The sequence below is a fragment of the Lepisma saccharinum genome, chromosome 2, assembly GCF_977018435.1.
Source record: "Lepisma saccharinum chromosome 2, izLepSacc3.1, whole genome shotgun sequence".
Classification (NCBI taxonomy): domain Eukaryota; kingdom Metazoa; phylum Arthropoda; class Insecta; order Zygentoma; family Lepismatidae; genus Lepisma; species Lepisma saccharinum.
In genome coordinates, this window is record NC_139230.1 from 120,319,808 (window position 1) to 120,463,986 (window position 144,179).

The following is a 144,179-nucleotide window of genomic DNA, read 5'->3' on the forward strand; positions in this document are numbered from 1 at the left end:
CTAGCCAATTTTGATATGTCGCACGACCTCCTTCCCATTTAAATTTCTGAAGTTCAATTCAAGATGGCGGACATCAGGATCGCTGCCGACCATGAGGGTGACGTCAATGTGGTTCCTCCTTGGCCAGTCAACGATTGGTCATTGCCATTTTCACGTTCCATGCCGCAGTGGCCTTGTACTGGGGGTGTTAAGTGACTTATTGAGCCATAACTTTGTGGTATTGTTAACTCTGCAACAATTAAAGTTAGGTGAAAACAAATGTCACAGTTGTTTTCCTGGTGAAATTCTAGCCTATTTTGATATGTCGCATGACCCTCTTCCAATTTTAATTTCTGGAGTTGAATTCAAGATGGCGGACATAAATATGGCTGCCGACCATGCGTGAGACGTCAATGTGGTTCCCCCTTGGCCAGGCAACGTTTGGTCATCGCCATTTTCACGTTCCATGTCGCAGTGGCCTTATACCGGGGGTGTTAAGTGACTTATTGAGCCACCCTGTATGTGTATTTATACATATAAATTTAAATATAAAAATCCACGGTCGGTTTTATTTATTTTTTTGCTTTTGACGTCAGTCCACAATAAAACTTCAACTTAGATTCTATTTTGTATAACCTTACTTGGTGCCTCTGGTTATTTGTTGAGATAATACATTCAACTTAAGAAATCGTATTAATAATAAGTTGAGATAGGATTATTTGTGTGTAAAATATTTGTGCCCTACGTAAGAAAGTGACAAAGAACTGTACTGTTTGATCGGGTGAGCAGACTTTTTCGTTGCAGCTGTACGGGATTAAGGGATTAGCGAGCTAGCGACAAGTAGGTCAGTGGTACAAACATGGTTCGAACGTCGATCTCGCCGTCTCAGGACGAAGCAGCCGAAATAGGCTGGAATAAAACACTTGAATGCTGGGGCAATAGAATGTAGTTTTGTAAAAAGTGGTACCATAAATCTTGAGCGAGAATGAGCGAAGAAGAATTTGCGAAATTTGAGTTGCATTTAGAAGATATTTTCTTGCACGATATGCTGCGCAGTGTCAGAAAGGAAAATATCAAGGATGGAAAAGTGAAAGTGCACAGGGTGTTCAAAAATTAACTGACGAAAATGAAAAGAGCATTAGCCTCACGACACTTTCCTTATTTACGAAACAGAGTATAGAAGAGGATAGGGAAGAGCAGCTTAAATATAGGGAAGAGGATATATTTGGCTGCAAGTCGTTTCACTCTTCATCCTTTAGAAAGGTCCGACCATTAAAATTCAAATTTCAAGACAGTAGGGGATACATTATTTTCATTATTGTAATGGTTGATTTTACATTCTTAATTTTTTGAGGACGCATTTGGAGGTGTTCATGCACCACTGGCAACCCCCGTGCGCACTACTATGCCCTCACATATCAATTTTAATTTGCTTCATATGTACAAGCTGTTTTTTGAAGGTGTGTTAATATCGGTTGTTTTATAGACCAAAAGAAAGTAAATTGTACACTGTTACTCTTCTGTTTACTTATATAGGCTATATACACTCTCTCTCCATTATTAGAGTTTATCCGCCCTTGTGGCACTCTTTCTCATCCTATTACTGTGTTTATATATATATATATATATATATATATATATATATTGGTTACTGGGACTCCTTGTTGGCGTAGTGGTAACGTCGCCGCCTTGTAATCAAAGGCTCCTGGGTTCGAATAACCAGTTGAGGCATAACATGGTTAGGTTTCCAGTTTAAACTGTAGATCTAGTCCGGTCCATACTGTATGTAAAGTGGACTTAAAACACGAACTCGATCAATCTATAATTTCTTTTTACTGAAAGGTGCTATTCGGAAACGAGCAAAGCGTTTTCGTTACCTACGAAAAATTATCCAACTTTAACCAACAGAATTATAATCGAAACGTTGTTTTATATATCTCGGCTATGACTGCCTTGAAAAGTTAAAGGAAGCAACGATTGTTAAATGTCGGTTGACTCATTATCTTAGCACAATAAATTCTGGGTTCGAATTGCTATGTCAATTTCATCTGTATTACGTGGCAATAAATAATTCATTAGAGCCAGAGATATATAAAGAGACAGTAACATATCATTTTGGGGGAAGGAGTACTGACTGCATTTACGTACAGTATCGGACAGTATTAAAAAAAAAGTCGGTAATTGCTTTGGTAATATATCAAAAGGTTGATTTCTGGTTAAATATTTTTATTATTATTTCGTTGTTGTTAATTTTATCGGAAGAAAAAATTCTTACGCTCTGCAGAAGATAAATCATGTATTAATTTCGGAATAATAATTAATCACCATTATATATCATATGCATATCATTAACATTCTTCTGTTAAGCCTTGCATGTATCCTGCAGCGAACGACGGAAACCTGTCAAAATACTTCATCGCAACCAAAGCAGTGGGACAAAGGCCACGACTGTAGAAATGCAGGATCCAACGAACGTCTGTTTCAGGCGCCAAAGCGTCTGGATTTGTGTCGCTGAGAGCTCGAGTTTCGGTTTCGCTTGTAAGTGAGTGAACACTTATATACACAAGCAACAGTGGCGTGTGCATAGGGGCAATTGTTTGAGAATACAGTACTCCCCATATGGTTCAAGCTCGCTGTACATTAGATGATATTCAGCCAACAACATCCCCCACAATTGTTAGCGCGAAATCACACCCATTGAAATGATTCCGGCAAACGTTTCGGAGCATGTTGTAAACACACTTTATACGCATTGCTCCTACAGTGCCTGTGGCAGTGATTAAAGGTGCAAATATAACGATTATATTCTAAATGTAGTCCTGCATTTTGTTTAGTCTCTTAACAATGACCAGACTATCTATCAGAATATATAAAACGATGTGTAGGGCCTCACTCAACCTTCAATCGCCGCTAATTTGGAGGTGATTTGATGTGAACAAGAAAAAGCATAGATTCAATATTAACATATTACTTTGAGGTTTAGAAAATGATAAAATATGTGTGTAACACTGGTGCAATAATTGGTTCCCTTTTAATTAATGATTATAATTTTGCAATTATTATAATTATTATATAACTGCACTAATATAAACAACAAAGGAAGAAATGATTCATTAGAAAATAGTTTCTTGAATTTTAAGGTTAAAAAATATCAATATCTATTCATGTCACTGCCTGGGAATGACCTACTAAAAGCGCGGATTTTCATGAAAGACTAGCATGCGAGTCAATATGTGAAGAAAATCGTCTCCTCGAATTAATAGCGCGGAGTTAGAGTAGAACCCAGAGAATCCTGGTAGCAGCAGATTTTCCATTTATCCTTTAGGAAAGTTCAATTTGCTGCTTCTCATGTAGTATATGCATGTGAAATGAGTGCTGAAAACCTTTCTCCCCTACTTCTCTGTCGTTACTAGCGTTTTACATGAGCGTATTTACGTTTTGAACGTAGTTTCCCTCTTTCGCTGTAAGTAGGGTTGCGAGATTTCTAAAATAAAAAAAACGGGACATATAGACATGGATATAGTTAAATTTATTTTTATAACATTTTGAACATTACAAAATCAATTGCAATTTAGAGCGGGCGTGTTTCGGCCGTCTCTATCGCAAAGATAACAATGAGTCGAAGTGGTTGGTAGATGAGAGAAAATAATTACTACGCGGAAAAATATTATCGTAGGTCCTAACGTTAGTGCCTCTACTACTCAACCTTACAAGATATAGGTAAATGAATGTCACCATTAAAGAGAGTGCTTTATGTTGGTTACCGAAGATACCGAAAATGTCGGTTCTCAGTATATCGAAATTTAGAGGTCATATTTTCGAGTACAGATAACGGATCCCGTCTATCGATGGTTTCAGCAACCGGCCTCCGTGGCGGAGTGGCTAGCACAGCGCGCTTCGACGCCAAGGGTCCCTGGTTCGAGTCCTGGCCAGGGCATGGGTGTTTGTGCAAGTCTCTTCATCAATTTCATTAGGCTATATCATCACTCATCCTCAACTTCGCAATTAACCGTAGGAGGCAGAAAAGCGAATAAAAATAAACCAAATCAATCATTAGTTTCAGAAGCACTAAATATACCCCGATTATGCAACCATTACAGGATATCTTTTTTAATTTTGCCTGCTTTACGGTGCACTAAATACACCAGCAAGTTAACCACAAGGAAATGAAGTAATTAGCTCACAAAGCGGATTATATAAAAAACAACACCATCGTAGATTCTAGCCGAGGCTACTCCCTTAATATCGTGCGACAGTAGCCATCAGTCGTAGAATCACTTCTTGGTGAACAAGGGAAATTACATTAACATATTATTATTAATAATATTAAACAGAATAGGATTATACACAGTGGCGGTGATTATGGGGGCATGGGGGTAGTTTCCTCCCTCAAGTTTTGGCACTTCTTGTCTCCGCAATTGAGTTCTCTAACGAAATTTCCTGACACTCCACTCATCTCCACTTCAAAATCAATGGAATAATGAAATAAGTAAGTTAAGAATGGATGACCACAATTAGAGGCAAACCAAAAGAGTGATCATGTGAGAAGTCGACCCCATCCTTGAAATAATTTGATTTCGATCAGTCAAGTATGAGTTTTTAAACATTTAACAGCGTTTTAGATGAAAATCTTTTTATTACATGAATGCGTGCGTTTTGTTGGTTCTCTTGCTACCGCGTTTGCCATTCGTTTCTCTGCAACGTAAAGTTTGGGGGACGGTCAAGATTCTAACCCGAGGCCACGTGATCAACAGCTTGACATGCTTTGCCCAGATGTTGGCTCGTTTTCCCCGTCGCACGGTAAAACTAAAAAAGGAGCTCCCTCTCCTATCAGGAGAAAGAAAACCTCGCGAAGTGACACCCCGGAGACTTCGTGACGTGAGGTGAGGTGATACTCATTTAGGGCTAAAAGGGGCTAAAATATCACCCTAGTTGTTGCAATGAATGGCAGAATTGCGATCCAGTCCCATGTCTTCATCTTTGCTTATGGGAGCGAGAAATCCCCCCCCCCCTTTTCCCTTCTCATTTCAAGTGCTGGAGAGTAAACTTATACCTTGCAAGTGTCAGTCTCAGAATATTAGGAGTATAGAGTGAGTTTTAGATACCGGGATTCAATATCTCGAAATACCGGTTACATCGAAGATGCAGAAAGTACCGGAAAATAGCGAAGGTACCGTTTCGATATATCGATATTTCGGTGTTGCCAATACCTGAGATTCTGGTATTTTCAAGTAACGGTAAATCAATAACTCCACCATCTTTAAAAAGTATCACGTTTCTTATCATTCATATTTATTTTCTAATCACACATTTATACATATGCACACATGTGGAGGCTGTGTGCCTGTGCAGTGCTTCTTTCGGAAGAAAGTATTCAGGTACCGTTTCTAAATTCGTAAGCAACATAAAAGGAATATCCAAAGTTAATAAACAACTATTTATACTCTGTTATTTACAGCTCGTTCAATTTAAAATTCTACCGCAGTCCGCCCATTTACGAATACCTAACGCAATGCATGTTTTTTGTTTGTAATGGTAACACGACGGCTGAATAGTCAAGTAGCTTGGTGTGGAACGAAGAGGCAAGGAAATTAATACTTACTCTCATGATGCTTTTCCGGTGGGTTCAATTTTAAATTGAACGCACTGTATATTTTACGTGGCTTTTCTTCCTGTTTTCTTAATCGCGACGATTTTACATTTTGATACTCCTAAGCAATAATTTTGTATATTCACACGTCAACCTGCCATTATCCTTCACATTTATGTTTTTAATTTATCAGTGACTCACTGGCAATTGCCATAATGCATAGTCGAACATCTAAGGAAAAGAAGGGCGGAAGAAAATATTATCGCACTGCGTCTCGGTTTTATTTAGGGGTGAAGCCGTTGCACATTACTCTATCGCGTCTGAACTGAATCTCCTACCTGCCCCAAAGGAACGATTGATTGATTATATTGCTTTACTTTACTTCGCTTCTTGTGCCACTCTTGGCTAATTTGCGAAGATGAGGATGAGTGATAACATGATGAAATTGATGAATGCACACTCACAAACTTCCATGCCCAGGCCAGGATTCGAACCCGGGACCTCTGGCGTCGTAGCGCTATGTGCTAACCACTCTGCCTTCTGGGGCCGGCCCAAAGGAACGAGTAGAAGTGGTTAGTTATCTAAATAACTTACATACGTTTGTTGGACGAATAAACTGGTCGTTGCAGAAAATGGACATTGCTTTGCGTTGATTAAAAAGAGTCTCAAAATATTTTATATACTTGCTTCAAATTAGCAATCTCGTTACATAATTTTGTACAACCTTCATGCTTTTCGCGTCTTTAAATATGTTGGCTAAAGAAGAGTAGTTGGATAGCCTCAGGCTGAATTTTTCAAAAGAAAAGACGAATTGATCTAAAGTTAAAGTACTTTCTGATCATTTTTTAATGTATTTAAGAGTTCTGCTGTACACTCAGCGGCGAAAGAAACAATAGACGAATTGTCCACCACCATTTTCATTCGGTCTGTATTACACAATGTGATGATACTGAATTGAAATAATGACGTCAATAATCAGAGAACAACGCCTGCATCGAACCAACATAGTGTCATTCCTTAAAACAACACAGGATGTAGAATAAAAAGTAATGAAAATAGCAAAGGACAATTTGCCTACCATTTCTTTGCCGTTGACTGTATAAAGTAAAAAGAAAACACTCTTTGGTGGGTTCCTTTATTTTCCACAGTGGGCTTTCAGAACGCCACAAGCAATAACTAATTCTGTGCAACTTGCTTCTTGACCTCCCTTGCTGGAAGCGTCAGCGGAGTAAAGAATGGCGCCAGGAAGTCTCATACCCCGGTCGGAAAAGCTACGGACGGAAAATTGCGTTTGCATTAGCTGCTAGTCACTACGTACTTCGTTTTTGCCATCGTTGGTAATATCTGTCTATCATCCACTTAAGAAGGATATAACTGGAGTCAATACATGCGAACTACAAATCAAAACGGATGAGTGAAGGGTGGGGGGTCAATGTTGTTTCATCCTTTAATATAGCCTACGTGTCATAGCAAAACTTTGGTCAAACCACATTCATCTGTGGTTTAACTTTGTTTTGAGTCCACGTTTTGCATGGCAGGCTAATCGGGAAGGACCTACAGTTTAAAGTGGGATTCGAGCCTCTGATCAATCTACCGCAAGCAGGCATGAAAGTTCGATCTCGGAATCCTTTGATTACAAAGCGACAGCGTTGGGCATGAAACAATTACGGAGGCCCTTATCTTTGAAACGGTAGGCAGAATATGGGTGTAACATCATCATATTGACTCTTCGTCGTCGCCTTGTAATAAAGGGGTACCGGGTTCGATGCCCGGTGGAGACACATAGTGGTTTGGATCCCACCTTAAACTGTAGGTCCAGTTCTGATTAGCCTTACTGTGCATAAAGTGGACTTAAAAAACCAAATGAATCAATCAATACTGACTGTTCTTCTTTTTGCTTCGTGTACATGGTGTGAAATCACTGGTTGAGGTTTACAAAGATCTTAATCTACACGTACGTGCGCACTAATATGTATACGTATTTTAAATACAACATTACTAATTACTAAATCACTAAATATTTAAAAATAACATTATTAAATAAATTTAAACAATTATCTTTTTACATTTATAAATATCACATTTGCATCAAGTAGCAAACTGATTTCCTTACTAAGTGGTTAAAGATGTCAATTAGTTTCAAAATTGTTGAAATTGTTTTATTATGGAACAGCTGAAAGATTGATTGATTGAATTGGTTTATTTTTCTTCGCTTTTCTGCCACTTTTGGCTAATCGCGAAGATTGAAATGGCTGATATACAATGAAACCGATGAAGGGACACTCACAAATACCCATGCCCAGGCCGGGATTCGAACCCGGAACCTAAGGTGTCGTAGCATGCTATGCTAACCACTTCGCCACGGATGTGAAACATTGTGTTTAGTTTTTCTATTAATATAAATCAATTACGTTTCATTCTTATATTTATTGTACTTTCTTGTTTCACTTTAATTGTGAATACGTTGCTATTGCTGCAGATCTGTTAATGATCGTTTGAAAGAGAGATTGTTGGGGAGATACCCCCGTTGCACCTTGCCCTTGGACCTCTCCACTCCCAATTGTTCTCATGCACTATCATCCGCTGAGAGGAGATCGTTTCGAGGGATATTGAGCAATCCAGTGTTACGGTGAAAAAACCTTCCTTCATTTCACTTCAGGTGGCAAGAAAATCACAAAATATCAAGTATAAAGAACAGATTGAACTGTTTGTGACATTTTGATCATTTTGGTAAGATGGTACGGGTAAGATGTACATGGTAAGATGTCACCATGTTTTACACCCGAGCCCTTCATTTAATGAATTTATTTTGACTGTAATTTTAGTTTTACGTTCAGTTACTCAGCGCTGGACCTAAAGTTAACTTCTCAGCCAGGACCTTGTGGTGTACGAGTTTGGGGTGGCAAAATGCCTTATCTTATTTAAATCTTCTTTTCTTCAACATTCGTGAATTGTAGTGATAGTGAGTTGCATGTTATTGAGTATAGGAAAGCAAGCAGAGAACAGCAATTTCAGGAAATCAGGCTGTGATTCCGCCCTTTGGAATTATTTCTCACTTATTGCAGACGATCATGTGACCAGAACCTTAGATAACTTGCAGGAAACATCCCGTTTCTACCGTTCTGCACGTCCTCTCATATCCGCGTCGTGGTTAACCAGACGGTACAAATTAGTTACCTTCACCTCGTACTAATCCACACAATCCACAATACTTTCACAAAAAAAAATACTTGGAACGGTAGCCATATTATTGGTATTATAACCTGAGCATTGCATTGGTTTGGTTTAGAGTACGAGGTCGTTGTATTATGAAGTTTATCTAATTTTGTGTGGTGTCGCCAGTGTCACATGTTGGTACAATGCTGAGGATTTCGGTTTTCCCCTTAGTTGACTTATATTCAATGTCAGCTTAAGGAAAGCTAAGCACTTGTTTATCGCAGAAGAAAATTGTTATAACAATGTAAAATTTGACAAATCCACAACAAAATTATATGCAAGGTAATTTCGTACTTTGTAAGTCACCCGTATATAACCTATACTGAATGAATGAATGAATACTGCATTTAAGTTCTTTGAATATTGCTCATGTATTAGGGGAGTATACAGATCCCCCCCCCACCACCACCGGTACGCTCTCAGACAAAAAATTATGTAGAGTAAAAGTAAAGTTGTTGTATGGAAATATGACCATTCTATTCAATTGCTATTGCCTTTGGTTTGTAGACCGATTGATTATAAAAAAAGGTGTTTTCTAAACTTTTTTTCGAAGAGCTTGCATTTTCTGCAGATTGCATTTGCAACGTTGCAACCAGGAGACAGGACAACCTTACTGTCAAGCAGGCGATCTTGTTTCTCTTCTATCGGTATCTAAGGTTGCCAGATATTCATCTTTTATGCTTAACTTCGCTGATTTTAAATAACGTTATTTTTTCAACATTAAAGCATAAAGTTGGTTTACACAGTTTAAATTGAGAATATTTCTGTTATACGTTTCGTGAAGCAATGCAGAGAGAACACGGGAGGGGGCGTTCTTAGTTCTCTCTCTTCCCACACGACTTGCATTGTTTCTGAGGCAGTGGCAACCATGCCCACTAAGTCCCTCGCCCTCGCAGACAAGGGATGAGGGGAAACCACTTTAGATGTTATCTGTAGAAGCACTTCGCAGGTTTCTCTCGCTCTTCCTGTGTAACTTGCGATAAATGCAGAATTCCTGTGTTGTGCGCACAATCGAAGGCAAATGTGAAAATAGACAAATTGCTAATCATTATGTTAATTAATTCTGTGTTCCTCAATGTGATTTCCCGTGTAAAAATACTGTAGGCTTAAGTGTAACCCTACTTCAAATAATATATAAAAATAATAATAATACAGCTTCTTAAAAAAAGCCCTGCCTGGGAAAGTAAATAATGGAAAAACTATGGATATTTTGCCTGCTATAATGTTTCCCGTTGACTGTAACTTATATAGGAAAATGACGTTTTGCTGTGGTATTCGAAAACGATAGCGTCAAGGGGTCGTGGGTTTGATACCGGTGGGGACACGTGTACAGTGGTACGGATTCCACTTTAGACTGTAGGTTCAGTCTCGAATAGCCTTTCTGTGCGAGGGGACGTAAAGGGAGGGGAGGGGGTTGGTGACGCCGTTCTTGGCTGATTCAAGGGTTGCCGCTTGAAAGTACGGAAAGAAGGGAGACTATACCATTCCTGTTTTCTCTGCTTTCAGGTCATATGGCCTGAGAGCGAATGATTGTCTACAGTCGGGTTAAACATTATGGAGACTCGAGTTTGAACTCCAATTAAAAATTAACCAGTAGAGCTATGTATTTAAATTTCGTCACGATTGGACCACAAGTTTTTTAATTACAGAATGTCGAAGTGAGCATAGTTTGAAAAACACAAAAAGCTGCATTTTTTGTTCTCGTCTCACACATAAAGATCGATATTTAAGATTTATTGGGGATCGAAGGCACTTAATACCGAGAAAGACTTGATTCAGTTAACATGCATTTATTATTATTATTATTATTAGACGTATAACATATAGCGAATACATTACATTCAGTTAGGGAAGTTGTACAGTGAATATTGTTTAAAATTTGTGCATTCATAGAGCCGTAGGTTGAGAATCTACGCCAAAGAGAACAACAAAATTCGACACACCCTTTACACACCATTAAACTTTTGCTTCTGGCGAAAGTATAATTTTAGAACATATATACTCAATATGAAGGAAAGCTCTCATTGTGAACCGACCGAGGAAATTTACTTCACTCAATGTAGGGTTAAAACGGACAATTTAGACCGGTTTGTTAGCGTAAAAAAATATGTATCTGAAGTTATGCAATATTTGAAGGCATAGAAAACATTTCCAGGTCCCTAGCCTCCCCCTTCCCTGCATTGAGGGAGCTGCTGCTGTGCAACTGGTCACCGCTGAAACCAACTTTGTTTTATTTTATGTCTTATATTTGTACAGTTATAACCCCACCAAATGATCCCCTGTTTAAAAGGGAAGTGGGGGGAGGGGTGATGGACAGCGAGATTCATTTGTGGAGTTTATGGACAATACGAAGCTTTGTCGTCTTCCAGGCCAGTATTTCATATTTATTTTACGTCGCTTTTCTTCCACTTTTGACTATTCACGACGATGGATCATGATTATGTTAAATGGATGAAGAGACACTCACAAAACAGTCTCGTCCAGGCTGACGGGACTCGAACTCGGAGTGTACGGTCATTCAACGCACTCTTCCACAGTGTCGAACCTTTAGAAGTGGGGGAATTAATCTTTTCACACCATATTTCTCAGGAAATTACGTTACGACTATGTGTCAATAAGTGATTAAAAATATCATTATATTTTAACTGACATTAAAAGTGTTGTTGAAAAGCCGTGATTTCTTTCTATAAAAATATGTTTCAAAGTATGGATATTGGTGTAAGAATAGAATTTAATCGGTAGGGTTTTAGAACTACAATTATATAGTTTAAAACTTTGTTGAAGAGTTTTATTAATTTTCTAAGATTAATCATTCATATTAATATGATACTTTTGGAGGTTAAGGCTTTCATTTTAAACCTAAAATTCCCAATCGGTTGTTCGGTGTAGCCATAGGCTAGAAAACTGAACACTGAGTGGCGAATAATATGTTGACGGTAGTGACTTGCAACAACTCTTTAGTTCTTTACCTGAATATCCAGGAAAAGTAACTTGTTGATCTAAAATAATTCACTTATTCTACACATGTTTATGTAGTTTATTTATTTATATTAATATCGTTAGAATAACATACAAAATTTACTTAAACGTTTTCCTTCTAAATGCTTTGAATTCAAAGCTTTATTCTTCCATAGCATTTGAAGTTCAGAGGGAAACAAGCATGAGAGGAATGCTTGGCGCCTCGAAGTCCGGACAAGAGGCCGCGAAGAGTAGGGACGAGCAAGGGAAAGTAACAATTATACCAATACAAAATTAGATTACAGCAATAAAAATTAGTTGCATTTTGTTACTTCCAGTTTGCAAATGCAGCAGTAGGCATGTTGTCATCATGAATATTGTACACATTGTTGTATGCAATAAAAATCGAGGATTGAAAGAAAAGTTGTAAGAAATCCGAGGACAATATCAGAATGTCATAGAATACGGCACACAGCAGTGACAAGAGAGCGGAGAACGTGATGCAGTGCGACGTGCACACGAAGCGAAAATTGGTTGCTAAGAGCCCTAAATCTCCTCTCCTAACCTAACAACGTAGAATTGTCATTAGAATCAGTGGCGGCGATTGGGTTCCAAAAGTGGCATAAATAAGGGGACAACAGCCTCCCTCGCTCCCCCTAATCGTCGCCACTGTTTAAAATTCTAATTGTAAAAATTAAACATGCTAGTTGCTTAGGAGAGTTAAGTTTAGTGCTGTCAGAATATTTTATGATCCTGTGATCCCGAGTGGCTGTCTCTTGATATATTACAGTTTCCTAGATACAGTGTGTTACTTTGTAACATTGTATATCTGACAATTATAATACAATAAAATGTTTAATACATCCACATGTCAACCTCTCTTCCACGTAGTACAACCTCGACTGCATTGTGCAGAAGGAGGAGGTTCTAGCGCTTGGATTCACAATCAGTATAATCCTCTGTGGGGTTTGCGTTATATGTTTGTCCCTTCATCCATTTCTAACATTCATTTGCATCCTCGCAATTAGCCAGAAATGGTAGAAATGCGACGTTAAATAAACTAAATCAACTAACAATAAAATGCTTAACGTACAAACACAACTGCATAAAATATATGTGACGCTTCGAAAGACGGTATTTTGAATTTATTATCCCTTCCCATGCCTTGGATTGCCTCGAATGTAAATATTCCTTACGTTGCTTAACTAAAATTATACCCTAGGATAGTGAAATGGTAAACATTAATGAAGCGACAGAAAAATGCAACGTATAGCCTTTAACGTTAATCTGAATTGCTTTTCTTCGGTTAATCGTTAATGAGCATTAATGGTGGAATGCAGAAATAAATGAAAGAACGAACACAATGGTGTATCTATGCCTTACTCAGGATTCTAAATTAGGGCTTCTGGCTTCGTAGCTACTCCTTCATGCAGACCGGAAGGTAAAAAAAAAATAATACAATACAGTTGATTTGATTTGAATATTATTATTTAGCGTCGCTTTTCTTTCCCTTTTGTCTAGACGAAACGATGGGATGAGTAATGATACGATGAAATTGATGAAGAGCGCCCACAAAGAAACACCCAAGTAGCGTCGTAATGCGCTGTGCTAACCTTTCCGCCACGAAGGTCAGTTGCCATAGATTGATCGATTGATTTGCTTTATTTTACTTCGCTTTTTGTGCCACTTTTGGCTAATTTGCGAAAATGGGGATGAGTGATGATATGATGAAATTGATGAATGGGCACTCACAAGCATCCACGCTCAGGCCGGGATTCCAACCCGGTACCCCTGGTGACGTAGCGCGATGTGCGAACCACTCCGCCATGAGGGCCGGCAGCTAGAATAGAGTCGAATTTACTGAATGAGAACATATACGCATTGATTGATTGATCGATTGATTTGGTGTTTTAATTCCACGTTATGCACAGTTACGCTAATCGGGACTGGACCCACAGTTTAAAGTGGGTTCCGAACCACTATATGGCTCCACCGCATATACCGTTTTAAGGGGAAGTTTAACTACATAGCTTTCATTTTTTACTATCCCTTCAACGGAGCGTGCTGTTGACAATATCACCCGCAGTACGGCCGTGATCGAGAATGTGTGGAGCCATCCATATCTTCTGCTTGAAAGGTAGCACCATAAGATGCACAAGAAAGAACTTTACCTTTTGTACTACTCGCCCACACACATTTTAATGGCATAACCTCTGCCTAGGGCTTCGCTGTTCCCCTAAGTACACTTGTTTGTGTAACTTCGTAAATATTGTCTCAATAAAGCCACACTAAGGAAATGAACACGCTTCCTTTTACTAAAACTGAATTTTTTGTTGGCCCTTTATTTTATTACATAATTTATTTTAATCTCAATCAAATAAACATCTACATATTATTCACGTTTAGAAACGGGAAGAGTATTTATATAGTTTTTTTTTACCTTGTCATTTTAAAATTAATGGAATTAATATTTTCTTTATGATCGTAGATGGTAAGTACATGTGTAGTTTCCAGGCATTATTTATCATAAAGGAATAAAATCAATGTTTTCTACTCGAGGTTTTCCCCTTTCCCCAAAGTTGTTTGTTGTAGAACATTAGCAAAGATGCCCTTATTTCAGTGTCCTCTCTGTTGTTTTATGTAAGTAAGAATGTGCATTAAGGATGATACGCATATAATAATTCGAATATCCCTGCGTAAGAATTTGTATGTTATCTATTTATATTTTCTCTTGAATACACGCACATAAACAACACGACAAGAAGAGCAGGACACAGAATGTAACTTAAATGGAATTGTATCAACTTCAACATACGCAATGATGTGTTTCCTGCTTTGTGAAGCTGATACGCAATGGAGAGATAGATGAACGTGATAACGGGTAGCTTAGCAAGTCGCGTTGATCCTTTTCTGCAAGAGGGGAGCGTACTTGTGTTCCCCCGCGACGTTGTCAGGTGAGGAGCTTATCAACTTTTCAAGTCGCACTTTAAGCAGAGAGGGCGGGAAGTGAAGACGCCAAAAAGTGTGGCAACGTAGCAAAAAAACTCATGCACGGCGCAGTGGCCGCAGAGGTGGATCGCATAAAACAACAGTGTTGCCAAACACGGTCCTTAGAAAAAGAACTACATTGAAGTTAAGGACTCAGACCAAGCACTTAGCTTTTAGACGTATGAACACTTGTCTCCGTCTCTACACTGTGGATTCTGTGTTCGAATCCTGTACGAGTTTAGGGAGCTTCCAGACCAAAGTGAGAAGCGAAGCATATAACTTGGAAACAAACACTCAAAAGTATATGTGACGTTTCGAAGTGACATGACAAGGTGCACATGTCGAGTCGCATTGCGTCGTTCTAATCTGGTGGCGTCTTCTGGTAGCGCAACTGCACTGAATGCTTGCTTATATTCTTAAGAGGTGCGTGTTGCTTGTTACTTCGGTATGAACCCCTTAGTTTGTACACACTGTTATTCTAAATATGAGCGTTTATATATATGAAATATTCGATAAAATATAAATGAAACATTCGAACCAATGCTATTTTGCTATATTTTACTTCGCTTTTTATGCCACTTTTGACTAATTTGCGAAGATGGGGATGACTGATGACATGATGAAATTGATGAATAAACACTCACAAACATCTATGCCCAGGCCAGGATTCGAACCCGGGACCCGTGCGTCGTTTTCGAACCAATGCGACACGACAAACATCATGTGTCGCTTACGTGTTTCTCGCAATGAGCGTTGCCGTATTTCTCCCGTCTGGGGTCGTGCCCATGCGTTGAATGGTTTCTTACGGAGAGACTTCAAACCGAAGCTACAGGGAACAAGTATCACAAAACGGCGGCAAGTGACAATTAAGGTTCACATCGAAGTGACAAGTTACAAGACACACGGACCACTTTAGTCTATCAGAAATCATTAAAATGCGAAAGCCCGAACACCAGACCGATGCGACATAATTCACGATATTTAGAAAACTGCCCATTCTGTGCAACACGGAAGCAATAAGCGAGACGTGCAACTTGTCACATTGCTTTGTTTCGAAATGTTGAATTCATTAGTGTTGCAATTGTCTCAAAGCGATACGTGTCACTTGTCGCCTTCCACTTCGGTCTGAAAGTTTCATGAATGTTATGCATCATGTCGTCTTGGTCTGTTGTTGGCGGATATGAGAAGACTTGCATATACACCAAGCTACTTGTGTCACTTGTCATTTCGATATAACCCCCCCCACCCCTATTTCCCCGTCGATTGTCACTTTTGAACAGAAATCTCCATTCTTATTTTTTTTTTTTAAAAAAATAGTATTATTTCGTTATCAATTAATTTTTCTTCAGCATGACCGAAACAAGTAACGAGAAGTTACCAATAAAGTTTGAAAACTCTGCTATTTGTTTCTTGGCAATGGAAGAAAATGTGCTTTAGAAATGCATTTATAGTGCATTTACTAGTGTTTTATTAAAACCAACTGATAATTTGTTATGGGACACACAAAAGTCACATTTGTAGAGTATTGTTCGAGTATAGGAATAAAGTATAATAGAAGAACAGATTTGGTTCCAAAGTTTTAAGTTGGCAACATTGACAGCTCGGAAGCAACAAGACGGCCAGGCGAGAGGGGAACCCCGTCGGCATTTGCACGTACCTTTCCTCGCCTCTCAACCCCCTGGGATGTTCGGTACCAATACATGCGAAATAGATCCAAGATTTTACACACCCACACTTCACGGTACCAAGGGATGCGATTAAACACCACAGTTTTACACAGCCTTGAAGGTACCAGGTTTCACCAGCAGGTGGCAGAGTGTAACACAGCGACATAAACACTAATCCAACAAATATGAACTTTTTGGTACCTTCGAAATACTTCGCGTACAGGTCGCAAGGGGTCTCAGGAGTCTCGAAATGCCTTTTCCTTATTGGGACCGGCAAAAAGTCCCAACATTTTTTTTGGTCCCATTAAGAAAGGTGTTTAAAGATACGCCGGTCCTAAGAAGAATATATCTGCGTACCCACACACACACACACACACACACACATAGAGAGAGAGAGCAAGCAAAAAGGAACTACAGCGACACGGTAGGCTATCACTGCGTTAAGAAGCAAGTGCTGCTAACAAAGGATGAAGACGTACACATTTGGGGATTAGAAATAATATTAAAAAATATATCTAGTGGGATGGGTGTGAGATTCGGGAAGAAGGATGGACACATCAGTAGAAAATCAAATAGTGACACATAATGGACATAGAGAAGAAATGATATCGACTGTCGCACAATGGAATAACAAGGAAATGGGGTAAGGGGAGTTTCAACAATTTGGTAGGGAACAAGGAAAGGGGGGGGGGGATGGTTGACATGGTTCAGGAATGAGAGAAGAAAGAAATAAAAGCGAATAAAGCGGAGTGAACTACAAGGTGCCCATTTTCCACCGAGGAGTGAAATACGAATGGTTGTTTGCTGCTTGACAAGCTAGAGTTCTTGTCTACTCTTACGGCGGGTGTTCTACATGCTGGCAAGGGAAGTGGGGAGCGGGGAAAACGCAGCAAACCAACCAGACAACAGCGGTGGCACCGAGAATTAAAGCCTGGCGGGAGGAACTACTACGCGCACCTCGTTCTACAGGCTGCTTAGTTTCTTATCGCGCTGGATTGGTCGCTTCCCCGATCCCCACTTCCTTTGCCAGTATGTAGAGATGCCCGCCGTAAGACTGGACAAGAGCTATAGTCATTCATGGGACAAATTGGTAAAAATATAACGCAGTCGGAAACAATTAAAGTTATGCAAGACACACACAACACATTATCCTAATCGTTCCACAAGTTTCATGTTGCATTTCAATTGCAACTTAATTCAAACGTTCATATAGCGTGCCTTATCAGTGATCTCAAAACTTTACCCTTTGAGTACCTGAAAAACCACTGAATAACAGAGACTATATTAACAAACGAAGAATGCATTTATACATACAAAGATATATATATATATATATATATAACGTGATATATATATATATATATATATATATATATATATATTATCAAAGGCACATAATTCGTACCTACACTTCCTACGAAGGAAATGCCTAAAGGATAGTACAATTTGGTTGCTCGAAAATAATTTTCTTATTTGTGGCGATCTTATCTCGATATCAAGCCACAATAAACCCATTACTATCTTGATTAGTATTTGTGTGTTTATTAAAATAAATAATGTACTTTCGTGTGCTAACGAATGCCTAAAAGATAGTACAATTTAGTTGCTCAAGAATATTTTTGTGATTTGTAACGATTTTGTCTTGATATCAAGCCAGAATCGCCACAATAAACTCATTAATATCTTGATTTATATTTGTGTATTTATTAAAATAAACAGTGTGCTAACGAATACCTAAAAGATAGTACAATTTGGTTGCTCGAAAATAATTTTCTTATTTGTGGCGATCTTATCTCGATATCAAGCCACAATAAACCCATTACTATCTTGATTAGTATTTATGTGTTTATTAAAATAAATAGTGTGCTTTCGTGTGCTAACGAATGCCTAAAAGATAGTACAATTTAGTTGCTAAAAAATCATGGATCATGTGGTATGGTTATATTTTAGTAGCAGTACCCATTCCGACGATGTAGAAATAAATGTACACCTGTTACGAAATTGCCAAGTCTTCTAATATATGCAATTAATAGGAACATCAAACCCCAATTTGCACCAAGTGTTTCAAATGGAGTCAAATGAATGAATTCGTTGAAAGCATGTGCATTTTCCTCAAGGAAAAAAAATATGCAAAAATCCGCCAGCGAATCATCATCACTCATCTTCATCGTCGACTTTAGTAAAAAGTGGCAAAATAAACCCAACGGTAAATAGCAAAACTTTAAAAACCAAGCGGGACTCCTACCAAGTATAAAAAATTGAAGGGAAGGACTTCACTTCACTATACATTGCTAACAAAAGTAACAAAAGTGAAGTACTGGCCTGGATTTGTAAATAAAGATACAGAAGGTTCGAAACTTGTAGGGGAATTTGTACCTGTAAGTCCTATTACGTTACTAACATCTTATAATAGCACGACAACCTCTCTTTTTACTCTTGGAAACAAATGATTTTCAAATTACTGACTAAATGTTGACAGTCCTACAGTATCAACCAATGCCCCAGATGTTAGTTCCCAAACTTTCACCCCGCTTGCTTCTTGCCTTCAGTGGCGAAGCATAGAGTTCCTAGCAGGGTAGGCATAGAAGTGCGATAATTTTCATTAGTTGCTTAAATCTGTAAAAAAAGGGAGGGGGGGGGCTATGTCATAGAGAGTGGTTCAATGTCTCTCCAGACCGCTTCTTCACTTGCCAGTGGCGTTACGTTTTCGAAGGTGTCCGGCCATCAGTATGATAATTATGTCTTAGACGTAACACACCAGATGTCATCGATCTAGATTTTTGTTCATTTCTGGTATTTTATTTGTTTGTATTTTTTCAACCCCTGATTTATGCACACACCTCCAGAAAGAACTACCAATCATGAGACATCGCGAAAATCCAACGAATAGTGCTCGAGCCCTGTTATCAATTCTTCATCACTTTTTTTCTAAATGTATTTATTTATTTTGCAATTGAGGTGAAAAGGGCTAGAAGAATCCCATAATTTTCGGGTCAGTCTGACGTTTATACCGTGAGCAGATGACAGAATTCCGCACTTTCAGGGACTGTCAGTTTGATACGTTCTACTACTGCCAACTTAGTTTTTTTTAGCAAGACTTCCTCGCCCCGAGGAAAACACTATAGTTATCTGTTGTCTAACTAAAGGAATGGTTGTAGTTAATTCCAGTCTTGGCTTTCTAGATAAATGAATTTCTGACACCTGTATGTCCAAGTAAACATAATTTAAATTTTGAATATTTTCGTCTCATTTGTTCTGATCTATGCTAATCGTGATGATGAGAATGTATGGAGAATGAATTAAAGATGATCAGGAAACATTGACACGACCACAATTAGATCACCTGGCTTCGTAACGTGGTAGGATGACCACTACTGGGCTTTCAAGTAAAGACATAAGTAAAGGTGACCTCTCTCATTGAGTGTATATACTTCGCATCCTAGTTTGTTCTACCCCTTGTGTTGGTAGACACCTTTACGTGATAATAGAACATAGGATCCTTGTTTGGGACCCGGCAACACAACAGGTTACTATGTAACATATAAACAGGTTATAATAAAAGTACTTGCTTGAGAGGATAGAATACCAATATTTAGGCACAATTTAGCTCTTTTCTGCCAATCCAATGTGACAACACTGGCATGTTCCGCCAGACCTGAAACAGACATGGCCCGCGCAATAACCCCATTATCCCTCTTTGTCCTAAACCCAAAAAAGTCTTCCCTTGCATTGTACACTCATTGACCGCCCTCTTCTCTTGTTATCAGTTCAGGCAGTGGCGTGTCCAGGATTTTCGAAAGGGAGGGGTTATACATACTTTTCCTTGGTAGTCAGCCATCATTTTGTCATATTTCCCTACTTTTGACGTTCTTTTTTTAGGATTGCTGGGCCAAAGGGGGGTGGTTATAACCCCACCATTTCCTCCTTGGGCACGCCACTGCCTTCAGGGTAAACGAAACTGCCTACCTCTTCGCTTGTGCCGTCTGCATAAAAAAATGTCTGCTTGCAATATCTATTCGACGACAGTGTTAACGCATTAAATAACGTTTCAACAACTTTGATTTTTTTTAAATATTTTGCTGCCACTTGCCACTGCAACTTGCAAAGGAAAATATAGTTGAAAACATTTTAGAGATGATCGTTATAAGAAGGAAACATGCAAGACAAAAAGTGGGTCCTACCTTACCGATGATTACATCTTCACTCAATTAAGAACTCGATTGTTCTTGCATTTCAGTCCAGCACTTCTTGTATAAATCTGATCGCTGCACACGACACGAATCACAAACAATGCTCTACGATCACGAACCTCGCGCTCCGAGCCAAGCTCCCTTCTAGCGCCCTGAGCGGAGGGAAGTTTTCACAGAGGGGGAACAAGCGAGGGAATCCCCGTTCACGATAAAAATAAATTATTCTTTTCCCAGTGAAAGTAAAACTACTTTGTAAATATAAGGCGTAACTAGCATTTTAATTTACATAATTTGTTATGAAGACTTACTTTACAAATATAAGTTCTTTAGACTTTCTGTTTACGCTACGGTGTTTGGTGAATCGACAAGACTATCAGCACTCTGACCAGAAAACGAAGTCAGAACTACAGTACTCCGTAATTTTCAATTTCACTTACACTTGTCGATGAAAGGGAGGAAAACCTAAGTTTCGTACAAAATATGGAGAATGTACAATGAAATAGAAGTCTCTCTGCACGAACACAGGCTAATGTTTATAAAAAATGCTGGTACACCACAAATTTCCAACCCTGGCGGAAATGCAGTGTTGCTGATATTCTGTTCGTCCTAGTAGGTAACACCGCGAGGCCGGCCTCACGAGCACGTTATAAGCATACGTAAAGTACTCGTAAGATTAGGCTTCCCGCATATACGACCGTACGACAGAATGTAAAGAGAAGAGGCCCCAGCAAATGTGCCTCACTCCGTGGAAAGTATACTGGACAGGGTTAGAATATTTATGTAATTATCATAAATGAAAATTCCAAACTTTTCCATTGCATTACATATGTTTTGACGAAATAAGTAAATACACCTTTAAAGAGTAAAAGCGTTGGTAGGCCCGGCCTGCTGGCCTCATAGGACGCTTCGCCACTGCTTGCCTTTGTCCTTGAAAATGTATCAGACAGAGTTAACTTTTCTTAGAGTGACAACAGTTAGAAAATAAAGTATCATTGAATATATATACATATAAAATAGCCCATGGCTTGACAGCCCTCGGAGGGCCTTGGCCCTATCTCCCGTATATATATATATATATATATATATATACTATATACAGTATATTAATAATTACTTACACATTATGGATTAATTAAGTAATAACATAAGAAAATCGGGTTTAATTTTGTAAACGCATGGGAAATTGAAAACTGATTATTAAAGGTTATCTTTTGTTACAGTGACAGAAGGTAGGAAACAAAATACTGATATGTATCATCTACTAAATTGTTGCCTTGCTAATCGGGACTGGACCTGCAGTTTAATTCGGGATCCGAACCACAGTGACATATGCCTGCACAGGTATTCCACCAGGGACTTCTTGATTACAAGGCGACGACGTTACCACGACATTATTAAATTACACGTTACGTTCAGGAAAGTATCTAAAAATATTTTTCGGGGGGTTCGAACCAATTGTCTCAGGAATAATAATAATAATAATAATGTTAAAATTAAAATAATTATATTAAATCAAATTAATACAAATTACAATACATAAATTAATATTATATTATTATTACACGAATAGGTAAAGAGATAACAGCGCATATTCATTGCGTAGCTTACCTGAAGTTAAGATCGGAATAATTTACTTAGGAAACAGCTTCCACTTGCCACATGGGGAGAAATTCACACTCTTCATTTCTGGCGGAGATCTTTTTAGTAGAATTGCTCATTCCGACGATATTGGAATAAATGCCTGCCTGGTGCGTAATTGTCCCTCTTCGCCTTAACATATCTTGACCGTGGAAAGTGTTAATACAAAATCTAGAAAAGAGCCATTTAACAGTTGCCTGATTGCTTTTCCATTTGTTGTATGGGAAGAATTGTCTGAAATGTGTGTGTAGTGGCAGGCAAAAGATAATACAAAGATCGAATAGAGAGGCAACACTGCCACTGTTCTGCACTGCACAGACAACGCGTCTCGTCGAGTGGGCGGGGCACTGTGGGTGCAAACGAGCTGCTGTTGCTTCTGCAAAAAGAACACTCGCAGACAACTGAATGACGCTCCGCTTAAACTCTAGTCAATCGAGATAGGATTTGTTGAAGAAGTGAATTGAAATATAAACGCCAGAATTTGCTCTAAGACTATAATGGTTACTCGCAATAAGAACTGACCAATTTTTACATGTGGAATTCCGTAATGAAAGTGTCAACAGGCCGCACTCCACACCTTTAGCCTGTTAACACTAATAAATCATCTCATTATATGCGTTCGGTTATGCTGATAGTCATGTTTAATATATTACCTTCAAACATAAACAATATCATGGACTCGCTCAGAGGCAGAATTCAATTTTACGCTTTACCTTCCTGAAGATATTGTAGCAATATAATCATTCCGCTCCATTTTCGTATTCTCAATTGAACTCGCACTGCTTTTTCCAGAAGTTGAGCCCCAGCTCCCTTCTTCCACCTTAAAAAATTCTTGGGTGAGAGGCTACAAACTATACTAAAACTGAATTACAGACAATACTTTATGACTCAAAGTGACGTGACCTAGAACGTAGTGAAAAATCACTGGTGCAAAATTCAACGTAATGATGATAAAATGAAGGTAGGAAGATGGATGTGCTAGAAAGTTTTACATACATACACACACATTGTTCCGTTTAGAAGACATTTCTTTACATTTTTCTCACCTTGGCTTTCTTGAATTCACAAAACTGTAAAGCCATGAACGAGTTAACCCCCTATAATCACGGAGTCCCAGGTTCGATTCCTGGTGCAGACACAACTGCCTAGTGGTTCGGATGCCACTTTCAACTGTAGGTCCCGCTTCGGGTAGCCTTTCTGAGCATGAAATGGAATTAAAACAAAATTGGAACACGGTAACCCATCACAACACACGCGCAGAGGGTGTTGAACTTAATGACTGACAATTATTATATACATCGAACTTTCAGCGAAGCTGGAATAAGGTCTATTTGCCATGCCAAATAGTGTGAATTTTCAGTCCCCTGGTGCCTTCTATACGAAGTGCACGCAAGTTATCTAAAAAATAATCAAATGTGAGGGTGAGTCGAGCTATGTATCATTCAATAAGACTCTTCTCTTCAAACATATTTTTCTCTATAGCTGTCGATTTCGAACGGGCATCTAAGACTGGTTGCTTAACGGACCGGATTTGGAGCAAAATCACGGACTGTCACAGTTCCAATCACACTACAGACATAGCAAAAATTGTTCGCCTGAAGAGGAGAGAAGAGGTGATCGCTTGAAATATCTCGATATTAGATAGAACATATGGTCAATCAAAAAGAAAAACAACGGAGAAACGCTTTTAATACCGGTGTTATTCACTGAGCAAACGGGTTATTTTGACAAAATCCTGTTTCCCTGCTGGCTGCTTCAGGGAAGGGGGCTTACAAAAGTTATCGTTTCTTGGCCAAGCGGTAGGCCTCATTGGTTGATGATCACCAGTTCCTTCGTAGGTAAACGCGGCAACAGAGGATCACTGCCATAAAGGTAGTTCCCGCGTCGGCTGAAAGAGCGACGGGAAATTAACGAACCATTGTCACTAACTTCAGACAAACATCTAATAATTTCCTTAGGTTTCGAAGCTGATCCGAAGGGACAACAAATACCAAAAAAACGACATGAATTAAATGATCGATTGATCCGTTCTTCTGTTGATGGACCGCAATTCATATTAAAGAGTCAACAATCAAAGCTAATACGCATCTATTGATCAGAAATTACTAGAGTGTTAAAATTGTTTTTGTATCTTTTGTTATGTTAAGTCGCTCTGCTGCCACTTTCGCCTAATGAGGATGAGTGACGATTAGATTAAATTGATACTATGATACCAATACTGAAGCCGTGGCTCGAACCCGGAAATTTTGTGGTATCGGAAGTGGACCACTTAACCAAAGGGAACTGGCTATGCTGCCAAGCGCGGTTACTGGTGGACTAACGATCCAGACACCGAATGATCCGGGTACGAGTCCCGCCTGGACCTTTGTCAATTTCTTAATCGCCAGAAACCCCTTCACAATCTAAGACATAACACTTTATAAAAACTTCATTCCCGTCCCCTCCACCTCAAATTTAATACCCAACAAAATTTCCATGCAAATTTTTGACTTCCTGTTGATATTGCTCCCTCCAAAAAAGCAATCTAAGACGTAATAGTAATACACAAGAGTTGGGATTCCCTGCCCCCCCAAAATAATTATCAATCCCGCTACCTGAAAATCCCACTAACTTCATTAATCGCCCACCATAATTTCCCTATCAATCTAAGGCCTTATATGTAATAGTTGGATATCGCCCCCCACCAATATTACTTATTACCCGTAACAATTCCCATATAATCTACAAATTCCTATGTATAACAGCAATGGCTAATTGATAACGTAATTCAACTTTTGCCCTGTTTATTCAGTCAAATTTCCATCACAGACTGCGCCTTAACGCTCCTTCCCCTGGGCACCCCTGATTTAGAACTGCGACAACGTGATAGGTATAATGTATCTAATAGTTAAGTATTAGGAATGTGTGCATGTGTGCTGCGCATTTGAATTTCATGTGAATCAAATCTGTCAATAATGTGAATATTAATATTATGGAATACAATATAATGGTGCAGGTGTGTGAAAAAGTAACCATGAGCACCAAGGTATCAATAAGAAAGAATTGGAAAGATAAGTTGCATATGGAGGTGAGTGTAATTAGTTTTTTTTCTGGGATGTAGCAAAGAACATCGGTTAAACCGTGCGGGGTTTCAATACTGTGTCCACCCGCCGTTGGATTCAAGCTCTGCATCTAGTCGACGAGGCAAGGATTCCACGAGAAGATGTTTGGTCTTCTCCTTAAACTCTCCCAAACATCAAACACGTGAGCCAGAAGAGCTTCCATTGTTCTCAGCTGTCTAGGTTCCCACTCTCTCACCATCAACGCCCAAATGTTTTTGATTGGGAGACTTCGCTGCCCAATCTACTCTTGAAATTCCTATGTGCTGATTAAACCAGGTGGTGGCGCTTTCCATGTATGGACGCTGCTGTTGTCTTGTTCGAAAGTCACGTGCGGAATCTCATCTTCAAGGTGTCTGTCGCACGCTGGGAAGCATGTGATTTTCCAGCACTGCGACGTATTCCTGAGAATTCATTCTCGAGAACACTTCCACCAATCCATCTACTCCAGACGAACTGATCGATCCGCACACCGCCACGGATATCCTGCCACTCCTAGCATGGGTAGAAATGTTCTCGGTGCCGTAGCCAGTGTTGCTGCGCCTCCAAACATAAACCTGACAATTTTCGTCAGACGAAAATACTTTCTCGTCGCTCAAAGTTACGTTCTTCCAAAATTCTTGAGGAGCTGGTAAATATTGTAAAGAAAACTGATCCGTGCTTTGTGATGGAAATGCATCATTGCTTCTTTCTTTACCGCTCGACGGTGCCGAACTGTTACAGCATGGCACTCCAGTTTCAACTCTTGGCGAATCTTCTTTGCAGCCATGAAGGGATTGCCCTCGCTCACCTCAATGATGCCTGCATCTTCTTCCCTGGTTGTCTTCCTCGGCCGGCCTTTGTTGGGTCTTGACTTCATTCCTTGGTCCCCTTCTTCCTCGTAACACCGAATCCAACGCCTGACGCATGAATCGTCCACATCAAGGGTCGTAGCAATCTGTAGTGCAGCAGATCCGCCGCACAAGAACATGCGGACTATCTTCTGTCTTGTAAATTCCGAAGTGTAAGGTATGATGAATTGATATCTTAAAGGAACATTCGGACCGAAGGGACATGCTGCACGTGGCACATCCCTCTTGAAAACAACTTATCATTGGTGCATGTAGAGTTTCACAGCCATTCCGATGCAGAAAGTTTCATTTTATTGGTTCCGTTGTAAGTGACATGCTCAAGGCATAGATACGAGTAAAACTGCTGCAGGATCTCGAACGAAGCACCCACCGGGGCTCGAATTAAAGCTAATGCGTGATGGCAAAATGCAACCGTGAAGTTACTGCATCTGAGATTTACATCAAGCAGGGCCTGTGTGGTATGTGCAAAGAAACTCACGCTTGCTTTAGGAAATAAGGATACTATTGAATCAATGCAATATAAAAGAGTATATAGTAAAATATACATTATATTGACTCATGCTTTCCCTGAAAAAAAGGCATAGTTTTCTCGCACATTTCTGCCCGCAATGAATATAAATGTATAATCTATTAAATTAAGCAGGTGCAGGCAGATTTAAAAATATTGATAAGATGATTCAATTGAATTGAATTGAATTGTTGTTTTTTAAGTCCACTTTGTGCACAGAAAGGCTAATTGGGGCTGGACCTACAGTTTATAGTGGGTTCCGAAACACTATGTGGCTCCACCGTGTATCGAATCCGGGACCCCTTGATTAAAAGGTGACGACTCTACGAAGGCGCCATCGGGGGGGGGGGCTAGTCCTCTTACGGAGATAATTCGTTCGGAGCAATAGAAATGCAATATCAAAACAATTGGGGAATATTATTTTCAATGTGGATATTCTTCGGAAAAGATGTTTCTAACAACAGTTTACCTAAGTAGTGGGGACGTGGGGTGAGAGATAGGGACGGATTTGGAAGAGAGAGAGGGAAAGCACATAACTTTCTGTTCAGTGCGAAACTTTGGGATTGCTTTTTCCTAGCGCACAAAAAACACAATACGTATAACCCAAATACAACCCAAACCTTCAATGGCGAAATTGTGAGTCAATCACTCAACTGGAATAAAAAGTACGGATTTAAATCTACGAGACCAGAAGATAGTTATTGCGCTACCATGTGACTATGTTTGTTGCGTGTGTGTTTATGTTTTACGTGTATTTTTTTTACTTAGTGTGTATGTATTTTTGTCTTTATTTTTTATGTTTTTTTGCGTCTTTCTCTTTTATTTTTTCTTGTGTTTTTCTTTTTTTTGTATCTCAATGTTCTTAGTTTTTTATAGATTTCATTTCTTGGTATCTTAAATATTTAGTTTTTTATACATTTAACATACAGTTAGCTATAAAAATCAATTTATAAAATATAATGTAGAGATGGTTAAGTGGAAGAAAAGGCTTGTGCCTTAACTTCGCCATCCAAACAAAGGAATAAATAAATAAATAAAATAATAATAATAATAAAAAAAAATCCACTTTGCCCTCGAGAATTGTCATGCCTGACTGACATGTAGTTTACGTTAGTTGTGAGAGTTGCTTCATTTCCATTGCCTACCAAGAATAATGATAGCACTGAAAGTATAAGATACGGAAATGTGCATGTTTGGCGAGCTATGAGAAAAGTAGATCCTTGTGTTTTCTATTTGAATTTTGCTCATTTTACGTCAATTTTTACGTATAGCCAATGGCGACAGAGGATGAATGATGCTTCAGGGAAATTGAAGAAGATTGAACAAACAACTAAAAAGAAAAACTCATAATTATCAGAGGCTAGCACCCAAGAACCATGGCTACGCAGCATGTTATGATATTTAAGTATATCACGGATTGCTGCTAAATCCTTTCCTAGATATTTGTAATGAATGAACATCGCTCTTGGCTGTATTCCAAATGTAGTAAGAGATCAGCGATAAGTTGGATTCTTTTTTGCCATTTTATAAGTGTATTTGAGCGCAAGGGCTACCTATTTCATCATTTATAAAGAGTTAACTTCATCGTTACACTAGCACCAGGCACAAATGCATCAATTTCGGTTATTTTACATCACTCTTCTGCCTCTTGAGTTAATCGCGATAATACGGATGAATTATCTATTTATAAAATGGTGACGGGACAAACTGAGTGATACATCCATGCCTGACCAGAGTTCGAATATGGAACATATGGCGTCGCTTCGCTAAAAAAGGCTGGCAGAAATGTATCGGAAAAGTGTAGGAACACCAAGAACCGGTTTCACCCAGCACACACGATGAAATTATTTGCAGCGACTCGCTGTGTCAGTGCTGCTCGCCACCCCCTCCCCCTCGCTCGCAGATAGCCTTCTCAGCACCCCACCTGCTGATGGAAGAGTACGGTCAAATGCTGCACCTACTTTTCGTTTCAAGCATATTTTGTCTGGAAGGTTTCTGGCACCCATCCCTTCCCCCTTCACACCATGGTTAATAAGAAACCCTTGCACTTTCAAAACCCTTGTCCCAAGAAAAAGCTGGCATCAATTTTACACCACCATACAATGAGACTTACACGGGAAACATTTCCTAACATATTTTCTTGATTCGGACTAAGGGCAAATTAAAAATAGCCAAAGAAATTATACACGAGAGAATTAAGTTACTGAAAATATGGAAAAGCGCGATACCGAAATCTGTAATGAGTGCGAAGGGAAAATCGAGAAAGAGGAAAAAAAGTATAAAAGTATTCGAATAACCAGATTAAGAGAGAAAGTTATCATGGCTCGAACAATGCAAATGAAAAAAAAACGGGAAAAGAACTAATACGAATTGAAATATACAACAATCAGAAATAGGCTGAAGGAAGCAAATTTTAATATACGTGGAAAGAAAACATAATCAAAGGAGCGCTGGTTCGATTCGCGACGGAAGCTCATATTTGTTCGAATCCCACTCTACACTGTATGTCCAGATGCATTTACACTTAAAACAAACTTCGTGGAACTTTTTCCAAGACAGATATCGCCAAAAATTTAAAAACGAAAAGAATAACTCTGAAGAAAAAATGCGGAAAGCGTTATTGCAAAATGAAAAAAAATAATGTGTAAAGGGTGCAAATAGGATACAGTGGGAAAAGACAAGCGTGACAGGCATAGGCACACTGTACGGGGAGGGGTTGGTTATGGGGGTCAGAATCTTCTCTTTGGACTTGGACTTTGGACTTGGCAGGACCAACGAGACAAAAATCTTGAAATGAATAAGTGCAGAAATGGAGTTCGGAGGTCCGCATTAGCACGAGTGATGTAAAAACCAATCACAACTTCCACCCACATCATTTTACTTTTGCCTTTCAAGGGTTATTCCGAGCACACGTAAATTTTTAACAAATTTTTTAATAGGAACGGAACTTATGATCTAGAGTCGTGGCCCACCAGTGGGAAGTGTATCTAGGACCGCTTGATTACAAAGTGACTTTAGGCTATCGGAAGGGACTTTCTTTTCCTGAAATACTGTAGATAACAGAATTAGTCATAATGCTATCATTTCGTCTGCAGTACTCTCTCCTAGTAGGTGTCAAGTATCCTATCGATAACGAAATCCGTGATACCTCCTTTCTTCACATATTCGTTTGGAATTGGTAAAAGAATAATAAAAAACTCAAGCATAAATGTTAATAACACTTGTTATTATCACCAGAGACATTCTCAAAATAAACCTCTTGTCCGTTGAAATTAAATCAAGAGGAAAGCAAGATCTCCATCCGGTAGCGTGAATCTGTGCCTAGATTCAAGGGTTGGAAACACTACGCTTATCGCGAGCTGCTCTTCCTGACGAAACTAGATGACATAAAATTCCGCGTTGCATAACCGTAAGGGAGGGTGTTTTTCTTAGATTTCCAGTGTACTTGCCTCTAACAGTAACACAGCACAAATATGGTAGGACAGATTCCTACAACTAAAGGTGTAGAAAATTTTTATCTACCCTTTTACGCTGACATTGCATATATGTTACACCTCCCATGATGCCACAATAACTACTACAGATGGCACCTGCAGTAAATGCCTTTTGGCGTAGCTTCTAGCAGGGCACCTGGTGAACACGATCACATGAAACACATATTTTCAAATATCATAGTGTTGACAGACAAAAAAAAATGAAAAACCGACACGACGTGGTAAAGAATCTACCTTTTGTGGTGTAATAATACACACAAGAACATTTATTGCACTTTTGAAGTGAAGTAAATAAGAATTGAACCTCTTTCTTGGAATAACACACAATTTAGAAAAAAGTTGCTATCGTAATATGACAAAGAATTTTTCTTGGGGCTGTTGCACAACTGCAACGTTAGCAAAAAAATGGGGAAGCCCACGGCCTTCATCTAAAGGATGCTTACAAAAAAATGCTTTGACGGGATCTACGAAATGAAAAATTCGAGATATTTGAGTTTCGATAAAACTAAGAAAGAAGTAGCTGATCATATGAAAGAACTTGGCCGACCAGTTTTAACTGAGCGTATATCATCCATAGGGTGCGCAGATCCTCTGTATTGGAAGAATTAAAACTTCTGTGACACTGATGTTCTTTGCCCCTCCCCCACCCTCTTTGTGGTTGAGAGATTGTTCAAAACAACAGTGACTGCGATTAGGGGTCGTGTGGGGCAGTTGCTAATCCACACATTTTGCCCTGCACTATCTATGATCTCTTAGGGAGAATTCACACCGAAGAGACACGCGACATGAGACACGAGAGTTTCACACCGAAGAGCACGGTTGGCTTGTTTAAAACAAAAGTGTTTTAAACATCTTGTTTTAAACGTTTAAAACACATGGCTTTATTTTTCGCAAATGTTTAAAAAGTTTAAAACAAAGTGTTTTGAACATGTTTTTTCAGACTTCTTTAAAACACATTTTGATACTTGGTGTTTGATAGTTTGTGGTTATTTGCGTGTTCTATAACTATGCCTTTCATTCAATGCGTGTTATTCTGTTTATTGCGTATATAAATCTGTCCAGTGGCTGAAAATGTATATTTAATTAACACAGAAACACATCGTGATGAATACCCGTGCGTCACGTTTAAAGCACCTGGCTGTTTTTTTTTCTTTCAGGTGTTTAAAATATTTAAAAAAAATAATACTAAATGAATGCAACCGTTTTATTCCTCACTTAACACACTGCAAAATGTGCACATTGTTGATAATGTCAGTCACATTCACGATAAAATGTATTAAAAAAACAAACAAAAAAAGATGGTGTAGCTACCACGTAGACTCAGTGGGTCTGGCAACTGTGGAATAGTTGAAGCTTCACGAACAGCCTACATACGAGATTCAAGACTAAAATACATGTGTATTTTAAGAAGTTAGTCAAGTATTTACTTTATAATAGGAACACAGTCCATCCTTGGATGATTAACAGATTCTTTATTAACCATTATTCTTAGAAAATAAGTCTTCTTGGCATTATGTTTTAAACGTTTTATTTGTTTAAAACATGCTTTTTAGTTCTTGTTTAAAACACTGTTTAAAACTTTTAAAACATGTTCAAAACAATAAAACAAGATGCAATCGACCAGGGCCAGATTAAGACTAAATTGGGCCTGATGCTTGAAATCTTCGGTGAACAATAAACACAACGACGTTATAGTTACATCACAGCGCAAAGAATAATAGTAACTGTATAATAAGTAATGCTGTGTCTAGGCGTCCGAAATTGGGGCTCCAAATTTCATTCTAAGATTTATTTTCAGTTTAATATAGTAAAAGAAAACTGTTTAGCTTTCGGAAAATTCTCGTCTGATTTCATCTGGGCCGATTTCAGGAATGGGCCTAATGCTGCAGCATCAATAGCACTCACCTTAATCCGGCCCTGCACGCGGTACGCAGCAAGCAACACTTGTTTCTTTGCTCAGTTTGCATGTTGGTGCCGATATAATTGCATTAATCAGTTTATTAGTCACCAGATAAAAACGTAACAAGAGAAATTGTAACATCTAAATCGCATTGTAAAATTAGTGCAAGTTATTGAAACTCGGGAGAGGCATGTTGGGCATGAGAAAACTGAGATATAATATGCACTGACATCAAACTGTATACGCTAGACTTTCCAGCCTGGATAAAGCAAATACCTAAACACTAGAGAAATGATTTTCAATCTTCGTGAAACCATGTCCCTATTTTTTTTTAAAGTGAATGTTCATAGCCCAAGAATTTTCCTCGTAAATACCTTTACATTATTAAAGATTCTATGCATGAATTAACATGTACTTATGAAATAAAATATTGATTAACATGTTCGAGCATAATCATAAAGAGTAATAATAGTTTGATTACGTGTGTAGAATTGTTGACAAATATAAAAATATGAATGAGGAAGTGGTAATGTTATCTCCTTGTTATTAAGTAATGCCGGGTTCGATAACCGGTGGAGGCACATTGAGGCGCGGGTCCCACTTTAAACTGTAGATCGAGTCCTGATATGTATATTTGTGCATAAAATGGACTTAAAAAATAAAAAATTCGAAACTCAAATACGATATTGGGATTATGATAGTTGCCAGCCATTTTCAACAGAAATATTCGCAGCTCAGTATAGCTGCGATACCGCAGCAGGGTATCGGGTCGCGGCCCGGCGGTTGAGAAACAATGCACAATTACTTGACCATGTTGACTGATCTATTTTGGACTAAAGTGCCTCCATATGCTGGCTTTTTCAAATAAAAACAGTCGCGTCGTAAATGGATAAAACACGGCCTCTTTACACGATGTTGAAGGCAAATTACAGCCCATAACTGTATCAAAGAACTTGATAAAGCGAAAAGTGCGTTGTGTTTAAATCTTAAAACATTGTACATATCGATACTTTATTATATCAACAAATTTGAGCTTCAAATACGTTGTAAGGCCTCCAGTTGGGCTCTCTTCTAAAGTCTAAATATAGCTCTTTGGGGTGAAGCATTCACTGCGCAAAAGCGAACAACAAACTGAAGCGACACGATGCACGATATTGAAAAAACAGTACCGTCCGAGAGACACGTGAGCGACATGCGACACTTGCATTTTGCAGTGTCTCTTCGGTTCGAAAGTTTGCATTCATTACTGAGGGTTCGCTTCCAAGCGACACGTGTCTCGTGTCTCGTGTCTCTTAGGTGTGAATTATCCCTTAATGCTAAGCTTTGTCTACCAAGAAAAAGTGAACTGTCGTCGTTGCCTACGCCCCTCTCTTGTCATCCAATCGCCGCTACTGATTTTCAATGTATTGGCAATATATTCTGCAAACGCATAGAGATAACAAAGTGTATGGGAGAGATAATAACAAGAAATTTGATGGAGAACGAAGTGGGGTAGTTCAATTAAGTAGGAAATAATACACTCTCCTACCCATCCGTAGCTGCTTGGAGCTTTCGTCGGCTTGAGAATACTTAACTTTTTAGAATAGTATAATATTGCTCAAAAACAATGAGAAGAATCATCTACACTGCATTTCCAAGCTACGCTGCTTTTTCTTGCCCCCCCCCCCCTGCTCACGCCTATGATATCATCAGTCGTCATTGGAGAGCCACAAGATGTTGATAGCCCCGTGATCTGGATATTTAATTTACCATCGCTGATATAAGCTTGACCCTGATATCCTTTATGGAACTTGAATTTGAAATTGGAAAACAATAGAGTACTTTGTTGATATACGTACGTATCGTACATCCTAAGAGTTCACCTACATCATTGGCTAATATTTAAGTCTCAATGAGTGGAATATATTTGTGTTTAGAATTCCATCTTTGTTGCCTTGGAGTATTTTGACAGAATTAGTATATTTATGTATTTACTTAAAATGTAAATTATCTTCGGTCATTCTTGCACTTCGTTGCTCAACTGTATATGCAATCTCCCTTTTAAATCTAACCTTTCATACAAGCAGCATAAGATGAATTTCCAAGACATACATAATTTCTCTGTTGTTCTTAATTCACTGATTTGAGGGTTTTGCGGGGGCGGTTACTACACCACTGACACCACCGTTGCTTCTTGTGAAATGATAGCCCCCTTTGATGTGCCACATGGCAACCTTTTCATTTAAGAAAACCAAATCGACTTCAAGATGACCATCATGTTGATAACATGTCCCATAAAGTTGCCATAACAAGTATCAGGTCCTTTGAATCGTGAATCCCTCTCAGTGCTAATTTTAAACAGGTGTTTCCACACTTCTGAACCATCCTGTAGACACATCAATTCTCGAAATCAACTGTTAAAATGCGCCAGCCTGACATAAGTGAAGGGGGGAGGGATACAGATTTCCGTTTCAAATTCTCGGGGGGTGAAATAACATAGGCGAAAGTTGAAGCCTAACTTCTTTGGGGGGGAACAGAATCAAAAGGTTTTCAATCCTATAAAAATGGTCTCCAGGATTATTTTGCTAAGTAACTGTTATGTTTGAAAAATCATAAAAAAACGTTCTTTATTTGTTTGTTTCTCAGGTCCAAGTGGGTTAACAAAATTACCCTTATAAATTATAACGTCTGAAACTTTTGGGTGACAAGTGCACCCCCCTTTCCAAAGTCAAGTTACACCTAACTAACACTCGCAAAATGGTATTTACTTAACATTTTACCAGGTATAATTTTTCACATGACATACTTGACAGTCAGACCCAAAGATAAATAACTATGTAGCTAAGATGTTGTTTCCGTCCCATCACATACAAAAGTAATTTTACGCACTAATCTTTTATGCTAGATAAAATACCATTATTATATTGCTTCTTTTTCCAGAGCCATTATTTAGTGGAATAATATCATAGATTTACTATTCATATTTACAGTACATTATACACCATAAAATTACACTCACTTTCAATTCTCTGGATATACTACATGTAACACTATTTTTGTAGAGAGTGTGAATACTTTTAACTGAAATGAGGAAATGAACCGCATCAAGAAATTATATGTACGTCTCTTTTTTATGAACAGCTACAAAAGTATCTATAACTTTGATTAAATCCAAAGATATTTCAAGATATTTTCAATGGAGAGAATACATAGAACACTCATCATCTCGTTGTCAATCCGATTGGGAGGATCATCAAAATATATGTAGGCCTATATGTAGTACACAACGGAAAAATTTCGTTGAAGTGTGATAACGAGATAATAGCAGATATGATTTCCCGAAATATAGTCAATTTTATTTTTCTCTTATTTTTTCGGGATTTACTTTTGAAAAGTATTAATGAAAGTTATATATTCTGAAAGAGTTTCTATGTTGATAGATTCAAACAAATTCAAGATGCTATTTTCTAGAAATATTTTATTTAATGAATGGGTTTTGGGTCTCCAAATAATATATTTTCTCAATACTGTTCAATATATTTTTGATAATTTTTCTCTGACTGTAATATTGAGTGATCCATTACAACAGTATCTGGAAATGTGGATGTACATCTGTTGCATACGTATTTTTGTTGTTGTGTATATATTAGTGGGCAAGTCTAGCAAATTCCTCAAAAATACATTGATATTCACTTTAAACTATAACCAATGTCATTCAGTGCTTTGAAATAATAAATTTCATGAAGAAATGCAGAAACCCTGCCATAATGAACTAAAGCGAATAAGAAATTTCATGATGAAACTGGCATTTAACATGAAATATTTACGAGACGAAAGACTGCGGCAAATAATCTTTAGATGACTTTTCTGAGTGCCTACCTCGGCCCCTGGGCCTTTATGTTCTATAGTTGAAATCGTTTTCCACGTGCTTAACGGCGAGTTTTAGGAAAATAAAACTTTAATTGTACGCCGTGACACAAAAGAATAATGACTCATTTCATGTAGGAGTTGTTCTCCAATGACGTATTAGCTTGTTCTTGCAAATTTAATGAGAAACTTTTGGAATTTTGTGCTCAGCACCTGCTAACATAGCAAGGCGTATCCATACTTCCTTACGTTTTATTCTGAAGAAAAATCGAGTTCAACTTACGTCGAAGAAGGTCAGTGATTGCACAATGAATAGTAAGTATGGTGCTTTCTATTCTTATTAGCAAGAAATGTTAATTAAACCTTGTCTGTTGTCTATTGATTTTACTTGTATCTCTTTTAACACACTTTTTTATCTTCAGGTCAACAGATTACTTTTTTGCCAAACCTACGTAGGATCTACAGATTGAGTAGATATTCGGAACTTCCATCGCTATACATTGTAATTGTATTTTTGTTACTTAGATTTCTTCTTATTCCATTCTTTCCTGATTGCAACGATGGTTCCGAGCATGGGCGGAGTTTGAGCTTTTGCTTTGGAGGGGCCAGACTCTGGGAGAAGCATATCATGTACCTGAGTATTATTGAATATCCCCTAGTCCGGAGGCCTTCCCCTGGAAATTAAAAAAAAAGAACAAAACAACTTAAAAACCCTGAGTTGTTGTCCTCTTACGTAGATTTGAAAATGTCAAATTTCCTCGCTTAAGTAAACAAATGTTAATTAGTACGAATATTGGTTGTAAGGATGTGACGACCTCATCGCCCAGTGACATGTTCACTGCAGTTAGTCAACCAACAGAGTGAAATGGTCAGCATTTTGCTGTGTTAGGATTTACAGAGCTGTCCTTTCATGGCTCTATGAGCGTCCCACAATCGGCAGATGTGGTGTATGGTTGGTGGACTAAAATGTGATCCTCCCAACTAGATCCGAGGGATCCGCTGACCAACGACAGGTGCGGTCCTCCATTCATATAGGGGGTTAGGCGTAGAGCTGACAACTCTGTACTGTAAAAAGCCATGTCAAGAATCAGCAATATGAGACCATGGATGTTCGCAAGGTAAAATATTCCGGAGGTAAAATAGTCTCCCATTCGGATCTCTGGGCGGGGACTATTTGGGAGATCTCTGGACAAAGAATAACATCTATATTAGGAATAAGGATATTAAATTAGGCACCTGGAATGTTCTGAGCCTTTACTATAAATTAGATGTAGTAGCTGTCCAGGATGTTAGGTGGCCACGAGAAGGTAATTGTAAAACTAAAAATTATACTGTTTTCTATAGTGGTACTGAAAATCGTAATTTTGGAACAGGTTCTTTCATAAATAATAGAATTATCTCGGATCTAAAAACAGTAGAATTTATTAATGATAGAATATCATATGCAGTTTTACAGGGTAGGTGGTGTAAACTTATTTTAATAAACATCCAAGCAACAACGGAAGATAAATATGATAATACTAAAGATGATTTTTATGCAGAGTTAGAACAGGACTTTGATAAATTTTCTCAGTATGATATGAAAATTCTGTTAGGCGACTGTAATGCACAGATGTGCAAAGAAGAGACATTTAAACCCACGATTGGTAAAAATGATAATGGTATAAGATTGATTACTTTTGCTGCAACCTCAAAGAATTTAATTGTGAAAAGTACCACTTTTAAACATAAAGATATCCATAAATATACCAGGTCTTCTCCAGATGGTAAAACTCATAATCAGATAGATCATATTCTCATTGATAAGAGAAGGCATACTAGTATAATTGACGTTCGTACACATAGAGGTGCTGACTGTGCCAGTGACCATTATTTAGTAATTGATAAATTAAGGGAAAGACTCGCAGTGATAAATCATAAGCAACAAAATCTAAAAGTTATAAAATTTAATATAGGAAAATTTGCTGATGATAGAATTAAGAAAGATTCTCAAATTAAACTGTCAAATATATTTGATGGTTTGTAGGATTTAAATGATGATGAAAATATAAACGAAACAGACGTAAATAAGAATTGGGAGCACATACACAATGCAATAGAATCAGCAGATAAAGAAAATATAGGATACCATAAACCAAGAAAAAGTAAGCCATGGTTTCATAACGAATGTCATAATCTAATAGAAATAAGAAATCAGGCTAGACTTAGGTGGTTAAATAACTCTGATGATACAAATCTAAGCAATTATAATAGAATAAAGCGAGATACTAACCGCATGTTTAGAAGTAAAAAAAGAGATTACTTGAAAAGAAAAATTAACGAAATTGAAACACACAGCAAAAATAAAAATATCAGAGATGTATATAAAGGTGTAAATGTATTTAGAAAGGGTTGGTAACCTAAAGTATACTTGATAGAAGAGAGAAGCGGTGATTTTCTAGCTGACCAAGCGATATTCTAAATAGATGGAAGAATTACTTTAAGGACCTCTTAAATGTTCATGTAGGAGATAAATCAGAAGTCAATGAAGTTCACACCTTTAGTTCCAGAACCTATTTTGACTGAAGTTAAAGATGCAATTAAAAAGCTAAAGAATAACAAAGCACCTGGCATTGATTTAATACCAGCTTAGTTAATTAAATATGGTGGAAATTCATTAATATGTCAAATTCATAAATTAATTTGTTTAATATGGAATAAAGACGAAATCCCTCAACAGTGGAAAGAAACCATATTTGTTCCTGTGTTTAAAATAGGTGATAAAATGAACTGCAATAATTACCGTGGAATTTCTACTCTCAACAACATATAAAATATTATCTAACATTATTTTAACAAGACTAACCCCCATACGCTAATGAAATTATAGGTGATTATCAAAGTGGATTTAAACGTAATAGATCAACTACAGATCAAATTTTTCACATTAGACAGACACTTGAAAAAAAGTTGGAATATAATCAAAATGTCCATCAGCTATTCATTGATTTAAAAAAAGCATATGATTCGGTCAAAAGAGATAAATTATATAATATGTTAGTCGAGTTTGGATTACCTAAGAAGATTGTTAGTTTCACCAGTGAAACAGAAAGTAAAACTCGTGTGGGTATTAATGTGTCTGACAAATTTACAATTCATGATGGGTTAAAACAAGGAGATGCACTATCTCCATTGCTCTTTAATTTTGCCTTAGAATATGATGTTAGGAAGGTAAACGAAACTAACGAAGGACTAAAATTAAACGGTGTGACTCAGTTGTTGGCATATCCAGATGATGTAGACTTATTAGGGGATTTTATAAATACAATTAAGAATAATGCTAAAATATTTTTCAAAACTGCTAAAGAGATAGGTTTGGAAGTTAACAAAGAAGAAACTAAATATATGCTTACAGGCCGAAACCAATTGTTAGTTAATAATCAAAATCTAATTATTGATAACAACTCGTTTGAACCAGTTTCCAAATTCAAATACTTATTAGTAATATTAACAAATGAAAATTATATTAAAGAGGAAATAGAAAGTAGGCTTAATTCAGGAAATGCATGTTACTTCTCTCTTTATAAACTTTTGTCTTCCTGTGTAATATCTAAGAAACTGAAAGTTAAAATGTACAAAACAGTAATTTTGTTTGTAGTATTATATGGGTGTGAAACTTGGTCCCTTACATTGAAAGAGGAACATAAATTGAGTGTATTTGAAAATAAGATCCTTAGGAAAATATTTGGACCTAAAAGAGATGAGGAGATAGATGACTGAAGAAGGTTACATAATTTAGAAGTACATAATTTATGTTCATGTCCAGATATTATTAGAATGATTATATCAAGAAGACTTAGGTGGGCAGGCCATGTGACACGAATAGGAGAGGAAAGAAGAGTTTACAGGATTCTTGTTGGGAAACCTGATGATAAGAGACCAGTAAGAAGACCAAGACGAAGATGGAGGGATAATGTTGAGATGGACCCAAAGAAAATTGGTAGTTATGGAAAGAGTATATAGATCTTTCTCAAGATAGGGACAAATGGAAGGCCTGTGTTCCTGTAGCCATGAACCTTCGGGTTTACGAAGGCTAGAGAGTAGTAGTAGTAGTAGTATTGGTTGTAAGTTTTAAAAGAAGCAAAACAGTACGATTATTGCATTTTGCATTTCATTATTTTCTCTATTTATACAATACTCGTATTACTTTAAAAAAGTTACGGTACAATAGTAAGCTTCAGAAATGTTAGAAAAAATAAATTGAAGAGTTCTTTTGTTGCCTCAGCAGTAACTGTTGACTCAACAAAAAGTAATTTTACGTTTTTCTTTCTTCATACTGTACACATCAATCAAATCGTCTAAGACCCGCTATTGCGACGCAATTACCGAACCTGCCATCATGGCAAAGTCAAGATTTGTGGTATGGCTTCATAACAAAAATGTAGTAACTGAACTTAATAATGCGTTATTTTTTTAGTATTTTGTAAGTTGGGGGGCCAGGGCACCCTGGCCCCTCCAGAACTCCGCCTGCGATGATTAAATTAAACTTACAAAAAGGACAATCAGAATTTACACATCTGCCAGAATCGGAACTCGAATTTCAAACATTTGGTGGCCGGATCGAATGTGACCACATAAAGCTCTTGGAACTGTTATTATTTCTACTATTGAATGCTAAAGTCCATACGTTCCAACTGTTTAATTTACTTCTAAGAAGATGAATTAAGCCATTTGATGGTCCGGAAGTTTGATTTGATTGATTGATTAATTAAGTCCACTTTATGCACAGTAAGGCTAATCGGGACTGGACCTAGTTTAAAGTGGGATCCTCCACGGGGTATAAAACCCGGGACCCCTTGATTACAAGGCTACGCCGCTACCACTGCGCCATCGGCGAGGTCCCGGCAGTTTGAAATAATAAGTTTGAAAAAGTCATAGTGATAGAAGTCAACATTTAAATGACTGCTTGTTTCTTGAAAGAGGAACATAAATTGAGAATATTTGAAAATACGATCTTTAGGAAAATATTTAGGCCTAAAAAGGATGAAGAGACAGGTTGTGTTGAAGGTTACATAATTTTGAAGTACATAATTTGTATTCATGTCAAGATATTATTAGAATGATTAAATCAATAAGAAGACTTAGGTGGGCAGTGTTTCAAACTGATTAAGGTTTATTAGCTAGTAATTCGACAATAAACTTGTGTGGTGAAGTGGTCTAAACGTAATTGACTACGAAGCTACATGTCCCATGTTCGAACCTATTGAGGCATTGTGCATATTCATACCAATTTCATCATTGAATGTCGCAATTAACCTGATAGATAGAAAATCCACTTTAAATGACCAAAATTCCAACACTAAGCAACCTTATACCGTGCGTCCATTTCGATCTGCAGCCGAGAGATCGGGAGAAGCGTGGCGGGCGGCGCTGACGGAGAAGCCGACATTTGCGGCCTGTAATGCCCGCTTATTTTTATAGACATATGCAGACATTTATATAAATATTGCAAAACGATCACTAACCTGTGTTATAACACTCAAAAGTTCTTCTGTAATTCATCCAAGTTCTGCTCTTATATACACAAATAAATACGCTATAGAAACGATGTTAAGAGCCACAGATAAAAAAGCATTTTAATCATGGTTTTGATCAGTAACGTCCTGCTTAAGTTTATATCCTTGAAAGAGTTTTGTGGCGATGGGAATCGTTTGGAGGTTTCGAATGTACAACACTGTATCAGGATTACACTGCAGACGAAACCGATAAAAGTGAATGGTTTTCGTGAGCTTCCTCGCAATCCGAAATATCCGAGCTCGAGTTTTTTGTTCCTTCGCGACTAGATGAAGACAGAGTTGTAAATATAGTGGCTAGCAATGTAAACCAAGAGCGTGTTAATTTCGTACTGTGCGCAAGAGTGTTATTCTTGGTTACTTGCAGTTACTTGTTTGTGTTATTGTAGTGTGTATGTGTGACGTGTCAGTGAGACGATTGGAATGCCAGCCGCAAGATTCACGTTAGAACAAAGATTTTTTATGTATGACACGTACCTACGTGAAAACAAACTCGTGTAGAGACGTGTGTAGGTAATTTGTACAGAAATTCCCAAGCGTTTCAACTCCACACAGAGATACGGTTAGATATCTTGTCCTTAAATTACGAGAAACTGTATCGTTAAATTTTAAAACACCTAACCAAAAACGACGGATTCTAACCGAAGCAAAACTCGATGATATTGGTGCAGCGTTAGAACGTTCTCCAAACAAACCTCTACGCCGTGTTTCACAAGAGGTGGGCGTGTCAAAATCATCGGCACATACAGTCACTAAGCTACTAAAATTAAAACCATACTCTTATAACACAGGTTAGTGCTCGTTTTGCAATATTTATATAAATGTCTGCATATGTCCATAAAAATAAGCGGGCATTTCAGGCCGCAAATGTCGGCATCTCCGTCAGTGCCGCCCGCCACGCTTCTCCCGATCTCTCGGCTGCAGATCGAAATGGACGCACGGTATTAAAGTTTAAAAAATAGTAAAATGAAAATAATGTTCCGAACGTTGATGTGCATGATTGTGCGTTTCAAATATTTTTTTAAAAGGTTTTTAATATTTTCATGTTTAATGTTTATTTTTACACTTTAGTGTATTTTTGCCTCATTACTTTAAAAGAACCATTAATATCAGAACTTCCAGATCATACATAGTCTATGTGGTTCTTCAACTCATATACTATTCCCGTTCGGATCTAATTTTAAACCGTAGGCTTAGTCCTAATTAGCCTTTCTGGGCATAAAGTGGACTCAAAACCGAATCTGAAACTCAAATTCATCCATTTTCCCTCTATAAGATAGGTTTCGTATAAATGAAATAATTGAATTGTCACGAATAACCCAACAGTTAGAAAACCGGCGAGGAACAACCGAAAATGAAGGAAAGAAAGATAGGAAGATAATTGAATTGTAAAACAAATTGCTTGGCATATAAATGTTTTCACTATACACACACGGATGATGTAGGATTAATATTGACTGATACGTAAACCATTTTGCATTACCTTATGGTGCAACAAAATTATTTTTAATTCCAGGAGATCATTGACTCGAATGACCAACATGGTGCTTGAAGATTGAGAGTAACATTCTTATTGATTTTCTTTCTTGCAGACAAATTATTGGTACTTCTGTTCATTTGCTTCTTGGCAAGCTCTGATGCCGGATGCAAGTTCGCCGGGAGGTAAGGTGTTTGTTCAATTTCAATTCAGGGTGCTTCAATTTTAGCTAGATCCGGGGTCGATACCGGTTGTTGGCTTCTATCACACTTTAAACTACATGTTCGGGCCTGGTTAGCCTATTGATTTCGTGCTCGTAGGGAACACCAGAAGGAAAGAATTTGCAGGGGCTTGCTGTTAGCTAACACACAAACTTGTTGATTGTCCCTGAAATTGGTCAACATGCAAGTGTTGCCAGTGATACCATATAATCATTTTAGTTTGAAATTAGCTAAGTGAAGGATCCTCAACAATTTAGGTTAACAACATGATAGTTTTTGTTAAAATATTGATATATTTCATCTTCCTTAAAATCAAATTTTACATAGGAAATGTAAATGTTAATCAACCTAGGTTACTTTTTGTACAAAGGACAACTTTCTGAGACTTTTGTAAATGTTATTATCAATTTTAGGTTAGACTAGCTATGTTTAGTTCTCTTAGCCTAAAAAATAATTTTTCATTGTATTTATGCTAATGGAACCTAACCTAACACAGGCCTAACCTAACCTTGCAGGCATTTTCATCTGACGTCAGAACACAAGGTAGCAAAACTGTTGTGCGACAAGGAAAACCCGATTCAAAATTGATCAAGGGTGAGTCAGGTCAGGTCAAGAGGCATCAGCCACTGAGGTGTTTCTCCACGCAAGTTGGCTTATCACTGGCAACACTTGCATGATGACCAGTTTCAAGGAGAAACAAGACAGGACAAGTTTGCGTGTTCGCTAACAGCACGCACCTGCAAATACTTCCCTAACTGTGTTCGCTAAGAGCACGTGTTCGATAGAGCACCTTCGCTAACAGCTCGGCACCACCCTATCGCTGCTTAAACAACATTTAGGAAACTCACCTTTATCTTGGTATCTCCCTCAAGCATCCCAAAATTATCAATTTAATCTTTTGGTAAAGAAGAAAGTGGATTGCTGTCTTGGAGAAGCATAGTGCATTGCATTGGCAAACAAATCTCATTGTTACAGCTTCATTTCCAAGAAGAAACAAATTGAAATTTAATCCTTGAAGCAACGATTTTTTTAAAAAAAGTAATGAAGCAGTCAGGCCTATTAAGAATTAAAGTTGGTGCTCCTGCATGACAAGAGCAGAAGAAAAAGAGAGGAATCACAAAGAATAATTAAACACAGAATATTAACCTATTTGAGTATTCCAGTCGTCAGAACACAATTTTAAAAAGTAATAATAACAATAATGTACACAGGTATTGAGAAGTGGTCAGAAGAAAGTGTTCAATTGAAATTAAGCAAAACCATTAAGTTAAACTCAAAATCATAATATGATCTAGATATACTACTTCTTGCTGTGACACTAACATTTTTATTATGCTTTTGCTAACACTGATTAGCCAAGAAGTGTATATGTATTTTATTAGTTTCATAACCGTTATGGGCTTGCTAGGTTTCCTTGAAAATGGTAACATACTTTCGAATTTTTCTGCTTTCTATTTGCTTTGATTACCAGAAGTAGAGTCCCTTTACACTGGTGTTGAATCATATTTTAAACGGTAGGCTCAGTTCAGAATAGTCTACCTGATCATTAAGTGGATTAAAAAAGAAATATAAACTCTTCTAAGAATTGAAATAAATTTGTGTGTGCATGTGGTAAAGTACATGATGTACTTCAGCCAAGTCTCAAAATTTGCACACTTGGACTAATTTAGAAAATTATTTATATAGTGGAGCTAGATTTGTTTATTACCACGAAATGCTCTGTGGGTGGATAATAATCATAATACTCTCGTATTCCCTGGTTTGTCATAGACTTCTTAACGAACTGCTAACGTGGGAGAATTTTAACACAAGTACTTAACATTTGAATTTGACTTTGTTGCATTAAATTTTATCTTTCTAGCTTTCTCATTTCGGAGTCTCATAGGTAACTCGAAAATTACTAACGTTTCTAAATTATTATTTTCTTGCATTTTATCCACGAAATATATTTCTACTCGCATTTCTAACATATAGATCGCAACATTGCAAATATAGTTGTCGATTTTTGACTACTTGATAGACAGTAGGGCAGTTCGATCAAGTTATTAAATATCCGTTTTCTAGCACCCTTGCACAACACGAAATTTTGTCATTGTATCTGTAGAAGTTTTCGAGAAATCAGTATACATCGAATGGTTTGGTTGTTGCCCAGAACGGACAAATGGACATCGAGATGATGGACATTGCATCATGTATCAACTTGCTTTGCAAATTTCTTACATGTAGCTTGAAAGGCTTTACACATAAAGCATCATTAAACTGTGCAGATTGTTGACGTTCAGTTGATAGGCCTATCAAAATAATTTATGTTGCATTAAACTAGCATTTGCTAAATTCTTAATTATAGAATATTTTAGATCATTTCATTTACTGGTTTGCGAGATATTGAAAGGTTATTTTTATTTGACCGAACTCTTAGTTTTTTATAGCTCTAGTAGTTTCTGAGATGCCGAGAGTTGACACGGATGGAGTGACTGACAATGTGAGAGTGATAGTGGAATGGGTGACCGAAGGACTGAAATCTTCAAGTTTTTTTTAACGTCCGTCCGCCATCTTTCTTTGCATCGCTGCCAAATTTAAGTTCAGTCTAATCGTCCTATCTAACAACACTTGCCACTGCACCCGAAAAGCGAAAATATATTGTCATCTCTCCCAGTCAATGTTTGAAATCCTGAAGGGGATAATAGACAGGGGAAATTTTTCCCCAACAAGAATATTGTCCTAAAAAATCTTCCCGGCGAAAAATATCCTAGGGATAAAGTTTTATTTTTTTAAACAAAGATAACCAATATGATTTGACTTCAAATATACTTTACTGAGGTTAATGTATCCTCAGGTACGTGTTTTTGAGTGCAGTATCTCTGTATCTGTCTCACTCTCTCTTTCAGAAGACAGATCTACAATAATAACAACACAGGCATAATTAAAGTAAGACAAGAATGTAAGTGAAGTATTACTATCAAATGAAATCTAAACGAAAATTTATACATACTAAAAGTGTTTAAACTATTTTGTAATTTATCAACATTTTAACCAGTTGATAAAGGAATTAGTTTGCTAATATATGTGAAAGAACCAAATTAATTTATTTATGTACATTAAGAACACATATTTCTAAAAATATTGATTGATTTACTTTTATATGTAACAACACAATAAATATGTACGTACACATAATTCACACAAACACTCACAATAGTCTTCAATGATTTCGCACCCTCCCTAGGGCCAGACATTATCAACACCATACTTCTCAGGAACATAGTTGAATTCTTGTTCTAACCCCTCTGCAGTCTCCTGAACAGACGTTTCTCTGAAGGTGACTTTCCTCACACTTGGAAACAACCACTCGCAAGAGCGTTAACAAAATCCTTGTTTGTACACACACACCAATTTCCTTATTCCCTCCTCTGACCATAATTTGTGAAAAAGTAATCAAAGGTAGCCTTTCATTACTTTTCGAAACTGTTTCTCATTTCCACATGGTTTTCTTTCTGTTAACGCCTGTCTTACGAACCTCTCTCTTTTTGAAGTAAGTCTTGAAGCTTTCCTGTCGAAGAACGATGAAAAGATTCTCTCCTGCTATTCACCAGGTGAGTTGTGGAGAGGATTTCGATCTCTGGAGAAGTGACCCTGAATATGAGAGTGACGTTAGCGCTACAAATCTTGGAATCCTTTCCACAACTCATCTCGCAGCTCCATCTACTAATTGCCTTCATTTCGCAGATGAATAAAAATTTTAGAGATATATCCATTTCAAGCGATACTCGTATCCTCCAGAAAGGCATATCAACTTATCCTTTCTGGTCTCTGACATGGAACCATATTTATATTCTGAAGTATGCACCACTCTTAGTACCTCTCTCAAAAAGAACCTGTTATTTATTTATTTTGAACACAACAGGCAAATGCCCAATTACAATGTTCACAAAAGCATTGTGTAAACAAAAAGTTAATACATAAACAATTTAAAATCAAGTGAAAAATATGGCATTTCAGTTTGCAAGGTAGTACACATAAACGAGACTGATTTCATACATTGAATCAAGTAATACGATTTAAGTTATATTCAAGTCTATGTATTTCAGAGGTAATAAGCTTACAAACATGTACATAGTAGAAGTATAATAGGAATATTTAATAATACTTTGCTCATAAAAGACACAGGAAGAAACAGAGAACAGAGATGTTGAAATCATATTTCATGAAAAAGATGATAATATAGACAATGTGGAACTCAAGGTGGAATTACAATCTACCATAACAATATGCATTGTGTCCTCGTTATATACAGTGTTCAGATAATGCAATGAGTTTTAAATCTGAATAGATTGATACTAGGACAATTTCTAGAGACTGAGTTAAACAAATTGCACATCCTCCTTAGGAGTTCATTTTGGATGGGTGAGCCTAAGCTCCGCTTTATGCTGGTAGAAGGCCGGAAAAGAATCCAACCTTAGATCATCCACCCCGAGAATCCAAGCCGGGCCTCCCGATTGACAGTCAGACGCCCAACCATCTTTTTTTTAAAAAAAGGAATACCCCTAAGCGTTAGTATCACCGATATTAACTTTTTCTCAGTTTTTCATTTCTTTTACTAAATTCTCTGTTTTATCATTGCGGACAAACTCAAGATCCATGTTCTAACCGGGATGCGAACCTATGACCCTGACGTCGTAGCGCACTGCACTGAACACTCCATCACGAAGGCAGACGACAGTTCCTATATATTCACGTAGCCAAATCGGAAGATGATAATGCTTTCAAACAGTGTGCGTATTTCTGCCAGTGAATTCCGGACGGTGCCGGCACCCGTGGCGGAGTGGTTAGCACATCGCGCTACGACGCCAGGGGTTTCACGTTCGAATCCCGACCTGGGCATAAATGTTTGTGAGTCTCCATTCATCAATTTTACATGCCGCCATCAGTCATCCCAATCTTCACAAATTTGCCAAAAGTGGCACAAAAGGCGAAGTAATATAAGGCAAACCAATCAATCAATTCGGACCCTGTGTGCTATTTCCCCATCCTATTGGAACCATCTAACAGAATGAGGATAATGTTCGAACAAGTTCTCGGCTACAAGCAGGTTAAATCGATGTTAACGTCCTAACGTACACCCATTTAATCTGGTTGGTTACCCGAGAACTGTTCGATTAACGTTACCAGGAAAGCTGCAATTTCAATTTGGAGGAAAACCTTGTAGCGTTTGGGGGACAAATGAGGACTTCGAGGTGACTGTACATGTTACACCCTGTGCCTCTTCTAGAGCTATGGATCGAAAATCCCTGATGTAGAGATTCCACATCATATCGTTATCGTCAGTTTGTGCATGTCTTACTGATGTAATCGTCACGGGTTCTCAGTTCCCTGGAAATACCATTTCTGTTTGTTGTACCATTACAGATATTAAGAGATTATCGACATTTTCTAAATCTGCAGCAGGGCCTCCTCGATGGCGCAGTGGCAGTGCCAGGGCACGGTAGAGTACAGACGTGTTTCGAGCTGCTGTGAGCAAACGAGTTAATCGAGTACCGTGGTGAACTGTTTCGCGATCAAATTGGGATTTTTTCCCACTGAATTTGTGAAAGGACTTGAAACGACAACATACGATCATCATGCAGCGTGAAAATACCATTCAGGTAAGCTTTGAGAATGGAGCAACTAAACCGAGTGCTAGTGAAATACATGAATTTATATTCGGAACTTTTAAATTGACATTAGATTAAATATATGCCATACAGATACCGACAACTGTTCGCGGTGTATATGTAAAATTAGTAAGACGAGCAACAATGGATAACATTCTAGAAAAATATGCTGGTGAGGTAAACTTCCATTATGAAAATGGACAGATGACAAAAGTGAAACTCAGTGGTGCTGGCCGAGAAGGGAAATATATTCGAGTGTTCAATCTCCCGCTTGAATTAGATGATATACATATAAGTGCCAAATTAAGTGACTTAGGTGTGGTAGATAACATCACACCTGAAACATGGAGCACGAAGTTTAAATATCAAGTACAAAACGGAGTGCGAGTAGTGAAAATGTCATTCAAAAAACCCTTACCGTCCTATATTCAGGTCAATAAATTTATGGCGCACATAATATAAACTGGACAGACACCCACGTGAGAAATTTGTGCTAGTGACCTTCACAAAAAACAGGACTGTCCTCACCGGAAAACAACGGTATTACGTGTTCCAACTCGCCCCATTAGATCTTATAGTAGAGCGGTAGTGCAGTTATTCATGGAAGATAAAGATGACGGAATGGAAAATTGAATTCCCCAGCAGTCCTGTGACCAAAAAGTGAATGACAACAATAGCGACCAAGACATACCCCTTACCCCATTGATTCCGACCGTTCCAGTTGAAGAAAACGTGTCCAACCTTACAAGAATCAGACTCCTTTCCTGAACAGCAAGTGGAACCAAAAATCGACATTACACGAACCCAAGAGGTGGACGACCGAGAAATGGACCACACAAATCCAATGGAACATGAAGAGGATGATGAATCAACGGATGTTGAAAAGGATTCCTTGCTTCCAAATAGAGGTGTGCGAAAGAAAGAACTACGATCCTCCTCACATAAATTATCTGCTGGAACTGTAAGTAAAACAATACAGAAACGTAAAAATAAACAAAAAAGTGCTTCATTTGCTTATCCTACGACGAAATGTTTGAAAACAAATGACCCAAAATTCGATAGTAATGACCAGCCAGTGGTTGATAAACCATGACATTGCAAAAGGAAGGGTTAGAAAATTTGAGTGTATAATGACCAAAAATGTTTGCACAATGTTATTATTTATACTAATGTGTCCCCTTTATTTCCTCTTACAAAGTAAAATGGCCAATCTGGTTCCTCGATTAGTAACCATAAATGTAAATAAGTTAAGTAGTGACACTAAACTTGTGGCCTTACGTGAATTTTTAATTAATAATAATGTAGATGTTGCATGCATTCAAGAGGGGGGTTCCTTCCATGAAGTGTCATCAATATTATGAAGAATATAATAATTGTGTTCAAAATTATACGGGAACGTCCATTTTGGTACGTCATGGTTTAAATATGTTAAATGTTCAGTATCACCCCGGTGGGAGGATTATAATTTGTAAATTTGGGTAACTTAAGTATTTGTAATGTGTACGTTAATTCTGGTACTAAAAATAGAAATAGACGCAGAAATTTTATAACACAGGAATTATCACCTTGTTTAGATGGTCACACACATCGACTTTGTGTTACTGGAGATTGGAATTGTACGTTACATAAAGAAGACCAAACTTCCACCTTCAGTTATTTAACAGAACTCAATTCTTTAGGAACTGGTCTAAATCTCGTTGATGTATGGAAAACATTACAACCAGGAAAATTAGGCTTTACTTATAAAACACAAACCGGGGCATCGCGTTTAGACCGTATGTATGTTCATAATAGTTTACAACATTTGGTGTCAGACATTGAGGTAATTCCTGTAATTTTTAGCGATCATGATGCAGTAGTAATGAAAATGAGATCCCCATTTGAATATATGCATGTGGGAAGGGGCTATTGGATTATGAATACCATAGTACTGAAGGAGGATCAGTTTATTCAAGCCTTTCAAACGGCATGGGAAGGTTGGAAAAGACGAACGCTGAGAAATACCGATATTATACGATGGTGGGATCAAGTTTTTAAACCATCCCTCCAAAGACTTTGTCGCACGTATTGTATAGAAAAGACGAGAAATTGGAAAAATTTAGTATATTTTCATTTTTGTGTGTTACGAGAACTTCATAATAAGGCACAAGTGGATAAATCGACACAAAGTCGTATAAAAAAGGTCAAGGCGCAATTACTTCAGTTATATGCCAAAATGGTAAATAGCATAAAGGCAAGAAGTAAATTAATAAATATTGACCCCGATGAAAATGTATCTTTAAATCATGTAGTTCAAATACATAAAAGAAAATCAAGAAATTTAATTACCAAACTCCAAAATAATGAAGGAGAATTTTGTCAAAATGAAGAAACTGTACATAATTTATTACGGGAGAACCTTTGTGAAATATATAATGTTCCAAGTAATTCCCTGTCTGATTCCACAGAATATATCCAACAATATTGTCCTCATGCTGAGTTTGAAAATGAGACACAAAATGGAACAGAATTTACGATAGACGAAGTTTATCATGCAGTGTGTGCGGCAAAATCGAAATCCTCCCCAGGCCTAGATGGAATTTCTGGTACTTTTCATTATCAATTTTGGCCCCTTATAGGACCTACGGCAACAGAATAGGTAAATGCAGTCCTTTTGACAGGGCAACTGAGTACCTTATGCAAAACGGGGGTTGCAATATTCATAACAAAAAAAGAGAATCAACGGAAGACAGTTGATTATAGATCCATAACAATGTTTAATACGGATATTATAAAATATTAACTAGATGTATCTTAAATAGGTTAAAAAATAATATAGAAACATTACTTCAGCCCTTTCAATATGGAGTACTACGTAATCAAAAAGTATATCATCTGCTATTGTATTTCACTGTGTGAAAATTCTAAGACTGATGCTTTATTAGTGTCTGTTGATTTTTCTCAGGCGTTTGATCGTGTAAACCACCAGTATTTATGGCAGGTGTCAAATTATATGGGTATACAACCGAACCTTATTACTCAAATTCAAATTTAATGGAAGGTATACAAATCAAAACAAAGGTAAATGAATTTCTCTCTAAGCCATTTTTAGTAAGTAATGGCTTACCTCAAGGTAATCCCTTGTCTCTGGCACTATTTGCGTTATCTTTTGGCCCCCTTTCTATGTCATGTAAATGAACAAGTTCAAGGATTTTCTGTAAACGGATTCCACATGAAGGTCAGTGCCTTTGTGGATGACGTAACGGTTTTGGTAAACACACTGCAGATGCGTTGGCCTTAAGAAAGTGTCTTATCGATTACGAGAGAGTATCCGGTGCCAAGGTCAACAACTTGAAAACACGTTGTATGGTTTTAGGGTTACAGTGGCCTGTTTCAGCTACAACAGTGTTCCCAATGCAAAACTCGCTAAAGATATTGGGAATAATGTTTGGCTCTACCATCAAAGAAAGTATAATCTTAAGTTACCAGAAATTATGTACAAATTTAAGGTATTATTGATACATGTATAATCATCTTGACTTATGTTTAATTTCACGAATTACTTTCTTTATATGGCCTGTCAAGATTATGGTATACTTGTCAGATACTACCATTAACACCTCAATATACTGCCACAATCAAGGGCCTGATTGGAAAATTTGTGTGGAAAATAACGTTTTTAAAGTTAGACAATCTAGTCTTACACCTTCCTATGTACAGGGTGGCCTTGAATTTATCGATTTCCAAGTGAAAGCGAGAACCTTGTTCTATCAGCGGTTTGTAGCGCGGGTGAGTAGAAAGGGAATTAGAAAAGACCTAACAATGGACCTTTTAATTGACATTAATGGGTTTTTAATTCAGTATCAAGGGGTGACGCTATTGTTAATTAATCAAGCGCCATGTGTCGGGGGTGGAGGGGGAGATGAGTCATTGATGACTCATGCACACGTGTGAGTTTGGAATTAATGGTTTTCCATTAGTGCACAAAAGATATTATTATGTATCCCGTTTTTACCCTAACCTAACCCTATTGTTGTACTTTATATATGCGTTACAGCCGGATATGAGTCATGGCTGCCTCATGCACACGTGGGAGTTTGGATTTAATGGTTTTCCATTAATGTACAAAATACACTATTATCTAGTTCGTTTTTTACCCTAACCTAACACTATTGTTGTACTTTATACAGGGTGATTCTAAAGGTATAGTACAAACGAAAACCACAGATACCTCCCATGAAATAGAGACGAAAGTTCCCCTTCCACTTTGCCGAGAGATGCCTCCGTGAGGAGCTAGACAACGCCGAAAACGTGTGAAAATGAACTTCACACCTCTGTACAGCCAGTACCAGTGAAGATAGAAAGGCGGAACAAACGAAGTCAAAAGGAACACCAAAGTCGCCCATCCGAAAAACACTAGGCGGCAGCTGCGCAACGCATGCGCATGGGGTTCCACAAAGGAAATAGTCGTGTCCCGCAAGACAAGTGAAGGGAAAGGGTAGCGATCGACAACGGTAGGGACAAAAGAAGCAATGAAGCATGAAGTAACAACTGCACAGCGGGAAACAAACACATGCAGCGCGTGGGGAGTCCCCAAACACAGTGGGGAGACACCGCAGCAAGAACAAAGCACGGTTCAACAAAAGAGAAAGAGGACCGGACGGGGAATGGTACCTGTCAAAGAGACAACAAATGCGGGACGAGGGATTCCCCGTAGCAGCACCGAGGGGATGTCACACAGAGGTCGTGCGCCAGCAGGACAAACACAGCAACTACGGGCACAGGAGGTTTATTGCCACGCAAAGGTGCACTTACAGATAGGAATAGTACGTAGTACGTAGTCGTACCCCGGACTGACGTTGTTACAAAATTTGATCAAATTGACGACCACCACATTCAATGCAGGCATTGCAGCGTCGCAGGAAATTCTGGCGAACCCTATCAAAAATCCCTGGCATGGTACACACCTCGACCGATGCTGCAAGTATCCGCGCTACCAATGTTTCCTTGTCAGGCACCGGGGTCTTGTAGACGAGTGTTTTCACATGGCCCCACAAGAAGAAATCCATTGGTGTGAGGTCAGGCGAACGGGCGGGCCAGGGGACGGGGCCCTCTCTGCCGATCCAGCGCTGTGGGTAGGTACGGTGCAAAAGGGTTCGCACTGTGCCATCATGTGCAGGCGCTCCATCCAATTGAAACCACATACGATGTCGCACGTTGAGGGGTACATCTTCTAGCAGCTCTGGAAGGACTGATGCAAGAAAGGTGCGATAGAGGCGGCCATTTAAACGTGGTGGCAGCAGGTATGGACCGATAATCTGTTCATCGATGATACCTGCCCAGATATTCACTGCAAACTGGGTCTGATGGTGCACCTCGACTGCTGCATGTGGATTTTCATAATCCCACACATTGCTGTTTCGGCAATTGAAGATGCCCTCACGGGTGAATGTTGCCTCGTCCGTGAAAAGCACATGGCGCAAAAAACGGGGATCGTCGGTACAAAACTGCAACAGTCGTTGACAGAATTCCACACGTCGTGGGTAATTCCCAGCCTGCAACGCGTGGACTCGCTGTGGATGATAGGGATACAGCAGATCATCATGAAGGACACGCCACACTGTCGACTGTGATACTCCAACTGCACGTGCAATGCTACGGGTGCTAGTGGACGGTGTGTCGTCCACGCGAGCAAGTACGTCCTCCTCGACCGCCGCGGTGCGCACATGTCTTGGGTGACCGACATGATGGCCTGCACGTAAGACACCCGATTCACCAAGGGAACGGTGCACGTTCGAAAACAACCTGCTGTCGGGTTGTCGCCTCTCCGTATACCGTCCGCGATAAAGGCGTGCAGCTGCTCCGCCATTTGCCATCTGCAAGGCCGTAGAAAAAATGCATGTCCCTCAGTTCTACAAATGTGTAGCGTTCCATGGTACGGTGAGGATAGTGCCAATTATGGAATACTGTACTGCAGTGCACAGGTGGCACACACACACACACACTGGTCACAACGGCTTCGAAACAACGTACTCAATTGTCGTACGTCAAGCACACCACCACCGCACCGGCTCTTTCACTGACACGGTCCCTGACGCTGCACTTCCAATCAGCCCACACGTCCGCACGGCGCTGTGGTACAATCAGCTGACGTTCCTGAGCCACCCGTGCCTGTGCTCTTCAATACCTGACCACTGCCGTCAGGTGGGGCCATGTACTCTGGGGCCTTGTCATCGTGGAACAGATGTAGCGTCCTTCATTCTTGCCCCATTCACCCACAACACGTACTTCGTCCGTCTTGCTCGAGCCGACGGGGAGCACTACGTACGATCGTGTGGTGTTTGTGTACACCAATGTGGGGTAACCCAGCAGTTGAACAGACGTGCATACCCCCACGTAGCTTCATTACACGATTGTCCCACGCAGTTTATCTGTCCAGCCTTGCTCGGCCCGGTCTCACACCCACGCGGCAGTGTGCGGCTGCGGTGGTGTGAGGCCACGCTTGGTTTCGGAGCGGAAGGCTGCGGCCGAGCGTGGTTCTGCAACCCCGCACTACTTTTCTCGACTGCACTGCTTCAGTCATGGTGTTTGTTTCCCGCTGTGCAATTGTTACTTCATGCTTCATAGCTTCTTTTCTCCCTACCGTTGTCGATCGCTACCCTTTCCCTTCACTTGTCTTGCGGGACACGACTATTTCCTTTGTGGAACCCCATGCGCATGCGTTGCGCAGCTGCCGCCTAGTGTTTTTCGGATGGGCGACTTTGGTGTTCCTTTTGACTTCGTTTGTTCCGCCTTTCTATCTTCACTGGTACTGGCTGTACAGAGGTGTGAAGTTCATTTTCACACGTTTTCGGCGTTGTCTAGCTCCTCACGGAGGCATCTCTCGGCAAAGTGGAAGGGGAACTTTCGTCTCTATTTCATGGGAGGTATCTGTGGTTTTCGTTTGTACTATACCTTTAGAATCACCCTGTATATGTGTTTCAGCCGGATATGAGTCACTGATGATTTATACAGATGTGGAGCTTGGTTTTAATGGTTTTCCATTAATGTACAAAAGACACAATTATGGAGTCCGTTTTTTTACCCTAATCCAACACTATTGTTGTACTTTATATATGTGTTTCAGCCGGATATGAGTCACGGATGATTTATACAGTCGGGGTACTTGATGTTAAAGCGTTTTCAGGACACTTTTTGGCTATTCTAAGCCATTTGATGGCGTCAGGCAAGGTTTTGCAGGCGTCGATTACGTTATGTGGCGACGGTGCTGGAACATATTAGGTATAATTAAGTATCTGGATTGATCCGAATTCAACCGGTCTCGATGCGATCGGAGGCAGAAGATATTATAACACAATATATGGCGTTAGCCTATGTTCGCTTTAAAGTCGAAGAAATTGAACGATCTAGCCTATATGAAAGCGAAGTATACGGGCAGAATGCATGTTATTAATAATAATTGCTCTTAAAAAAGCGAATAATACCGCAAGAACCTGCTACGAGGTTGCGAACGAAATGTGCACCAGAAAAGAAGAATACTTCATTCATCGTCACCCCAAACCGCGAGCGATCACTGTCGCGCGACGGGATGAAAATACTCCATTGTTATGTTCCCAGTAGTTATGTACCCCCGTTGAGTCCGATAAATCAATTGATTGGAAAAGATCGCTCAAAGATCAATTGATGACGCAGCAGTTTTTTTTTGTTTTTTGATGACGTCATAAAATGGGTGGGGTTTATTTCGTAAGGACGATTCTGATTGTTTGGAGGAGGAAAAGTATTCGGGTTTTTCCCGTGACGGTTGGTCGAGAGTTTCCGGCGTCTGAAAAGAGATGGCGTTGATGAGTCAGAAAGTCTGGGTTGGGGAGGAGGAAAAGTAGGCGACGTTTTTCGGTGACGGTTGGTTTTCTCGGAATTGGAGTACGTGTGTCCGGTGTCTGAAAACAGATGGCGTTGATGAGTCAGAAATTCTGGAAATTTGGGTGTTTCCGTTGTTTGAAGAGAGATGGCGTTCATGAGTCATTGTTGGGAGGAGGTGTTTTTCTCGGGCGGCCGTTGATGAGTTTGAAATTCCAGGGATTGGGTGTGGTCTGAAAAGTGCCCGAACATGTTTTAGGTTGATGAGTCATTCTGGGGAGGAGGTGTTTTTCTCGGGCGGCCGATGATGAGTATGTGTGAGTTTGAGTGATGGAGAAACAGCAAAAAGAGAAAAAGGAGTCTGAGTGTCTAGATGTAAAGAAAAGAAATAGAGTAAAAAGAGTAGGTTCTCGGAAGAGATGACTGTGCATAGTGTACCAGGGCAGGAAGAAGATAGAAGAGGCACGTGGGCGTTTGACGCTTTGCGAGAACTAATGCGTGCAGAATATGCTGATGACGTAGATCGGGAGGGAGGTATATAAAGTATTGGCGGATCGAGAGGTTACCATAATCAGCATCTCAATTGTCGAAGCAGCAGAACCTCCACTGACTCGTGAGTTCCCTGATATCATACAGAATACCGACACGCCGGAAGCAGAAAACGACGTAGCTTAAAATGTGTGTAAATAAGAATGTTACCTGTGTCAACAGCGGTTTATTTGTTGAAGCCTGAAGATGTAGAAGTTACAACGATGTTAGAAGATCCTGGAGGTAGAGTAATCGACGACGGGGGGGGACTGTTGTTCACGGCCCTCTCCTGCTGGCAGGTGGCGTATTGCGTTCCACCTCCTCCTCCCTGATCGATTGTAACATGCTCTTCCAGATACCTGTGAAGAGACCTGGCGAGCTCTGCGAAATCGTCTGCGTCTTTAACGCCTAGCTCATAGTGATGTTAAGCATTTCGCAGAGCCTCCCCATGTCTTATCATATGTTTCTGAAAATATGTGTGAATTAATATATGACAGAGATTACAGTCAGTGTAAAATATAACTAACACATTTTTCTATATATTTTCAGATGGCAAAACTCCCACTGAACTTCAGATTATTGTACGGTGATGTAAAGAGGAGGCGACTGCGACGGAAGAACGAAGAAGTCTATGGAGCAAGTGGCATGGACGACAAGTGGAGAAACAGTTTGGTGCTACGTAAATTTCTGTGAAGAGAATGTTTTAGCCGAGGATCTATGGGAAAACTGGAAGAAACGTGCAAGGACATGGAGATACGAATGGATACACTTGTAAAAATATTTACGTATATAACCCAAAAAAAGAGAAATACGTCTGTGTTTTCTGATTTTATAGAAAATGTACAACCGGCACAATATGTACCTTCACATCTGTCGCTCAGAATATGTTTCGAATTGATGGAGGTATTTAAGAGTGTGAGAAATGAAAAAAAAACAGAAAATAAAAAAGCGGGGGGAGAAAGAATGGAGAAGCGAATGTTGGAACTTTTGAAGAAGAGAAAAATAAACGAATAAACAACAGTAACATCGCTAACAGACTAACACCATTTATATGTTTATTTTTCTTCTAGCGTACAGTGAGAACCATAAGTATTACTTTTCAAATTGTCTATGAATATTGTAAGCAATAATGCTTAATTTTGAAGTTCTTATTTGAGAGAATAAAATACAGCATTGTACTTATGGAGCCCACTGTACAAGGTGTTCTTAAAATAAAACAAATATTGGTAGTATGTATTGTAAATACCGTAAAATGTGTAAGTTGTTCTGAATTTTGAAGCTCTTATTTCGCCAAAAAAACAGCATAATGTTTATTGAGCCCACTGTACATGGTGTTCTTAAAATGAAAACAAATATTGGTAGTATGTACTGTAAATAGAGTAAAATGTGTAAGTTGTTCTGAATTTTGAAGATCTTATTTCGCCGAATAAAATACAGCATAATACTTATGGAGCCCACTGTACAAGGTGTTGTTAAAATGAAAGCAAATATTGCTAGTATGTATTGTAAATAGAGTAAAATGTGTAAGTCGAGGCCAAGTAATAAACAAAGCGGTGTATACATACAAGTAATATTATTATTATTGCGTTGCACTATACTTAGCAAATTCTCTCCCTCCATCGTTGCACAGTACTGATAAAGACGTTACAGAAGAATAAAAACTCTGCAGCGATGGTCGGAACATATGCACATATCAGATCCGTGTAGGGTTGAGTCATTAATGGAACGGATGCAACTTCCTTGTTGGGTGTGCATGCCTGAGATAGCAAAAACTTCTATCTATCCACTTCCTTATAGAGACGCACATCTGCAATCATTTTTTGCAATGCACTTTAGAAGTCTGCATTTGAGATCACGACGTTTTTGTGTGACGCACAACAGTTCCTTGTCTGATTTTCACAAGAGTTCATTGTTCCGTGTCGGTACATGTTTTTCAACGTGGAATAAGTGATGCCTCTTAAATGAATATAACGTAAAAAAGAAATGCCCGACGGATTGAACTGATGTTTGAAATCCGTTTATGCACCGAGGGAAATCGGTACAGAAATATACGACGGCATAGTAGAAAATGTGGATTCTTCTTAGGGACCGATCGATTGATTGAGCTGATGTTTGTAATCCGTTTTATGCACCGAGGATGAAACGTTTTATGCTTCAAAGCTGATCGATACAGAGATATACGTGGGTATGGTATATTTTTTGAAAATTTAAAATCGCTGTATCTCCGCTACTAATTGAGAATCCGCTTGTTGGACTCGGAGTGAAGTCCTGTTTCAGATGAATTAGGACCAGTGGTCTCCTACTTTCTTTATTTTCAATGGTAGACCCCTTCCGACCATTCTACTGAAAGGTCTCGACGTGCAGATTACGAATATATAATCGGAATCGCTCTACGTCAATTAGGGTCGGAGCTAGAGCGAATTGAAAATTGCTGTTAAAGACAGTCATATCAGCCTGAAAAACATCTGCTGAAGACTGTTGAGGAGTTGTGAGAATTTTACATTAGTTGCCATATCTGTTACATCTGGCGAAGACGGTTAACTAGCTGCAGTAGAACCGTTAGGAACGGTAATAACTGCTTTGTCACGCTTGCGTATATAAACAAATGTGTTCTCTCCACAAGACAGTGTTCGTGAAACAGTCGTCCTACGATCATGGATGTACAGTTATCCGCCGACAATCTGTTAACACGTTATCGTGATGTATATTACACAACACCTAGACAGTTGCGGAAAGTGTTGACGATCACCGCGCAAAAAATCATCGCGGGAGAAAGTATCTCCCTAGTAGAGGAGTATGACCGTTTATTAAAGACCGTGACATCATTCGCACCCGATCTTACCGGAAAAGGATGGAGAGATATTTCCGAAGAGTCCCCAGGCCTGTCATCGACACCCGATCCTGTATCCAGAGTTGCCGAGGAGAAGCAAATAGCCGTCGCATCACCAGGAACCTCCAGAAACGTCACATCCGGATCAGACCCGGAACCTTTACCAGGACCGTCATGGAGACCGGATCCCTTGCCCCCAGCAGAACCGTCACCCCAGAGTGTTTCTGTATCAGATAGAAGAGGTAAGAAAAGATAAACGTGCTTCAGTGTCTCGTGAACAGATAGGGAATATAATATTACACAACATTCAAGAACGTGAATATCCTAAATTCCGTTCCAAAGGACGACGTGTGGAATTCAGTTTCTTGCACCCTCCAGAAAATGTCGATCCTCACACTTGGATTCGCGAAGGTGTCAAAAATGTTCTCACCTACGTTAAGAAAGACACCAAGGATGAAGACAAAATAGGTTTAACTCTATCTAACATATCTGACCCCACAGTGAAAGATATTTACATCGGGTGGCATAGGTGTGACCAGTTACAAAGTGATATGGTGTGGAACATCATGTACAAAATATTGCTAAGTGCGAAAACCTTCACTGCTACAGATCGCTTAATTTTGCGAGCTGATCATGTCAACATACCTGTCGGGAGTGAGAATAAGCAAACATATTGTTTACCTAATTACACATTAAGCACACAGAAAATAAGTATCGTCGATGTGCCAAATAGAAAGAAACCACTCTGTTTAGCTGAAGCTCTGGTCATAGGAAAGGCATATGCTGATAATGACCCGTCCTATTGACAGCATCGAAAAAGTAGAAATCTTCTCAAACCTGTTTTCGAACTTATGCGCAAAGCAGATGTAGATCTCACAGACAATGCGTGTGCAGGAAGTGGAATTCCTGAACTGAGAAAATTTCAGAAAGTTCTCCCTGAATATAAAATTATTGTATTCAACAATCTTCGTGATGTTAAAGATGTTTTGTTTGAAGGAGTGGTTGAAAATGCTTCCAGATTTATATACCTTCTTTATGATAACCTCAGACAGCATTATGATGTGATAGTGAACCGTGTTGGAGCATTTGCGGCAAAACAAGAATGTCGCGGGTGTAACGAACTCATATTTCAAAAAGCTCATAACCATCTGTGTAAACAATTATGTTCTATGTGCCGTTCAGCTCCACCGTTTGTGTCTGACAGGGTGTTCGCAGAATATGTCAGACATGTCACAAAATTTTTAAAAAATGAGAACTGCTTCACAAATCATGTTTCTACACCATTCCGAAACTGTACAATCTGTAGTGAAATCCAGCAGTGTCCCTGATGTTTCAGAATTATTCTAACACAAAATACATATGAAAAAGTGCATAAATGTAACATGAAATACTGTACTGTATGCAACTGCGTGGAACCTATAAATCATTTCTGCTACATGGCTATACCAAAACCTAAACAGAATTCAAAATTTCTATCTATATTTTACGATTTTGAATGTTACACAGATATTCCTCACTCCGAGAAAGAGAAAACGTTTCTTCATGTTTCTAATTTTATTGTGGTGCAGACGCCCTGTCACGCATGTTACAAAAAAGAGGATCTAACGGTTCCATGTTCTGTTCGTGGAACAAGAGAGTTTATATTCTGGGATGACCCTGTGGACACATGCCTATCCTACCTGGAATTGCAACATAAATTTTCCAACATAACCATTTGTGCACACAATGCACGAGGTTACGATTGCACGTTTCTATTACGGAGAATGCTGGAAAGAGAAATGAAACCTCGTGTGATCTTAGACGGTACCAAAATCATCAGTATGTCATACCAAAATCTTCATTTTGTGGACAGTCTCAACTACGTTCAGACAAATCTTGCTGGATTTTCCAAACTTTTCGGTTTGCCTGTTCAGAAAGGCTATTATCCGCATCTGTGGAACACCTACAAGAACAGAAATTACATTGGACCGATGCCTCCTCCTTCTGCATACGGTTATGAATACATGAAAACAGTTGAAGATCTTGGTATGACGTCGAATGCATGCGAAACATACCTTTCAACAACAGTAACCAACTTCTCCAATACTGCATCAAGGATGTTACCCTGTTGAGACAAGGATGTCTGAAGCTGAGACAGAATTTCCTAGACATATGCAAAATATACTTTTTCAAGAATTGCCTCACAATAGCATCTGCCTGTTCGCTAATTTACAGACAGAAATTTATGCCTCCTAACACTATAGGAATAATTCCTAAAGGAGGTTACCATCATGCAGATCAAATGTCGAAGTTTGCATTGAAATGGTTAACCTACGTTGAAGAACAGAATGATATAATACTTCCGGCGGACGTACTCGTGAAAAATATGTCATAGGAGGACGTTACAGAGTGGACGGCTATCACGAGGAGACGCAGACAGTGTATGAGGCCCTGGGCTGTTACTGGCATGTTGTCAAGGTTGCATATCCGTTAACAGGGATATGTATCCGAAAGATGACGATGAAGATGAAACCGATCAGGATAGTAACAGTCAGAAACACAGTGACATGTTGAACACCGCAGCCTTCAGATACGAGACAACATGTCGTAAACTTGCGGCTTTACGTTCTGAAGGATACCATGTCGTCACTATGTGGGAATGTGATTTCAACAAAATATTGAAAGCAGATCCTGTACTGAATAGATATTTTTCGACACATCCTATTGTCTGCTGCATTCCTTTAAATCCACGAGACGCCTTATATGGAGGAAGAGTTGAAACAGTCAGGACTTATTACAAGATCAAGGAAAACGAGAAATTGCAGTACAACGATTTTACAAGTTTGTACCCTTATGTGAACTAATACTGTGCCTATCCTGTCGGACATCCTAGAATATTTCTAGGAAATTCTGTTCCTTCGGTAAATGAGGTTTTGAACATGGAGGGACTCATCAAATGTACTATTTTGCCACCGAAAACCCTTTTACATCCTGTTTTACCTACAAAAATGCACGGAAAACTGATGTTTGTATTGTGCAAGGAATGTGCTTTCAGATTAAAATGTGAAGGTACATGCAGCCATTCCGATGATCAACGTGTACTTTCAGGAACTTGGGTCATAGTCGAGGTGCGTAAAGCATGCAGTTTAGGCTACAAAGTACTGTCAGTGTCGGAAGTGTGGAAGTATGAAACATCGATGTACAACCCTGTCACAAAAACTGGAGGACTTTTTGCTGGTTATGTCAACACCTTCTTGAAAATAGAACGGGAAGCAAGCGGGTGGCCTTCATGGTGTCAGAACGACGAGGATAAGAAGAAGTACATACAGGAATATTTCGATAAGGAGGGTATTCTGTTGGAAGAAAACAGTATCGAAGTCAATCCTGGGAAACGTACTCTGGCTAAACTCTGCCTTAATTCTTTATGGGGTTAGTTCTGCCAACGGGACAATCTTTTCCAGACAACCATCATCAAGGAATCGAAAGATTTCCTCGATAAAATGACTGTTCCAAATGTAGTAATCGGAGGAGTCGTATTCATCAATCAGGACACCGTTTTAGTGAACTGGAAATATGTTCAAGAGGCAGTCAGTCGGAACAGGAAAGTAAACGTTCCTATCGCAGCCTTCACAACATGCCATGCTCGTCTGAAACTGTATGAACTTCTAGAAAATTTGGGTGACAGGATATGTTATTGTGATACAGATTCAGTAATTTACATAGATAGTCCTGAAATGGAATACCATCCCCAGACAGGTGACACACTAGGAGAACTCACAGATGAATTGGCAGATTTCGGTCCCGATGCGGTTTGTGAACAGTTTGTTTCAACGGGACCGAAAAGTTACAGCATGAAAATAACAAAACCGTTCTCCGAAGCACAGTATATATGTAAAGTGAAATTGATAACATTGAATACCTCCACATCGGAATTGGTTAATTTCGATACCATGTGCGACATGATAAACAATGAGAAACCTGAAGTTATGGTCGAAAATATTTTCAGAATCAGAAGAACAAAACAGTTTCAAGTCATCAGTACAAATGAAAAAAGCTGTTTCAGCCAGTATTGTTGATGTGCAATATCATAAAGGTATTGGCAGTCGTGGAACGGAAAAACTCCTACTCTCATAATCCTGGATGATCTTATGATGGTTGAACAAGGGGAAAAAGTCGCCGATCTTTTCACAAAAGGCAGCCATCACAAAAACATTTCGGTGGTGTTCATAACACAGAATCTTTTCCACCAAGGAAAAAATTGCAGGGACATTTTGTTGAACGTGAAGCACTTTGCTATTTTTAAAAATCCTGGAAATATGAACCAATTCACTGTCTTTGCACGACAACTTCATCCTCACTGCATGAAGGAACTCGAAAAAGTATATATAGATGCTACCACGCAACCTTTACAGTTATTTGTATATTGATCTCTCACTGTCAACACCGGATCCTTTACGTTATGAAACAGACGTTTTCAACCACAATTACTCAACTGTATATCTTCCTCAGGAATGTTTAAAACATCGAGATGAGGAAAACGAAGAAGACACGTACCAACTCGCGTTCTAACAGGAATAGACATTCGTCTTCTTTCAAGAAACATTCACGTTTCTTGAACGTGTTGAAAAATTCACCGACCAAAATCCGTAAATCATTATTGAAAAGTGCTCCGAAAAAGACAATACGTTTCATCAGCGAATGCTCCCTGAACGTTTTAAAAGGAAACGTGAAAATTAAACCGTCCGCAAAACGCCGTCTGACACCTTACAAGTCGGTCATACGCAATCTAGTGAAACCGAAAGTGAACATCGAGAAACGCAGAAAGCTTCTTGTTCAGAAAGGAGGATTTCTACCTTTACTTCTAGGCTCCTTGTTATCAGGTCTTCTCGGTACTCTCATTTCTCATTGAGAAATGACATCTTCTTACATGAAGATGATCGTACTTTCACCGGAACAGTTAGCACGTATTCGTGGTTCCGAATTGTCTGTAACTCAAAAATTATCCGTTCTAGATAAGAAGATGAATGATATTCTAAAAATGAAAAATATATCAGACGATCAAAAATGGCGTCTTTACAGAAAGGAACTGGACGAGTATTTATGGCTGAGTCAAAAATCCAAAGAACCATTACAGATTCCTATTGTTCAAGATAACGACGGTTCTTCTACTATTTCGCCAGGATCGACGTATTTTCCTCAGAACCTGGCAGAGACATTACCCCGTAATACACGTCATCAGTTACAGAATATCATCGATGAGTACCAATCTACGGCACAACATTTGATAGACGAACGTCAGGAGAAAACACTTCCGGATCCGAAAACGATGAACTTCTCATCGTCGCCAACGGAAAGCCCTGGTCCGTCTCAACGACAGAAGAAGAAGAAAAAGAAAGTGACCGTCCGTGTTTCCAGGAAAACTACACCTTTTCTGAGAACACCTGACGCTTACAAACTGGTTCCTCTCAGAAAAAGCCGTAGACAGAGAGATCGGTCATGGGAGTCCCTAAGTTGAAACATAATAAAATTCTCACCAAAATATATTACGATCCCCGACACCATGCTTCATTCTCATTTGTAGATCGTCTGTTGAAAGCTGTACGGGATAAAAATATATCCCGCGATACGGTGAAAAAATGGCTGATGCATCAGGAAACCTACACTCTCCCCAAACCTGCGAGAAAAAGGTTCCCTCGAAATCGTTACAATGTATGGAACATAGACATGCTTTGGGAAGCTGATCTCAACGACATGACCTCGATACAAAAACATAACGACGGATACAAATATCTTCTGACAGTGATCGACGTATTTTCAAAATATGCCTTTGCGTTACCGCTAAAAAATAAAACAAGCAATTCTGTAACCGAAGCTTTCAAAACTATTTTCGAACAAAACAAACGGAAACCTGTCACACTGCAGACCGACCAAGGAACGGAATTTACAAATTCTACATTCCAGAAATGTTTAAAAAATGAACATGTACAATTTTCGACAGCTACAAATTATCCTGTGAATGCTAGTGAGTAGTGTAAACTTATTGTTTCTACGCAATACTTGGTACGAGCCCTTTTTTTTATGGATTTAACCTCAGTGGTAGCCTATTTTGACGATTTTTTTGTTCATTTTATAGCGTTTGACGATTTTCAGTGCAATTTTCACCGCATCTTATTTTTTTCCCACTCATACTTGGTACGAATGCCACGATCTTACGTGATATAACTTAACCTATTCATTTTTTTTATTACGTGCTAAACTACACGAGAGCCTCTACGTGCTTTGACCTACTTTACAGACTAGTACAATCAACCCGGTTCTGCAACCTTAATTGAGGTTCAGTGTTGCCAACCCACCCCAAGAAAATTTCACCATGGTGATATTTTACAGGCGAAGCTAACCTACCAATAGGAGTTGGCAACACTGATTAGTTGCTTAACAAACCTCTTGTTTTTTAAACATATGATATTTCACAGGCGAGGCTAACCTAAGGTGGAATGGTACGTTCTGGAAGGGTTCTTTGACCTACTTTTTATTTTACGACGTTTTACGGACTAAACTAACCTACAATGAGAGAAAAATGGAGAGAAAAAAGCTCTGGCATCACTTTTTAAGCTATTTTTTACCTCCTGCAATTTTGCTCTTATGCTAAGTCGTCCTTTGACCTACTTTTGAAATGACTTACGACATTTTCCTATAAGTCTGTCTCCTCTTACTGTAAGGTCCCCTCAGCGTAATCTACTACGACCTGGTCTCAGCGTAATCTGCCACGACCTAAAAATACGATGTTTTTTTAAAAAAAAAAACTCTCATGTGCGATCTTCTACAATGTGTGGCCCCCTCCTGCTACGACCTAACGGGAGGACCTCTCTCCTACGATGTTTTTTGGGCCCCCCGCCTGCTACGATGTTTTTCTCCTCATGATGCAAAAAAATATGGATGGTATTGTAGCGGTATTTGAAATCGACTGTGCTGCGTGAAGGGGGAAAAAAATCTCTTCATGTTCACTGAACAAATATAGGAGAGCTGGAAGAGAGTACTTCCTGGCTTTTCATCGAAAACGGGGCGCGATGTTCAGTTCAGACAATTGGAATGGGGGACTAATTTTCGGATGCGGATTACGCCACCTCGCATCCCTTATAATCCGAAAGCTCTCTGCCGTGGAAACTTCCATATCATCTAGAGCGACTGTTCTGAACGCGATATTTAAAACTGTTCCGTGACACTGTCGTTCTTCACCTCATGGATGAAGGACTTCTCTGCGACCAGGATGACGCTGCACACGGTGTCCTCGGGCAGCGCGTTGTGGAACTCGCAGACGATCTTGATGTTGGTGCGATCGTTGACCACCACCTGCTTCCTCTTCGTGGTGTTGATGGCGAACATCGGCCTGTGGGTTTTGAATTCGCTGGGCGTGTAGTACATGTCCACGTTTCCCTCGGTCACGCGCTTGTAAGCAGAGTACGCTTCGTAAAGTTTGAGGTAATCATCTTTGGTCATGTCGAGGTTGTAATTCTCGCGCGGGAACACTTCGTTCCTACCGTTCTTGAGATAAACGTTTTTGATCTTGCAGTCGTCGAATTTGCAGGAATGTTTTCCTGATTCTTGTCCCTCCCGGTCTGAAAGAGTACAATGACGAAATCTGGCATGTCGAACTGTATGTTGTTGAACTGCGTCGTCACGTCAAATTCCAGATGACTTCCCGACGCTATCTTCTGCACGCACTGGTAACCGGGAAAGTGAATGGGCACCTGTGGATTTTTCAAGATCTCCGCTTTGTACTTGAGGGCGTAGTTCGTTCCGTATTCTACCACCGGCATTCTCAACTCCATGCTCCGGATGACGCATTTGGCTGCTTCGTGTAAAGTGTTGGGCAGCGGCGTGATACCGTCCGCGTTCAAGTTACTGTATCGCATCAGTGTGTCGTTATCTTTGGCCGCTCTTCGAAATGTGATTCTCAGTCCTCCCTTCCACTTGATCTCCTTGTAGTCCGAGAAGAATCCCGGAAGCAGACGCATGGGAAAGTGCACCGTGTGACTTCTCGTCGATATTTTCGTTCCTGCTTCGAACCCCCCCCCCCCCGCCTGATAGTATGCTGCGTCCGTTTTGGATAATTTCAATGTTCCCACTGCCGTCGACGTGATGCCTGGATAATCGATTCTGTCGATGACGGTGTTGTGTTTCCTCACCTCCACCTGCGAGAACAGCTGAGGCACGAAGTTGTCCACTAGTTTCAAATTTGCTGCTGCGGGGAACGCGTCTCCGCTTTCATTCTTCATCACGTCGAATTGATGGTACAGGTCCGTTCTGTGAGGATGAACGAACCCATCGCCTACGTCCACGACGTATTCGATCTCCCGGTTCGCTTCGTTCAAATTTGCGAACGTGCGACGGTTGGGAGGGAAATATTGTAATTCGTAACTTTCGATTTGTTCCATGATGTATGGTTATTTATTATACGTCGATCTCCAGGACGGCCGTCGTCGTGGCACCTGCGAAATCCACCACGTCTCCTTTCTCGTTCGTCACCACCAACTCTATGTTGTCTATGCGGCTGCGACATACTGGAAAATAGATCGGCGAAGAGGGCGTGTAAATGATCGGTTCCATGAATTCGGAACTAGGTTTGAACGTGGCTATGATTCCCGTCTGCTTGTGACTTCCCAACAATCCGTCGGATTTCGTGATCATGCCTTCCGCCACGTTGCAGTGTACGTTCAGAGTCTCTATGGCCAAGAATTTAGGAATGTTTGCTCCCGTGTGCTTGATGCCAGCTTCGAGTTTAGTGTGGTTCTCGAAACCTAAAAGTTCTCCTATGGTGCCCAGGTCCACGGTCTCCGTCGCGGACACGATTTCTACTCTGTGCGTGACCGAATTTTTGAGAAAGGTACGTGCCTTTGGGTAATTGAGCTTGCAAAGTAGAAAGATTGTATTGACCTGGCGTGACGACGATATGTTCGCTTCCGACGCTAATTTTGTTGTTGTGCTGCGTGACGTTAGGTATGAGGTACATGCTGTAGAATGCATGCAGAGCTATGGATTTAGGATAGACGATGTCGTCGTGCAGCGTGAGTTTCAAGATCAAAGATTCGCTCGTGAGATGGAACACGCCCATCGTGATGCTTTAGGTTCCACAATGCTTTCTGGAAATCTTCCACCTGCGGCTTATTTATTTTAGAGAGAAACTCGAGCATGGAGAGGCAGAGATGACCGCAGTTCACGTCTCCGAAATTTTGAATGCGTTCGTCGTTTTAGTATATAGGTTTGTTCGTTTTCAGATAATGAACTAAATTTGTAGGTGGAACACCTCCGAAAGAATCGAAAACGAATGCTTCGTTGTTATATGCATTTTTGTGGTAACATATCCAATGCGTGCCTGGATTTTCTTGACTGTCCAAGTTGACTACTCCACATTCTCTATTTTTAACGGTTGAAGGTAACGAGTCGGACATGAAAACGCCTCTGAAGTGTTTGATTTGTAATGGTTTGATCAGAGATTCAATGTCTCAGTTGGTGAGTGCTGTTTCTTTTCTTTAAACTTCCTCATGACTCCCTTCCCCTTCTTCTCCATGACCAGATTGTGACGTTTCTGTTCTTCCAATTCCGCCTTGTTCTTCTTCGAGTCGATGAGGTTTTTCGCTATGGCGGCGCTACCCCCAGCCAAACTTCCAACGGCCCCCAATGCTGCCAGGATGGCCGGGATGCTGAATATGAACCCCCCTGTCTTTTGCTGTTTCCGCGAACGCTGCAACCTTCTCAATTGTGGAGTGCTGAGCAGCAATTTCATTCCGTGACCTTTGGACAAGCAAGAACGTTTCTTCTCGCGTTGTTTCTTGGTGAGTAACCCATCGAGGGCACCCAGCGTTTTCAGATTCGAATATGGTATCTGGTACACGACACCCTTGGGCTTCATGTTGTTTTCACGGTATGTTATTTATATATATTTATGTTCTGAGATATTTTTTTGTTTCCCTCTCTAGTGTAATTTTTTTTTTGAGGTATGTTATTTTATATACTCCGCGCAGCCGTTACACAAATTCTATTACGTGCTTTGTTTTCTTACCAAGAAGTTCCTTTGTCCCCTTGTACACGATTCGAGTTTTGTTCTCGATTAAAATAGATAGCTTCTCGTCGGATAACATGTTAGCGTATCGATCTGGTAAAAATAGACTGTATTGTCCGTTGAGCATCAGACGCACCTTGGGACCATACTGGGTAGAAACAATTAAACCGGAAGTTATCGTTTAAGGTTTGTCGACTTCCAATTCCTGAATTTTTATATACTCGACTGACAAATTTAGCATTTGTTTTAATGCTTGGAGGTCACTCATTTTTTCAGTCATATCGAAGAGAAATTCAGGGTGTGTGTGTGTTAGAGAATATTAATTTTTCACAATGTGTGTTATTTATATACCGAAGAATTTTTTTTTGATCTCCAAGGTAACCACACTTCCAGTCGCCATTTTCGATTTCCGAGCGTAGGTTCTATTCATAATTTTCTCACGTATAGGTGTACATGATGAATCCGCAAATAGATTTTTCCCAAGTCTTACCGTTTCCAAGATAACAACACTTCCAGTCGCCATTTTCGATTTCCGAGCGTAGGTTCTATTCATAATTTTCTCACGTATAGGTGTACATGATGAATCCGCAAATAGATTTTTCCCAAGTCTTACCGTTTCCAAGATAACCCCACTTCCGGTCGCCATTTTCGATTTCCGAGCATAGGTTCTATTCATACTTTTTCTCACGTATAGGTGTACATGATGAATCCGCAAACAGATATTTCCCAAGTCTTACTGATGACTATGCTAAATTTCGATATGACATATTGAAATCTATTTATTCTACGCACGCAATGTCCAATAGCGTTGTGGATAAAAACCCATATATATTCATTTACTCCGATCTGGTGAAACAACAATTGGTCGGGGGAGAAATGGTACGTCTCTTGCGTCTTACCCGAAAACAGTGTTCGGACACAAATACATCTTGCACAGTACCCGTAGCCCATCATACATTCGACCCGATTCATTACGTTCCTCTGGATAAAGCCTCTTTCGAAACAATAGAAATTACGTTGTACGATAGAAAAGGAAATCTCCTACCTTTGAGAACTGGATCCGTACCTACAATCGCTGTTTTACATTTTCGTAGAAAAGCAAAGTCCTTTTAAAAAACAGTAGACCGCTATTTCTCTCAGTCTTTGTCGAAAAGCTAATGAATCACCATGAATTCGCAGACCGAATATTATAGTAACCAAATCCGTGGAGGAATTGGACCCATCTACCGTTCAACTAGAAATCAAAATGGGAGAGGATTGGTCACTTTTCGCAGGACTCTTTAGAATGGTGAAACCTCTACTCTGGAGCGGTGCAAAGACGATTGGAAGAGAAGCTTTAAAAACAGGAGCTAACATTATCACCGATATTGCAACAACCCAACAAACTCCGAAAACTATTGTTCGTCAACGGGTACGTGAAGCGGGTCAAAATCTTCAAAGTAAAGCACAACGGAAAATCGACTCTCTGGTAGGTTCCGGTATAAGAACAAAACTTGCAACAAGAATTGCTCAGTTGATGTTAAAACGTTCAGCCACCCGTATTAGAATATCTACGATCTGTAAAAAACGAGCATCCAAAAAACGAAGGCAAACATCCGCAAAATCTAGGATAAAACGTAAAAGAAAAATCAAACAGAAAGTCGCAGGAAAAGATATTTTTGGATAATGATGGAGGATAACATGTGCATGATCTCGCAGTTCGACCTCTTCCGGAAAAAAACTATTCAGCAAAATGTGGAAAAAACGTACACAGCCACCTACAAACCTATCGCTTCCATCGATAATCAAAATATAATTCAGTTTGTCATACCGGGGGCGGGAACTGATTTTCTCGATCTTCCATCTGCCTATCTCCGTCTGCAAACGCAAATGGTTAAACAGGATGGAAGTCCCATGAGTGCTTCCGAAACCGAAAATGCCCTCACAAAAAACTACGGGGTCGTGAATTATCTTCTCCATTCACTTTTTTCCCAATGTACGGTGACTCTCAACGGCATTGCTGTAACAACCGCCGATAACAATTACCCATATAAAGAAATCTTCGAAGCAGCTATCAATTACGGAAGCGATGCCGCAAACACGCATCTCACGAATGCCAAGTGGTATTTGGACACACCTGAACATCAATATGAAATCACTGCCGACAACACAGGTTTCACCACAAGAAAAAAAAATTCCAGAATGTTCCGACGACCGGAAATCCTACGGAAGTGACAGCCGTGGTCGACCTTATGGGAAAACTTCACATAGATTTCTTCCACCAGTCTAAATACCTGCTCAACGGTGTTGAAGTACGCATAGATCTAGCTACAACCTTGGTGACAATGAAGTTCGACCAGAAAGGAATACGTGATTACATGCACAGAGGCATAGGCGGTGGAATGGGTGACCCGCAGAAGTGACGCATGTGTGTAAGAGGAGGCGTGTGAGCAGGCAAGAATCGTTATCCCAGCATGTTGCACCCAAGGTCACGTAAAGAACAAAAACGGGGAACAATACGCGTGACATTGAACTTCGACCAAGCACCAGACCCATACGGAAAATTCCAGATAGTGGCGCATTCGACGGAAGCATGACGTCACGGACACGATAAGGGAGTCCGCCGTATATAAGCGCGTGCTGTGCACCGAGGAACTGCAGTGCATCATCACCATGGCCAGGGGCAAACCTATTGACAACACCGTGAGGAGAAGAGTGGTGGAGTTGCAACGGGATGGACTCAGTGAACGGGAAATAGGGCGCCAACTGAACTTACCCAAGTCAACCGTCCACTGCATCATCAAACACCACCAAAATACGGGTACTACAGAGCCAGGTAAGGCCCCCGGTCGAAAACGCCTGCTGAGCGTGCGTGACCTACAGATATTTAGGCGCTATATCCAGACCAACAATCATGTTTCTGTGGCCGAATTACGACTGTGGACTCGAGAACGCTTTCACATTGAAGTGTCAATCAGAACCATTCGCCGTTACCTACAGCCATGCGGTTACCGAGTGTACAAGGCGAAACGTAAACCCTTCCTTTCCATGTTGAACAAAGGCAATCGACTACGGTGGGCACGAATGTACCGGGGATAGACATTTCGGCAGTGGAACAGGGTTTCGTGGACGGACGAATCCATTTTCAATGTTGTGTACGGGAAAATACAGAAAACAGTAATTTGTCGGAAGGAGGAACAGAATGAAGCAAAATGTTATGCACGTCGGGTACAGAAACCGGCGTCAGTGATGGTATGGGGATGCATGACGGCATCTGGGGTTGGCCCACTACACGTATGTGAGGGCATTGTGAATGCACACGCCTATACACGCATACTGGAGAGCGGCATCTTCCCACAGTGCGAAGGCACCTGTTCCACAGGCGGCGTCTCATCTTTCAACACGACAATGCCAGGCCTCATACAGCGCGGCTGACAAGAGAATGGTTGACTCGCCATCACGTGCGAACTCTGCCATGGCCACCATCGAGTCCCGACCTCTCGCCCATTGAGAATGTGTGGCGTGTTCTTAAGCGACGTGTGCAACAGAGGGGACCCACGACAGTGGCTGCTCTTATCGCCTGCCTGCAGGAGGAATGGCACCGCATCGATGTGGAATACCTTGAACGACTCGTCCGCAGCATGCCCCGACGCATTGCCACAGTTATTCGCCGAAGGGGCGGCGTCACACCATGGTAAACAGGATACCCTCTAACAGTGGTCGAACTTCAATGTCACGTGTAGATGGACGAAAATGTTTTATTTTGTGTGGACACCATACATTGCTGCGTTGCAGCGGAAATTTATATTTTCCTTTGTTCCACGTAGCCTGCTGAATAAAATATGTTCAGCATATGCATGTGTTCTCCTTCTTTCACAACGCACTCCTATATTTGTGACTGGTCGAAATTCATTGTCACTAAGGTTGTAGATCACGTGACGCTTTTTACATCTGGGGTTACCAGACATCACCTACCACCAGAATAAAAATTTTAAAGGCTGTTCTCGACATAAATCACATCATTCCTACTCCTACCACCAGTTTGGCGATAGACAGAGCAATCACTTACGCTCCTGCTCATTATCCGTTCTCCAGAAGCGTCATCAAAGCTTATTCTTACGTCGCCGGAACGCAGCAGATTTCGATCGATAATGCTTTTCAAGGTACTTTTCCGAATGTTGTTCTTTTTGCTATGGTATCCACCGCCAGCTTTCTCGGAGAAATTAAGAAAAATCCGTTCTACTTTAGAAGTTTTAACCTATCTTCTTTCCATCTTATGAAGAATGGAGAACTCGTACCTTCCGAACCTTTACGAATCACCACAGGAGGAAACAGCGGATTTATAACACGTGCCTATCAAACTCTATTTTCCGGTACAGGCATTCACCACTCAAATTACGGACACCAGATCACACGGAAAATGTTCAAGAACGGATTATTTTTCTGATTTACGACATAACGCCAGACTCTTCAGGAAACGACACGCACACTAGTCTCCAGGAACAAGGCATCATCGGAGCCGAGATGCAGTTTTCTCCTCAGCTGACGGAAAATATAACATGCCTTTTGTATGCTGAATTTGAATCTGCAGTTGATATACCTAAAGATAGAAGTGTCATCGTCCATCAGTGAGACAGAATTTTCTATAAATATGTGTGCCTGTGTTTCTGACTCACAGTGTTACCGAAACAGCTCCGATGTAAACATTATACTGTTTGTGATGGAAAACCCCACCAAAGTGATAACCCGTACTATTAAGCATAGTAGTGTTTCTTCGAAAGTGACAACTTCAAAACATGTGAACATACAATTGTTTCCCGAACTACTTAACAGCAGCCCTGGAAGCATAGAAATGACCAAAGACAGACACATTATTATACATTATTGAAAACATAAGCAGCATGAACACGTCGCAGATCAAACAGATCATATCTCGTAACTGTTCCACCAGAAACATTTTCTACGGTGTTTACCCGAGAGATCTTTTACCTCGGACGTTTCCTACCCCGGCCTTGATCATCGCAAACACTGACAAGGTCGACTCCCGGGGTACACACTGGGTGGCCTTCTATTTCGACAAAAATAATGTGGCCGAGTATTTCGATACATACGGATTTCATCCTTTCTATCAAGAATTCGTAACTTTCCTGAATAGTCATTCCTCGGTCTGGACTTACAACAACATTCCCTTACAGGGGGTATTGGCCACAACATGCGGTCATTACTGTTGCGTGTATGCTTATTACAAAGCACGTCACGTTACAACCAAGGATTTCATCCACACATTTCCACCAGGTATCATTAAAGATGGATATATCCTACACCGTTTTCGTCAGATCTTCAAATGTTTACCACATTCCAAGTGTCCCAGAGGGGAACAAACGTGTTGTTCTATCCACACGATCCAGGCTCGTGTCATGAAGAAATCTATTTAAAATGTGTGCTGCGTATCTTTCTCTCAGTGCCATCGAAACAGTTCTAGTGAACACACCATGGAACCTACTGCGGCTTCTATAATGGAGAAACACGACAAATTTGTGACACGCATGACCCATAAGGATGATGTTTCCAAAGGTAAACCTCGAAAACATGTGCAACCCATTAAATTAGAAACCGTTACTATCAAGAACGAGACGTCTGACGAGGGAATGGATGTGACTACGGACTGTGATTTCATAAAGAGACGTAGGGAAATTGGTTTTTCCACAGACAAAATCGAGTGTCCTAAACTACATGACGTAGATGCATGTTTAGATCTCTATCTTGCAAACACATATTTTCTGAACCAGGAAAAAAACAAGTACGTAGCCATAGGATTCGAAAAGGAATCCCCTTTCAATTTAGTGTGGGAGTTTTCGCAACAGGGGAGATCACCCGTACGCATCGAGTCTAAACAGATTAGAGACCTGTGTGCTTTAAAATCAGACTTACTGAATTACGTCGACACTGGTCGACGATTCAATTATTTGGTTACTGGAAATTTCACCGTTAGTGGTGTAATTTTTTTCGGGAAACGTTGCATCTCGATGTATCAACATCATTTACCGGATGCTTTTATTTTCACAGCCTCTGAACTACATTTATTTAAGTGTAATCTTTTTAGACCTCTGCAAAAATTAATGAACGAACGTTATTATAAATTACAACCCGAAATGGAGGCTTTTTGTATATTGTATAAAAAAGAATATGGTTTCAGAAAATAAAAGAAGTACCCGATGTAGTGAACTATTTTTATGTACTTTGGTACAACGAACTGATGATTGAAATATATCTTGAGAACAATCTTGGACACACATTGCCATTGTAAATAAAATCTGTTATATATTTGCTGTTGTAAACTATTCATTGTATTTCATATTGTAAATAAACCAGTCACTTTTATGTATTGTGTAAAATTACCATTATCGATGTCCGTATGTAAATATATTTCACATTGTGATCGAATCATATTGTTAACCTATATCTAGCATTATAAATAAAACATTTGTAAATGTTCAAAAAAATCTTTTATTTCTCGTACTTATTACAATAGAAACTGTACATCTTCCAGACATTTTCAACTGCACACTTTTTCTTTACGTTTTCACATTTACTATGTTCTCTGCATTTTCCTGTAGTCTTTTTCACACTATCCAATTTTGGACATTCAAGTTCTTCGATGTTGCGCACAGATATTTTACCCATACGTTTTTCTCCAAGTAATTTTTCCAACCATTTTATTTTCTCCATACCTTTGACGTACACTTCCTGATTCACAAGCATAAAATATAAAACGTCTCCTAATTTATCATACGGTAGCCACCCATCTCCCCAGTTCAGACCGTGTTTGTTGGTACGGAGCCAGTAATTCACTCGGCGATACTTTTCACTCAACAAGTGCAAACCATATGGAGATTTCACTAAACACTCAAATGCGCTGTCGAAAGGAAATTTTAAAATCCCCACTTCTTTCCACACACATTCTCCTCCTACTCCGCGAAGACCTTGAACGTCCAAAAAACAAGCTTCCATTTTGATCAACAGGTGAAAACAGTTAAGGTATATTCAATGCTGCCCCGGCATACGGCACATTTGTCCAATTGGGAAGCACAGAATCCGTAGGAAACAAAATGTCGACACGGAAGAATTACAACACTGCATGGATTCTCAAAACATATTTTGCACACTGTCACGGAATCCACACAAGGTTTATCGGATGTTTTCTCAGCAGTCTCTATACTGTCACAATACTTGTAGCTCTTGGAGTTACGATGTAACGCCGCAACATTCTGTATGAAAGGTCACTGGGGTATCAACATGTAATGTCCTAGAATAGGACAATCTTTGGATGTCCAATCGCAAAGTCCGTACGAACAATGAAAACACAGTACCCTGTCGCTAAAGCCTGAATAGTAAAATCCTGCAGTCACTAATTCTTCCGGAGTCTGACATAATCCTATAGGCCACTTTCTGTATGTTCTGTATCTCGAATTCACCGATAGGTAATCGATAACATACGGCTCGGTGCGAGTCCAGCAATCGTGGTGAGTAAACACTCTCATACGAGGTAAAAACGAATTAAATCGGGTTCTGTAGGTGACAGGCTCCTTGGCATCTGGTATGAAGGTTCAGCCAGAACATTCTCAAAATCAGATACTGTAGGTGACGGGGTCATTGGTATCGGCGATAAAGGTTCAGCCACAATATCCTCAGGATCGTCGGGGAACAACAGTCTACGAACACCGAAACCTTCGGGAGGAACAACAGGGAAACAAGGATGGCCTTCTAAGTTAAGTAACAATGGACGATCACAGCCAGAACACCACACGGAATTTCTGTCTGCCAACAAAGAAAGCCACTCTTTCACTCTCTTCTTCAAAGCTTCGCCCAACTCTCTCTTCCTGCGACGTAGTTCGCAGATACACTCGTGACTCGGAAATCCTGTTCTCTCGTCACCTCTTCTCTTCCTCTCTTCTATCTCCTTCAAAGTCTCGCAGCGACGGTGAATTATTTTTCCTAATCCGTTGACCAGGTAACATCCACACCAGGGAGATTCAGGTATCGCTAGATACATAAACGGGAAATAACTCAGCAACCTACCAGGGCCGTTCGATAGCTGTCCAGGTCGCCGCAAGACCGAACAAGTTCCCAGAACTCCTCGTAGCTGATCTCGTAGAAATTCACACCATTATCAGACAGTCTTGTACCGCTTACATCCATCCTCACATGATACCATTATCCTCTATCCTTTCTATTTATACCCTTTTCCCTCCTACGTCACCATTTTCGTTAAACTAACTTCAAACTACAAGGCTACGCCCAAAACATGTTCGGGCATGTTCACACAGAAAACCGTTACACCACCCAGAAATTGCAAATTCGTTCAAACATACGCCCAAAACATGTTTGGGCATGTTCCATTCAGACAGAAAACCGTTACACCCACTTCCTGGAATTTCAGACTCATCAACGGTCTCAAACGGGAAACGCCCCCCAAAACTGTCAATCAACTCCCGACCGGAAACACTTATCAATCTCCTCATTAACGACAGGAAACCCATATCATTATGCCCCGCCCCTTTTCCCAACAAGCAATCAAAACGCTCAAAACCACCACCCTTGCTTGCCCACACAGCTTTGTCATAAATTGATCTTTGATCGGTCTTTCCCAATCAATTGATGTATCGACCTCAACGGGGGTGCATAACTACTCGGTTTCAGGAAATTTTCGAGACTTTTGTAATGCTTATACAAACTCTTGCGGTGTATGGAGAAAAAGACATATGTATGCAAATTATTTGCAAATCGTAGTTGTATAATTTAATGTAACATTAATTTTAGTTTGGATAATTTAATGTGAAAAGAAATGTAAATTAAAAAAAGTGGTAGCGTCTTCTCCTTGTAATCAAGAGGTCCCGTGTTCGATACCTGGTGGAGGCACATAGTGGTTCGGATCCCACTTTAAACTGTAGGTCCAGTCCCGATTTGCCTTGCTGTGCATAAAGTGGGCTTAAAACACTAATTCAATCAATCAATCAATTATTCATGTATTTGGTGTCGGGAAATGACAGTCGTTATATAGGACATAAGTTATATTTTAAATATCCATATTCTCTTCACGACAATATAATATTTGTGTACAAACTTAAAAGCAACTTCTTACAGTGCAGTGCAATTGTTTCGATGCAGAGTTTTAAAGTTTTACATTAGTGAACATTTGTGGTGATGGTGATTGACTAATGTACATATAATCTACGTTTAGTGTATAGAACAGAAACCAAATAAGATATCCATTTTCCGACTTTACTTGAAATTTATTTTGTATATTTGTATGTTATATTGTTTCAGGAAACACTACCGCTCGCACCCGTGTGCTTCGCTTTTGGCAAGAGGGTGTGTGTGTGGTGTATGTGGCCTGCCAAGATTCCGTCGAGTCGTTTCCTGCCTAGGTACAACTCAGCATTTTACTAGAGGTGCCTGTCCCCCGATTTCCGCGAACAGGATATTGGGAAGAAATATATAGTATGGTCGGGGGAGAGGAAAAGGCAGTTTTTACGGAACAGTTATGATAGACTGTTTGTAGAGAGTTGCAGGAGGTTTTGTGATAGTTGCGATGAACAATTTTGTGAATGAACAAGGCAGAAATTGAAGTTTAGTAAACACGTGAGTGTGATTTCCAACAGCCCTAGGCAGAACACGACCGCAGGCCATTACACCAGCCAGCTATATGTTTCCAGTGATTACATAATATAGTCCAATAAATTATTTAAAAGGGTTTCGGCGTAGTGTTTTTTGACGGTGCTAATTAAGATGGTCATTCAACAAGGCCTGTCCTAATTAGCATCGTACAGTAAGTATCATGTGGTTGTCGGGGATGTCTCTGCGAATGGATACTTGGAGGAAAGTTCGTTAGGTCACTGCTATTGACTTAATTTCAATTACCAGCTCCATGGCACGAGCACTTTCTTGAACATTCTACCTTCCTATGGCAACTGATTCTCCCAACACTGGTGCAAGTATTACGCTGAGCGCCAGCGTTCACATCTGCAGTTCTCAATTGTAGTAGCCAATAGAAATCGGGCCAGGCCGTCTTTATGAAATTTACACTAGGAATCAAACTTGGAGGCTACTGCCACTAAAATATGGAAATATTTCTTACGATTGCAATACAAGAGCGTATTTGTATAGCTGACCTCTATGGAGGAGTGGTATGTGTAGCGCGCTCTGATGCTAGAGGTTCCAAATTTGATATCTGGGAAAGACCTGGATGTATGTTTCGACTTTGTGTATATATGCATTTTCATCATTGCAATCAATGTGTAGAGGGATACATTTGATGTAAAATAACAAACATGGAAATGTGTTTTTTTATTAAAGTACCCCTATATGAAGTGTGTCAAGTGATCTTTTTGTTACTATTTCTTCAGTAGAAAGCAGTCTTCTTGCATTTGTGGTATCTTTGGAAATATCCAGGTGGACAGCAGGTACAACACAAAAGGACAACCATTAATTGCAACGAGATTTCCTCACAAAGTCCCATGCAATATAACCGGCGTTAATAATTGCTCCGACAACTGTGTGAATGAGGTAAGTATGCATTTCTCAACAGGAATAATTTATAATTATGCCATTGTGTATATATACAATGCATACACAAACGAATGGTGCGGTGAAAAAACTATTATTTCTTACCTAGCACGAACACAACATACACTGTCACCATCAGCAGCTGTCCACGTTTCTCATGCGCTACCAGAAGTTCGTCTCTCATGCTTACTGTGAGGCCACGGGGCCAGTTTCCAAGATGGCGTCGCAGCAGGAGAAGGGTTTCTGTGTGTCCCGTTTTGAGGGATCCAGGTCTGTGTTTACAGTGCAGCATGAGTTTAGTGCACGATTTTAAAAAGCAGCACTACACGAGAATAACGTAACCAGGTTGTACCAATAGTTTGTGGAAACTGGATGCTTGTGTAAAGGCAGGAGTTCTGGCGAACCTCATGTGTCTGATGACAACAAAGGAATTGTGCATGAGGCGTTTCAGTGAAGTCCCCAAGTCAGTGACTAGAGCAAGCAGGTTACCCCTACTGAATACCAATTATGACGATTACATTCTACAACTTGAAGGAACCCCCATCCCCCTTCCCGCCCTCACACTTTATCACAGGAACATACGAGTGCTTCTCAATGGCGTTCTTCCACAGCGCTGGATCGGACGTTGAGACAACGACCTACTCCCTTGGCCACCCTGTTGGCTGGATCTAACACCATGTGATTTCATTCTTTTGGGGGATCTTTAAAGGTAGCATTTATGTATCACCATAACTATAATGTTCATAATTATGAACTTTGTGATCGGATAACGCATTAACTGCAGGTTATTACAGCGGACATGCTACACTGAATCTGGGATGAGTTTGATTATCGTGTGGGTGTGTGTCGTGTGACCCAGAGTGCACACACTGAAGGATTATAATTAACGCGTAAGAAACTAGGACATTTGCCGCCGCTGACGGTGTATGTTGTGGCCGTGTAAGGTGAAAAATAATATGTTTATTAGCTTTTGAAACCACACCATTCTTTTGTGTATGCCCTGTATGTATTATATATATATATATATATATATATATTATATGTTTGTGTGTAGAAATAAACAAATTACTAAATATTGCTGATCTGGTACGTACGCTGTCATTAGGAAGTGTTGTATAAATGTTTATCAATTAGTTTTATTTTAATCAATTTACTTTGTTTGGGCATAACAATTCGTTTTGTAGTTGTAGAACATTTTTCCAATAAACGTTAGTGTCACCCAATATATATATATATATATATATATATATATATATATATATATATATACATATATATATATATATATATTACAATTTAAGTCGTTCGCTCACTGGAATTAATTTGTGGACTAGCGAGTGCTGGGAGAGAACACACTTCATGGGTAATTGAAGTACAGCTAGAAATAAAAGGTATCGTGAAAGTTGCACTGGGTTATTTGCGCCCACAGTTTTTTCGTGCTGCTTGCGTCGATTCAGGAAATTCCAACTACGAGTTTTGTTGAACTCTTATTTCCTTTCCTTCCCACATTATCCAATGAACAGCGTTAGCATGTTTCAAGGTAGGAGTCCTAGAAGTGAAATTGGAACGTCGACTCAATAGATGTGAGATTCCTTTGCCATATATATATTCACGTTCATAACGTTTCATAGAAAATTAGAAAATCTCCCCATTCTTGTGAAATTTGATATTTTTAATAAATTGCATATATTATTTCACACAACTTTACGCATATTTTCGTCATTTCCACTTCTTTCTCTATCAAATAAATGGCGGGCACTACATCTCTTTTTAAATATGGAAGACAGTAATATTTTTTCTTGGATTTACCTCTTCATGTTCTTGCTCTAACTAAATGGAATTCTTCCGTTGAGTTAGTATTTCAATGTCTTTCCCTATAGAAGTTCTGGAGTCACTGGTCAACAAGACAGACATACAATTATGTTTAGTTTTATACTTAGCATTATCAAGTTCATCCTCTGGAATGTGACCAACGATAGTACACATCTTCATTTGGAGCCTTATATCTCCATTTACTTCAATAATAGTGCTAAGCGTGGTGTCACTGCTTGGCGAACGGTGGGGGTGATTTTCAGAAGCAATCAAAGCTTTATACGTTAAAATATTTTTAAAATAATGTCTAGAAACTATATTACCTTAATCTCATTGCAAAAAATATTAGGCAGAAAGTCTTTAATTCAACATATTTGTGTCGCACCTCATGTAAACAAGTTGCACATAATATTAGTAAAATTACAGATACAAAATTCTAAAATATTTGCATTTACTTTCTAAGTTAGATGTTAATATTGAGCATGCTGAGAAAGATACTTGGATGAAAGCCAATTTTGCACGCTTTAGATATCATTTGATGAATAGGATTCTTCTATTGGTTTATCTTATGGAGCTTACAGGCTTGGTTGGTTGATTTGGTTGATTTGTTGTTTTACGTCCACTTTATGCACAGTAAGGCTAATCGGGACTGAACCTATTTAAAGTTGGATCCGAACCACTTGTGCTTCCACGGGTATCAATCCCGGGACCAGTTGATTACAAGGCGAAGACGCCACCAGTTCGCCATCATGTGAGGCCCTAAAAAGAAAGCTCTCTGGCGTTAGCTTCACTGCTTGTTGGTTTCACAATGTTATGTTATGCACAAAACAATATTCATACAAACATAACATGGCGTAGTGGCAACGTCGTCGCCTTGTAATCAACGGGTCCCGGTTTCGATACTCGGTGGAGGCACATGACACAGTTATTCGGATCCCATTTCAAACTGTAGGACCAGTCAAGCATAGCCTTTCTGTGCATAAAGTGCACTTAAACAACAATTCAATCAATCTATTTGTAAGATTGAAGTGTCTCTCTGGTCATCCTGTATATTGGATGACCCATAGTGATACGGATCCTACTTTAAACTGTAGATCCAGTCCCGATAAACATGTCTGTGTATGAAGTGGACTTATAAACATAAAACTCAAAAATTGTTTCTTCCCTTTATGTGAAACTGGAACAGGATTTCCCCTTGCACTATTTTTTTATGCTTCCATTAGTTTGAATATGTTTTGAATCGGAACTGCTTGATTCATTGTACTCCTTGAAGTTATTCCAGATAACTTTGTGTTTTGGATTGGTTGTTGTTCTGACCTTGAATCTTTATCAGTTTCCGTCTTTTGAGCTTTTGCTGTCTTAACTACACTCTGTTTCGTGAATCTTTGGAGCTTAATCGTGTATAACGGTAGAGAAAAGGAGAAAGTGAGTTGGCTGAGCAAAGCAGTGCACGCTGCTGCAAACGGATATTAGCTGCAGGTGAGTTTTCTTCTCCATGAACTCACATCCATTCTCGTGCGTTCATTGGCCGAGTCCTCTCGAGTCACTACTTGCGCAGAAGACTTGTTTTCCTTGGCTTGCTCCAGAGATTCCAGGAACAGAGTGTACCTTAATGGAAACAACACTGTCATGATTTTTGTTTCCCTTGCCCTGGTTTCGATTGAAGCATTTGAGAAAAATAATGATGATAGTGCATTATTTCAAGCTCCTCACTTAATTCTATATTTCGATCCTTAAATACAACTATTTAAACTCTTAAATATGAATTCGATTACGTAACTCTTGCACTGTCGATAGCAGGGACGTCATATAGTCCGAAACACAACAATCGCAGAAGCGCTTCTCATACATAATGAAATCACAAGTAATGAAATAGGGAAATAATATTAGAGTAGGCAGGGAGAACGCTTCGCCACTGCTTAAGAATGATGATAGTTTTCGTCTCATGATTTCTATATACTCGAGACTTTCGGATCAAGTAGTACTGGAAATTATTCTTCACTGCCACCAATGAAGTTTTCTCATTCACCCTCTCTGGAACCACATACCTAACTGATACGACAGCATTCAAAAACATTTTACTCGCTAAACGAACTGCCCGTCAGTTGGTTGGTTTTTGTATGTGTGTACAGTCAGAGAAAGTACTTTGTGGGCCACCTGAACTACGATATCGTAACATCTTAAAGCCTATTGTCTATGCAACCAAAATAACAAAATGATCGCTTAGGTTTGCCTGGTGAACCTGGCTTCTCGGGAACGATTCAGTATTGACAGCAGCGTGAGTCATACCCCCAGGCCAAGCCAAAACAAACAACAGCTGGGCGCTGTGAGACAGACCTCCAGGAAAAGTTTCAGGAATTGGTTTCTTAACAACAACTACTCGTAAGGAAATGTTTTCTTCACTGATATTAGAGTCATTGTCAAGAAAGTGCACTGAAGTGATGGATTTCATTAAATCATCATCGCACAACACACATGCTGTCAACCCAGTACTCATTGAAAAAGATTGGAGTTAAAAATAACTACTTGACAAATGATAAGACGAATCGATATTCATTAGTCGCAACTTAGAATTGTGTGTAAGGCATGGATCATCATGTCCTATCATCCATTTCATAACTTCAATAATCATCCTGATCGCCTTTGTTGACGCAAGTTCCAAAAAAAGCAATATAAAATAAGCAAAATTAAGATATTAAGAAATGACATTTTCAGCTATTTCACGCAGCAACCCAGTTGCATGTAGACAAAGTTTCATTAATCGGGAACCAAGGGCCTCTCGTTCTGCTTCATTGTCATTTTCCCTCCACTTTCCCTGCCGCGATTTACTTCATGTTGATTAATGAAACGTTAATTAAAACAATCACGAAACAATCCACAAAGTGCACCAAAGAAACGCATATTATGAATAGGTAAACTATGTGATATTATGTTAATTTACAATTTACAGTAGTAATAAAATGGGAATTTTGGGGTGTCCAGTTAAGTGGCTGTACATCCATTAGGTAATCGCAATATCATCAAATTGTACGAAGCGTGTCTACACCTACGTAAATTGCCAGTCCCCGTGATGGAATATGTAGAGCAAAGCCAGGGCTTTAAGATCAAATTTGTTTTGTTATTGTCCATATTAATAATTACCTCAGTTTCCTTCCTCTGAAGTTAAATTATTCATGACGACGATTTATGATTACACGTGAATGAACATACACAATGAACCCATTTTGGTGGGAACTCGAATTCGGAACCTTTTTCGGCAAGAAATAGAAATATCCATAAGGCATAATTGTTTCATTGGAAATGTTCCTCTACTTCCGTCATTTCATCACTAATATATTTCTTTTATATTCAATAATAAATCACAACTACATAAGAATATATATTATATTGTATTTTCACATGCATACGTTTCATAACGGTTAGAGTGTGAACTGGCACATGTTTATTTAGATTGTTCTTTATGTTTCGTGTGTAGTTAAATATAGGAAAAATGCTTGTGAAACGATTAGGGCTCTAAGAATTCCGTCCGTGACGGAGTGGTTAGCACAGTGCGCTACGATGTGTGATGTCCTGGGTTCGTATCCCGTCGCGGGTATGGGCGTTCTTTGTAATTGCCCCTTTATCAATTTCATCATGTCACTTATCCTCGTCGTCCTGATTAGCAAAAGGTGAAAGAAAAACGACGCTAAATAAGGAAACAAAAGAAGGTTATAAGCAGCATTCTTTTTACCGGACGTGTCCTAGATTTTAGAATTGTCTGGCCTCCGGAAGGAATTTGAAAGAAATCACAAATGTCTTATACGTATTTTGGGCATCACGTAACTTCAAATTAGATAGAGAAAAAAAAATCTGAGGGAAGTCTGAGATAACGATTTTCTTGGAGAAGTATGCTTAAATCAAAGAGTGTGCATGGTTGCTACTGGATGTTCGGAAAAGCAATTATAATCCCAGCTCAGAAATTACTTGCTGATTTTCTAGGACCGAAAAAGTTCGGATATATGTATAAAAATGCTTACTTTGTGAAGTTTTATCGATACTATAAGTATCGGTAATTTGTTCGAAGTTACAAGTTACAAGAAATAAGGCACACAATTCTGTTTTTTCCCAGTGTATAATAGTCTTTTACATTTCAATATACAAGAACTTGCAGACTTCGTTTACGAAATTTAAATTTTCCTTCCCGAATTCATGGATTGTTTTCCTGGCCCCGTTTCGACGAAAAACGTTCTGTCTTGCATACACAAGTTGAAATCACATACGGTCGTGTTAGCAGTTGAGGAATTTTGAACTGAACCGTTCACTTCGACATTAATTTTTGAGCTTAAGATGTGTCATATTCTCGTTATATGCTAATATGTCCTAGTAACCTATTATATTTACTGCAAATGCGTTCGTGTCCAACATTTTGAGACAATTTGTCCTAATTTCCAATGAAGAGTGATATGATAGCCATAACTGTGATGAAAACTGTTTTTACTCAATTTGTAATATAATTTATTCCAGCATTTCCTTCAACTTCTATTTCCTTGTTATTACCTCCAATGCTTACGCGACTTTTACTTCGTGCTCGACCTTTGGGTTCAGAAATGTTTACAACACCCCCATTTCCCGCGTGTAAATAGCAGGCAACAACACTCTGGAAGACCATAATGTATACAACTTGATTACTACATATTTTACGAAAATATTAGAATGTAAACTTGGTATAACTGTGGACTGGAACGAACGAAATAAAATACCTGTTTTATACGCACACTGGAATGAAAGCAGGCCTGCTGATAGTCACTCTGGCAGTGAAGGTCACTGTTTGAAGCAATTGGTGCTTGCTTGCTACAAGCAGGCGCCTTATCTTTGCTCAAGGAAACACGGAAATCTTTGTTACTTTTTTTTGCCAAACTAATGGTGGACATTTACAGGAACGTAAGGAGTAGTATCGTATTCTATTGGAATTAGATTTTGGGGCGTTTAAAAATATCATAACAATATGTAAATCTCTTTCGTGGCCAACACTGAACTTATGTTAAAATTTCATTGACATTTGAAAGCGAAAATTTAGAGATCCTTCTTCCGTACTCTTTCTAAGCAACCGAAGAGTGTGGTGAACGTAAAACTATTTATTGTTCGCAACAAAGATATGAATTATACAAACGGTCTCTCATCAAAAACCCTATTACATCACAGGAAGTGATTTGTAAGACAACACATATCCAACGTAACCAATATTTAAATTGATTCGAAGCTTCTGTGTGGGTTATTTTGTGTCGCATTTTTACCTCTTGCAATAATCGCGACGATGAAGATGATGGGTAATGATACGAATGCAATACTACATCTAAGCCTCAACAGGTTTCGATCCTGGATCCTCTGGCATTGTAGAGAGTTACGGTGATTTTTATTTTTATTTGGTATTTTAAGTACACTTTATGAACAGTAAGGCTAATCGGGACTACATCTACAGTATAAAGTAGGATCCAAACCACTATGTGTCTCCACCGGGTATCGAACCCAGGACTCCTTGATTACAAGGCAACTCCGCTATTACTGCATCATCGCAAAGGCTAAGAGAGAGGGAGAGAGAGAGAGTGAGAGAGAAAGAGAGAGTTACGGTGACTACGCTAATGAAGAATTGAAAGTAGCAGAACGACTAAGCACTTCTTAGTTTTAGTCAACATTGGGATTTTTAATGAATATTATGAATGTCAGTTCAAATTGAAAAAAAAATACGAACTTTCCAGAGTGCCGTTACAAATCTTTAATTTTTCAAATTTCCACAAATGACTTTGCTACTAGATATTTGCATGCTAAGATGTAGAAAGTGTTACATTTTCAGTCTGTGGAATTGAGATTTATTTCTGAGAATGGAGTAGTGTGAAAAGGATCACCTCACATGTTTGGCTTATACCACTCCCCCACCCCTCCCCAACTCAAGCACACAAAGGATATCGGCTGTTGTTCTTATGACGAAATATAACATGTATCAATTGTGTCAAGAAAAATTGGAGCCTATTCACATCCCTACGGAACTTAGAAGAAAGCCCACGTAGAGATTGGGAAGTTCTGTTCGACAAAATCAGGATGTATAGTAGTAAATTATAAAGCAATGTGCTTGCTACCTTGTGCTATACACCAAGCCATGAAGGCGTGTAGGGGGTGTGGAGATAAGGCCCCAAGCTTTCTTGATCAGGACGAAAGTGGGGTTGATGTGATCAGCACCACGCCCCTGGCCGCCTTACCCCCCCCCTCCGAGTTTCCTCCAGGTACCCACTTTATACGACGCTGGGTGGGCACAGGGGTCGCTTGAACAGGTGGACAAAATCCCGATTCTCCCCCGTCGATGATCGAACTCAGATCTCTCGCATGGTAATAAAACTCCCTAATGACTGAGCTACTACGGCACGTATAGTATAGTAGCCTATGTAATTAATGCAAGAATTATTTTAGCGTTTCGTTCAACGTTTTTAGGCGAATCGTTTTCGGAGATATAACGTGTAGCTCTTGTCGGTTCTGCGACCTGGCTTGAGAACAGGCGATTTTCTGACGAACAACATTTCACCTGACAAGTTGTAACTGAGAGGTTGCGTACATAACAATAATAATCAAAATTTACAAGACGCGCAAAGAGTCCGTGGAAAAATTAGTTACATGTACGCTAAATAAGGAAAAAAACAAATCAGTCAAAAAAGTCACGTTTTTTGGAGGTTAATGACGAGTATTTTGTACTGTCACCTCAGTCTCTGACGAGATCCAAATTAAACGGGACCATGCGATCCATTGAACAAGGATATTTTGGAAAATAAGGTCAAAAATATATATATAAAGCTGTGACCAACTTAACTCTTGAACTAACGAGTAAATACAGCCACGAGTCCGTCCCAGAATAATTCACAACCTCGTTTCATCAGTATATAACCTAAAATACAGTTTTCTTCTTTATGTGGGGGTAAAGATATACTGCAATACTTAATTTGCGACACTAGTCAAAATTTATTATACCAACCTCGCAGCGAAGAATGGTTAGTATTTCAATCAACAATATGTACATTATATAACTGTAACAATTATCTTCTTCTAATCCTCACTACAACAATTCTTCAAAAGTTTTAACAATTTACCGGAAGATAATATAATAGTAGTGTAAAATACCCTATTATAAACCCGAGAAATGATGAGCCCCCCCTCAGGCAGATTTGGCTACACTTAAAACTAGCTCAAGATGTGCATATGAGCTTATTGCTCAAGTGTGGTACTCTGTCTAACCCAAGATTTTTGTAAAAATGCCCTCGGGAATTTCCCGTGAAATGATGAGCCCCTCAGATTGATTTGCCTACACTTACAAAAGCTACATCTGTGAGATTGTTGTCCATAAGCTTGTTAAAAATATGCTCTTCTTGATATTGCTATGGCTACACTTAAAACTAAGCCAAAAATGCTCATATGAGCCACCCACATACACCCACACCCACCCACACCCACACATATTTACTTCCGGTCCACTTCCGGTCCACTTCCGGTCCACTTGTGGCCCACTTGACACACCTGTGGGGTTTTTCAGTTTTTTTGGAAAGGGTTACAACATTAACAAGGCTATTTAATTTACAATTGGATACACACCCCAATTATTTTAACAAACCAGGCTCACAATGCAAACATGTTTGACTTTGCTCTCTGCTTTAATTTCTTGGAGAATTATCCAGCCTGCCGGTGCATTGATTACATCAATAAGGTTATAAGATGCCAGGCTCACAATGCAAACATGTTTGACTTGCAAATGAGAAGCACAGTATGGGAAAGAATATAAATCTGTTGCTGTCAATATTGTAGATGTTTATCTGGTTGCTTCTTATGAGGTACTTTGCTCTCTGCTTTAATTTCTTGGAGATGCTTCTCATTTGCAAGTCAAACATGTTTGCATTGTGAGCCTGGCATCTTATAACCTTATTGATGTAATCAATGCACCGGCAGGCTGGATATCCCACAATTTATCAACAGGATGGTCTATCTTAAATTTCTTCACATTGTTTAAATATTTGGGCACATATGAACATAATTCATGAAACAGCATAACACTCTGTGTCCAGAAATTAATAATGTTTGTCCACACGTGCAATAGGATAGGCCCATCTACAATTTCAACATATTCATAGAGCAGATTAGGCAATTCTGGGTTATACTGGTGGGCAATTTTGAAGGGTATTCTTGGCTGAGAGTGATTATTATTTCTGTATATGTTGAGTGTACAATAAAAATAATTTTTAAAATCTTCTATAGATACAGGATCATTTTGTAAAATTCTGTACCATAATGCACCTACACAAACTCTACAATTCTTGTGTATCTCTCCCAACAATTTTAGGCAATAGAAGAGCATGTTGCATGTCTTGTTGTGGGTTATAAAATTTACATATATTGCCCAGTTATCTGTGTATGGCAGGTTCAAAACATTCTGGATATACTTGTAAGGGCTGGGTGCAATCTTAATTTGTTTTTTCACAATTCTTATCAATTTAATGTTGTCCACATCTAAAAGTCTGTAATTGTATGGTCCCTTGTAACATGGACCTGACAACAATTTTGACAGAGTGTAATAATTTGTAAAATGCACACACCTGTTTGGACACTCTATACATTCAGAGTATAGTTGTGTTTTAAATATGCTGTTCTGCAGATCCACCACAAACAAGCCAGAGCTGTACAATACAGGCCAGCTTCCTGCAACAAACTTGTCATCATATCTTGATTTGTATACCCTGTTTCCTATCTGCAATGCAAAGTATCCTGGAAGCAGGAAAAAATCTATTGGCATATAATCGGGCAATAGCTTATATCTGTAATTTCTCTTGTAAAACATCTTGCAAATGTTCCAGTCTATGGATGCACTGTATCTACTAGGTGCAAGTATCTTCAAAACACCAGGTACATCATAATCAGCCACAAATATAAAATGCATGCCATTGTTGATCAACTTGTCAAGATCAGCATCTGCATTGTTGCATAAAGCTGCTTGTATGTTGAAATAATCCTCAAACCTGCTGATATTCTTAAATTCTATCAACATGTTTTCAACAGTGCAGTATGATCACCAGGGCTGCAGTCTCTGCAAAAAAACTCCTCAGACAGTGATATGACAGGATTAGAGACTTGTTCCTGGCAGCAGCTGCATATCCAGTTGTGTATAACATAGGTCCTATTATTTGATTTGTTACATTTTGGACAGCATGCAACTTTATTCTCAACAACTCTGTTTAGAAAACAATATCTGCAAAATACATGCCCGCATTGAAATGCAACATCAACAGGAAACAGAATACACTGGCACAGCCAAGGTGCAGAGTTGTTGTTCCCCTCAGCAATGTTTCCAATCACAGCAATATTGTGCCTGTTGTAATTCTTGATCATATATTTGTATGGATCCTTGTATAGGATAGAGTACCATATATTTATAAATTTTGTAAGTGTTTCCCTAGTAAATCTTGAAGATCTTATGAAACATGCAACCTCTGCAGTGAGCACAGGGTTTGTATCCAGAAAATCCCAAAAATTTCTAAACATATCATCTCGGCCAGCATGTATATTGCAGCCTTCAATTATATGCCTGGGAGCCTGAACAAACAGTATGTCATGTAAAAACAGCACGATTCTTGCCCAGTTTCTTATGATTCTTCCCCATAGCCTGTACAACATTCTGTTGTTTTCAATTTTCTTGCACTCTGCAATAACATTCACCATGTATGGATTGTAGAGCTTCACCAGATCAAAAGGCAGATCGGGTTCAAATTCTACAAAATTATTTTTCACCAGCTCTAATTTACATGGTGGATTCTTAAATTGTTCAGGAATCAATCTAACATTTTGCAAAAGCTTGTACCATGCAGATGGCAGGCAAGACTGGCAGTTTCTGTGTATCTCACCAACAAGTTTCAAGGTGTAGATAACCCAGCTGTTTTCTTGCCTATTCCTAAACAGCTGCTGTGTGTATTCTTCCCACTTGTCTGTGTAGAATACCTGCACAATTTTGTTGTAGGAATCAAACATTCTGAATCTCACTTGATTGTTGAGCAATATCTCAACCATCCCGGTCTTGCCTGCTGCACGGTAGTAGGGCCCTCTTCTTGCACATGGGCCCAATAGGTGATTCATCAACATGTTCTGATCAGGGTATATCACATATCTTTTGAAACTATCAATCCCAAAGGATTGCAGGTGTGTATGAAATATTGAATTCTGATAATCTGTAATATATAATCCAAAATTCCCAACTCTAACAGGGGAGCTCTCTGGGAGTAGAGCCATCTTATCCTGGTATGTTCCCCCATCATATTCAATTCCAATGCCCCTTGGATATAGGTGTATTTCTCTTATTTTATCTGATCTGTCACTTGGTTCTGACAACAGGTAAAATTGATTATGTTTCTTGTACACAAATATTATATGCTTATATAGAATAGATTGCCTGTAGCCCTGGTTTCTCTAATCTACATTGACATTTCCAGTGTTATTGCACATCAACATCACAAGAATCATGCTTTCATTGTCAAGATTCTCTCATAGATTTCATCGAGAGTGCTGAAGCTCCCATAATTGATAAAATTTTTAATCCTCATTTCTTTTATTCTTCTTGCAAGGGACCATCTTCCATTTTTATCTCGAGTACAAAACTATCATCAATCTCATGATTGTAGCATAGAAATTGTTTTGTGAGTGTATAAACATAATAGCCTTGTCCTGAACACAGTCCACATGATAGATTATTAATTTTGTAATATTTTGTTATAGTATTGAGGCACAATTTGCAGCAATCTGATGTTGTGTAGGTATTTAGGTAGCAATACCTGCACACAACATGCCCGCATGAATACACAACCTCTCCAGGATACAGGACACACATGCATGGGTATAAATATCTAGAATTGTTTCCACTTGCTACAGGAATTAAACTTGCACTCCTGCATCTATTTATCATGCTTTCAAAATTTAAATTCTTGTTAAAATAATTGGGGTGTGTATCCAATTGTAAATTAAACAGCCTTGTTAATGTTGTAACCCTTTCCAAAAAAAACTGAAAAAACCCACAGGTGTGTCAAGTGGGCCACAAGTGAACCGGAAGTGGGCCGGAAGTGGACAGGAAGTGACCGGAAGTGGACCGGAAGTGACCGGAAGTGGACCGGAAGTGGACCGGAAGTAAATATGTGTGGGTGTATGTGGGTGGCTCATATGAGCATTTTTGGCTTAGTTTTAAGTGTAGCCATAGCAATATCAAGAACAGCATATTTTTAACAAGCTTATGGACAACAATCTCACAGATGTAGCTTGTGTAAGTGTAGGCAAATCAATCTGAGGGGGCTCATCATTTCACAGGAAATTCCCGAGGGCATTTTTACAAAAATCTTGGGTTAGACAGAGTACCACACTTGAGCAATAAGCTCACATGCGTCGCTTTACTTTTCCACTAGACCAACCGCGACGACGTCGTATAAACTGGGAATGAATCGTTAAATTGCCTCCTATTTGACTTGTCCTTTTTTGCCGTCCGTTTCTCTCAATATTTAAACTTGTAACTCGGTCAAAAAAAAGACGTATATTAGTGAAAGCACGCATTCACTGTTCACTTATGCAAAAATGGTCGTAAAGTACATACCTCGATAATATGAACAATCGTACACCATGGTTAATTAGAGCTGACCACTGTTGAATCAAGGGGGGAACGCCTTCCAAAGGGTCGTCTCCATTCACGTACGAAGTATGCTGTCCTGTTACTCGTATCTTTCCTTCTCCAACTTGTCCCATCGCACCTTCATAGTTCTGGTTGCACTCCGTGAAGGAAGAAAACGACGGTCAAAGTGGTCAATGGTCAAAGAATGCTTCGCTTAATCATCTTCGTTGGTTGGTGTCGTTCGTCCAAAAACACCAGCAGCTTAACGTCTTACTATCACACGATGCAAAAATGGAACAGCCTCTCGTATTGTTCGAAGAAAGAAGGTAATCCTATATTACCAATGTAATCGACGACAGAGACTTGCGTTTAGTCCCGCGAGTCGCTGTATCTCTCCAAATTCATGTCGTCACTCCAAAACTCCTTTACGACTCGCAAGCTGGTTCGGAACTACTGTCTCTCGTCGATCGTGATCGCAGAACAGGAAAATGCCACTGGTGACCTCTGGCGGTCAATCGATCAACTAGTATCCGATAACACTGACGCAAAGCGTACCGAAGATTATGAGGAGAAATGTGAGGATTTTCTACGCGGAAAATTAACGTAATACATTTTTATTACGATCCGCGCAGAAAAACGTCACAAAGTCACGTGACTTTTCTACATTCCCTGTGTCTGTTCTCTATTGCATGAAAGACGAGTTGCTCTTGAGACAGACAGAATCACCCGATCACCTAAACGTGCAATGTGTGTTGCCTACCCTTCCGGCACATTAGTTACTGCTATTAGAGTCTTATGGGGAAGAACTTTTTTCCACAACTGTACAGCACACGGAGTAGGAATACTACGTAAGTGCCACAATGGAAGATGCAAAGTTACCAATTTTCCATCAATCATGCGACGTAACTTGTACAACTTAATTCTGGAAATGTCTGGATCGGCGTGATTAGCAGGAAATAACCCACATGGTGCAAACAGCACTAGTCCCAATAAACGAAATCAAAGAAAAGATAAAACTATTTTTGACAAACGAAACAAATGAATTACAGCTTATTTTTTAAAAAAAATTATTATCTGATAAAATATACCTAGTCTTACCATAAATACTGTCCCAAAGTTGTAAGTAAATAGACACAAAATGGTGAGAGATATTGTAATATCAGAATAACATGAGGTGCATGGATGCATTACGAACCAAAATCACAAATAATTATTCGAAATGGCCACCTTTAGCACTGACACACTTCTGAAGTCTTCGTGGCCACGCATCAATTGAATTACGCAACACATCGACTGGAAAATGAGCAACTGCCTTCAGAAGAGACCGACCGCTTTAAACTTTCAATATTGGGATGTCTGTTCTTCCAAGCCATCTCCTGAAGCTTGGACCACAATTTGTAGTCCAAAGGGTATAGGTCCGGACTTGCAGAAGGCCAATCTGAAGTGGAAATGAAGTATGGAACATTTGCTATGAGGGCACGCTCCATTTCTGTGAAAAAGGGGTAAAAACATCAGCCAAAGTGTACCAGCAGACAGTGCTTGAGAAACTATGCAAGAATCTTACCGACACCATCTTCCATGGAGAGAACTGGAGCTTCCAGCAGGACTCAGCCCCAGCACACAAAGCACGCACCACCCAGCAGTGGTTGGAGGCAAATGTTCCTGACTTCATATCCACGTCAGATTGTCCCTCTGCCAGTCCAGACTTAAACCCTTTGGACTACAAATTGTGGTCCAAGCTTCAGGAGATTGCTTGCAAGAAGAGACATCCCAATATTGACAGTTTAAAGCGGTCTCTTCAGAAGGCAGCTGCGGAGTTTCCACTTGATGTGTTGCGTAATTCCATTGATGAGTGGCCACGAAGACTTCAGAAGTTTGTCAGTGCTAAAGGTGGCCATTTCGAATAATTATTTGTGATTTTGGTTGTTAATGCATCCATGCACCTCATGTTATTCTGATATTACAATATCTATCACCATTTTGTGTCTATTTACTTACAACTTTGGGACAGTATTTATGGTAAGACTAGGTACTTTGTAAATTTTGTTTTATGGAAGAATTCTGGGACATGTTAAGATTTAAGATGTCCGTAGCACAGAAAATTTTATTGAAAGTGGTGGATAGAAATAACGTGGTATTATAAGACAATTACTCTCATGGTAAAAGAAAAAAAAAATCAACCTTAATAGATTCTTACAATCAAGCTACATAAAACCACAATTATTTTAAATGTTACGAGTTTACTTAATTCGCCTCATTTATAAGCAGTGTATAAGGCCACTTACCTCATACACAGCAATCGAATTTCCATGGAGGTTTATGTCACGAAGGCCAGATGTTATCAGTATGAAAACACGTGACGTTTGTTTCCATTATCCCCCATAATTTGAAAATGTGGTTATGATAACAAATTTAAATAAACACTTTCAATGTGTGGTGGTCTTGTGGATTTGTTCAGATGCGAGCATATAAAGCACTGCATGTAGTTACCTTCAGCAAATCCACTGAAGATGAAATTAGTACTCTCCCAGCAAATTTTCATTCATTTCAGATAATTTTATTTTCGTTTCAGGAAAGCAACTTTCTCTTTCAAATGGCCCAAATCGAGACGTGTGCACATATTATCGACAAAAGGAAAGTAACGAAGGTAAATAAATTAGTCATTACCATTATTAACAATGAATATGGGATATGTAGCACTTAAATAAAATTACTGGTCTTTCCCAGTGGCTTGGTGGAAAAAGCAGTCGCCTAGATATCAGGGGTTTCCATGTTTTCCATTCCCGATAGAGGCACAATGGTTCTAATTTCATTTTACACTATAGGTCCTGTTTAGAAACTTTATCTGAACAAGAACTGAGCTCAAAATAAATTCTGACAAACACACATTTAATATAAAAATATGGGCAAGTTTAACTATTTTCTTTAAATAAGTGTTATTTCATGAGGGGGAGATTTTGTTTGATCTTCTTTGTAATAAAAGTTTAATATTGTGATATAGCTTTAGAAATATACACACCGTGTCGAGATAACAGGAACCGCACACGCAATGACACTCTTGGGCGTACATTATTTACAGTGACGTGCGGTGACGTCGACACTTGGGGTAGCAATTAGTGGCGTTCCCAAGGGTGGTTGGTGTGAGTCAAAACCTCTCACCTCTTTAGGACCCAGTATTCCTAAAAACAAAACGTCAAAGACAGGAAAATATTGCAAAATGAGGAATGACTACTAAAAAGTACACGAAAACTCCCACTTCCTTTCGAAAAAAACAACAAAAAAACATTTGGTTTTACAACTAAGCCAGAGATCCCGGGTTTGAATCTCGGCTTGGTCATGGGTGTTCTTTGTGTGTGACCCTTCATCAATTTTATCGTATCATCTTCGCGATTAGCTGGCTAGAGGCGTAGAGAACATGTTCCTTTCCAACCACTAGCTTTGCTCACACCTATTATCTCGGGGCGATAGAGACGGCACCGGGTGATTGGTAGATGGTTAATTTAAAGACTGTCGTCTCGTTGCACTCATGTTTAATGGTATGCTATCTTAGGGGATTGTACCCGGTAAGGCAATTACCAGTCACTCACCTTGCTCAGCCGTTTACCTCGTCATGTCGACTCCAGGTCGATACAGTCCAGTTGTACACTTTACGATTGACAGTCGATGGTAGCAATAAGACCAATGAGAGGGCTGAGACGTTGGGTCTCTCTCTTTTATACTCGGAGGGACATGACCCCCGAGTTGATGCAATGCTCCTGCCAAGTTTGAACACACGTATATTATACTGAGTTGGGTCTTGCACTCTTACCCTACCGTCTACAATATATACATAGCCTATATGTTGATGAAGTATAATGAGTGAAGTTAGAGAAGATGTTCGTTTAATGCTCTCTTCCACTGTTCGATAACCTTCCTCCTTCATCGATTGCCTCCAAGTTATACCAGGAATGCGTTGCATTCAATGTTGCTACAATACTTAAATCGTACAGGATGTTACGAGAGAAGCCTCGCCGATAGAGGACTGGAGGAGTAACAACCTCTTGTCCGGTATGAGTATAAACGCGAAGTCAGGAAGGACATCGCTCTCATTCGCTCACAGGTTTATTCTGAATATACTTCGATCACGCAGGACAAGTTGGTCAGAGTCGAAGTTTGGACTACGACACGATATGGACACAACATATATATCTTTATCTTCTAGAAGACTCTACAAGAACTTCGGGCAGGTATGATAGTGTGGAGAGAGCATTCTTACTCACTTATAATTCATATTTTCCTTCATTGGCCAGGAAGGGTCGCTTTTGAATTAGTTATGAACCATAAACCTCTCGCTTTATTATTTGGTACATCCCGGTGACTCTTGATCCTCGATCTATATTTGAGTCACACTTCATGGTGAAGATACTTTTGGCTCTCTCGTAATTTTGTACACTTATAAAATCCCCGCCCCACTAACACTCCCCCCGTACAACTTTGTACTGTTTAAAATAAGAATAATCCCTCAACTAACACTTCATAATGGAGACGCCTTGTCTTTTTCATACCATTTTGTATACTCCCGTGCAAAACAGTCCTAAATTTTAAGGAGTTTTTCCAAGTCCCCAGATTTTTTTTTGTTAATTAACCTCACTCGTCGAACATTTTCATAGCGTTCCAATCGTAAAGTTCAATTGCAAAATGCTACTAATAACTATTTGAATTTGTTTAATGACAGCGTTTCGTTTTATCCTGACGTAATGTATACTTGCTACGAACTTATCCCTTCCCCCACTTGTTTTTCTTCTCGCATAAGAATAACGTAAGAATATATCACAATTAGAATTGAATGAAGAACTAGACCAATCCCTAGGCCAAATACTAGAATTAACCTCCGCTATTACAGAACCCCGCCCAACCATCAAGTCCCCTCTGTATTCTCATCTCGTGCAACTCGTTCACGAGCAGCACAAGTTGAATATCACCAATATTACAAGAACTTGCAACACCCAAAAGAATACGTAAAGCACCCGTAACCAGTACTCCCAGTGACAGACCTTCCGATTCACCCCCAGCAATGGCCAGAATACCCAAAGCGTTGTATCCTCACGACTTTAGCGGGCAAAATCCTCAAGAAATCGAGCAATTTTTCTTCAAATTTGAGACGATTGCCATCGCGACCAACTAGAATGACCCTAAAAGGAAAACTCTTTCTGACAGACATAGCTTTAACTCACTTCCAGGACATTAAGACAAGACCAACCTTTAATGACTTAACATACGCCCACATCAATAATGAACTCAGTACGTTATTCAAGGGAGCTTACATGCCAAGTCAGCCCGTACAGATAGTATTAGCACGAAAACAGTTGCTGACTGAGCCCATTCATACCTATGTAATAGCAAATAAATCTCTAGTATGCAGTGCTTTCCTGAGGCATCCGAAGAACAGATTATATCATATATAATAACTGGATTGCGTTCAAAATTTATTGCATGCTTAACTAACAACACATTTTTTAAAAAACAGAAGAACTGATTTCCCATTTACAGAATTTTAAACGTCAATAAACATTAATACAGACTCGTTTAGTTAGACAAATAGAGAATGCGCTAGCACAAGCAAAATACACCCAGTCAGTGAAAACTCTTTCCTCCTTTCCCGTCTATTCATTCACAGCACAGCAATACATCTACTCCAACCGCATATTCAAATACCCAGCACATTATAAACAGCGGTCAAAGTCCACACCCTTCAGCCCCACAGTGTAATCAATGTGCAATCTACGCACCACCTCAGGCGAATAGCATGCGTTGTCACTCAGTTAGTTCCTTAAATCCCAACAGCGCGGAGTCATAAAAAGTGACAAACAACGAAGTCAGTCACAATACTAATCCAGCGGTCAAGGTCTCCCCGATGGCGCAGTGGTAGCGTCGTCGCCTTGTAATCAAGGGGTCCCGGGTTTGATACTCGGTGGAGGCACATAAAGGTTCGGATCCCACTTTAAACTGTAGGTCCAGTCCCGATTAGCATTACTGTGCATAAAATGGACATTACATACCAAATCAATCCAATCCATAATGCTAGCCGTCGAAAAGATAAACTTAATCCAGTAGAAGAGATTACGAACCAAGTTCAGAAATTATGTCTCTCCGCAAAAGAAACACAAATTCCCAGCTCCGTATTTGACTTTTGCGCGAATGTTTTGGAATTCGCGCTCAACCCTAATAACCCAGCAAATAACAGGGATCAAAGATCTAAAAGTGAGGGGGAAATCAACAATTCCACTCACAGAAATCACTACAGGGCTAATAAAAGAGGACAATATCGGGGAAACCAAATATCTAATTGAAGGGGGGAGAACAGAAATACTGCTAATCGCGACAATGTGGATAAACCACCCTGTGTGTTTTACAATAGGGCCAATCACGAAAGTTCTAGGCGTTTTTTAAAACCCAGATGAGGCTAATCCGTTAAACTAAACTCATTTTCGGTGTGCAAGAACAACTCCGAAGACAAATTCAGAACAGATCAGTTCCAATAAATGAGAAGAATGGGTTATATTTCATTAACACCAACAATCAGGAAATTCAAATTCATTTACTTGTAGACTTGGGTTCTCAATTTTCCATTTTTCCCAGATAATTACTCCCGCCCCAAGTGAAAACATACAATGTGAACTGCAATATTCAGTGTGTAACTGGGATAAAACTACCCGTTTCTGAGATTGTAGCATTCCCTATTATAATTGGTAAATACAAATATTCACATCCCTTTAGAGTTGTAGAATCAAAAACCCTTCCTCATATCTTAGGTTGATTGATTGATTTATTTATATGTTGTTTTAAGTCCACTTTATGCACAGAAAGACTAATCGGGACTGGGCCTACAATTTAAAGTGGGATCCGAACCACTATGTGCCTCCGCCGGGTATCTAACCAGGGAACTTTGATTACAAAGCAAGGACGCTACAACTGCGCCATCGGGGAGGCCCTCCCATCTTAGGAAATGACTTTTTTAAAACACAATTACACAACAATACCATTACCATTATTCATTTAAGGCATATATCAAAGTGGAATATCTACAAAATTAAACAAACTACTCATACAGTGTCACATGACATATTTAGTCAAATTGAGAATGTAAATGAATTTAAAGGTACAGCTACAGTCAAAGAAATAGTTCAAATTAATCCATATACCCTTCGATACCCAATGGAGGCACATAGTGGTCCGGATCCCACTTTAAACTGTAGGTCCAGTCCCGATTAGCCTTTCTGTGTATAAAGTGGACTTAAAACATCAAATCAAAAAATCCATATACCCGAACATACATTAACATGTCCATTTTCCCTTCCCCACCTACCAAGAAAATCAACCCTGCTTTTCACCCCATCTAAATCAAAAATGGCTAAATTTGCTATTACAATTCCAAATGCTACTGTAAATGCAATTTCATTCATGCAATCATCCCTAATGACACTCCTGTTAGCTTATAAATGAACACTCCCATAAGTGATATCTCATTGTGTCAAATTTTGGATGACGTCACATCTGTTTGGAATCCTGCGTGTAATGAGGTTAAATAATCATATACTTGTAGTAAAAACAGTACAGAAGACCAACAATTAAGTGAAAACCAGCAAAAGTACGATCCTTCCCTGCTTAACGTCAATCCAGAAATACCACCAGAAGACAGAGAAAAAAATTCTTAAGCTAGTATACACGTACGCAGAAACATCAATTTACCTAGCGATAGGTTATCTAATACTAAAATCTCGAAATATGATATCAAACTCATAAATAACACTCCTGTATACGTTAGACCATACCCTTTGCCATTTCACTACCGTCAACCCATGAAAAAGAAAATCAACAACAGAGCAAGGTTGTATGCTCATTGTATGGGCAGTTCTTATAGATATCCAGTAGTATTAGTAAAAAATCTGACGGCTCTCTTAGGCTAGTGACTTAAGACAATTGAACATGGTCATTGAACCGATCTCACTTCTGACCAGAGACATCACGACGATTTTGACAGAAATGTCTGGGAGAAAGTTCTACACAATTTTGGATTTTTCTAGCGGTTTTTTCAAAGTTGACTTATCAGAACGTTCTAAAGACATTACAGCATTCTCAGTCAACGACCTAGGCTCATTTCGCATTTAACGATTACCCCAAGGAACGTCCACGAGCAGTCAAGTAATGGAAAAAAGTAAGTGAAGTAGCATTACAAGGAATAGATAGTTCTGAACTTTCAGTGTATACCGACGATGTCATTTGCTATTCTCATAGCCCTCCTTCTATGATCAATTTAATTGAAATAGTGTTTCAGAAGCTTCGCAAACCCAACCTTAAACTTTCTCCACGAAAATGCCAGTTTGCTTTCACTGAAATTAAAGTTCTTGGGCATTTAGAATCGATGCACGGGTTTAAAATCTCTCATCACATTTTGAGGGTAATAATTGACTTCCCCCCTCAAACTAAGAAGAAATCACGTTCTTTTCTTGGCCTTGTCAATTTCATACGCAGACTAATTCAAAATTTTGCAGGACGTACTGAATGCGCATTTAAGCTACTCGTAAAAAATGTAAAGTTTGAATGAACAAATTAACATCAAAAGATTGTTGATAAGTTTTTTAAAAAAAAACCACCTCCGCCCCTATTTTTCGCGCATACGACCCAAAAAGGTCTTCACTCGTATTTGTGGATGTTACTACGGACGGATTAGGTGGAGCTTTACTTCAACGTGGCGATGAAGGTATCCTTCATCCTTGCGCATATTGTTCAAAATCCCTCACCAACACAGAAAAGAAAGTAGACATATTTTCATTAGAAGTAGCAGGTGATTATTATGGACCGAAAAATTTTAAATTCTTCCTTATCAACCATCATTTCACAGTGCTGACTGACAATCGTGCGTTATCATATCTACGTACCACTAAAAATCTATCAGGAGTTTTGGCGCGCAGCATTATTCTTTCAAAGCTTTGATTTTGATATTATACACATTAGGTCCGCCCAGAATGGCCCAGAATAGCCTACCACTCACGAATACAGAGAAGAAACGCGACGATGATGATGACAATGATGATCAAAATGAACTTTTTTACCCAGTATTTTTTCTACAATCATAAAATGTTGATATCAAATCAGCACAACGTAATGATGCTCATTTGCAAGAAATCATTCACGTCTTGGAAGGTAATCCCCAGAGTAATCCTAAGTTTGAAAAACATTCTTATTCCTTTGTTTTAAATAACGACGTTTTATACAGAAACACGAAAAAAGGCAGGATTTATAGACAAGTTATGTATCCCACAAGCATTGAGAAAAGATGTATTTCACTTAGTTCATTGCAATTCCATGATGGCAGCACATCAAGGTGGTCACAAGACCTATAACCTCATGTTGTCACGTTATGATTTTCCAAACATGAAAAAGTACGTTTATGATCAAGTTCGTAATTGTATCCCATGTCATATTTCAAGGAGACCACTAGGATCAACCCCCCAAACTCTCCAGACCTCACAACCCCCCCCCCCCGTCTCCCTTCCTCTTCGCCAAATACACATAGATGTTTGTGAACCATTAGTATCCTCTAAGAAAAACAAGGATAAATACTTTTTGTCAATGATAGATAGCTATACTCGGTACTCTATAACTACCACTTTGCCTAATCGTGATGCACAATCTATTGGTTCGGCATTAGTAGACAAGTTTCTTCTTGTATATGGAATTTATCTAGATCGATCTTCATCGAACTCGAGTATATTGATAAAGGAGCTCGCAAATATCACTGGTACCCAGTTGCAATATATCGACACCGCTGGTCACTTCAGAAATAGATTAGCTGAAGCATCATTCAATTACTTGAAGAACATACTTACTTACTTACTGGTCGGCGCTACAGTCCATGTAGGTCCTTGGCCTTCCTGACTACCTCCCTCCATTTGTCTCGATCCTCTGCTTTTCTTCTCCATCCCTTGACTTCTAATCTTCTTAAGTCCTCCTCCACGTCCTCTATCCATCGTTTCCTGGGCCTACCTCTTCTCCTTCTCCCTTCCGGTTTTCCATTGAATATTTTCTTGACAACCCGTGCTTCTTCCATCCTCTGAACATGCCCAGCCCATCGTATTCTACCCTGTTTGATCTTCACTACAATATCTGGCTGGTTAAATAATTCCTGTACTTCCATATTTGTTCTCATTCTCCATCCCTCTTTATCTCTTACCGCTCCAAATATCCTTCTCAATATTTTCCTTTCCCACCTTAACAACCAATCTTCCTCTCTTACCGACATCACCCAACTTTCTGAACCATACATTACTATGGGTCTTAATATTGTTGTATATATTTTAATTTTTGTGTTCCTACTAACATTTTTAGATTTAAACACATTTTGCAAAGAAAAGTAGCATCGATTTCCACTTGTTATCCTTTCCTGTATTTCTGTAGCTGTCTTGTTATCTGCTGTTATTATTGAGCCCAAATATTTAAAGGCTTCCACCCTTTCATATTCTTTTCCATTTATTATTATGTAAGGTTCTCTTCTGCCTCTTTCTGGATTTCCCATCTTCATATATTTTGTTTTATTTGTGTTCACTTCCAGTCCTAGTTCTTGAGCTTTCTCTTCTAATACTTGATAACTCTCTTCCATAGCTTGCTTACTCCTTGCTATTAAAGCTACATCATCTGCATATGCTACTATTTGTGTTAGTCTATTTAATATTGTTCCTCCAGGGTTGATTGGTAGTTGTCGGATTACTTTTTCCAATGCTAAATTAAATAGTATTGTAGAAAGTAAATCTCCCTGTCTCAGTCCTTTCTCTACTTTAAACATGTTTGTCATTTCCTGTTCTACTCTGACTTTACATTCCGTTGTCTTCATTGTCATTTTTGTCAGTCTTATCAATTTCCTTGGGATCCCAAACTCTTTCATTATACTATAGATCTTATTTCTTTCCAAGCTGTCGTATGCTTGTTTAAAATCGACATATAGTTGGTGAAGTTCTTTTTTATACTCATAGAATTTCTCCAACACTTGACGCAGTAAAAATATCTGGTCCATCGTGGAGCGATTTTTTCTAAATCCTGCTTGGTAATCTCCCATGATTCTTTCCATCCAATCTTCCAATCGTGTTGCTAAAATTTTACCAAATACTTTATAAGTTCCATCCAGTAGCGTTATTCCGCGGTAGTTTTCACACTTAGCTTTATCCCCTTTCTTATGTATCGGGCATATTATTCCTACTGTCCAGTCTCTGGGCATTTCTTCTTTTATCCAAACTTCTTCTATCACTTCATATATGGCCTTCTTCACTCTTTCTCCACCATATTTCAACAGCTCCGATTCTATGCCATCTTCTCCTGGCGCTTTATTATTCTTTAGAGACTTTATTGCATCTTTTACTTCCTTTAAAGTTGGTATTATCTCTTCCTCCTCTTCCTCACTTATTTCTTCCTCTTCATCACTTTTCCCCTCTTCTTTATCCTCCTCATTGGTTCCGTTAAGTAGTTCGCAGAAATACTCCTGCCATCTTTCCATCATCTTTCTTTTGTCTCCAATGAGGTTTCCTTCTTTATCCTTGTAGAAAACCGCTCTAGGTTGGTATCCTTTCTTCAGATCTCTTGTTCTCTCATAAAACTTTCGTATCTCATTTCTATCTTTCATTTCATCTAACTCTATTTTATTTCTCTCAAACTGTCTTTTCTTAGCTCTACATGTCTTATCTGCTTCTCTCCTCCTCTCTATATTCTTCCACTACCTGTCTTGTTCTCCGTTGAAGCATCCTTTTTCTGGCATCGTTTCTCTCCTGTATTAATATTGAGCATTCTTCATCAAACCACTGTTCTCTCTTCTTGTTTTGTTTCTTTCCCAATGTATCCTCTGCTGCCTTACCTATTACTGTTTTTAGTATTTCCCACTTACATTCTAGTTCTCCTTTCTCCCATATATCCTTTTTGGTTTCTAGTGCCTCCATAAGTTTTTCTTGGTATTCCTCTCTTACTCTGGAATTCCTGAGTTCCTCTACATTATGTTTCATGTTCTTATTTTCCTTTTTTGATCTTTTCACATCAATTTTCTGTCTATATTTGATTCTCACTAGACGGTGGTCTGTGTCACCATCAGCACCTCTACAACTACTGATCTCCATAATATCTGTGGCATGTCTCCTGTCTATTATAACATGATCTATTTGGTTTTTTGTGCGGCCGTCTGGAGACACCCAGGTCTCCTTTTTTATGTCTTTTCGTGGAAGCCAAGTACTTTTAATTACCATTTCCTTACTGCTTGCAAAGTCTATCAATCTCATTCCGTTATCATTGCTTACTTCATGCAGGCTTTCTTTGCCAATTATGCTTCTGTACATCTCTTCTCTTCCTATTTTGGCGTTTAAGTCCCCTAATATGATTTTTACATCGTGTCTTTGTACATGATTTATTTCTTCTTCTAATTTTGAGTAAAAAGCATCTTTCTCCTCCTCCTCTGCTTCTTCTGTGGGGGCATACACACAAAACATTGTGATATTGAAGAATTTTGCTCTAACTCTGACTGAGCACATCCTATCATTAATTGCTGTAAAGTTAATAATACTTGGTTTAATAGACTTTTGGATTAGGAAACCTGTACCATTATTACCAGTTTCTCCTCCACTATACATCAGTATATGTTTTCCAGACGTTATCATTCCTTGTCCTTTCCAGCGTGTTTCTTGTAATGCTAACACTTTCACTCCATATTTTTCTATTTCTTCTCTTATTTCTCTCAGCTTTCCTGGTCTCTTCAATGTTCTTACATTCCAGGTTGCGAGCATTATATCGGTTTTCCTTCTCATTAACCTTTTCTTTCGCCGGGTCGTCAACATATTATCCAATCTCCTCCGAGGCAATCTTGTGGTATCCGTAACAAGTTCTTTTGACGGGGTAGGGGAGTTAACCCTACGCCCAACCCCCAACCTGGAGGACCAGGATTTATTTAGGGTTTACTCCCCTAGGTAGGTTGGTGTTGCTTTGCCTTCGGAGCCCTTCCTACCCCTTGGTTTTCTGTCAGGGTATCCTTCCCTTAGCCTTTGGGGATCCCTCCCCTCCCTGCAAGGCAGTAGGGGCTGTGCTTATTTAATGGCGGCACTTCTTCGCCATGTCACAGTGCTGTCTTTGGGCATTTCTGGGTTTTAATGGGAGTGATCCTGCCACAGATCACTCCCTCCAGACCCTGGTAGCACTGCCGCCTCGGTCCGGGACTGCTTATTTGGTTATTCGCAGCTAACCATCATATCTGATGGCCATTCGCTATCCGCCACCTGCGACCCGCCCAGTAGCTGAGGCCCGCCCTGGGACTTGAAGAACATAATGAGGATATATGTACTAGAAAAACAGGATGAATGGAGTAACTATTTGGCCAACGCTACCTTCAGTCATAATATTAGTCTTCATTCAGGACTGGGCCACACATCTTACTATACATTATTTGTTAACCATCCCAGACTTTTGGCAGATGCTGTACTTCCTACAAACCCTGACAATATATCCCTTTCAAACGTCCAGAGACTCAAACAGCTGACATCCATACGAAAGACAGCGCATGACAACCTTCACAAACGATTTGCACTGCAAAAACGCTATTCAGACAGACTCACGTGTCAGGTTGAATACTCACCAGCACAGCTTGTTTGGTTACTGGACTCGACTCCAACCCCTGGCGTCTCAAAGACGTTTGCTTCTTCGTATAAGTACAAGGGCACTATCAAACGCAAAATAGATGAGCTCTCGTATGAGGTCACTTTCATTTCTGGATGTGGGAAACCTAAAACAGACGCAATCAATGTATCTCGTCTAAAACCTAGGTATGATGTTAATAATTGAACACTCCTGACGAAATCCCTACCGCACTGTTTCCCCTCCTCCTACTTTTTACACCTCAACTGAAATTTTCTTTATTCCCATATTCCATTTCCGCATCACTTTGTCACGCAAAACTCCCACCCGTTATCATTGCACGTTTGAAAGATACCTTTCCTCCCCGCAGAATTTCCCCTCCCCCTCCCCCTTCCCCTCGCCTAACGAACTCATGCTTCAGAAAGTTAAAACAAAATAATATTTTAAGACTAATGAAAATTTCTCCCCTCCCCAATGAATATTTGTAGATCACTTGCTTACTTTTTTAATTATTCATTTCATTCTTTATCATATTGCTCAAGTTAATCAAATGTATGAATACTCCACATAAGTCAAAATTAATCAATGAGTTTTGATTTGACTCACTGCGTATCCAGCGAGGTTGGTATTCACGGCTTTGTTTTTCTTTTTCATTCGCTGGTACATTCTACGCTTCGAAAGAAAGAAAAAACAAGAAATGAAGTCAGGAAGTAAATAAGCTGAATTGGCAATCCTTGCGTGCTAAGTCCTTAAGTCACGGTTGCTAGGCGAACTGCTTACATTTGTAAATGCCAGCACTGAAAATGGATCACTCCTGTCATAATAAATAGGTTCAAGCATCTTATTCTTACCAACATTATGTAATTTAACATTTACCCACATTTTATGTAACTTAATGAAACGTTCACTCCTTAGAATTATCCCCGTGTTTTCTTTCTCATTTCACCAGTCCACCCTGTTTTTAACTCTTATGATGTGTTGCTTACAAATCGTTAGGGCTAGACAGGAGCTCGTTAATACAACTCCTGTACAATTACACTTTAAACAATTTACATACCTGTTACTTTACACAAAATACTAAGAGGAAATGCCTAGTATACACACACTAGATTTTTTCTCAAAACTGATTTCCCCTTTTTCTTTTTCCTTGCAGACAAAGCTCTGAGATGTCTCTCACATATTATACAACTCTAACCCTGGTTGCAATTGCTGCATTTCTACTTGTTTAATTTATTCTCTTTTTTAATAATCAGCTTATGCTGCTGTATTTCAACCCCAGCCAAGCCTAAGGCTACCAAATTTTCAGTCAAACTGACAATCAGTTCTCCCCGAGACATCTTTACATAGGTATTTGCACCCCGTCCCTTGTCAGCCTCATCGCGAAGCGCCGCCATTGCCTGATCAAATTCATGTATATATGTATGTATGTATGTGTGTGTGTGTGTGTCCTGTCCACACAGCACCAGAATGAAACTGCCCTCGAAAGATCAAGAAGACCTAGGAAAATGTGAAACATGGATAAACAAAAGAAAATACATACTGTACATAAAACACAAACGTGGTTAAATATCCTTTCAAATATCGTGCAATACGGCGCACGAATAGAATTAAACTAACTACATCGTGATAAACAACGAACTATTCAACATATTTGATCTCTTCTTCCTCTTTGCGTGATTAAATCATGATTATACATAATTTAATGCAGCTCAATCACAAAAGTTTGAATCCCTGCATGGGCATGTGTGTGCTGTGCGACTTTCCCTTCATTAATTTCGTCATATCATCCATCACTCATTCTCATCTTCACGATTAGCCAAAAGTAGCAGAAAAGTGACGTAAAAAATGAAATCAATCAATCCATCAAATTCTCGATACAATAATGATGGTCGTTGCGAGACCTAGGTTACTGGAATGTTAGTGACTGCAGTACATATAAAAATATCATATCACCAAGAAGGGAAAAATTGGATCACACTGTGCAAAAGTTATTTCAGCATTTAATTTTGGTATGCTGATTTCAAATATGCAATCAGTTTTACGCCTCCACTACAAGTTCAAAAATACTCATATCCGGTATGGGTAGATTTTCACATTTTGAGTTGGCAACACTGCAGGCATTTCGCCGCCTACTTTATTAGTTCTACGTTTACCTTCTAACGGTGACGTGTCAGGCTACGTACTTTGTTTCAGTTTGTGAAAACCAGTACATTATAATGTTTTCACTATACTGTGTATGTAATGTTTACCCTACCAACCATAGAATCAACTTTAATCAACAACCAACGAAATATTTTGTGGTGGCTTTGTGGATTCATCCAAACTTAGTCTGAAGGCTGTTCTTCTTCATAATAGGATTCAGTTGCCCTCTCTCATGGAGCATGCTGTATGGGAATCAAGAAGACCTATGGCACCAAGGTAACACTAGAGAAAGCGATCAACTACGAAACACATACTTGGAATGTCTGCAGTTCCTTGCTGGTTTACAAGCAGGTTATACAAAGTTCTGTAGATATTTTTTTACCTCTGAGACATCTCATCAACAATTACATGAAGAAATAATTGCCAAAACTAGAGAATGATAAGAATGGCGAGACTAATGTTCGTCAAACACCTTTAGTTCCACCAGTAAAAATAATTGTATCTCCATTTCACATCAAACTTAGTTCGATGGGGTTCTTGTGATAGTGTTGGACAAGGTGGCACCGTGCCCAAGAGAGAAGATTCCGAAGGTGACTGAGCCTAAAGTAATGACAGGGTTTTTATGGTATCTCAATTAAGCATTCTCCTCAATGACAAGGAATTCAAAGCAGTAATAAATTGAGTTACATCAGCAGCATGGAAATCGTTTGACGTGTGTGTACTGACTTTCTGGGAACTACGAAGTAACCAAGGTATTTGCAACTCTCATTGAAACATACCTTCTGTTAGGGATAACGTTTTCATAAGGACATGATGTAAATGGAAAGAATATACCAATTTAGTTGGGACAACTTGATGTTAGCAGGCAACTATTAGTTTCTCTACAGGAAGAGACAGAGATCAACAAGCAAAAAGCAGCCCAGAGAAGCCTATTTCCAAATGTACTAGTAAGAACATGTACGATTTTTTAATACGTAATACCGTTTATAATTTTTTTCTATGTTTCCAAATATACTTTTTTCATTTTTTTTTAATGTCTCGTGCCTTTGCGGACATTATTGTACCTAAAGTACGAAAGCTTGAAGGATATGTCAGTGTTGTGTGCATGCTGTACATGGTAATGATTTTCGGACCACTCTCTGAATCTAAAAACCGTGTGTTGTGATACTCAATTTTTCAGGCAATATCTGAGATCAGGACATGCACTTTAGCATAAAACACCTAATTTCATTTGCAGAAAAATGTTAAAATTTGTTGCACAGTGATATCGGAAACAGTTTTCTGCGTAAGGTGTAGATAAATTATACAGACACAAGAAAAGGGAAAAAAAAGTTGTCACTTTTCCCTGTATAAAACTCCTAAAAATATATTTTGTCTCTGCAATTTGTCATTTTCCTACCTCTAGATTAATATCAGTAATTTTGATAATAACATGTTAACATAATTTTTCTTTCTGGAAATTTCTATTTACAAATTAACTCCCATTTACAGGTTGTTTTATATACTTACTTTCATACATTACACATCATTCTTAGATGTTTTCTAGGTATGTTATCCGATAAGTAATATGAAAGTAACGTTTAAAATTAAGTGGCATATTTATATTATACGCGTTAAAATAAGGACGGATTTTTCATTCAAAAAGTATCCAGGCACTACAATTTTCTAATAACTTTTCCAATCAGTAAAAAGATATGACAATGTGTTTCTTATCAGTCTTTACAGGCTTTGTTGTTCATAAAATGCTGTCAAATTGGTTGGGAATACACTGGTATGTCCAACAACAAATTATTTTGTTGCGAAAACAAGAGGATTGCTCCGTGTGATTATGGACCAGGCCATCAACAGGATATTCCCTGATTCCCAGAACGCTTTGTTTTCTAATGTCTCTACAAACAATATTACGACCAACTGAAAGGATATTGTTCTTTTTATATGATTTTTGTAACCAAGTTATGCCTAAAATATATGAATTATGAATTCAACTAATGTACTGTTCTGTTTTAAAGTAAAGAAATATAAAAGTTTAACATTCAACCTTTACTAGGAAACTTTACTCTTAAGTGATAGCAAATCATACAACAGAAGGAAAGAAGACAAAAATTTTGAAAAATGTCCAAATAACTTTACCATTCTGTGTTTCGCACTAGGTTACATTCAAATTGGTCCAAAGCTTTGAGGAACCTTCGAAGAAATTTTATTTTGGAAAATTTGGGTAACGATGTAAAGGATAGAGTAACAAGTTGTAAATTGTTTAAACTAGCTAAGGAACAAAATAAAACTAACTCCAATGGGTGCCTTGTCATCAGAAATTATTAAGCACCGCTTTTAGAGAGTTGTGATATTTTTGGACCATTGCCAATTTCACTGAATAATTCAGAAGTACAACCTTGGTGACAATGAAGTTCGACCAGATAGGAATACTTGATTACATGCACAGAGGCATAGGCGGTGGAATGAGTGACCCGCAGAAGTGACGCATGTGTGTAAGAGGAGGCGTGTGAGCAGGCAAGACTCGTGTTCCCAGCATGTTGCACCCAAGGTCACGTAAAGAACAAAAACGGGGAACTATACGCGTGACATTGAACTTCGACCAAGCACCAGACCCATACGGAAAATTCCAGATAGTGGCGTATTCGACGGAAGCATGACGTCACGGACACGATAAGGGAGTCCGCCGTATATAAGCGCGTGCTGTGCACCGAGGAACTGCAGTGCATCATCACCATGGCCAGGGGCAAACCTATTGACAACACCGTGAGGAGAAGAGTGGTGGAGTTGCAACGGGATGGACTCAGTGAACGGGAAATAGGGCGCCAACTGAACTTACCCAAGTCAACAGTCCACTGCATCATCAAACACCACCAAAATACGGGTACTACAGAGCCAGGTAAGGCCCCCGGTCGAAAACGCCTGCTGAGCGTGCGTGACCTACGGATATTTAGGCTCTATATCCAGACCAACAATCATGTTTCTGTGGCCGAATTACGACTGTGGACTCGAGAACGCTTTCACATTGAAGTGTCAACCAGAACCATTCGCCGTTACCTACAGCGATGCGGTTACCGAGTGTACAAGGCGAAACGTAAACCCTTCCTTTCCATGTTGAACAAAGGCAATCGACTACGGTGGGCACGAATGTACCGGGGATGGACATTTCGGCAGTGGAACAGGGTTTCGTGGACTGACGAATCCATTTTCAATGTTGTGTACGGGAAAATACGGAAAACAGTCATTTGTCGGAAGGAGGAACAGAATGAAGCAAAATGTTATACACGTCGGGTACAGAAACCGGCGTCAGTGATGGTATGGGGATGCATGACGGCATCTGGGGTTGGCCCACTACACGTATGTGAGGGCATTGTGAATGCACACGCCTATACACACATACTGGAGCGGCATCTTCCCACAGTGCGAAGGCACCTGTTCCACAGGCGGCGTCTCATCTTTCAACACGACAATGCCAGGCCTCATACAGCGCGGCTGACAAGAGAATGGTTGACTCGCCATCACGTGCGAACTCTGCCATGGCCACCATCGAGTCCCGACCTCTCGCCCATTGAGAATGTGTGGCGTGTACTTAAGCGACGTGTGCAACAGAGGGGGCCCACGACAGTGGCTACTCTTATCGCCTGCCTGCAGGAGGAATGGCAGCGCATCGATGTGGAATACCTTGAACGACTCGTCCGCAGCATGCCCCGACGCATTGCCACAGTTATTCGCCGACGGGGCGGCGTCACACCATGGTAAACAGGATACCCTCTAACAGTGGTCGAACTTCAATGTCACGTGTAGATGGACGAAAATGTTTTATTTTGTGTGGACACCATACATTGCTGCGTTGCAGCGGAAATTTATGTTTTCCTTTGTTCCATGTAGCCTGCTGAATAAAATATGTTCAGCATATACATGTGTTCTCCTTCTTTCACAACGCACTCCTATATTTGTGACTGGTCGAACTTCATTGTCACTAAGGTTGTAATTTTATTTCAGGGGAATAAAATCTTCCCTGGCAAGGATAAAAATATAGCATTATCTGAACAAAATTGAGAAAAATATAAAAAATTTGAACAATATATTTTCAATGTATCAGATAAGGAATATTTAATTTGGTGTAGTTTAATATCTGAAAATCCCCGGCATTCCCATCCCCGTTAATTCGCAAACTGCCCTTAAACAACTCAATAATACGCGGCTCACAAAGAAATGCAAATCATAGCAAATTCGTAATTGTTGAACATTACATATCTTTGAAGAATACCTGTCAAAACAAAGCAATCATGATTGGAAAACAGCTTTAAGATGTCTTATTCCACCAACCAATTTACGTGTTCAAAATATTTGTATTACATACAATCTTGTTTCAATACTTATCATTCTTTCCCATAAGTTTTCTTTAGGATTTCAGGGACTAATATGTTTGCAACCAATTCCATGCAAATTATTATTTTTGACGAAACTTGTTGTAATGCTTGATACCAAATATATATACTGGGAAAGGTTTAAAAATATCACAACTCTCTGAAAGGAATGCATAATAATTTCCGATGTCAAAATACCCATTGGAGTCCGTTCCTTAGCTAGTTGATACAGTTTACAACTTGTAACTCTAACCTTTACATGTCAACCATATTTTCCCAAGTAATATTTCTTTGATGTTTCCTCAAAATTTTGGACCAATTTGAATGTCCTCCACTTTGAATGGCTGTCATTTAGCTATTTCTAGTATTCTTATAAAAAATTCCATTACGTACACAATGATTAAAAACATGTTCATTAACATTAATGATTTAGTTATTTATTACCTTTATGTCATCACCTTTATCTTGATCTGGTAAAATGGAATTTAATTGCCGGCCCCCGCGGCGGAGTGGTTAGTACATAGCGTTACAACGCCAGAGGTCACGGGTTCGAATCTCGGCCTGCGGATGGATGTTTGTGAGTGTCCATTCATTATTATCATAATTTAATCACTCATTCCCATCTTCACAAATTAGCCAAAAGTGACACAAAAAGCGAAGTAAAATAAAGCAAGTCAATCAATGGAATTTAAGAATGTAGGAAATTCCCCATAAGTTCATACAAACAAAATCAATTTAAGCTTTATCTAAATAATCTTTATGGTACTGAGAATTATCATACATTCTTGAAAGAAAGTCTGCGATTAAATTGTTTGATAATGGAATACGATGTATATAAAAACTTATTGAAGAACTAAAAAAATCAATCCACCTTGCAAATTTACTATATTTCTTAGCTCTTTTCAACATTTTAACGGAAGAAAAGGAGAAATGGGAACAGGGAAATTTTGAAGATATAAGAAACGCCGTAGCAGAAAAGAACAACACCCCTTTGTGGGGCATATTACAGAAATTAAGGGGCCAAAAGAGCAACTGGGCACATATTGAACCTTACATTTGGGAAGCACACTGTCGCCGTGTCGTCGGGGGAGAAGGGGGGCCACCACGTTAGGGGATCTCGTTCCGATTCTCGACGAAGACATAGGGGTCGATGAGATAAATATAGCGATAAGGAAACTGAAAAAGGGGAAAGCTGCAGGACTTGACTCCATTTGGGCGGAATTTTTCAAAGCCAACGAAACTGACATTCATATGGTGAAAGCACAAAGCAAATTAATTGACAAGATTTTTAAAGAGGAGTACTTTCCGAAGGACTGGGCAAGCTCCATAATCTGTCCTATTTATAAAGGGAAAGGAGACAGAAATGACGCAAACAATTTCAGGGGGATTTCTTTATAACCTATATGGAGTAAAATTTACACACACATCTTAAACCGTAGGATCCAGAATTGGACAGAAATAGATTTTGTAGACCACTACAAGCGGGCTTCATTAAAGGGTACAGTTCGTTAGACAAACATATTACAAACACTCGTACAGAGGAAAATAAAACAGAAGCGGAGGAAATTATACGGATGTTTCATTGATTTTGAAAAAGCATTAAACAAAGTTCATAGGGATATTTTGTGGGGAAAACTGTATGAGAAGTGAATGTCCTCGCGCATGATCAGAGCACAGAAAGCAATATATGCTAGGATAGAATTCGGAGTAAGATGCGAAAGAAACCAAGTCTCGGCACTGCAGCATTCGCTCAGGGGACTCAAACAAGGATGCATCCTATCAGCAGTGCTATTTTCACTGTTCATAGATTGGGTAGCGCATGAAATAAAAATGAACCAGGATTCTATCCCATGTATAGGAGTGCAAAGTATACTACCAGTCCTTATGTATGCAAACGACATAGTCATCTTGTCCGAGACAATAGACGGTCTTCAAAGGGGCATAGATAGCATATATGAGGGGTGCATCAAATATAAAATGAAGGTAAACATTAAAAAAAAAAAATCATTGGTTTAAAAAATGGCTACATATTTGGCAGACAGGAGACATGGACATACGGGGGTGATTTAATCGAGCTGGTTAAAAACTTCACATACCTGGGGGCAACACTCTCTATGACAGGGTGTTGAACGCTTCACATAAGGGCAAGAAAAACTAAAACAAAATTTGCAATAGAACAAATCATAAGGACAATAAATATACCACCTCAAATGCCTTTCCCGGTCATTCAAATCCTCTATTCATAAATAGTATTACGTGCATTAAACTATGGAATAGAACTGTGGGGGTTAAGGGGGGAAAACACAATAATTGACATACAAACAGAATTTTATAAGAGAGTAATGGGCGTAAGTAGTAGCACGGCCAACTGTGGGATTCTCAAGGAATTGGGCCTGAACAGAGACGCGGTACAAGAACGGATGAGGGTTGTTAAATATTGGATGCGATTATCACAAGAGGGACAAATTACGCTGAGGGGACACTGTTTGGAAATACAGACAAGGGAGGAAAACGTTTACATCTGGGGTCTGGAAGTGAAAAATATCTTATAAAGCGGAATGGGTTGGGTATGGGAAGAGGGAGGAAGGGGGGCATCTCAACAGAAAATCAAATCAGAGACAGGTCACTCGACATAGACAGACAAGAAATAATAGCAGACTGCCAAACAAAGACCTCAGTCAGGGAACAGATAAGAGTATGAGAATGGGGAAAGCGAAATATATCCAGGTTGTGGGAAAAAATGAAAGAGGTGCGCTGGCATGATTCAGATTAGAGGGATGGAAACAACTAAGAAAGAGAAACGAAGCAGGGGAAACGATATGTCCTTTGTGCGAGGGGAAGAAGACGGATAAGCATATCCTACTGAACTGCCCTTCTACACGTGACCTAAGGGACAAATGGATGAAAAAGTTAACAGGTATAGAGGGGATAGAAGTGGTAGACGACAGGATAAAGATAACGTAAGCGGAGCAACAAGTGGGAAAATACCTGGGAGAAGTAAGAGAATGGCGGGGGAAAGCTATTAGAGAAGGCAACGAAATGAGTGACCATGCTCCAGACGAGCCATCTTTATAGTGTAAGTGTGTGTAAAGCAAAATGTATGCGTTTTTTGGTGAGAGTGCAGAAAAAGAGAAGTGGGGAGAGGAGGAAGAAAGAAAGACTCGAAGAAGAACTGCCGAGGGAGGGGAAGAATTTGTATATAGGGGACAAAGTAAGAGACAGCTTAAAAGAAAACTAAATGTAACAAAATAGTGTAGAAGAATCAAACATATGTAGTGCGTGCAGCCTATGGCTCGCACAAAAAGAAAATAAATCTATATATGGAATATGGCTATGTTTTCTACTCTGATAACAAATCTTTGACATTGCAAAAAAAAAAAAAAAGAAATTCTAGAACTTCTCTAATGTCTGAACTAGGCTAGTTAATTCTAGTTCATATATTGTTTTATAATGATCTGCCTTTTTCAATCTGCTCGAAAAGAAATACACTGGCTTTAGTTTACCTAAATCGTCTTCTTGCTATAGACAAGCACCATAGCCTTCAACGAACTATCACATTCAAGAACTATTTTTTTTGAAAAGTCAGGGAGGGTTAGAAATGCTTCATCAGGAAATTTACCTTTTATTTATTGGAAGGCATTTTCACGGAATTCAGTCCAGCGAAACGTATTATTCGGACTCGTAAGTTAATTTTATGGTCCTACTTTTTTTTACCATACTCTGAGATAAATGAATGATAATAATTAAGTACTCCTAGAATACGAATTAATGAACTATGACTTTTAGGACTAGGAAAGCATTGAATTGCTTTGATTCTTTCAGAATCAATATGCATTTGCTTGTATTTTATAACACAACCAAGAAATTTTATTTCTTTCAAAACAAATTTACTTTTAGATTTGAAAACAGCAACAACTTTTTTTTTTTTAGTTTTTGAAATACAATATGTGTTCAAGATGTTAATTTTCATATTTTTGAAATAATGACTGTCATCGCAAAAATATGCAACAAATTTACCTCGGAAATCTCATAATATTATTTGTATCCTACGAGCCAGATATGCACTCCAAATCGAGATTCCAAAGGGCACGGATTTGAATCTGTAACTTGCTGTTGTTGTCAAAAGTGAAGTAAAATCCCTAGAAGCCTCACTTAATCGTACCTGGTGATACGCCTTTCTAACATCAATAACAGAAAATACAGACCCATTACTAAGGTTACTTAATGACTCTTGCATTAAATTTGCTGGGAAACTATACGAAATTATGTTTTCATTTAGTTTTTGGTAATTAACAACAAGCCTTTTACTATTATTCTTCCCTCGTATGACGAAACATGGAGATGAATAAGCAGATTGTGATTCTTCAATAAGATCAAGATCTAAAAGTTCATTCACACAATCGTCTACTTCCTTTGGTTTTTCACGTGACTGTATATAAGGTTTTTTGCCAACTGGCACGTGTCTTTCAAGTTAATCGTGTATTCAAATCCTTTAAATACACCAACTTGATCACAAAATACTTAAGGATATGAACATATCTAGTTGTTCCATATATTCTGGCGATATTCCTTCATGTTGCAGCAAAATTCTTCACAGGGCTATACGATTCACCAGAGTGCTGCAGAAAAATAGAGATGTAATGCTTGAATCACACGAGGATATGTTTTCGCCTGGATTTTCAGTTGGACCTCAGCTGCTGGTTTTAACCTCACACGATACTTGTTACCGTACTTGCTGGTATGCTTTTGTTCCCACAAGGCATTGCAGAAAAGAGACAAGCTAAAAAGATTGATACTTTTGGCCGATTTTTTTTCTTTGTGGTCTCTCTATAATGAACTCGGTGTATTGATACATGAGATTTTCAGGATTCATTATGCAGGGTTAGTCACCTAACATTACAACCGGAAATATTTCGTGAACAGTAATAAACATTGAACACCTACTTTCACAGACATAAAGTTATGGTAAGGGCTCATGAAATTAGTTGATACATTATCTTCAACTACGTAAGTAAGTATGGGCCGGCCCCAATAGCGGAGTCTTTAGCACATCACGCTACGACGCTAGGGGTCCCGGGTTCGAATCCCGTGGAGGTTTGTGAGTGTCTATTCATCAAATTCGTCATTGGCCACTTTTTGCTAATTTGCGAAGATGGAGATGAGTGATGACATGAGATCCGACCCTTCGGATCTCATGTCATCACTCATCTCCATCTTCGCAAATTAGCAAAAAGTGGCACAATAGGCGAAGTAAAATGAAGCAAATAAAACTAAAAAAAGGTAAGGAAGTATGATTTTCAACAGAAAGTTACGTTTTCTTTTTCAGTGCAATTGAAACTAGGAAAAAAAATTCAGAATGGCGTTTGTTACCTTGTAAATGCGTCAAGTATAGTACTCACCATTTATGTACAATCTAATGGACCGGTCTCATAGCACAACTCTGAACACATTGCCACTACCTGTGAAAGTATCACAGAACTGTAGCACCACAGCAGGAACATCAGGAGATGTCTCCATTTAAGGTGGAGAGAATTGTCGCACCAAGAACCACCCAGACTATACCACCCAAGTATTGACCCCTCGACTTCAGAACTTATTTCCATGTTGTTCTTTTTCTAGTCGTTCGAAACTTAATTTCAATGTTTCGAACAAGATATTTAAGAGAAACTCCAAAGCCTTCCTAACAGGAAGATATAATTAAAAGCCGTGTCTTTTCGAAACTAAGCAAATACCTGGTATTCTGTTATTGTGGTCATGATTAACCGTAAGTGAGACTAATCATACGATCGTTGGTTGATATCTGTTACAAAGATTCGTTGATTGATTGATTTCAACAAGGAGGGGGGTTATTTTTAATCTTTCTCCAAATTCACCTTACCAGTGTTTTATTCAACTTATGACGCTTGCCTGGTTAAGGCAACTAACTAACCCGGTACGTTAATGTATAAGTTAATGGAAGCGCGTGGTAAATATACCCTCGTTAGCGCCTGCTCCATGCAAGGGTCACAAACACCTTCCGACACTACCTTTTCGTTGGGCAAGAATGTTTCAAACATGCAAATCACCAACAGAAAGGCAACGTCCTGTTCCGCTAAACGCAGGAATCCGAGGAACGGTCAAAAATCACGAAGATTCCGTTCCAATTAGTACTTTGCTTATTTATGCTGTCAACAGAAATTTTCCTGTAACAAATGACGACACAAAGAAACTTAATCACAATTAACCCTCTTAATACTAATTGATTAAACAGGCATGCATAATTTATTATTCACTGTAATCTTCAAAAGAAGAAAAAAGGGGGGGATAGAGCAGTCAAAAGATGTACACGACTTTAATCATTCAAGGACAGTATCCTTGATCTTATTCAAAAACCTATATTTATATATATATTGCATTCTTTCAATGTGCTCGATTTAACTCTAACAGGACAGAAGCAAGCAAGCAAAGATAAAAGAAAAAGGACTTCAATTTTAACCTCCTTTTATTTCAACAGTTTTAGACTATCTTAACTTTTTAATAACAACGTGAAAGTTAAATATTATTTACATGACCCTCAACCTCTCTTTTTAAGAGGGGGACTATTCTTTACAAAAACGAGTACCGGGAACACGTCCAATTGTAAATCTACGTTCCCGTAACTGTACTACTTAACAAAAGGCAACACAATGCCGATAACAATCTACGGAGGTGTTCTTCAATAACAATGAATCCTTAACAATTACGTACAATCATGCTAATGTACACTACATATATACATATATTGTGCATGGCTTTGAGGCTACTGCTTAAGGTGTTCGGGGGATATGACTTATTAAAGAGGGAAAAGGGGAATAATTACAAAAAATGAGCAGTGTCATTTGACGAACGCGATTTAAACCGTCGCTTCCTATCTTTCAACAGGATCTATACAGCAATTCCTTGCGTAAAGAAAACAAATTTATTTTCTTGTGTCACAATCGATTATTCAGTCTCCAAAAGGCATGAGAATAGTCAGCTAATCACTCTTTCTTTGGGATTGGACTTTTATACGAAATATTGGAGTAAAAATGCCAGACGCTTCGTGTTGGGCGTGCTTTGACTTATTATTTTTATCAGTTCCAAAAATGCGTGCATAATTTATTAAAGTTCACTATCCGAAGCACTGTACCAATATACTCGGCACGTTAATTTATATCCAAGAGTCAAAAAGGGGGGGGGGTAACGTGTTGGAGAAGAAACTCCAAAACAAACAGCTCGCTCAATAATCACAAGAGAGGGGAGTAATTGTACAGTTCAAAAAGGGCAAGTCGGTAGCAGGATCGAAATCTATAAACGTCCACTATACCTTAATGCAATCCTTCTGATGGTCCTTATCACAATCACAAGCACATGGTCTGGATCACGTAACTGCATTCGTGCGCCTTTTCACGAGTCTAGAAATCGTGGCTTCCAAAGTTGTATTCCCATCTCACCATTGCAATACGTGAGCGAAGGAATTGCGTGTAGGCAAGGCGATCCTGCTCCGCTGCTAGTCGACTGTATGTGGTTGTTTCGAAGACCGGATGCGAACTGTGCTACTGACAATCGGGTATCGTGCAAGAAAAAAGGGGAAGGGGGGAGGAGAGTATAGTTTAGCTTATCTACGACAGATGGCAACACCATCCAAATGCCGTAGCGCTATCGTATTTTGCGGTAGAGAGTTTATTTTCTCCGAAATAAACTCTATAGACGTACGACAAGGTACGAGTAATATTCCCAAATTGAATATATTATATTTGGAATGTTACAAACTTTAATTAATTAATTAATTAATAATACTCGTAATTAATTAATTAGTTTAATTACTACTAATAAAACTACTAGTTCAGCTGCCGTTACTACTAATACTACTACTATTAAGTAGTAGAGACCTATAAACATATATACGTATATAATATATATGTATCTAGTAATAATTTAACATATGCATGTAGTACACTATCAAACAATTAAAATTTAAATGGAGAATACATTAGGAGCTACTTTCATTGGTTGCCTGTGCATACATTTTGTGTGCATTTGTGTAATTCCAGCATATATACGATATTGTGTCCAATTTATATCTCCACTTTTTTCAGTGGGTCGTCTTCAACCCACTCTCATATTGACACAATGCTTTATATTTATCAGTAATTTTCGTTATTTCATGATGTACAACAAAATTCACAAATTTGATTAAAATTGGCAACAAAAAAATTAGGGGAATATGATACATGTATCAGACATCTGACAATGTCGTTTTCATTCATTGCGGTACATGATGTACCGCTATGCAGTAAGGCAGGATTAAAAATGTAGGTGGTACACAATGTGTACCACTAAGCTGGAAGGAGTTAATAGTATTAATCATGTTTGCATGTTTTGAAATAATTGTAAACCTTAATTACATAATGCATCTGTGACGCTTCGGTGGCTGATCTCACCACCTGCGATCACAGGTTTGAATACTCGCGTGAACATGGGTGTTTTTCTTCTTCTTCATTGATTAATTGAGTTGCTGTTTTAAGTCTACACTATGCACAGCAAGGCTAATCGGGACTGCACCTACAGTTTAAAGTTGGATCTGAACCACTACGTGCCTCCACCGGGTATCGAACCCAGGACCCCTTGATTACAAGGCAACGACGCTACCACTGCTACTGCTATCACTACTTATTCTTTACTTTCATCACCACCATTTCTGCTCACACTATTGGACAAGATTGGCAGAAAAGCAGTGTATATAAGCAAAGAACAAAAGGATGTAGAACCACATAAGCTTTCCCCCAAAAATATTATGTTTAACAAGAGTGCATGTACATTTTACGCATAAGTGATAGTCTAGCACACAGATTTGTCAAAGAGCCAGCATGAGAAATTTCGAGGTGACAGAAATTTAGCATTTCAAGTTAGATAAAAACTTACAATAAAATTCTTAGCAGACACAATCACCAAAAGCAGCTGAAATGATAACATTCCATCCACCCTTTGTATTATGTTTGCCTGGGAAAAATGGGTTGGCATTGGTACTGGCTTCTTCATGTATTTAAATGGAACCATTCATCCGAAGAATTCTTACAAAAACAATGACATATCTTGAGATTTTATTTGTATTCATTTGCCACCAAGGGAAAACATTAATCTAATCTAATAAACTTCAATATAATGAAATATTAGCCTCTAATGCATCTCTAGGCTTGCCAACTTTAAAGAATAAAATTCTGGGAGGGTTATTTACAGCCTTCAAACCCTTTATATTAAAATGTTCTGCAAGACTTAATGTCCTGAATAGCAGCTGTTATCTGTGAATGCAAAACTGATCTAAACAATCTAGTAAAATCAGAGCGTATAGAAGAGGGAAGTGTGTGCACTTGAAGTAGTTCCGTGTTTCCGCCGCGAGGTGGCTCAAGTATTGAACTCTGCTGGCCCGTTCGTTTAGCCCAGCAATGTAACCAAGTAACCCTTGTTGTAAATTATGACAAAACACCACACATTTTAATTCAAAACACACTTAACATTTAAAATACATATTGAATAATTTCTAAAGTGAAATTACAGGATTTATTTAACGGAAACGGTAGTTAATAATAAAATGAATAATGATAAGTAGGTACTCAGCAAAGCTAGTTGTTCGACACCTTGGAAAGTTTCCGGGATAATTTTGCCGACTTGGATGACTCTAGCTCATTACGAATTTATTTTGTCCGGAAGAAAAATCTGCATTTAATATAATATAACACTACTTTGAGTGTCTCTTGAGTGTTCATCACAGCGATCTATTTCTGAAGATGGAACAGGGATATTTTCTATGGCATTGAGATAGTCAAAAATAAGTCGCTCCACATTGTATTTGCCAAACGCAGTTTCCTTTTGATTGCCCTTTCAACATGCAGGAGGATGTTAAGAATGCTGTTCGATCCGTCATCTCGTATTTGCGTGAAGGTCGCATCTCCTGATGTTTGTATGTTATGACTGCGAAGAGAACTGATGCATTTTTGGCACAAAATAAATTTATACGAGTGTCTTATTATGAAACCTGCCAAAGAGTATTCAATGAATCTTTCCGTTGCTACATAATCAATCGAAGCTTCATCTACAATGCGTACGTCACTTTCCCAACATTTATATGAGTATTCAGCAGGAGTTACAATTTTATCTTTAATGCAATTCTCAATTGAAGATTTCAGTTCCTTATTTGTTTTCTCTTGTCCTTTTGCTAATAGGCGCATCTGACTGACGAACGAAGTAAGTGGCACATCACTTCTGACCTCGCAGTTTGTCTGTTTAACTGTGACATAAATACATTGCAACAAATGCAAATGTAAGACGTGTATGGTCGAGGGATGGTCGTCATAGCTTAAGGAACGTAAAATCCCAAAATGTCGCTCAAGGGGACTTTGGCTTAATTTCCCCGTTAACACATATTTGTAGCCTTTGTCCCACAGCCATTTACTCAGTTGAAAAGTACTCTGCAATGAAATTATTAGCGATTCCATGGTCCTGTCGGATGCAAAGGCATTATCAGTTGTTTTTAATAATGTGATTAGGAAATTGCACAAGAGTATGTAACACCTTGAACCATTGTATAAGGCGTTTGAAGGAATTCGAGAATTCAAAGCGTCACTAACGTCGTTTAAATCTCAAATCAGCCGAACCATTGGTCTGTCGAAAAAAACTAATTCCATCCGCTACGCTTCTGATGAAATGCTGAAATGCCAATCTGGCATTCATTCTCTGGAACGGCAACGGGTCTAAATGCGTGGATGTTATTTTAGGACATATTCTAAGACCGGTGGACTGGTCTGTGTCTGCATCATAAACTTTCCGATAACAGTAAAAACGGATGTGACTTCCTTCATAAAGCAATTGAACTTTGTCGTGAAAGTAATTCCTTATGCATTTCAGTATATTAACGAAATCTGAAAAAGCCCATATTTTCCTACTGTCATCGGCAGGATTTAAGATAAATGGTTGTTTTTTGTTTATTTCTAATTATTTCCAAGCCTTTTATTTGTTGAGCTGTCGTCACACGTAAAGCCGACAATATTACCACATGCTTTTTCTGAAGAACTACTTGGATAAATATTTTAAAAAGGATTTCTGCAGGAGTGGAATTTCAGCTTGCATAAATAGCAACAGGCCGTACCCAATCGTATATAAAAAGTATAAACATAAAAACCAGGACATGATTTGCTAAAACATTTTTTGCGAATCTTGAGTTTCGTTCCCAAAATCAACTAATCCGTCCACTTTAATAGGTGAGCTATTGAAACTAATTTCCGCCCTAAGTATGACTTCATCAAACCACAATTCCATACCTCTTGTTATCGTCCGTTTCATTTTTGTAACAGTCACTAATTGCATTTATGGCATGTGGATTTAGGCCGTATGTACACTTCAACCCTCTAAGTTTTCTTAAATGCTGCTGCGATGGAAGAGGCAATAAATCATGCTTTAAACATAATAAACTCTCTAAAATAAACTCGTCACTATACCTCATACCTTTCGAGGACTTTACCTGGCACTTTTTTTAGCATACAATCTTTAACCATTTTCTGCTATTTTGAGTATTTTTTTTATTATATCCTTTGCATTGGCATGCCATTGATTTCACTTGTCTTTCTAATAAATAATGATTTGGCTGAGCAAAGATTTATTTCATATCGCTTTAATTTGCGATTTGATAATAGTAACGCTTTTCAATTGACGTTTTAAAGATTATATTTGTTTAATTGAATTTGCTGAGTCAGAATTTTTCACAGAAGTTGAAGCGCAAGGTGTACTGATAACATTACATGCATTTTGCTTACCACTTGCTCCTGCTGACTTCTCATGATCTGCATTCTTTTCTCTCTAAGTTCAGTCAGCTTGTCTGTTGGCAGGTGCTTTACGTGCCTTCCTGGGAGTTGACAAATATTTGGACACATTTGGGAAAATATGAGGAATTTCTTTAGCTTTCAGTTTCCATTGTACTCTAGGTATTTTTACTTCTTCACCGTTCACTTGGAACAAATCTTCTTTTATTATCCACTCTTGGGCGAAATGCAGAACACAAACCTTGCTAGTGGAACTCGGACTCTATCCTTCCGCGGAATAGCGTGAGTCTGCTGTGCTGATGGTAATGAAAGTGCTAACTCAACATTTGAATTATGACCTGAATTATCAACACCAAATATTCAGAAATTACCGTAATTTAAAATGATTCTAGAAATTTCATCTTGGGTAGTTTTTAGTTCAATAAGAAGGTGTCTACCAAAACAACAAACCCAAAATGTTTGACTTTTTCTGGACTTTTCTTGACCTTTTCCTGTTTTTCTTGAAATGTATTTATTGGACCCCTACTTAAGTAAAGTTGGATATTAGTAATTAAGAAAATAAATATTTATTTAATGAAAACCCCTACCAAAGGGCCAGTTAAGATGAAAACTGAAGCTGAATTTTAGAAGAGAATTAGATCTGCTTCCTCGTATTAATGCATCCTGAACTGTGTTTAGCAAACAAGCGATGCTTTGGCGTCTGGACTCACAGCCAGTATAATCTTATGTGGGGCTTATGTCGGTTGTTCCTATATGTTTGTGACTGTAACTTCATCCAATTTATCTTACCACCATTCATCCTCATCTTCGCGATTAACCAATGGGACAGAAAAAGTGAAGTGAAATAAAAATCAACCAATCAATAGAAAAAAATATTGACCACAAGAAAAATGTATTGCTTTTTTATTGACTTCTTGACCTACTTATTGATTTCATTACTTTTTATTGACTTCCATGGCTTTCTTGACTGGCACACACCCTGAATAACTTTCTTCTCTATACGCTTGCATTACAATTAAATTATACTGAATATTGAATAAGAATGGGCAACACCTCGTTCCATCAGTAGTTTCCCGTTTGTTTAATAGCAGGGCAATTTTTTATCTTTTTGTGCAATGATTGAATCAAAATAAATTTCACTATTGAGTTTGGAAGCACAGTCCATAGACTTGTAACTTGCATGATTTTTTCTGTTACGTATTTTCCTAATTAATATTATGTGACCCTGAAAATGTAGATTATTTATGATATTTTTGAAATTCCTCTGGACATAATGCTAACCCTTCCGAGAGATTTGACAAGCCTATTCATTTCCTGACACTTTATAATTGATTTCACACTCAACATGTTGAACACCCAACCACTACACCAGGATAGGCCTCCCCGATGGCGCAGTGGTAGCGTCCTCGCCTTGTAATATAGGAGTCCCGGCTTCGATACCCGGTGGAGGCACATAGTGGTTAGGATCACACTTTCAACTGTAGGTCCAGTCCCGATTAGCCTTACTGTGCATAAATTTGACTTAAAACTCCAAATCAAACCAATCAATCCAATCCAACTACACCAGAGTATCATGCACTAACACTGGGTATATGCAGTGCTTGCCACTGCTGTTTAAATCAGAAGTTTTTAAAATTTAATCTTTGTTAATTTAAAAATATTTATTGCATTTCATGAGACATGTAAAATGCAGTTCTCTTTTAAATATAGTTTTCGGAAATAAATTAGTTTTTCTAATAATAACACTGGTTGACAGTGAAATTTTTTGTTCCATGAAAGAAGGTATTCCTTCAAGTTTTCGAGCTCCTGAAAACGAATCTGACTTGGTTTTGCTCCTGTACCCTCAGATTTAGAAATAATGCCAGATATAGTATCAACCTTTAGACCCCGGCCAAAATTTGAAGGAAATCGCAGAGCTTCATGTTGGCGGCCTTTGTGTCTCTCTACTAATTATCCCAGAATCAATAGTTATACGGGGAAAAAGTTATTTTTTGGATAAACACTTACAGTTGCACTACGCAAATATAAACTCAGTAAGACAAAACCCTATACATTAAGTTGGCTAACTGAAGTTGTCGTGTAGGACGAATTTCAGTGAAGAAACATTTGTAAAGTATACATATTGAAATATACAGGGTGAGTCAAAAGTCCCTGACCACCCCTTATAAAATGAAAGGGAGTGTAGATTGCAACAATTGGTCATGGTAGTAATATGTTAGTTCTAGGGGGAAACTTTTGGTGCATGTCATGAAACGTCCGCCATCCTGGTGACCTCCATCTTGGTGACCACCATCTTGGTGACCGCTATCTTAGATCCAACTTCATTTCTTTAAATGGGAGTAAACCACATGCAAACCATGTGGGGTATGGTTTTGGCTAGAATTTCACCAGGAATTCAGTGATGAAGACAGATTTATGAAAACTTTATAATGATAAGGAAGTTATGGGCATATGAAAGTTATACAATGTGTTCAATATGCTGTTCTTCTTGTACTATGCACATGTTGAGACCGCTCTCCCATGTTCTGTGGAAACGGAGCAATATCTCAGGTGAGCTGTGATTTGTGCACAGGCATGCACTATCGGTTGCTCCAGGTGACCCACATCCCGAATCTTTTCGGAATACACGATTGACTTCACATGACCTCACAGCTAAAAATCAAGTGGGGCTAAATCTGGTGATCCTATAGGCCATTCCACAGCCCAACGTCGATCGAACGACCAGGGAACTGTAGGTCCAGATAGTGACGAATCTGTCGCCCATAATGAGGTGGTTCCCTTTCCTGCTGGAAATATGAGGGGAGGCTGTTATCCTCCGTCAAATCGAACGGAAAAATGTGTTCTCGTAACAACTGCAAGTAGCCCTCTGCATTTAATGTGTCATGAATGAAGAATGGGCCAACGATACGTGTTCCCCAGATCCCAGCCCACACCATAACCTTCCCAGCACCAAACATATTGCTCGGATCTCTCCACTCGGAGGACCTATACCGCATGTTCTGTTTATTCCCTTTCCCATTCACACAAAAATTTGCTTCATCAGAATGCAGAATATCCAGTGCAAAGTGTGGGTCCTGGCAAATTTGCTCCACAGCCTATTCACAAAACTGCATTCTCCTATGCGGGTCGTCCTCAGAGAGATGGTGGTGCAACTGAAGCTTGTACGGGTGCCACTTAACCATTTTTAACACCCTGCAAATGGAACTGTAGCTGACACCACATTGCACATACATTCGACGTACTTGCAGAGACTTGGCAATCGATGCTAGAACTGCCGTAGCTATTCCTTCGTCAGTGGCAGTTCTGGGCCTACCACATCGTGACCTGTCCTGGACTGCACCGCTCTCTTCGAACCTGGTCAGCAATTGGGACACTGTAACTTGCGACACTACATCCCGTTCGTTGAAATCACGAGTTACAGCATGAACACTTCTTCCCCTCACAGCTTGATGATATGGATTCGTTCCGCCTTGGGTAATGGCATGGTTTAGTACATGCAAATGATATGTAATTATCACTTTTATATGCCCAAAACTTTCTTATCATTAAAGTTTTCATAAATGTGACATCACCACTGAATTTCAGGTGAAATTCTAGCCCAAAACCATTCTCCACATGCCCCCTTCCCATTTGAAAAAAGTTAAGTTAGATCCAAGATGGCAGTCACCAAGATAGCAGAAGTTGTCATGACATGCACCAAAAGTTTCCCGCTAGGACTAACATATTATTACCAATTGCTGCCATACAGATTTTCTTTCATTTTATAAGGGGTGGTCAGGGACTTTTGACTCACCCTGTATATTGCAATATGTATACTTTACGTATGTTTCTTCATTGAAATTCGTCCTGCACGACAACAGTTAGCCAACTTAATGTATAGGGTGTGTCTTACTGAGTTTATGTTTGCGTAGAGCAACTGTAAGTGTTTCTCCAAAAATGAACTTTTTCCCCAAATTTCTAATATTCTTCTTCTTTTTCTTCTTCTACAAATTAGTCGTGATGAGTCACAAATGTACCTCGTTTGAATCTGGGTTCTATAAGCTTTTCAACGAGGTATCATTTGTGATTCTGGGATAATTAGTAGAGAGACACAAAGGCCGCCAACATGAAGCTCTGAGATTTCCTTCAAATTTTGGCCCGGGTCTAAAGGTTGATACTATTACTGGCATTATTTCTAAATCTGAGGGTGCAGGACAGAAGCCAAGTTCAGATTCGTCTTCAGGAGCTCGAAAACTGAAGGGAACAGCTTTTTTCATGCAAAAAAAATTCAAAGTTTAATTTTGTTGAGCAGTATAATTCATAATACTTTCTTAACTAGCTAAAAATGAATTGTAACATCGCTTTTTAGTTGTACAATTTATGACGTTGTTTACAAACAAAATATAATTCTTGTATGTTGTTAGTTTAGTATGATACGTTAAACTATAATAATAAGAACATGCTTAATTTAGAAATTAAAACCAGACTTGAAATGCCACACTGTTATTGCAGATAATGGATAGAACTAGTACGCATGTATAATAAATATATATTTTGCGGCAGTTTATCTGGCAATGGCTATTGTAACATGAATGATAAATGTGAATCATTGAATGTAATGCTGCTTGAACCTTCACCCTATTTAATACTTTAGAAACAATGTTCTACATTAAACACCTAAGATGATGTACTTTATATTTCCTACCACCTAGGTGGCTACGCATGGTGACCAGTCAAATAACAACCTATCAAAATTCCCTAGCTAGCAGATGGAAGTTACTCTACTATGCATTTATCTTCCCTATCTGTATTGTGAACGTGAGCAAGAAATGTTAAATACTGAAATACATGATGAACACACATTCATGTCTTATAATTGTTGAGAATTGGAAGCAAGAATTCCTGGTTTTACAGCCCACAATGGAAGAAACAATTCGCCTAATGAGATTTGGTAGTGCACTATTAAACTTACATTTGGTTGCCCCTATTATGCTCTGTTTCAAGGTGTTTCACATTGTAGACATGCACACAAAATGGATTAGCATTTTTTATGCAAAATAATATAATAGTTATTTTTAGTGATTTTTATTTTTCCTGCGACATTTCGTCCTGTTTTCCCAGAACTTTTTCAAGCTTACACAAATATAAACACACACTCACCAGGGGCGGCAGGCAGGGCACATTTTTCTTTTTGGGTGGGGAGGGCAGTTAACCTCTATATTCCTATTTAAGGTTTTTGAGATTAGTTCCTTGACATGGATTAAGTAAATTGTTCGAACAATGGGTCACTATTTGGAATAAAATGTAACATTCTGATCAAGATATCTCTCCAAAGAGCATTAAATACTCACTACGTAGGAATACAAAAACTCAGCAACATATGGAACAAATTACATGAAAAAAAACCCTCTAATACTGACGTCGGAACCCTTGCAGTAACTAAAGTTTGAGTAGATACTGGAATGATTAGGAAAATGTTACACTGTTAACTCTGCTATAAAGGGCATGAGAGAGGAAGCAATGCGAAACGTACTTTCAATAACGACGGTAAAATCTGTGAAATGGTCAGCACCCCTCACTGCTCATCAATAACAAAATAAAATGAAGAAGTGAAGATACTAATTACAGAAATAAGAGAAAATAAAATACCTTTCTTTCCATTTATAATGATGGAAGAGATTCTCCAGTTACTGCCATGAATATTTTTCTTCGTACGATGAACTGTGATGACAATGATGGTGAATGAAGCCTATATGCATCATCTATCTCCAGGCGAGCGGCTGCTCCTCGTCTTTTAATAGAGGGAGGGGGCATGGACTTGGATTCGATACAAAGTTATATAGTGTAGAGTAGCTGATTAACTATAATATGTCAAAATTTCACACATTCACACTTTTAACACTTGTGGGGGGGGACGGGATATTGCTCCTCATCCTTTCTGCACCTCACCATGCCAATAATGTAACCCAATATTAATGTGTCATGTCTTTATATAAGAAGCCCATTCTGCGGTTCTTCAAACATGCAAACTTCTCCATTACTCTTTTGTTGAAGTCAGGAATTTCACGAACAAGTTCTTTTTCTATAGATAGCGTGGCCAATGCATTTAATCTCTTCTCTTTCATGGTGTTACGCATAAAAGTTTTAATGAGCTTTAGCGTAGAGAAGCACCTTTCTGATTCCGCAGTGTTCATGGGAGTGGTTACAATAACACGTAACAGCTTCACAATTTCAGCGTATACCCCTTCTAAGTTGTTATGAAGGAAAAACTGAAGGAGGGAGGTTGCTCCATCACTGATTCTGAAATCTTTTCTCGTGTACAACGTAGTTAGTTCAGTTTTCAGCTGTGGCTTATTTAGAAAGGGGTATGCATCAACAGCAGCGTTTACCTCACATTCATGAAATTTTAGAGCATGTGTCTCAAACTTATTTGAGCTAAAAAGTGCTGAAGCCACAAGATGCCCTGTGAATGAGAAGCGCTCACGGGCTTGCGTTGTTATGGTATCGCGAACTTCTAGAGATGCCGCTAGCTTACCTGTTGCTGAGTTCGATTCACGCCGACGTTTTGGATCGCTTCCTTCCTCGGATAAACGTTCTATTCCGGATATGCCATTTCTCACTTCCGTGACTGGATTTTCGAATTTGTTTAGAGCAGTATGCACTTGTACTGGGTCCGTGTTCGTTTTCTGAACTACGGCGTACAAGTGGTCAACATGCGGCATGATATTGTGAAAGAGTGATAGCCAATACATAAAGGTGTTGTTTTACAATTGATAACATAAACCAACTGCCTCTCGAATTGTCACACCGTCAAATTCGGCACTCTGTTCTATTTTTTCAAGACATTCAATAAGGTTCGTCCTGTATTCAAATATCGTGTTCACCAGTCTGCTATTGAAATTCCACCGCGTAGGAATTGCCTGGGCAACCGCTTTGATGCAACTGATTCTAAAGCAGCAATTCTCTGAGGTGACCTCGAAAAGAATGATGCAAAGCCAGCAAGATGCGTGAAAAATGTCCTGACCCCACTTATATGCAGAGTAGCCTGTTGCATGGTGAGATTTAATTGATGGGCATAACAATGAATAAAATATGCACATTCATAATGCTTCCTAATAAGTGTTTGAACACCTGCATGTTGCCCACTCATTACAGCTGCCCCATCGAAGCACTTAGCAATTAATTTATATGGCTTATCTTTAAAGAACTGACCTATTTCGGATAACAATATTTCTGCAATATCGTTTACTCTGGCACGAGCAGGATTAAAAAATCCCCAGAATAGTTCGTAAACTTTTCCAGACCTCTCATGGCGGAAAATGAGAACAAGTTGTAGCTGTGAAGAAGAATCTGTAGTTTCATCAGCCTGAATTGCAACAAAATGAGCATTTTCTATCTGAATGCTTATTTCTTCTCTGCATACTTCCAAAATGCAGTCCAAAATTTCATTTTGAACCGTGCTTGAGGTTCCCTTAAATACACTAGCATCATCTTTCAATGATGAATCAAGTTCTGCCGCAAAATTTACAAAGCCAAGAAACATTCCTCTGTTAAGTGAATCTGCAGATTCATCATGACCTCTCAATGCACATTCAAATACACCGCAAAATTTAATGCAGTCTATAATAGTTGATAGAATTTTCCTGTTCTTGTCAACCATATCATTGTACCTTTTCACTGCTATTCGATATGATGAGTCCAGTTGTTTAGCAATATTTACACGACCCAGTAATGCAAGATCCGTACATGCATTAATGTGCAATTTGGAAGATTCGTGGCTTTTTATCTTTTCTGACAAATGTTTCATGTCCTTTATACCTGTACGTGTCCAAGCAAAGTCGCCCCCAAACAAAATACAAGGAAAGCAAAATAAAGCGCTGCGTTTATCGCAACCACAAAGCCACATTTTTCGTTGATACCAATCCATGTTAAAATTCCGATTTACTTGCTTTCCCTTACATGTTGTATGCTGAATTGAAATATTTGGTCGATGCGGTCCTAGTAGCTTTATCTGCAGTTTCTCTTCTATTGTCAATGAATTGAAAGGCGTAGATATTAAAGTTTCTACATGATTCAATGTCATTTTAGCGTCGCAAAATGTCTTCCAAAATAATGAAAAGAAATATTCTATATTCACCAAGTATCCACTAATATCAATGACTAACTTGGAAGATGATGCAGCGTTAAGTTCAGTTACAACACTTTACATTGGCCATGTACGTACCCCTCAAAATTTCGTTTATACTTACGAAGATATTCTGCATGTCAAGTTGCTGGAACACAGACACAATCACACAAATAAATAAACACGTACAGTAACTATAAACTCGCGAAAAACTAATTATTTCATAAACGACCAATACGCACAGACGGAACGCAACGCAAACTCACACACTAACTCAAATCCAAATCCGTATTACAAGGAAGAAAGGAGGATGTTTTTGAAAATACTAGGGACTAGTTTGAGCAGTTTGAGCAATGAAAAGTATTGTCAACTTTTCAGGTCGCCGGAACAAGTGCGAAGATAAGCATTCGAGGGATTTTTTTTCTATCTTATTGCTGCAGGCTGGAAGAACGAATGAACTGCCTGCAAAGCGCTGGAAACACTGAACGGTGAACGAGCAAACATGAATGGGCAGGGCACCTCTTTCACTGCCCAAAGACGGCTACGAATTTTGCGCTTTTCCATTGTAAGTGGACCGACCCTTTGGTCCCTTGCCTATGCTGTAAATGGTTGGATCAGTCAGTGACGTCACGTCTCCGGGCAGAGCTGAGATTGGACTCTCTCCAACAGGACGGAGAAATATATTAACCTCGCACAGGGTGCATACCTTGTAAGTCTGGTTGCAGCAACGTAGGAGTTGAGGGAAAAAACAAAAATTTTAGTTACGCGTATATACCGATCGTCTCTTCAGATGAACTTTTTATGTTAAAATTGTTGTGAGGCAGTGCCCTAGTTGCCCTTTATGTAGCATCGCCGCTGACACACACACAACCTTACATGGATGGCTAGTCATTCTACACTTCTAAGTAGCCATGTAAGGTTGTGTATTGCCTGTGTATTTATTTTGATGCAAGCTTGAGAAAGTTCTGAGAAACCAGGATGAAACGTCGCAGAAAAAAAATCACTAAAAATAACTGTATTATATTACTTTGCATCTACTGAAAGTGGTTATTCTCACCACCTGGAAAGCATGTAGAACTATTTTCACAAAGTGTTGAGAATAGCAGAAAGTTAATCATATGACCAGGTATTGGAAGTATTTACAGAAGTAATCGTAATGCTAATAATTCTAAACTTGACGTGCCTAATCTAACAACAAAAGCATTTAGGAATGCATTACACATTCATACTATGTCAAGTGACATATTAGCAGTAGAAGTCCATGTCGGAACAACGTGTGGTATTTTCCCAATCACTTGTCACCCGCACGAAATAAGTGCAAACTGACGTAAGCTTGATACATGCCAACAACTAAAGAATGCACATATCCATATAACAGACACCAGGCCAGGTTGTAGATCATGCACATGTGCAGTTTAAAAGCTTGTTAAAATAACTCAAAAGCTAGCTTCACCATCTGGAGAAGATGGTCACTCCATTTAGAATATTGGAAATGTGTGCAGAAGTAAGCTTCAAGTTTGGAAAGAACAATTTGCTAATGTGTTCAGCATGTGCCTGTTTAACTGATAGGTGGTTTTAGTTTCAGTTTATGTATGCGTAATTCTAATTTTAAAATAAATCAATATAACATAAAAATTCACTCTCGAGTTGTGTTTTGATGTGAAACAATTTTACATGGCAAGTTCTTCTGATACGCAGAGTAAAATATTTTTCACCCTTCTATACAAATTGTAATTATGATTACAATCAAAATTTAGTCGTATTTGAAAGTAAAAATTACACGTATGAAATATTTACAGTGTACAATTGCAGTTATCAAGAATATTTCTTAATACTTATAAAAGTGTTTTCATTTTCTGCATTTTACTATTTCCTTACATTATTTCTCTGCTGTACAAAATGAAAATTTAGCAGGTGAAGATTAATTTCATGTTTTACTCCAAACGCCTACATTCTCGCATGTGTTGATTTTTAAAACTGATATAGCTATGCTATAAATATAGAAGCAATCTGCAATCGCCTTTTGCCATTACTGTAAACTTTAGATATAAAAATATCTTAAAAATACATACAGATAACCTTCTCGCTTTGATTTCTCTTGTAACTCAACTAGCAGTTTGTTACATCTCCTGCTTGCGGTACGAGAGTCTAGTTTCTTTTTTATATAAATATGAAAGAATCCCAATCACTCACGTCACAATTTCCACCATTCTTACATGAACATATAGTAAAAACTTATCAAAAAGCAATAGATTCGTTGTTTATCACTTCGCATCATCCATTCAATTGTGTTTGTTTGGGTTTGACGTCACATCCGCGAAATCAACCAATCAGAGAGGAGGATTATATCGCCTATGCTGAACTGAGTGGGATCCCGAATATGCATATGTGTAAAACATATGTTGTAGATGAAAGTTTTACATGTCATATTAATATCCGGAATGCATCTATCATGCATTTTCTGTCTTTCAAAAATACAGTGTTTGTAAGTTACTTGTTTTCCATTAGCTAATGAGAAATTGAACGTGTTGAAAAAAATATTGCAAATCGTTGTTCCGAATACACAAATCCTTTAGCACCAACTTGTACCCCCTTTTTGGGTGATTTACGAGGAATATAACGTCTTTCATACTACTACTACTACAACTATTACTAGTACTACTGCTATTAATAATATTAACATTATAATAATTATCGGCACGTTTATCCTGGTATTTGCTACCCACAGTAGACCCATTTAGAGAGTTCACAGTCCTCATTTGGGGCTCGAATCATCATTTGGGGCTCAGTGTTGCCAACTCACCCCACGAAAATTTCACCAACTGATATTTTGAAGCTTTTTGGGGGGAGTTGGCAACCTCACACAAGCAGTGTTACCAACTCGGCGTAGCTTTTTGGGTGTTAACCCCAGTGTTTCTCGGCGTAGCCTTTCACGGTGTATAATTTTTTAGTTTTTTTTGAGGGGGTTTTGCCAACCCATCCGAAGATTCCACTATATCTTTCACTGGCTAAGCTAACCTACAAATAGTGGCAGTACTGACGAGGCTCGAATTATTATTTGAGGCTCGAATTATTATTTGACGCTCGAATTATTATTTGAGGCTCGAAACGAATCGCTAAATATAAAATAAAATAACAATGCCTATGAACCTGTTTGGCTTCAGGAAGCAGGCTATGGAGGCATTCGCCCAAAGTGCACCGTCGCCACCTGCGAGCTTGGACCTGTTGCCCTCCCTATTGTCTAAACTCAACGGTTTGTTGATTATACACTTGAATAGCATCCTGACCCAGTACGACGAGGATGTGGGCAAGACTTTCTACATATTCAACAACAACTTGAATTATTACCAGTTCCCCATCTCCGGCAAACTGCAGTTTGATATGAATCCCGAGAATAAAGGAGAGTTGCCAACATTTTACTCGAAAAGTCACCAAGATTTTTGTTTTTGTCTAACCTAACCTAAAGCGAGGAGCTGGCAATTCTGCTTGAGGCCTTACAGTGCATAAAGCAATTTGCCAACCTACTGGTATTTTTGCCATAGTTTTTTACAAAAAAAAAAGAGAGAGAGGGAAGAGTTAAACAACCGGCAGTATTGCCAACACCTACCTACAGCTTTTTTACTTGGCAAGGGTTTAGCCAATTTAGCAAGGAGTGCCGGCAACAAATATATACTGCCGTAAAAGAGAAAGAGATGGATGGATAGCAACACAGTATGTGTGTGCGTGTGTGCGTATAATATGTAGTATTATTAACTAGAGTGTGTTGGCAACCCATCTGCAACTAAAAAAGATAGAGATACCTATTGCTGTAAGATAAAGAGAGAGACTAAGCTGGCAACAGTGGTGAGCGAATACGTATTATTTCCAAGTCCCGGGCAACACTGGCAACATCAATTGTGGTTTAGTGTTGCCAACTCACCTCAAGAATATTTCACCATATGATATTTTACAGGCGAAGCTAACCTACGAATGGGAGTTGGCAATACTGACTAGTGGAGGTAGCCAGGGCTGCGTCCGAATTAGCAACAGATGTTACCTAGAGCGCTGTTCCATCCGGGACTCAGCCAATCTCTGTTGTCCGAATTTGCGGTAGACGTGGAGTTGGAGGGAAGAGCAGAGAGGCGCGACAGATGCATGCTTGAACTTGCTGTGACGCTGCGCTTGGCAGCCATATTCTAATTTTCTTTTTGTACAGACAATATTTACTGATTAGAGGATGTAAAACTCAGTTATATTTTAATATTTTATCGATAATACTGAATGCAGAAAAATTGTAAATGATGAAATAGTGTGTTATATTTTTAATATGAGTAGTAAATAGGTGGAAATTATTGTCATGTTTGTTTGCGCCCCAGAGCGCGGTGGGTGAAGTTCGGGCTGATACCTGGCGGGAAAAGTGACAGCCGTACTACAAGGGGACATGCAGATTCGGACGACTTGGACGTGACTTCGACGGCATGCGAGAGCAACGGGAGAGAACGGGATGGAGTGCTTGCCAATCCGGACACGGCTTTTTCTCTCGGGAACGATGTGCCACACACACATGCGCGCGCCTATTTATCTATCATGGGTAGATCATGTTCTGCGCATTTATTTGTTGCGCTGACACAGCGTGATGAGTAAATGCTTTTTCTTATTTTTGAAGTATGAATGCATTTTATCGTAATCTTCCAAGTCTTGGGGACACCAATGTTTGTATATCGCGATTTTTGTAAATTTTTCTCGGGAACAATGTGCCACACACACACACACACACACACACACCAACATTGCTGTAAGATGAGGAGGGAGAGAGACCTATAGCTGGCAACAGTGGTGAGCGAATACGTATTATTTCCAAGTCCCGGGCGCCAATGTATATCGGGATTTTTGTAAACCTCTCTCGCGGGAACGATGTGCCACACATGTGTGCGTGTGCTTCTTATTATTTTTGTATTGTGATGCAAACAAACAAATAATAATTTTTTTTATTTTTTAGGATTTCTGGCCTCTATAACCTCGCCAGGGTGCGTGGGTGCTCAACACCAGTTCTAACGGTCATAGCTATCAAAAGCCTAATGCCTCTGTAGAGTTTTGTGAGTTATTATTTTTTTAATTTGCGCATTGAACTAACTTATATTGGATTTTGATCGTAGTGTGCAGTGTTAATTTGATCAGAGGTGCCTTATTGGCTGGATTGTTGTTATTCTGCAGCACTGTTGAGGTGAAATCCAAATTGTACATGTGCTTGTCGAAATGTTTTTGTATGCGTGGAAGAGTGTGCTTGGACCAGTAGGGAAATTTATTTTTCGCACCGAGGTCTGTCGCGAAAGTCTTCGTGCTTGAATTATGCGAGAGAGTTGTTGTCGAAGATTCGTCCAATAGGAGTTGGCAACACTGACTAGTTGCTTCACAATTTTTTTTGTTTTTTAAATATATGATATTTCACAGGTGAGGCTAACCTACAAGTTACAAGTTGACGGCGTAATCTTCTATAAGATGATAAGTATGCAATAAGATGAAGAAGATGCTAACTGGCAATAGCGGTGTTAATGTTTCTAGCTTTCTACCCCCTCTCACTGGGCTTCCTCCCTCTTATGGTGCAGTGGTATTTAAGGATTCGATACTTGCACAAGTGGTTTTTGAAACTGTAGGTCCACCCCTGATTAGTCTTACTTACAGGGGACTCTTGTAAACACTACGAGGACGAAAAAAAGCATATTTTTGTTTTTCTACATGTATGTATGTATGTAATGCGATTTGTGTGGGGGTCAAAATTTTGAATTTATGGCTTAATTAATCTGCATGAATGCTTAATGTTTGATTTTTTTATTTCTAGTTTGATATGAGATATACACAATTTTATTTTTTGAAGTACAGTTAATATTACCTAGTTTGGGTTAAGCTGTAACATACAACTAGCGATCGACACGACCACCTGACACACAGACAGAGAGAGTGTGAGTAAATTCAAAGTGTGATTTATTGTGAACTAAACTAACCTCACTTACCTACCTACATATAGTCTTACAGGTAACTCAAAAAGCAGAAAGTAGTACATAGCATGACAAGTCGATCTATCGTAAACTAAACTAACCTCACTCGCCCATTCACATATAGCCTTACAGGTGACTCAAAGGCAGAAAGGCAGCTATATCACTTGTAAGGGTCAACACACAAGATTTATTGCAAACTAAATTAACCTACGACATAAGCCATGGACACATCTTCCAGATAGGGTATAAGCAACTCACCTTTTGCAATTGTATAACGGGGAAAATTAACCTACAGCTGGCAACACTGTTTGAGTTGCTTTCGACGAGCCAAACTCAAATAGGCTAAAGCTAATCTTCTACAGCTAGAAGCTTGAAACATATACCCTCGCAGAGTATGCCAACTTACCTTATGTAAAAATATTACCTAGTACGGTTAAGCTGTGACATACAACTAATGATCAACACGACCACCTGACACACATACGGAGAGAGTGAGACAGCTTATACGCAATATATTCCTACACATGTACTGGGTTTAAAAGGTAATTTGCAACAACTATTTCATTCACTCCCTATCAAAATCTTCTAACCACATGTTTTTGACACTTGCCGCCAGAACATGGTGGTTTTAGACTGTAAATTCAACCTGATTATTCTATTTGTGCATGATGCCTGCATTTGGAATATTTTATTCTTGGCATACGGTATTTTGCGTGCTCCAGTAACCTTGCGCTCGATTCACGGAAGCTATGACGTGTATTTCCTGTTTCGCGAACATGCGAGAATTTTTCACAATAGATAATATATTGCAAGAGCGAGTTGTTTGTGTATATAAATCTAGTTTTGGAAATAGACATGAATATAATGTCAAAAATTATTGCATAACTTAAAAATATTGATATTTATTGCACTAGCAAAGGTAAATGTGGAATGCCCCGGCCCCTCAGCTGTTAGGTTAAACACCATAAAAATTTTATTACTGATAGCAAGCATTCTCATATCGACAAAACAGATCTAGTAATGAGCTGTCTTGCAAGTCTCCCGAGTGAAGGAATATGATGCCACTATAAACTGTAAACAAGATATGCAGTCCCTCGCATGAGATGTACGAGGCTTATGAACCTCGACCTATAGAGTTGTACAATGGATGTTTTTTTTTAAGCATAGCGGTGTGTTTTTGTTTATTTCAATGTCATCGAGCGGGCATGTAAAGAAGGGGGGGAGAAAAAAAAAGGAGGAGGGGTTATAACGGATAATTCATATTTCGATTTCAATATTTTTGCTAGTCACGATTCACCTGCTATCTAGAAGAACACTGGACGAAGGCTAAAAGCGAGTGAAGGAGAGAAATGTTATTTTTTTTTATTTTTTTGATTGTGTGTGATGAAATAGTTTTAGATAATAATAGTAGGCTAATAGAATTGTAGAAAACGGCTGTATCGTGATGCGAGGCTGAAAGCAATTTCGAAAGCAGTCTCGGGCATCTTCGCGTTCAGCCAACAAGGAAAATGCACATGGAGGGCGCAACGGTATTGTCCATGGATGGTTTTTCTGAATAAACATACATATCAGTTTTTGCAGTCTCCAGATGGGACCGGAGCTTTTGTTTTGGTTGGACAAGGGGGTTCAGATAAATACATGGACATCAAAATAAAAGAAAAAAAATTTACTCCACTGCTCACATGTATTGAGTCTTCCAATAACACACCTCGCGGGGGCGTACCTACATGTATGCAAAATATAGTTAATGTCTTATTTCTCGAACCTGTGGTCTGTAGATTTGCTTTTGTTGGCAACAGAAACAGAAAAAATGGCACCATGTTATTGAATACTGATATGGGTGTACTGTAATCATAACAATTTTTCTAGTTAAAAATCTATGTCGAAAAGCAATGTTGGGTGACTTGTCTGTGTTGGGTCTTATTAACAACTTCACAGCTGTACCTGCACAACTCATCGACTACAAGGCAACAATGTTAGGAAATATGTGCGTGGCTCCGAGAATACAATTTAAAATCACTAATGTGGCATGAACCCCCTCCACTTGTGTGTATTTGAATATGCGAAAATTAGACATTTTGAATAATCGATGAGAACAATCACAAAATCAGGTTGCACCTGTATGACGTGTTCAAACTTCAGACGATTTTTGTTAATCTACAAAAGCCAAGTGTGAACGGAGATTACTACGAAAATTGGGGAAAAGAAAAGAAGCGAGGCTATTTTGGCTAATGGCAACGATGAGGATGAATAATGGTTGTTTTGATAAAATTGACGAAGTCAATATGCCTAGCCTAAAATAAAATTCAACAATTAATGTTAAATATTTGCCACTCTGAAATGGCGACGGCTATCATCATAATATCACTTGTTTCTAACCTGTTCATATTGGCCCTCTCTCTACCCCTCCATAAATTCGATTCGAAAGGCACAATCATTCCAGTTCTTGAATAAGACTCGCATATGCCCTCAGAAAAAAAACAAGAGAAGAAATAAATAAATCAAGTCATGTATATTCTTCATCCCCCCAATTTTCTTCCACAACACCGCACGAAGCCTCGAGTTTCGGATATTGTTGTTGTGCGACAGGATAGGATAGATGAACCGTATGTTTACCGAGGACCAGACGTAATCAAACATTTTTTGAAAAGATAGTTGAAGAGGTTGAGACCATTGGCAGCCTCTTACGCGAATCGAAACCAAATGCTCCTATTATCCAGCGATGAACTTCAATCTCACAATAACATTGAAACGTGTCCGGTGTGCGATCAAAGGTTTTACCGACGAGAACCGGAAAGTAATTTCATCATAATTATTTCACCGGAAACTACATCGGTGGAATCTGTAACATAATGTATTTATGTATGTGTTTGACAATCATATATCACTTACTAGAACAATTTTCACATTGTTTTCACTATGTAAGATGATATTTTATTTATATTTACGATAAAATAGAGGTTTGGGTGTAATAACAGTTTTTATTAATTAATTTAGAGATGTATTTTTTATTTGTTGAGTTAATGATTAGGTTAATTTGTTATTTTCTCGCGAAAAAAAAGAGGGGGACCACAGCTGAAAGAAAATACACAACTTGTATTATTGAGGTCAAGAGTTTGTTTTAACATCACTTTTTGCACACATAGGCTAATCACGACTCGGGATATGTTTAAAATGGAATCTGAAACATTGATTATGCGACCTGACTGGAACTCGGAATAGGACACACTGATTACAAAACGTCGATATATTACCACTTGGTAAGAAATTGAAGTGTTTCAATTCACACACACACTCACAATTTAAAACAACTAAACTGATCGCAGGCCCAACTGGTGGCTGGCATACACAACTATCCATCCACCAGTTGTCTTCTGGGGTGTGTGTCTCGATGAGTGTCAACAACCTCTATTGTGAAGTAAAATCTGTAGGGGTAACATCACTCTCCAATTACAATGTTGGCAAACTTTCCAACTTCATCGTGAACGACGACAAAGGTATCGGCTACCTGATAAAAATTATCAACACGCTGCCTCCGAGATTCTGGAACGTTGCCGAAGGAAAGGGACTCGTGAACGACATCATCAACAAGTTATTTTTCGAGATGCATTTACCTGGCTACCAATACTGCGAACCGGGTACCAAACTCGAGAAAAGATTGGAGAGAGGAGACAAGGGTGTGAATCCGTTGGACGCGGCATGCAAAGATTACGATATTGCTTACAATACGCACACGAATTTGGATGCACGTCACGAAGCAGACAAGAAATTGGAGCATGTCGCTTTCAGGAGGGTCATGAGCAGAGATGTTTTTTTTTTTTTGGGGGGAAAAAGTTGTAGCATTGGGCATCACTATCGCCATGAACACGAAACAAAAATTTGGATGGGGAATCCTACCTAGAGTTATTTTTAACTGGCAACGAGGTGATCTTGGTCAGCACGACGAACCCTCAGCTGTTATAGAAGATATCTGAAACCAGCTTACACTAGTTACTTATAGCTCCCCCCAATTTTCTCACGATGGTGGGTTGCTACCGGCCCTATACGTAGGCCGGATAAATTCCGACCAGAGCCGGATTCGA

At 39.0% G+C, this 144,179-nt stretch overlaps 1 protein-coding gene across 1 annotated transcript; it reads left to right on the forward strand.

Annotated features, from left to right (window-relative positions):
- Window positions 1–36,116: 36,116 nt before the first annotated feature.
- Window positions 36,117–111,704, forward strand: LOC145983614 (follicle cell protein 3C-1-like). Its single transcript, XM_083116677.1, has 5 exons — window positions 36,117–36,238; window positions 43,068–43,137; window positions 80,443–80,602; window positions 96,637–96,711; window positions 111,561–111,704. The coding sequence occupies exons 1-5, from the start codon at window positions 36,232–36,234 to the stop codon at window positions 111,702–111,704; spliced, it is 456 nt and encodes a 151-aa protein (XP_082972803.1). The 5' UTR covers window positions 36,117–36,231.
- The last annotated feature ends 32,475 nt before the right edge of the window (window positions 111,705–144,179 follow it).

Excerpts from the sequence above, each read along its gene's own strand:
- LOC145983614 (XM_083116677.1), top strand. Across the intron at positions 43,138-80,442 it reads GGATGCAAGTTCGCCGGGAG|TAGAAAGCAGTCTTCTTGCA; the intron begins GTAAGGTGTTTG and ends CTATTTCTTCAG. Across the intron at positions 96,712-111,560 it reads ACAAAAGGAAAGTAACGAAG|TCTTTACAGGCTTTGTTGTT; the intron begins GTAAATAAATTA and ends GTTTCTTATCAG.